Below are 144,179 nucleotides of genomic sequence, written 5' to 3'. Positions count from 1 at the left end.
ATTTGAGGTGAAGTGAAATGCCACCCATACAGATGTTATTGTAGCCTGTGAAGCTACCTGTGTACAATGTGTATTGTATTTATGTATCAGTTGGCTTGCACAATTCCTCGTATGAGTATGAACTCAAATGTCACTAAGACATATATATACAACATTAGACTAGCCTATACCTATGTGAAGCTGTATGTACTGTGTACTAACAAACGAGAAGAAATTAAGCTTATTTAGTGTCGATGTAACTATGTGGTATGATACCCCATCCTGCTGTGTAAACATATGTAAACACTGGCATGCAAAGCATCTCTAAAAGCACATAACACTTCGCAACTACAAGCAGAATAATATAATGCAGGTTACCTTGATTTAATGATGATGCTGAGTAATCCAATAGGCGTCGTTATGTTGATGATGAAAAATAGAAAATCACTAAATTTTCTAATATTTATAGAAGAACTCACTAAGATTTTAAAACTTCACTATTTTATTACCATTTCTGGGATGAATTTAGGGAAAAGAATGATCTTTAGGATTGCATTCTACCCAGAATGCAGGTTAGAAAAGTATGCACTCATTTCGCATACAAATCCAATCAGATTTAGCTGAAATATTTAGTTTATTAAACTTTGGATGTCAAGGCATTGATATTTTATGAAATGAAAACACTGAAATTTGAAATCGATGATTTTTAAGAATTTATTGGGAGAAGCCCCTATACGAGAAAATTACGTCGTCTCAACACTATTCACTCGCATCACTGTCATAGTTGCTTGAATAGTATTCTTCGAATGATGTGAAGAATAGCGAAGAATGTGGATCTGAAAAACTCAGGATCTAAGCCCTTTGTCACGAGAAGTGAAGATACTCCGGCAAACAAGTGTCCACAAGCAACTTCGCCTAACAGAAGTTATAAAATTGAAGAAGCAAGAAAATTTTCTTAAAAAGAAATGAAAAAGATATTGAACATGTGATACCCTATGTTGAAAGCTATCCTGATACAGCATGTTTGTGAAACAGCTGATTTGTAAAAGGAACCTTAGCTACACTGAAGCCAGGAGCCTCAGTAGATTACAAGACTCATGTGTTACTGATAGTAACCAAGATGAGATGAAATGTGAACATTATTCAACCCAGCGAGACCGCTACGGGATGAAAACACAGTAATGGAAGATGAGAGTAGGAAGATAAAGCCTCTACAGCTGTTGAGCTGAGCACAGCAGACTGAAATTGAAAAAGTTACTAAGTTGGTAATTGTGTAAACCAACGACTTCTCTGTATAGGAGAAGATAATGTAAACAATGTGTAAAAACGCTATGAAATTTTGATTGTATAACTTGTAAACATAATGAAAGGTTAATGGTATGTTATGTAAATGTTATTATATATATATAGTTATATATAAATGTTATATTATATGATCAATTGCTAGTATGTACTATGTAAACATAACAATGAACTATTAATTGTCAGTATGTACATGATATGATATATATTCTTGGATGAAATGTTAACAAGTGTGATGAAATGCAAATGTAAATTGCAAGCTAAATATGCTATAGTTAAATGCAAATATTTTTAATAATGAAATGTAAACATGTAAGTTACAAACATTGAGTAATGAATATAAATTATGTTAGCTATCAATATGTTATAATGAAAAGCAAAACATGTGATGTTTGATATTCAATAATGATACGCTATAATGAAATGTTGTGGTGAAATGTATGAAATCTCATGAAATGAGAACACAAACAAGCAAATGCACTGTGATGCATACTAATCAAGTACGAACTAACAATGTGATATGTTAGTAGCAAGCAAAGTACTAATATTGAATTTAATGGATATTGATAACCAGGCATTGTTATGCAAGAATTGAGATTTAATAATTAATAGTATTTATTTATTTTTTTTTCTAACAATGATGTTAATAATGAGAATGTTATATGTTAAGCTAGGAATTTTAAGGTTAATTTAAGATATTTTTGTTTTAACGGTGACGTCATAGTGTTCCGCGGCAAGTACACAAGTTGTATTGCCTGCAGACACTTGTATTTGCAAGAGTACAAGTACGCACATAGTGATTAAGGTATCGATTAAGACCCGGACACCTATACTTAAGTCAGGTGCGAAGGTTACACCAGAGTGAGCTAGACGTAGTGCGGTTCGCAACGATTGTGTACCTAACAGTGATGGGAATAGACGAGTGCTTCCTTGTGGGAAGTGGTGACCTCGCCCCACGCAATCAGCACCGCAGACGCCACGACGCCGTCTCGCGCGTAGTCGTGAGGCAGGGCGGCTGGACGCCGCCACATCAGCAGTTGATGACGTCAGCTGCAGTGCCAGATGCCGTGCTGTCTGGTACAGCATCATCGCCCCACGCCAGACCCCGTCGACGCGTGGTGAACCAGGCCAGGTTTGTTGGTCGTTTTGAGGACAGGCGCCGTCTCGACGCCGCTGTCCGCTGCAGGAAGGAGGAGTCGCAGCAAGGATGCAGTCATCACCGCAGATGGACGTTGACCCATTGCCGTGACGTGACCTGGAGAACGTCCTATTGTTGACTCACGTGTACATTGCACCCCTTCGAATCCCTTTAGTGAATCATACTCACAGTAAGTAAGTCCTCCCGAGTCCTTCTCAACAGGAGCGGCTCAAGGCAGAAGCTGTCGGAGAGCAGCAGCAGTTCCAGCCTTCGAAGATTTTGCACTGCAAAATCCGTGAACTTCTTCGCGCAGGTCTGTTAGCAGCGACGACCCGATAAAAAGTGTTTAAAAAGGCGCGATTTTCAGGCGCGCAACGGTAAAAAACGAATCGAGGAGGAGAGGTAGTCTCTCTCAAGTTGTTTTTTTTGTTTGTCGTTTGGTGCGCGCGTTGCTAGGCAACGAAGAGTGTTGTGTATTGTGCGACGGAGAAAGAGAAGTGCCAATCACATTGCACCGTTTTGAACAGGTCAAAGAGCACTGTTCAATGTAATTGACAAGGGCGGCAAAATCTGTACTGCAACATGTTTGTTTTGACAGTTTAATTATTTATTATTATTTACGATTTATTTTATTTTTGTTTGCTCTATGTATAATATCATTTATTTTCAGAAACGGCAATATTTGGTTATGTATGTCTATGGAAAAGTGATTCTTTGGATTTTTACCGGACTATTTGAACGAGGTATTGTTGATACCCCTCTAAGGACTAATGGACTTGAAAACTGTAAACGGTAAAATTAACGCCGTAATTTTATTATGTAAATTATTAATTTTAATATTTATGTATTTGAATTTTAAGTGAAATTTTGTTATCCGCGCAATTGTTGCGTTCGGAGTTTACGTTTTCGGTAAGAAATTAGGTAACTGAAACGGTCCTTTTGGCCAATCACGGGCCACCATTTAAAAGTGAGTCTTACTGGTTATTTTGAGGAAACTAGTAAGAAAGAGAGTTCTACAATGGCCAGCTGAATGAGCGGCAACTTCGTGACGTCGGCGAATTTAAATCCTGAAAATTAGCTATCTAGCATCAGGCATCCCGGATAGTGGATGATTATTATGAACCATTAGGGAGTTCAGAACATTTAAATAGGATTTATCTAAAAAGATAAATATCATAGGAGTGATTAACGTGAGTAATAAAAGTGCCCAGATTTTTTGTGCCCTAATCTTATGCACGAATCACGAAACTCCCGTTTTTACGTCACATCGTCGCCGAAACTTATTATAAACATTGATTTCATGAATTAAATTGACTTTATAGAGGATTTAAATAATACTTGGACATAAATTTTACGAATTTACACATTAATTAACAGACTCAGTGGTCCTATAGATGAGAGGCTCTGAGCTCTGCCGATGATTTTGAACCTATCTAGCCGAGGTAAATTGATTTAAGTTCCCTAAAAAAAAAACATTAATTAAAAACTGTGTAGTGTCAACGAACCCGAATTAAGACTTTTGAAAATATTTAAATGTGCGCAACATAACTCCTGGTAATTGAACTTTTATTGAATTACTATGATGTCACCGTTAAGTTAGGTTGTTGTTTTGGATATGAATAATAATTAAATATATTAATAAGATTGAAATCTTTTAAATCGTTTTTTACATTGGAAATAAAATAATTCTATATTTAATATTCACAGTGTTGTGTTGTGTTATTTGTAATTCCACCTACTCCAGTGTGTATTTATGTATGTTCCATATCAATCAAATAACACCTAACTGTGACTTACCTTATGTCAACATTACCAGTGAAGAGTCACACAATTTAAGAAATCTAATTTATTACACAGTTTTATTCAGCCCAACGTTTAAGTGTGTGTGTGGAGCCTACTAAGCAGCACGAAAGTAGCTCTACATATTTAATTGGCTACCCTAGCGGGGCCTAAACAACTAAGAAGGTTCCCGCACACTATACATCAAACCTGAAATATTGACAAAAAAATTTATAACAAATGATTATTACTGGCTTGTATGAGGAAGGCTGTAATCTGGGTTGTTACACTTTTAAAGATTATACATTAGTGATTGATATTGAAAACTGGTCCATATCATTAAAAACATTGATTTATTGTGATTATTATTGATAAGAATTTTTAAATTTTTTAAATTTCATTGTATTTGTTTTTTACCTATCTTATTTATATCACTTCAGTCCTTTTATTAGTTTTTTTAAATTAATTATTTGCATGCATAATTAAGTTAAAGCTAGTTATTATTTTATTACACCAAGCAAGTATAATGTCTATCATGCATACATAAGTACATGCACCCATTGGGGGGGGGGGGGGGGGGGGGGGGGACAATTGGTGGACAAGGATCTTGATCTTAATATGTCTTTGCTGTGAATGTTAGATTTGTTTTATATTTTATGTTCCTGTTTTGCAATGGCAATATGATTACTGGCTTTTATGCATATAACCTATTTTTTAAAAACTATGATTGCTTTTGATTTGTGCAACAACTTTGGTGTGGTTGCTGCTTGACTTGTCGCGAGACTGTGAACGGACGTCGGGCCGCGGTCAAAGGGACCGGCTGCATGTGTCCCAGGGCACTGCCAAGCGGTCGCAGACGGACTTGGAGCTGGAGGTCGAGAACATGGGCGCCCACCTGAACGCGTACACGTCCCGCGAGCAGACGGTGTTCTACGCCAAGTGCCTGTCCAAGGACGTGTCCCGGGCCATTGAGATACTCTCGGATATCATCCAGAACTCCAAATTGGGTGAGTGGATTTCAAACTTTTAAGACATAGCTATGTATTACAGTGCTAGACTCTTTAACAGCCATTTACTCGAATTGAGTGTTCCGTCACTTACCTGTTTTTGTTCTAAGCCCCTCAATTATTCTTTGAATGGAAGTAGTGTTACAGAGGGTATGAGATTATTTAAAAAAATATTTACATATATATAATATATAAAGTTCATCTGTTCTGTTTACCATAATTTTTGCAGCAAGATATTAAGTGACCACAAAAGAAGAATATAATATAAAAATCCAAAAAAAGCATAACTACAAAAAAAAATCTAAAAAAAATTAGGCATACAAAAATATATATATATTACTAAAATACAAAAATAACAGTTTTTAACCATTCTTTAAGTTTTCTCATTTTACTGTAGGTTTGGCAAGAAAATAAATACATTCACAAGGAAACAACTTACTTAAAAAAATAACTACTGTATATTTTTCACTTTCAAAAAATGAAAGAAAGAAAAGTGTACTTTCAGATTAATTTTGTCTAGTATTTTCCATGCATCAATCGCCTTAAATGACATTAGTAAGTTGCTCTGGGAATGAAAGTCACTTTTGGGTTGTGCTTCTGAAATGGAATGTGAACCACATAGATTTACTGTAGAGAGACTCACCTGTTTTAAGTTATTTTTACATGTTGAAAACTCATGGTCAAAGAAAGTGTTTTGATGACATCGACACTGAAATTTAATGCCCCACCTCTATACCCATCATCTTACTACATATCCGTAACAGTGATATCTTAAAAATTTAATGCATTGGTGTCTAAAGTGCAATTGTAAATTTGCAATTTTAGCCATTTTATCACTCATTAAATTCATTTGAGCAAGCGTTTAAGGGGCCCGCCTACCTGGGCACACATACGGTGTGCAGAGCTTCAGGAAAAACAACGCGATTTCAAAACTACTCAAGATATCCGAGTGGGGCCTATTTACGAATAGCATTTAAGAGTTCGCTGAGGGCCGAAAAGTACTTTTAGTTTCGGATTAAGTTTTTAAACTGTATTTTTAAAAGCGTTAAAATGCCTAAAACGCGTGTTTTCAGAGTAATTTTTAGGCATAAAACAATAAGTACAGATTTTTGAAAGCACTTAAGGGGCTTGCATAACACCTTCATCTTCATTTCTCCGCCATATATGTAATGTTATGGTCGCCGCTCAAATTTCACAGTTATCCTGTGACGACGAGACGAATGCGCGCCAGTTCAGAGACTTGCGCTTAGAGGCTATACCGCGCTGGAAGCACCATCGAGCGTCGCGCTTATCATCCCGCCTCACTAACACACATACACCCCTGACGAGGCGGGCCCCTTAAGAAGTGCACCCATAAGTTCCCATGTAAAATGTTTCTCTAATCCAATTTCAAGTCTGACCAGACGGAAGAATATTTAGTAGTTTCTGAACACTGGAGGGATATCTTAAACTGTGCGCATCTTTTAGGCATGTTCCTTAGGCATTTATGAGCTGGAATGTTTTAAGAGAGACTAGTGCAGCACTGTAGAGTTATTTATTTAAGAATGTGGTTGTCACAGAGGTGTTGTCAGTACCAGTGACTCACCTTCTGTACTGTGTGTTCGCAGGTGAGGCGGAAATAGAACGGGAGCGCAGCGTGATACTCCGAGAGATGCAGGAGGTGGAGACCAACTTGCAGGAAGTGGTTTTCGACCATCTGCACGCGACTGCGTATCAGGGGACCCCTCTTGGCCGCACCATTCTGGGCCCTACCCAGAATATCAAGTAAGTATTGTTTCACTCTTTTAAACTCCTCATTTAACTTTGGTTAACATGGTAATTACAAATTTATTTCTGTTTAGTTATTCACTTAAGTTACCCACTCACCCTCACTGTAGAATTTTGCCTATTACATTTCCGTATCTCGTAGATTGTGAAAGCATTTTGTTCAGGCGGTGTGCATAGTCATACTATGCTAAAACATGGTGAATGAATGGTTCCGTTTTAATATTTAAGAAATAAAGGAAGTTAACAGAGAACTAGATCATGTGTGGGGATTGTGGCTGCTGAATTTTTTTATTTCATACTATTTGAACATGGATATACAGTAGAACCCTGTTATAATGTTTTTCAAGGGAGCACAAGGAAAAAACATTATAAGCAGGAAAACATTACAAGCAGGAAATCTCAATTTAGCACTTAACAATGTTCGAGCTTTGTACCAATGGACTCACCATGCTATGTAAACAACTTTAATGTTAAAACCAAAGATAGTATACTTGATACATGAATTTTCTGGAACAAGCCAACAATTTTTCAACTTCGTCTTGTTCCCTGGTTAAATTTTGTTTGTCTTTAAAGATACACTGCCACATTTTTTGTATAATTGTCTCACGATTCATGATGACATCATTAAGAGTGAGAATGTCTACTCCTTCGCCACCTGAAAATGTTTAATTTTGGGATTCCTACGTATGAATGAAAAAAAAAATTATTTGTAAGCAATAGAAAACACTTTTAGTTATGCCCTCGCTCAACTTAAATATCGTAGGACTATGTACGTGCATCTGAATACCCACTGGAATGGCAAGGAAGAGAAGAGTTGACTAAGGGTGCCAACTGACACGTAACTAAGAACATTGTGTACCTTCAGTATTTTGCATAAAATTGTATTTTAACAAACTTCATGTATTGTATGGCAGTGATAGTAAACATAAACATACATAAAGGAAACTTTTTATCATAAGTGTTGGAATAATTTGGTTTTAACATTTTTTCCCCATTTATTGAATGTTAGAAAGCAAACATTATAAGCAGGAAATTACACTATTTATGAACGTTTTATGCAGGAAATAAATACATTTTCATGGGGGAAATATTGGGACCTTAAAAATATGACATTATAAGCAGGAAAACATTATATGCAGGAACATTATAGTAACAGGGTTCTACTGTAGTATTAAGAAAGAGGCAAGGAAATTTGAAATTTTGGCCAGGAAAAGAGTCTGGTAAATTTTTTTGCAAATTTGTGTGGACGTCCTGTGGTAACTGACTTTTTAAGTCATGTTTTTGTGATCCCACCTTTGGGTAGTAAATACAACTTACTCTTTTAAGTTTATTTTTTATTAATATAAATGTAAAGTTGGAAATGTTCTAAACATATTGTGGTGGGTAACATATGGGGTTTGCCTATCGTGTAGTCTTTTCATGTAGCACCATGGTGCTTAGGTACTTTGTTTTGAAAGGTTTTTAGTCATAGTCTACACACACACATGCAGGGCTGCAACTGGGTGGGGGGGGGGGGGGGGGCAAGCGGGGCTTACGCCCCGGGCGCAAAGCTGTGGGGGTGCCGAAATCGCTTGCATTGTAATTCCTACTACAACTGGTAACTGGTAAAAAGTTTTTTTAACTTGCATGCCAGGAATGTTTAATCTGATTTACAATATAACGTCTCAACATATTTATTTTAAAATACTCTTGAGAAAAATGTTAAGTTCATCATTAACATTAAAAAAATTTAAAGGGAGAAGTTAGAAAGTTTTAATGCGTTCTCTATACGAATAAAGTACAATGTTGTCAGAGAGGGTGGTACCACTGGCTGTGAGGAAGCAGTGGCGTGACGCGTGAGTCATACAGCACTCAGAGCTGAGCTGTCCGGAGTGACGGAGTTACAGTAGCACAGAAACTGTTACATGTAGGTATGGAAAATGCTTAAATAGCACCATTTTTCCGTGGGAGGGCCCCCGGACCCCCCCGCTTTATTGGTGTGGTATGTGCAAAAAAAAGAGGGGTGGGGGGGGGGGCACATGAATCCATTCATGCCCCGGGTGCCAGTGACTCTAGTTGCGGCCCTGCACACATGCTGCGTGTGTTTTCTCCTGAAATGCAACGCCGCTGGCCAGGTCCATCAGCAAGCAGGACCTGCTGGACTACGTGTCCACGCACTACAAGTCCCCCCGCATGGTGCTGGCGGGCGCCGGCGGCGTGGGCCACTCCGAGCTCGTCCAGTTGGCCGAGAAGCACCTCACCCGCGTGGGGACGGCGTACCCGGAGGAGATCCCGCCCCTGCCGTCGCACTGCAGGTTCACCGGTACGTGCGCACGTCGGGACGATCGGCGACCCGTTGTCCTGAAGATAGTGTAGGACAGGAAGCGTACCGGCACATGCGTGAAATAATTTAGAGCCGCCATTCACACATAACTATAAACTCGAATTTCATGGGCATACAATATGTCAACTTGCATTTTAGTGTATTCTGGTGTTTCAGTTGTGTCTTGTGATGAGTCCGATTGACTTTTTCTTAGAACGGAATCTCAAATTCAATTTTTTAAAAAAAAATACCTTGAATTCGAGTATAGATCTCAACAATCTGGAATAAAATTATATATGAGCAAAAACCCAGGAATTTAAGTTTTGAAGAAAAAAATTCATCCCTTTAGTTATTATTTTTTTTAAAACCCCATTTACTTGTTTGTTTTTTGATTAATTTGATTTTTGGTCGTAAACGTTCCTTGCAGGGCTAAAGAAACATTCTGATAACACTGTAGCTGTTGGCAGATACATTTTTTTGGATATTTTCTGTAAAGTAAAATAACTTTGTCCTTTTCAACTAAACTAGGAATTTTTTATTTATGAATTTCACTCTCTCAAATATTTTTGTTTGAATCTTTTCTTAAATGTAAAATATTTTGACGTAGGGCTGGGCGATTAATCGAAAATTACGATTTCGATTCGATTCCGTAAATAATCGAAATCGTTTCTTCTTTAAAATTAAGATTCGAAAAATTCGAACTTTGTCTAGGTCATTTGCATGGTAACAATTTCCACAAATTCCGTTAAATTGCACATAAACTTTGTATGTACGTAAATCCTCAATGAATATTTCATTTAGCGACGTTCTTCATATCTACGAACTTTGGTTCTGCCAAACATTCATGATTCATAAGCAATATTTACCTCCAATCCTCTAAATAACAACACTCATGTTGTTCAAAATGGGAAAAAAAAAATCTTTATTACAAACGGCCGAGAAACACATTAATTATGCAATTGGAAAGTCCACGAACCAATTGTCCAATAAGTTACATTTCTGGGCTGTGAATATAACCTCAATCACCGAAAGCGGTAAATAAACACTACCTTAGCTTCATAGATATGATACCGACGTGCACGCAACACTTCCACAAAATGGCTGCCGAATTGTCTGCAACTTGAGCGCTAATGGTGGCAAACTTTAGTACCACGGCTTGGACATAAAAAAGTCTGATTCTTCCATCGAAGCTGTGCAGTTGTTGCACTATATCTGTGATAACCACTTTGTTTTGGTTCTGGGTTCCGCTTTTATACGTTTTTTTTTAAGTGAGGAAGTTTGATAGCTACACATGTGGTAGTTGTGTTCTTTTTCTTTGTCTTAACATATATGCCTTCACTGCAGTATCACAGATGCCGACGACATTAATGGAAAATGCAAGAGCGTTAGTACTGTGGAAATGAGAAATGATCCATCATGTTTATTTTATTTTGTCACGTCCTCACGTCCAATACCGTGTTGAGTTTCTAGTGTGAAAACAAATCTTTGTGCTGATTGTAGAAATTATTGAAAACGTGAAAGGTGCATTTAAAGGTCGAAGTGCGGTTTGGAAATTTTACGAAAAAGTGTCAGAAACGCATTCAAAATGCAAAACATGTGGCAACAAACTTAAACAAGTTCATGGGAGCACAACCAGCACGGCTAAACATCTCGCAAAACACACTGACGTATATTCCGAATTTTTAAATTGCAATCTCAAATGAAATCTGTGGTACTTCCATCTTCATCTGTACCCAAACAGAAAATTGTCCAGCAAACTGCATTTTCTAGGTTAGAAAAATATCCAAACGATCATCCCAGAGCAGTTTCCATTACCAGTGCAATAGGCAAAATGTTGGCAACAGATCTTTAACCATTCAGCATGGTCCAAGATACAGGTTATAGAGACCTCATGTCACTGGTTGAACCAAAATATAGCATGCCTGACCGTAGAACATTTGCAAGGCGTGTAATTCCAGATCTTTATGAACATCATCTTGAAAGAATAAAAACAAAACTGGCAACAGACATTGACGGCGGAGTAAATTCCATAGCTTTAACCACAGACATGTGGACTTCACGAAGTAATGATTCTAAGAATGTTTGCCTACATTGTTAGAAATTTTTTTACACTTGTTTACCTTATGCATTTGCTCTAGAATTAAAGAATCGAATCGAAATCGAAATTTCAATTTTTTACAGTAATTTGAATCGGAATCGAATCGAAATGAAATCTGTGGAATCGCCCAGCCCTAATTTTGAGTACTGAATATTTGATTACATGACAAATAAATGTATATTTACATAAATTATACTTTAATAAATGTGGTTGGAAAAAACTTTAATGTTTTGTATTTGACAGCACGTATGGTTGAATATATGATACAAGAATAGGAGTCTGCAAGTATTTGAAAAATATTTTTGTTTGTGAAAAAAGTGGTATTTGATTTGACATTACAAATAAAATAATTATTTTTAATTATTTTACAAGAAGGTACATCAAGTATCTCATTCCCAAAACATATAAATGAAGAGAGTTTAGTGTTAATGAAGTCAAGATGATTTATTCATGGATACAGTAGAATCTCACTTTTACGTACCCGGAATTTACGAAGTCCAGTGATTCACGTAATTCTTTACTTGGACTGTCTTTTTCCCTATAATATTAATGTATTGCCTTCCCGCAGTTAACATTACAGCAGCGTTGTATTTAATAGTAAACCATCAGAAAAGTTTAGATGGCACAGTTAAAAGTTGAAAGCGAATAGTGTGTGGTCACTAAAGCTTCGTTTGAAATTGTAAACAACTTGAACTTTTTTTTTTTTTTTTTTAATGCGTCGTGGTAAACCATACGGCAATGAACCAAAACTTTGGTGTCCTGAAAGGATAATTAAGTGTATGGTTCCATGTGTATTTTGTCTCTTTTTCATTTTAATGTGTTTTGCATAATTTTTTCGTTGACTATTGTGAAGTGTTCGGAAAAAAAAAAAGTTTCGGGGTTTTGTTAAATGTGATTCAAAAAAATATTTTACGTTCACGAGTAATTTGGAATTCACGCCCGGTGTGGCCGCCGCAGGCTCGGAGATCCGAGTGCGCGACGACTCGATGCCGCTGGCTCACATCGCGATCGCCGTCGAGGGCTGCGGCTGGGCGGACTCGGACAACATCCCCCTCATGGTGGCCAACACGCTGATCGGCGCGTGGGACCGCACCCACGGCGCCGGCGTCAACAACGCCTCCCAGCTGGCCGCGAGGGCGGCGGAGAGCAACCTGGCCCACAGCTTCCAGTCCTTCAACACCTGCTACAAGGACACGGGCCTGTGGGGCATCTACTGGGTGTGCGACCCCATGCAGTGCGAGGTGGGCATCTGCCAACTTCTGGCAGTGCACGGGGCAGTTGTGACGTTATGTGGCGGAGAAAGGCAGGTCGCTTGAGAGCTTTCAAAGAATTCTCTACCGAGAGAAACACGTTTTAGCCATTTTTCACTCTTCTAAACTTGCAGTTTAAAAACGAAAAATACAGAAACATGTATAGCGTATCCTTGAATGCTTTTCTTTAAATAGACCCCACTCTGACATATCTTGAACAGTTTTTAAATAGCATGGTTTTTTCCTAAATGTTTGCAAGACGTGTGTGTAGGTGTTTCTCAATCCGCATAAAAAAAAGTTAGCTCTTTAATGTTGGTTTTAATTTCTCGATTATAGTGAGGTAGTTAGAGACTAACACGCAATGATGGAGTTCAAAGTATTGGGAAGGGATTTTGAGCAGCAAGTATTAAAATTCTTGGGCGGCAGACACCAACAATTCTAGGTTAAAATAGGAAAAATTCCATTAGTTAAATAGAGAAGAATCATACATACCCCAAGGGATGTGTTAATTTATATAATGTAATATATGAAATAAAAAATTTTTACTCTAACATTATACTTACATTTTTTTCAGAGAAGCTAATTTTAATACTCATTTAATAAAAGCAAGTACATTATTGTATCATCCATTGAATAATGAAAGAATCTAGCCCCACCCCCACCTCTATTCTGGAATGAAAATAGCATTGAATGTTATGAGGTTAACGCGGGTTGCGTAGTTCCCCTGAAACACTGGAGTGGCCTCTTAAGAACAGACAGCCATCTTCGTGGGTGAACCGCCGCAGAGCCACCGAAGTTCTCGCTCGCACGGCGTGTTGCAGGCAGGGCCGGCGCGTCCATATAGGCGAACTAGGCAACAGAACAGCCTAGGGCGCCAAGTATCTGGGGGCGGCGCAGCACGACACACAACAGCTGATGCGATATGTTTGACGATCATTGAAACTAGATGAAAATGGATTTTTGTAACAGTTTGGAATGTTTATATTGATATAAGTAATTATTTAAAGTCCACGGTGACCTGTTTATGATTTGTAATAAGTAAAAAAGTAAAGAAAAAAAAAACAAGCCTGCTTACGTTTGATTGTTGGCAAGATCTTAGGCTTACGTGATGTATTTTGAGGCAAGGAAAATTTTTTTTTGTGGTGTCCGGCTTGGTGCTGGGGGGGGGGGGGGGGGGGGGGGCATTAAGGTTTGTCGCCTAGGGTGCCGATTGACCTCGCACCGGCCCTGGTTGCAGGACATGCTGTTCAACGTGCAGAGCGAGTGGATGCGGCTGTGCACCAGTGTGACGGAGGCGGAGGTGGAGCGCGCCCGCCGGCTGCTCAAGACCAACATGCTGCTGCAGCTGGACGGGACGACCCCCGTGTGCGAGGACATCGGCCGCCAGATGCTGTGCTACGGCCGCCGCATTCCCCTGCACGAGCTGGAGGCCAGGATAGAGGTGCGTTCCACTCCTCGGCCCAAGTGTCATAGAGGCGTGTTCGTGTATTTAGTATTTGTAACTTATTGTTAGGGACCCGTGGAATTTTCGCGGATTCAATGACCTCCAGGATAGACTCCAATATCCTCTGCACACTCGGGCAAATGCCAACTGTTCATTGGCTGCTGACTTGCGAGTCGTCTCGACTGGGTGGCCTGTGATTCGACACTTCTATCGAGTGAGGGTCTCTAATTGGCCCTCAGTCCTCCAGATTAACGGAGAACCAATGACAGAAGCAGCACTAAGGTATAATTATTTGAATTCTAGCATAACACGAAATGAATCCGCGAAATTCCTGGGTCTCTACTTATTGTCAATACAATACCAGGGAATAAGATATAAGTTATAAATATATACAATCTACCAAACTATTTAAATGCCAGAGTATAAGCAGTTCTTGGAGGTATTTATTTATTATATGCACATTTGGCTAATTTATTTAAGGTTGGTTTTCAATCTATAGTTGTTTTTATTGTTTATTTCCATTTCTTTTAAATCTTGTCTTTTTGGGTGATGGTTTGAAGACATTCTGGAGTCTTCCCATAGGATAAGTTAAGTAATTTCGTTTTTTTTGGGCATTAAGAACCTCAAAAATTCCTGTTCAGTCAGATAGTGATGAGTTAATGCTGACTGACAACTGTAGTAACGTGATAAATACTGGATTATTTTTTAACCACAGTTTGCGCATTGACACGTCAGCCGGCAAGCGACACACAGCCGCAGCAGAGTTTAATATGAGATATTGATCTATGAAATACAGTACAACCCGGTTATAACATTCCCGTTTTTAACATTTTCCCGCCTATAACACCATAATTTCATGGTCCCGTCATTTCTCCATTTATCACAATGCTTTAATTTCCCGCCTGTAACAATATTAAAATTTCTACATTCCCGCCTTTAACGTTCAAATTTTCTTTGATAACTGCCACAATTTGCAGTATCCCTTCCTTCAAAGTCATAATTTAGAGCGAAACCATAGCTAGAAAATACAGCACGCATATACAAACATCAGATGTTTACATTTGAGTAGTTCACCATAGACGTGGTACACACGCACTCCACAACTTGCACCGGATCGACTATCAATATGGCGTCCTGTTCACGCTTGTTAGCCTATGACTTGTTCCTTTATACTTATGATGCGCATTTTGTGCACTGATACATGGTCGGAAACAGTGCTACTGTAGTCTATGGTGCTGGTTTTTGTTTCAAAGGTTTAACACCTTGAAATGGTTAACTGTTCTATGGATATATTCACGGCTTTTGTTTGTGGTTAACCTTTACCGTAATTTTTTTTTTTTACTTATTGTAGTCACGGTCGTATTTAATTAAAATACGCCGTATTGAAATTTTATTCAGGTTTTTGTACGGTTATGATGGCCGATAAATATAAGCGAAAATATATTCTGTAGCTGAAAAAATTCAGTTTATTAACCAAGTGGACAGGAACCCCAACAAAACGCGTGTTGTGATTGCAAAAGAGTTGAATATTTCTGTTTCGACTCTGAACTGTATCGTACAAAACATTTTTTTTTCTTTAGCATATTACCGTATTGGTCCGAATATAAGGCGACCATTTTTACATAAACGAGAGATGCGAAAATTGGAAGTCGCCTTATTTTCGCACCCAAGACGTCAGAACTGCAAATATTAGTTCCAAACTGAAAGCTACAGTAGAAACATTGTTACAAAATGTTCACGATTTTTTATATTAACTAAAACTTCGTTACCTCACACAGGGAAAACGATAAATCCACCCAATATTGCAGTAATTCACAATTGTTTAAAGTTGAAAATTAAAATATTTGTTCTTGAGTAAAAATGTGAATGTTGAAGCATCTCAAAATGGCAACCTTTTATTACACAATTTGTACTTTATGTACAATCGCGTGTCAACATTTACGGTCATTTATTTTCAGATTTTTAACGGAAATATTTGTACTAAAATATCACAGCTATTTTCAGAACGATTGTTTACGTTTACAAAGAACATTTCGGATGTAATGTCTGCCAACTGTCTTTCCACAATATTTCTTTGTTGTAAAACGAACATTGCCGAACACGCACGAAGACGCCATTTTTACAGGAATTTGGTACGTTGCTTCAAAAGCTATTTTAATAATTTCACAGTAATCCACTCTTTATTTATGTAAAATCCTTTCAAACAACATAATTATCATAGATTATTCTTTAAAATTCATAGGACAGAGACACTCTTGTCATAAAGTAATATGGACAAATATTCGCGATCACGTCACCGAAGTTATTCATGGCCGTATGCTTCACCATGGAAGCTAGCCACTTGTTTTGTTCCGGCAAGCTGCATTCTGTGTTTGCGTTGTTACATCTAACACACAATACTAAATAGTAATACGTATCTTAAGTGAAACGGAAAGTTAAATGCTGTATTTTAAGAGTGATTAATAGCCATTGTAAAAATTTTAAATTCGTAGATACAGTAAACTGTGAAAAATGAACGATCACACATAGGTGGAACGGCGGGGAACGAGCTCTAGACAAATAAACAGCTCTGAAGATGACAATGATGCAGCTGCATTAGAATAAACATACGAAAAAATTTCTAGTGTAATACTTTAAAATGTAAATATTTTCTAATTGTTTTCTTTTGACTTTTAGTGTAGGCAATTCAAACTTTTTTTAAAATAAGTAATGTGATAAATATAAATTATTTGTTATACATAAATGCAAAAAGAATTTATCAACACAAAATGTATGTCTAATGAATTTTCACATTAATTTCTGCCAAAATTATTTTTACATTTGTTTGGCCTCCTGAAACTGCAGGTCGCCTTATACTCGGGGTCGCCTTATATTCGGGCCAATACGGTATTAGGTATTAGGTATTACCTATAAATAAAATTAACCAATTTTCCACTCTATTGCTGTACTTAGTGTAATACTCCTGTATTTTGTGTTGTTTTACCTAAACTTTTTAATTTAATCAATCCACGCGTAATTTTTACAAAGTGAAGATGATTTCCTGCTTATAACATTTTCCTGCTTATAACATTTTTTTATGTTGGTCCCTTGGAGAATGTTATAACAGGGTTGTACTGTAGTTAGAATTTAGTATGCTATTATTTAGTCGTGTTCACACTCACTCATTCACTCAATCAAAAAAAAAATATCTTTTAAATGCAAGTGTTAATGGTGAGTGTCTTTACAGTGGTTAAATGGTCGGATCACTCGCCTTGCACCAAGGCCTACCCGGGTTCATTTTCCAGCAGGGTCGTACCCTAGATTTTTCACAATTGGTGAATCATCGTAGACTCTCTCGAGAGTACTTTCATTTCCCTACTTGCAACAACGCATTCATCTAATTGTTTGACCCCATGTTAGTCACCAATGGCCGTGAAGTCGATAAGATTTAATAACAAGCACAATACTAAAAAAACAGGGTTTTAATTTACGCTGTTTGGCAATTATTTTAATACAACCTTGTGCATTTAAGCTGTGGTGGGTGTGTAACAATTCTTTTTTTTTTTTTTTTATTTGTGTAGAGCGTGACGGCCAACGATGTGCGAGATGTGGCAATGAAGTACATCTACGACAGGTGTCCAGCCGTGGCCGCAGTAGGACCAGTGGAGAACCTCCTAGACTACACTCGCATCCGAGCCTCCATGTACTGGCTGCGTCTGTAAGCCCACTGCAGCAGGTAATACCCACGGGATGTGAACATTTTCATTTATAATTCTTATGAATGTTTCTCAGAGTTGTGGTATCACTACTGTTCTTTAATAAAATGAAAATGAAATGAAAATTATTTGTTAAGTTTAATGTATAGTAAACAATTATTTTCAGTATTAAGTCTTTTTTTATCTTGAAGAATGTGTGATAAAAATATATATAATTTTTCTGCTCTCAGAAACAAAACATTGTCCTAAGTTTTTCAGTCTTAAATTTGATTTTAATTTTCCTCTACTTTGCCACTTTCGAAAATAAGTTTTTATGGTTATTTTTTACTTCAACAAGTGAACAAAACTGCTGATGTGCCTGTTTGCAATCTCAATGCTTGTCACAACATTGTTTAGGGGGAGTGTGTGTTGTGTTTCAGCCTGCAGCGGTACAGTGTTTCCAGTTCCCTGTGGGCAGTAGTGCAGAACCACCTGTGTACATCAGTATCTTTTGTACATAATTTATGTTATATAATTACATTTTGCTTTTGTTCTATAAAAATAAATGAATTTCCATCAACATTGTACTTGTAATTATAATTCCAAACCCTTAGATGGATAATTACTGGTTATTTCAATTTGGATTAAGTTTTCTTATGCATGCTTTAGCTATTTATTCAAAGGGGCAATCAAATTTAGTCAAAAACAAAATCACAAAATTTTTAAAAATTACTTGTACATAATGTGTAATACAAATAACCTTTCTTAGTAGTGATAAGAAGTATTGTAGCGAAATTTGCTGTGATGCACGAACTCCGTAATTTTCCACAAAATACGACAGTATCATAATGTTTGCATGAAATTAGTTTCTGCAAAAAAAAAAATAGTTCCAATCATTCTGAAACATGCACAAAATGATGTTTACAATATTAAGTGGTTATACGTGAGAAGCCATCTTGAAGATTTTTTTTCTGCAGCAACCATAGAGTAAAGAGTGGCGATAAAAGTCGTAACTTCAAGCACTTGCAGACAAATTGCAGACAGTGTTGGGGTAGTTATGAAATGTCAAATAATGAATTAGTGGCACCAAAATGGATCTACATATTTACTTAAGAAAAAGTATCTTCACAAGAAAACTGATGAGAAAACTAATCTAGCTCAGGAGACAGTTTGTGCTTTTGTTAAAGCGAATGTATCACTTCAAAATAACCATCCAGCAATAAGAGGAATGGTTGAATGAATATATGAAAGGTAGGTGAAACTAAAAGTTTGTAAAAATATGTGTCATGTTTAGAATAAATATGGTTGTGAATTCCAATACACCTATCCCTCACTTAGCACATCTTCAGATTGCACGGATTCATTTAGCACAATGTAAATTTTACTGCCCCAGTCTTGAATAGCACGTCTGTAAATTTCAGTTAGCACGAAATTTCGGCAGACAAAAAAAAAAGTCGAGCACAACACCATGAAGTCTGTTTCAACTTCTGTAAACAGATTTGTCGTGGGATACAGTTAGCCAAACAACGGGGGAAGAGATACGCTATCGGCTGTTGTACAAACATTAGCTATGGAGTGTAAAGGACTAAATGTTTTTACGTCTGAGTGTATGCCGCCGTGCTGTACTGTTGTCGCCTGGCCACAAACCGGGCCGTGAACTTAGTGGCAGGGAATTCACTCAAACAAAAGCAATGTCTGCCCATTCAGCTGCCGGTTATTGTACGTGCCTGATCACTCATAATGCATAGTGTTCAAGTATTTGAGACAAAACTAGAAGTATTACGGCACACAGATTGCCTTGAAGGCCACGCTTATGTTGGTCGCACTTTAGTTTTAAGGAAGTCAACTGTGCGCACAAATGTACGAAATAAGGACTCTAACCAAAAGTTTATATAAGTCTGATGCTGTTGGTTGTACTAGCGGGAATATATTTGACATTAGATACAGAAACAGAAATGAACAGATGATTCACGTTGAAATTGAATGTTGCAATGAAAAAAATTATCATTGGCCTGGCAGGATTGGTGTGAACCAGGTGGTGATACGTGAATAAGCACTTCAATTTTTGAAGAATAAGAATGTAATTATCCTAACAGGTTTTGAGGATCTCTCCTCCAACCTGACAGTATTGGTCTGACTATGAGTAAAGGATGGTTTGGAAAGGTACGCGACGTGAGTTGGTCACGCCCGGGCGGGCAAGTCAGCCAGCCGACTGATGATCAAGTACATAACGTATCTCCCATTAGGCGGTGTCGTATGTCATACAAAGTGTGATGGGAGGCATATAAAGATAAATGGTGTGACATTTATAGTTGAGTGTTATTCAACTCACTTATATTACGTAGAGTATATTTTCCTACACAATTTTGGAACACATTAAATTAATTAGCCTTGCTATTTATGGAAACTAATGCTTCAGAATAGTCAATTTCAAATAACACGAGCATTTTTAGGAACGAATTAGTCGTGCTAAGTGAGGGATAGGTGTACTTGAAATTGTGACATTTCATAGCAGTTTCGGAAGATCTTTCTCATGCACACTTATTTCACACTTCTTACCTCGGTTCTTGAAGATGGAAGAGAAAGTAGAACAGGCAGTTAAGGACCAACAAGTAGTTGGACTGTGTGACGAGACTAATAATCGAAGAGGAGAATGTGTCTTTGCTTTGTTGAAAGTTCTCTTGGCTAGTGGTGACTGCAAATTGCTGGTTGCTGGAGTGAAAATGTTCAATAATGCTAATTCGAGAATGTTCACGAACAGTAGAGACTTTAATGAAATGTGATGTGAAGTACGAAAATGTTTGCACATTTATATCATATTCTGAAAAATATATTAAATGCACATAATTGTTGATATTTGTGAGAACATGTACATTCAGGCTGTGGGCACAATTTAGTTGGGAATGCCTGGTCTAACGAACGTGAAGTGACGACAAAGATGGCATTCCTGAACACCAGGTAGAGGAAACAACACTATTTGGATTTCCTCAAAAAATCTGCTGAACCAAAGCTGTTAAAAGCTGTTTCCATCCCAGGTTCTCACTTCAGTGTCCTACCTTAATGAATACTTAGTTCATCTTGTTAATTTGTTTAGACAGCAAAATTTTGATGGTGATGCTACAGAGTACTTCAGAAAAATGAGCAATGGTGAAGTTATAGTTTTGTAATGCGAGACAAAATTTGTGGTAGAGTATTGCAAAAAAAAAAAAGTTGATTTGTTGGAATCACTGGAAGGGTCGTCATATCCTTACACCCACAAATTGTGTGCTAAACCATCTGATTTAAAGACAGGGTTCACGCTTTGTCTTATCTGTGGTAGGAATTTTGCTGGAGACAGCAAAATTGTTTAATTGTGCTGCATGTCTAAAATTGTAACAGCAGGGAAACTTGCTGTGACTGGCCAGAAATTGTTTCTGAAATTGCCATATTTGATGGGAGGAGATACCGGAAAATCATTTTTGAAGAACATTGGCTTCTTGTTCAATCAACGAGAAATCATTTCAGCAGGTTCAGAAATTGTAGTTAATTGACAGGATCAAGTTCAAGCTGTGCTTTTACTTCAAGATCTTGCATTTCAATTTTTTGGAAGACTATGCAGCAACAAAACAGGTAGTTCTGAAGTCTGACATTGGGAAGGTGACTTGCTATGCTATGAATTATACTGGGGTTGAAGAATCACTTTCCAGAATTCTCTGGCTGCCAGTGTCAAATGTGGACAGTGTACATGCCTTCTCACGTACAACAATATGAGTGACAAATGCACATCTTTGGAGATGGAAATCATGGGAGATAAAGCTAGCTATGTGTTTTGGGGGGACTAGCTTGTGGCAGGTATCGTATTTACCCGTGTAAGGTCGCATATTTTATGCCGATTTTTAGTGTGAAAAAATGTACTGTGACCCATATGCAAATTTAATAATATTGTACTTTGTGGTTAAACATGTGCGTATATAACTAATGTATGTTGATTTTTAATAAATATAACTCCACGAGTAAGGATAAATTGTTTAATCAAAATATCTCAGCAGTTGCGTGAAGTTCCTTAAATAGCGCAGTTATTTTTTGTGCGCCCTGTCTGCTGCCCAACCTGTTGTGGTGCCGGCAAGTGACCCTTCTGCGCTGTGATGGCGAGGAGAGTAAGATCTAAAAATAAACCAGCCAGGGAGTGAGCAAGAGAGAGTGTGCGTGTCTGGCACCCACACAGCGTGTCTATGCTGACGGGTGTTCATGACGCTACTGTGCCCAATCATTGTTTTTGCATTAGACTGCCCATGTTTTCAACTGAACATGCCGTGACAAAACTGTAGCCATCCTGGTATTTATAAGAGCACCTTTTATATTCCTCCAGCATCGCGGTAAACTGACTGCATGCTAGTTTTTATAGACGGAACTGACAAAGAGCAGGTTGCCGCCCCTTCTCTCTCCGTGGCAAAGGGATGGGTAAAAAAAAAAAAAAAAAAAAAAAAATAATATAATGGAGGAAATGGAAACGGGTATAAAACAGTCTTGGATGGGTCGTTAATGAAGGTGGGGAGAAGCTGCATTACACATCCTCCCGTAGTAAACAGATATTTTTTTACCTGCCAATAAGCTGAGAAAAGGAACACTTAACTTGTATCCATGGAACTCTAGTGAAGACAGATATATGGTGCTGCGACCCATATGGTGAATGTTCGATGTTTTCCCCAAAATTAAGGGTGCGACCCATACAAAGGGGTGATCCTATTGCCAGTAAATATAAAACAGATTTACTGGGTGGTCGAAATTAACTTGAGTTACTAATCTGCACCAAAATAAGCATATGTTTCAGATCAGTTTGTGACTTATTTTATAAATGTTTAGAATTCTTGAGGATTTTAATCTGTAGCAATGCAAACTCAGTATGCCAAATTTAACTGTAAGGTGTCATAGTTGTACTGAAACATATATTTATTGCTAAATTTTGTTTTAGTAAAATAATTTTATTCAAATTAATACCTGTAAATATATTATTTTTTTTTTAATGAAACAATTTTTTTGCATCAAAATAACTTATTTTATTTACCAAAATTTTGCACCAAAATAACTCATTTTATTCACTGGAATTGACCATTTTTATTTACCATTTTCCATTGGCCATATTTATTCTGTAAAGCAGGCATCTTGAAAAAGCTAGGATTTTCTTGGGGGGAAATTCTAAATTTTTTTTAAGGAATGTAATTAATTACACCATTACCAAATAAATATAATAATGTAATACCTTAGAATATTTCCATATTTTTCTTACCACACTGGATGTTGCATGTAATTTTTATCTGTTAGGTTAACATTAGGTTGTATTAGTAGGGGTGCAACACATGCGTAATTTTTTATAGAAACATGTTACTGATGTCAACCAGGGCTACGCCCTCCCTAAGCCTAATGTGCCTCACGCCACTGCCAACCCCTCTCCTCCCACAGATACACTGTTTCAAGCCTCCCGCCAACAAGTGTGTGTGTGCGTGTGTTCGATCCCTTTCGGCGCCCACCCTAACTGAAGCAGTGGAAGCATGTTTTTTAAATAATGTAATTCTTTAATATCTGTAATATGTAATCCTTAAATCTTAATTAACTTGTAATTTTTAAAAAGTTTTAATAGTTTTGTTTAACTGTCTATAATATTAATGTACTAACTGTAAGTTCAGCACTTCCTGCGGCCATGACACCCAGGGCCCGGGGCAGTCTCTTCCGTTCGCCGTGCGGAGTAGGACGAACCTCAGCACCTCATCAACTTCAACTTTTGCTTGTAACCGAACCGTTAACACCTGCCGTCGTAACTATTTTTTTTAACTTTTTTTAATCAACCTTCGAGGCCTACCCCGGCTGCAGACTGTATAACTTAATTAATTAAAGCTCCCCGGAGCGTTTTGGATTAATCGGATGACTTATACTTTCGAGGCCGGGCCACACGGTGTCCTGGTCAGCAAGAAAGCTGGACTATGTGCTGTTTTCTGTGCGCGTCGTCAGTGTACGTGTCGGCGCCAATAAAACTCAATATTCAACAGACTCGTAGCACTTAATTCTCGATCTCGAGTTGCCCAGCACAGAGACGAAGGTGTGTGGGGCGCCTCAAGACCCCACAAGCAGTAACAGTGTGCCCACCGCTTAGTGGCGCCCAAGGTATAAACGTACGCAGATTCGGAACCCCCCCTCACGACATTACATTAAAAGAAGTATGTTTAATTGAAAAGATAAAAGCACACCAAATAATTTAAATTAATTATTCATGCAACAAAAATTTATTTCGTTAAATTTAAAATAGAAACACGAAAAACGTGAGCCGTAACTAACTAACGAAGTGTTCCCGTAAGTATTGTTGTAGTACAAACTAACCACGAAAGAGAGTGCACAGGCTATCAAATGTAGATTACTCTGCACAAGACAGACATGTTTCATGTACATAACCAGCAAGCTATCTATATAGATATTCAACTAAGTGCACACGCACTATATGGGCATCAACAAAACCAAATTTACTACCGCCACAAAATGCTAAGATCCTAACAGCGGCTCCAAAAAATTATGTGATTTTATGCAAGAATCCCTCCCCCCATCACCAAATTTTGACACTCTAAAATAACAGTGCTACAATTGTGTGATAAAAACACGGTATTGATTTTCTCAAAATAATTTATAATTATTTGATGGGGGAAAAAATAGAAAACTTGTTGCTTGACGTATTACTACTTGAGCTGTTCAGGCAAAATTTTTAATTATTGTTTCAAAGCATGCTGTAACAAAGGGCTATAGGGTATGATACAATTACAATAAGTAATCTGAAAATATAAACAAGTTTGATCTTCAATTCAATAGGTTTTAATTTGAATTAGCCTTTATATAATTTAATTAAGACAAACAAAATATTACAACTATTAGATATGATGTATTGGTACTTCAAGTACGTAAATAAAATTATCATAATAGGTTTCAAAATCACAACTGTATGACAACAAAAAAGTGTTAAGATGGGCCCACTGTGTTTGACTAGTTGATCACTCTCCATCAAAGCAAACCAGAAACAATTCCTGGCAGGACCACATAATTTGTTTTTATAAGTGGGAAATGTGAGCGATGCAGTAGTATGGGTATTCTCAGGGTAGTTCCATTTTACCCAACAACACATTCCATCATCTCTCCAATTTATTCTCATCGCCCCTAACCATCTCTAATGACCCAAGAAGTACCCTAATACATTAATTAAAAAAATAAAAAAAATAAAAGTAACATTACCGTTAAAAGTTCCAATGAACATTGTTTTCATTTTACATTCAATTACACTAGGTTCTTGCCACTGGATTTCAGTTGAAAACAAGCAAAATTCAACATGGGAACATGTGTGACAGGTCACTCACTTCACATATCCTGATCACTCTTCATTGGCCATGCTTGATTAGCGATTCTGTTGGATTAATCAAACTTCAAAACAATTTTGAACAGGAATTCAGAAGAATAAATATTCAGTACAACTGTATTCAAAATAAGTTGTAATAAGATGTTCTAAATAACTATGCGTGAAGTGTAACCCGCTAGAAAAAAAGGAAACACTACTGAAATGAAAACCAACAGTAAATATTTTGAGCGAACTAAAAACTCCAGCAGAGCAGGAATGCGACATGACGGCCGAGGTCAAAAGCCAGAATCGATTCGAAGAAATCTGAACGCCAGCGGCTCGACAGGTGCCCAGATTACAAGATGTGTCGAACCTCTGAACGAGCTTGGTTGCAACTCGTTGCTACCCAATACTTTTCTATGCCACTTGCAGAGATTCTGAACTGCAACTGTTGTCACTCTGCCAGTCGTCCAGTAGATCTCCCTTCAAATCAAGCCCCGCAGTGCGGCCCCCGTCGGCCCCTGACGGTACGCCTGCACCGGAGCGAATGTCCCTCATCACCGTTCCTCCAGTACCATGCCCCTGCACTTTCAATGCGGCCTCGGCACTTCCCTGGAGGCGCAAGCCACCCTTCTGAATCCCTCCACAATTTTCAGTCACATTTATGACTACATACTGCCCTGGTTGGCTCCCTCGAAGGTCAGCAATACTATTGTGAGCAAGTAGGGTTTCTGTATCATTTACAAAAAGCCTCTTTGCACGTTCACAAATTTTTTTGAGTTCAATTCCTCCAGCACACGCATTGTTTTCTGTTGACCATCCATCGTTACAATCCTCCGACTCTATTAAAACCAGTTCTTTCAGAATTTTGCCTGTCTGTTTTGAATATTGTTTTACCTCACTCGGATCTGTTGCTTCTGTGTCGTCACATGTTAGTGTTACGGTGACACAATTTTCTTGTGAATTTCTTGTGTCTGTTAACACTGTATGCAAAATATCTATAGTATCATTATTTGCTATCATATCTCTACTACAATCTTTTGTTATCCCTTGCAATAGCTGCTCTTTCTGATGACTTGCTGTCTCGCATATTTGTTCTTTGAGCCTCCTTCTATGATCTCTCTTCAACTGCACTCCCATTTCACCATCATATAATCCTGTTTTTTCACCCATTGCAGAGCCGTCACAAACATTACCATTTTCATGCATACAGTCATTTATCATAATGTTAGGCGATTGCATTTGTTTGGCCAAAGTCATTTTATCATTACATTCATTTGTTTGTTTACTCAATCCACTTCGTTCATTTTCACTATTGACATTTGTAGTTCTAGAGCAAGTAGTATCAAAATTTCCAGGGATCTTACTTGTTCCAGAGATCTTACTTGGAACAAGCATTTCTTCACTTGTATATTCATTCCTTTCCAATTCACGTGCTCCATTATTCTGCTTTGAAACACTCACAGAAATTTCATCCATTAATGATTCTTTAGCTTTTATAACTTGAGATTGTAGCTGATGCGATTCTTGATCAGAAAATGATTGCAAAGACTTTCTAGGTCTTCCCCTCTTTCGCTTCTGCTCTACAAAATGTTCAGAACCAGTTTTTCTTGACTCAGAAGATGCATCTTTTTGTTTTGACTCTGTTCCATACATATCTTTATTTTTATTTATGCTATTTATGACTTTCCTTAGACTTCTTCGTGGATTCATGTGTTCACAATTTTCTGACTCCCGACTGTGTGACGGTTCTTCGGAAAATTTATTAAGATTTTTCCGTGGCCTACCTCGTTTTCGTGTAAGGCTTTCTGTAACCAACTCTGAGAACATTTCATTTTCCTTGGTACCAGTAACAACTTTTTTCCTAACAGGAATGTTATTTTTTTTCGATGGTCTACCCCTACTGCGCTTACCAACATTTTCCTCACTCCTCAGCTCTACTGACTCAGGCTGTTCAGTGCCACACACTCGGGAGGCAAGTGCATCAACGTGAATCTTTCTTGGTCTTCCTCTCCTCTTCTTTTGTACAGAGCTTGAACTACTACTTTCTAGAACTGTGTCCGTCTGCCCAGCTGGTCTTCTACTATCTGCCTGACTTTCATCTAAAACTCTCAACGGCGACATGTCTCCAGAGTTAACTGCAATATTTTCAACATCTCTGTTTAATTCTGCCTGATTTTCAGCTTGGTTATCCCCTGTAGTCCTTGGGCCTTTGCTTTGAGCTTTGGTTGACCGAACCTCAACGCAATATTTCAGGTTCTTGCGCACAAAACTAATTTCACTACGTGTCAACGGTCTCTTATTGATATCATTTTTTGAGTCACAATTATCGGTTATTAGATTTTCAGCACCAGTTTTACATTTTTGTTTAACAGTTTCTGTATAATGCAGAAGCAAGTGCCTTTTCAAGGCAGATCTGTTTAAAAACCTAGCATCACAAAACCGACACATTATCCGCGCTTTCTTTAATTTTTCTAACCGATGTGTAATCATGTGGCGTGTGAGGCTAGTTTGAAAGTTATACCCTACATGACACACTGAGCACTGAAAAGTCTTGTTGCCTTCGTGAATCTTCACATGTCGCTGGTAATTGGTCAGCTTGGCAAACTCTTTCTTGCAATGAGCACAACGAAACTCTTTTGTAACCGCGTGAATCTTCATGTGGCAGTTTAAGTCCCCTAAATAAACGAATGACTTGTTGCACACGGTGCATAAGTGTGGCCTAAGCCCAGTGTGCGCAAAAATGTGTTTCTGTAGACTGCTTCTGTCCGGAAAACGTTTGTTGCAGATGTCGCATTCGAAGGGTCGCCAGGCTGGGTTGTGCACCGTCATGTGACGACGGAGCGAAGGCAAAGTGTGAAATGGTTTCTCACAGATCTTGCAACTCCAAGGTTTTTCTCCGCTGTGAATTTTCTTGTGACGCAACAAAGTCGACTTGTCGAGATATTCTTTTCCGCACACAGGGCAAGGATACTTGACTTCTCCCGTGTGAACGTTAACGTGTCTTCTCCAGCGACATGGACTGTCAAAGGACTTTTGACAATAACAACACACGTGGACACCACCAGCAGAAGGCACTTTACCATGTTTTTTTTTCTTCCCACCTCTTTTTTCTAAGAATTTCTGAAGTATTTTTGTAGCCAAAAATTCTGGAGTCTCAGGCAAATCGGATGTTGCTACTATACCGTCTCTTGTTTGCGTAATTTCAAACATCGGTGAATTGCTCTTTGAAAGCTCCTTCAGCGAAGAATAGTTCTTTGGTACCCGAGAGCCCAGCAAGTGTGCAGGCCACTTAATAAGTCTATAGATTGTGACGGGGCCATTGGAGACTGGCCTGCTTCCTGCAGACTCCATGTTCGAGCAGTTTACTTCCTGTAACAAAAGATATCTGCTACAGTCATCAAAATGTAGTTAATAGGCATAACAAAATTAGTAGGTAGGTACATCAGATGGCCAGAAATGTACAGAAAAAATCAGGGCCAGGCAATTCTTTGGGCTAGTATAATTAAAAACAAACAAAAAACAAACTTTGTCAGAAAATAGAGGTTTTGAGCATAAAGACTTGAAAGTCAGGTGGAAGGGGTAATGATGTCTGAAGCTGGGTTTGATTTGTTCCAAATATTTCACAGAGACATTTATATACTACTTACTGCCTCAGACTACATAATTTCCTGAATTTTACCTCACTTTTACCTGTTGCTGAAAAACCTAACTTTTTTAGTATTTCTCCTGTTGCTAGTCACCCTGATTATACATAATTTAGCAAACATATACAATGCAATTAAAAATTTATATGTTATTTGTATATTCTATTTGGCAATTTTCTACAAGAGTGCCAAATTATAAATAAATAAAAGGAAGAGGGGTACATGCAAAAAAATAAAAGCAAATAAATTCAAAAATGCATTTTTGTACCTTTCTGGCATATTTTCTAATAATTCTATAAAACAGCATTGTGATACATATAGTACTATACCATCTTAACACTTTGGTTGGATTAGGTTAGCTGTACATATATTTCAAATACTTTAAATTCATGTAGGCCTAACGGTCGGTTATGTTAGGTTAGCTATATTTTAAATACATTTCAGATGTTAGGTCATCAATATTTATTATACATTGAATATGTACAATTATGTATTAAACATGTTTTATTAATGTATCTAACCTAACACAACAAACCATTATTGGGTAAATATTTACAATCGCGGTAGATGCCAAAGAAAATGCTAAAAATCTGAAAATACTTTTATTCTGTGCCCTTTCACTTCCTCTTTTCAAAACAACCGGCGGAGGTAAGAAATTCCAAATACTTTAGGAGATATCGAATTTTTTAATTTCATCATATGTAGAGTCGCGGTAGATGCCAAAAAAAATGCTAAAAATCTGAAAATACTTTTATTCTGTGCTCTTTCACTTCCTATTTTCAAATCAACCGGCGGAGGTAAGAAATTCCAAATACTTTAGGAGATATCGAATTTTTAAATTTTCATCACAATACCTGTGAATTCAGGCGGCCACCATTGTTTCTTGTTTACGAGACGAGTATGATTTTTTTTTTTCCGCGACGTAGGTGAACGACTACATTGTTGCTTGTTTAGGAGTATCTATTAAAATCTGAAAATACTTTTATTATAGTTATGTTATGTTAGGTTAGCTACATTAAAACACTTTAAAACACTATGGACGGTTAGTTAGGTTAGTATAGCTACATTAAAATAAACAGAGAAATATAAATATTAATAAATAAAACCGAGGTTGGCCGAAGGTAAATGGTTCGGGTGTAATCGGGAATGGCAGAACTTTATGTGCGTCTTGATTTACCGTTCGTGAATGCCTAATTAATTAAAATGGTCGATTAGGTCAGGTCAGTTACATTATTAATACTTTCAAACTAAGCAGACATTAAAAATAATATAAATTAATTTTAATGGTTGTTTAGTTTTAAAGTATTTATAATGTAGCTGACCTGACCTAACAAACCGGGACAAAGGATGAACGGTAGGAACTCACGTAATTTTTTTACTTATTACTTGCGCAACAAATAAAACATTAAAATTTGAAACGTTAAAAACTCACATACGTTAGAGGTGGGTACATTCCTTTGCCATTAGTAGAAAATGATGTAGTCGTTCTACCTACGTCGCGAAAATAAAAAATCATAAACGTAAACAAGCAACAATGGTCGGTTCACCTACGCGGAAAAAAATCATACTCGTCTCGTAAACAAGAAACAATGGTGGCCGCCTGAATTCACAGGTATTGTGATGAAAATCTAAAAATTTGATATCTCCTAAAGTATTTGGAATTTCTTATCTCCGCCGTTTTTAATGTAAAGAGGAAGTGATAGAGCATATAATAAAAGTAATTTCAGATTTTTAGAATTATTTTTCGCAAATACTGCTACTCTACATGTTCAAAATTTAAAAATTCCATATCTCCTAAAGTATTTGGAATTTCTTATCTCCGCCGGTTGATTTGAAAAAGAGGAAGTGAAAGAGCATAGAATAAAAGTATTTTCGGATTTTTAGCATTTTTTTTGGCATCTACCGCGATTGTAAATATTTACCCATTATTGTAATAGTTAGCCTAAGTGCAAATATCCAACTTCCGAAACAATTATTAACAAATTAAAAAAATCAATAATAATACCAAATATGGAAAAATTATAAAATAATTAATCTAAACATCATCTTACAATTCGCAACATCATTTTGAATAACATGCTAACATATTGTTTTAAGTATCCAAAATGATGGAAATCAAATCCATGAACATGATACTGAACAATAATATTCTCTCAGGACACAAAATAGTAAAATTATAACTCTGCTGATTAACAGAATGATTACAAAAATTAGGAAATAAAGAATGTGTATTCAGATTTTTATTTGCTTTACTTCCAAGATAATTACCAAAAAAAATATTAAGATAATGTTTGTTCATTGTACGGCAAAATATAGTTCAGTTTCTTAACTGTCTAACGTATAAGCTTTGAATATATATACTGTATAGAAGTCGCGAGTGGATAGGATTTACTCTACGTTTTTCAGAAGCGTATGATGAGCAGCTTGGGAACTTCACCGCTGCAGGGCGCTGCCGTAACGCCCTGTATCGTCTTAGTTGTTATTTACACGTTAGAGCGCAGCGCTGTCGCCCGCTGTCATTCCCCGCACCCCTCTTCCATCATTCAGTGCAGCTCAACGTCGTTCTACGGGAGGGGGAAGGGGTGTTTGAAGAGTTCGAGACTTGTCCGCTAGGGACCACCACAAGTCGATGCCCTAGAGATGGTGGCGATTGCGGCGGTGAATTAACCAACTACCTCAAAACCGTATTAGAAATTTTAACCTGGGCTGGCGACTTCTATACAGTATATATATTCAAAGGTATAAGTGCCACTAATAAAAAAATGGAAACCTAAAAAAGATTTATTCAATTCATTGTAGCAACTGTAACTAACCTGTTGAGGTGCATTCAGATATTTTCAAGAACTTTACATGTAATTAACTTTTTATGCTCGCCTGTGAAGTAACTTAGCTGCCGCCATCTCGAGTCCATGTAAATGTTTAACGGTACCTATATTCAGATTAAAGGAATGGTGCAAAATTATTTTTAATATTACATGTAATGTAAATAAATTTTTTTGTGCTTTAATGCCATAGCCGATGCAGTTTTCAATGAGAGATATCCCTGATCTGTTTTATCTACCCTACTGATTACCTAATAATAACTGCAACATGGTCCTGCTGTTCTCCAGAGATACTTAGGAATACAAAGTAGCCGAGAATGTTTCTTAAAAGATAGGGACGTTTAATGTCAGCAAATTATGGCAGGACAAATTCTGTTTGCAATCCTAATTGGATTTCCATTCCAAGTGAATGTTTTTCAATATTGTTAATATTCACTTGAAATAGGAAACCAATTAGGGTGGAAAACAGTCTTGACACCAACCATCTGAATAAATCAATATTCGTGAGTTTCTTATATTTTTTTTTGGCACCCCTTAAGTAGAATATTACCCTTAAATGTCACCATCATTATCTAACCAAATTTCGAACATTTTACAGTAGGCCTATGTATTTCAAATGAAAACAAACCAACCAACCAACAATCAACCATTACAACTTTACAAAACCGAGCCAAAGTTCAAACAATTTAGAATGTGTATTTAAACCAAAGCTAATTTAAACTAACCAACCATTAAAACAATGAGCTACCAGTGAACAAAATGAAATATCGCAATGCCCATTTTATAAGGAAGAAAATATATATATAATGTAGTAACACTATCCATTTTCATATTTCAACTGTCATTTATATCAATATGAAGCTCTCGTAATTAATTACAAAATTACATCCTTACAATCGAGAAAACTCCTCCGTAGCAAGAAACCTACTTTCAATATTACAGAAGGAAAAACCTGGGAAAGGTCCCATTCAACATCTAATACTATTAATAATATAATTCAAATTTCAGTTTTACAAACATATTCAATTTTAGTATAATAACCTATTGATAGAAAAACAAACCTTTCAACTACATCAAAAAGAGAAACAAAAAAAAATGAATCAGTTGTCAAAATACATTTTAAAACCATTTTTACAAGGCAACAAAAAAACAACATTCAATAACACACTTGAGTTAGGAATTGTCAGAAGCCCGCATGAGACAGCATGTATTATCAATCACTTTATGAACTTGAAATCGCCATGTTTATCTGCCCATAATATTGCAGAAAAAGAACATGACGTCTTATGATGGTTAATAAATCTTATTTAAAATCTCTATTTTCGAAAAAAGTTACTTTTATTAAAATAATATATATATGGCAACTAAAAATATTTACACAATGGAAACACTACTCTTCAGCCAATTTTTAGGATGTTTATTAATACGGCGATACAATAAACTGAAGGGAGAAAAAAAATACACCCAGTTACAATGTAACATTTAGATATGGCCACACACTAAACCAAAATAAGTGAAACACTTTCCTTTTTTGAACTGTCAACAAATGTACTAAATGATGAGCTCAAATATGAAATGCCTTCACCCGGGATTCTGAGTTCGTGACCCAGTGTGAGCCTAACAGGAGCTGGCAAAAATTAACTTAGATTTTATTCTGGGAGGGCACTAGAGTAGCTCTTGCTACTAAACGATTATCTATTTGGTGGTCGTTTGCCCCAGCATGACCCACTAGGCTCGGTGTTTAAAGTTTAAGTTGAGATCAGAACATACTGTGTTGCATGGCCGGAAAGAGCAATTAAAGGAAGGATGATAGATTGTAAAATGGTGTGGATTTATTACATGAGAACCACTAATAAATGGTGTTGCCACAGCGCCCAGCCTATTATGTTGCGGTGCCAGAGCACAGTCCTGGATACTGACAGAACGAGAGAATTACATTTACGACTGCGGCTACTATGCTGGCTTTAATATCTGGTGACAAGGGAATCAGCGGATGGCAAAGTGTGGCTACAGATGTAAAACCACGCAAGAGTTCGGTACGTGTCATACGATAAACACTGTATAAAGGCAAGACACAGAATAATCAACCCTACAAAAGACACTAGATACATGCACAACCACTATGTGATCAGCACACTTCACAGACGGTGAAGTTCGGTTCAAGTAAGTGAAGCGACGCCACGATGATGATATGGTACTGCATGTAGCGAATGTCTCCTCTAAAACAGGGGCGAAAGCCCCACATGCAGAGATACAGCCTCCAGCAGCATAATGTGGGATTTAATTTTAAAAATGTAATAAAGTTCATTTATTTGCCCGAAAACGTCCCCGGGGCGGGCGAAGAGTGAAACATCCACGAGCACGGCCTACTTTAGAGAATGGGACATAACGCAGCCCATCAACTGCTGTAACGCCCTGCACTCATGTCTGGTAAAAGTTATTTAAGTTCCTTATCAAAATTAGGAAACACTTTGAAATGAAAATCTGAATTACATGAAATTGCTGGAAACAAACTGGTTAAAAAAAAAAAAATAACAGAGGTGCGCGAGAGGGAGAGTGTACAAGAAATTTCATGCAGCCCCTGAATGGCTTACAAGGAGCTGGAGGATTGTTTGGTTATGAGCTTAAAAAAAAAAGTCAAGATTTGGGTTGCTAGGATTCTTTATGATTTATTAAATTAAATCATTCAAATTCTTTTCTTTTCTTTTAGTTCGCTGGTTGAATTAATTGTAATAAACAACATTATTTCTTAAACAACAAAAACAAAAGTTAAGTTGGCCTGGGCCCTACACAGAATTATACCAGTTATACATTAAAGTTAAATCCTTCCTTAAAAACAATAAAAAATACACTTATAAAGATAAAAACAAAATAAATTTAAATTGTCTCCCAGCTGGCACTTGTTGATTTTATTTGGGGCATGTTGCCGGCAGAAGATGGGAAATGCTCTGCCCAGTTCCCGGGACGAAGTTAAGACCAGAATGGTGGTATCCCAGTTGATGACCGGCTAAAGGGGGTTAACAATGGAGGTTTGGCCTGCACTCCTGGAGCCGTCAGGTTGGTGGAATCTTGGTGGTACTCTTAAACCCGCCTACAGACAAAAGTAATCAAAGAAATTTGGACTAATCAGTAGGCGATTAAGGGAGGGGCGGATTTCGCCCTCGTGAAGGGGTGGAATCAAAAAGGGGCAGTGGTGAACACTTAAAGAAGCGGGGAGAACTCAGCCGTCTCGGTACCGGGTTGGTGCCTGTCGCGCGAAGATGGAGTCGTTCGCGGAAGCCATGTTCTTGGAGATTAATAAAATACAAAAGAATTTACAAATTTTTCTAACTGCTCTGGGCAGACTACCGAAGATAAATGTAAGACTAAAGTAATAAGGCCAGGGTGCCTTTAATGTAGGTAACTACATTCCTCAGGCAGATGACGGAATTCGGTGAAATGCATGTGAGGTGCAGATCAACTGAGAAACCCGCCCGTCTGCTCTGTTGAAAAGCTGCCCAGAGAATCCTCCTCGATCAAGAGGAGTTCCTAATTAAAAGCGGGGGCTCTACAGTTTGGGTCCATTTGGAGGGGGACTCTTCGATCTCTCGAACCCTCAAGTGCATGGTCGACTCCTGCGAGTTGCCTCGCAAAAGGAGGGGTGGACAGTGCAGCGTTCTGGCGGCGGTCCGGGGGAAGGACACATGGTTAGTTGGTGTAGTTCTCGTTATATGGGGCGAGCTGTCACTACTGGCGTGCCCAGAAGTTTTTTTTTTGAAAGGCTTCCCCGAGATGGCGGCCCTGTGAAGAAGAGGGGGAGCCTTGAGCGGGAACAGTGACCGAAAGGGGTTTATTACCGCCCGTGGTCACCTCAGGCAGGGTTCTAGGCGCAGTAAAAAGGGGAAATTTCCGCTTGGGCGATGGAAATTCGCGGCGAATGAACACCACTACGTGTCTGCTCCGGCTTGAAGAGTGCTGATGGACATACTTCCACGAAATCCGTTGGGAGCTGCGCCAGTACTCGCCACAGCTTTTCTAGTCACGTAATCGTGTAGGGTTTTGAGACACCGGGCCTGACTGGAGCCGGTAATTATTGAAGATGGCTGCTTAACACAGCTTCGGCGAGCTTGAGAGCTGAAGGTGGGAAGGTAAAGGAGGGGTGGAGGGGAAAGAAAATGCTACAAAAAGAATTGACCCGGCCGCACACTGGGCTGAAAAAAACCATAGGCCAATAAATTTAATTTAATTTTTTTAATTAAAAAAACTCAACTATTATAAAAATAAAAAGGTGCCTATAATGCACATGATTGGCACACTGCTAAAGAATATTTGAAAATCATGAAGGTACAATGCAGTTAAATTAAGCTGTGAGTTTGCTAAAACTTCATAGAAATAATAATTAAGGGAAATATATACCCAAAGTTATGGACTAATTTGGCGGGTGAATATACAGATGGCTTTGCGGAGTAACACATGACACTCAATAAAGCGATTTATCGGCCACGGGGTCGTTCCACACAGCTGCATGATTGACTTAGAGCAAGGTCTAGGGATGCATTCTGCCAGCATTGACTGGAACTGCTTCTGTAAGGGGGGGACATTAGGGTTCTTCGGCAACAGGAAGTTCGATGTCAGAAACTATAATTAAAACAGAGCATGCCTAAGGCTAATTCAAATATGAAAATTAAAGTGTCTTTTGTTTCGAAAATTATACATCCTGCTAACTTTTTTTTTGTATGTAAACTTTTTCACAAACATTGATAATTCAGACGTGAAAGCGGATTATCGGAAGTAAAAAAATGTCTGTCTAAGATTGCAGGAGAGCTGTTATGGGTCTCCGTATACCAAAGCAGGTACGACATCAAGGTAATAACATTGCTCGCCATTACACGAAAATAAAATCAGTGTGTTTACTCTGTACAGATGTTATTCCTTCTTTGCTTAATCCGGTATTATTGTAAACAAACAAATAACTAAGTGCACACAGATTAAATAAAATATAGAGTATGGTTTGATTTAGCATGCGAATTCCAAAAGACAACAAACTGACGTCGACACGACCATGGCCTCTATGCCCGTGCTCTGCACCGCTATACCAGATCCCACCAACTTTCACTATTACCTCCATTCCCCCCACCCCCCTCCTGAACTTCAGCGAGCATCTTTGTCGGCGCACCACCCCCACCCCTCACATCCACCATTCCCCTCCCATTCACACACATCTGGCTGCGCGCCAACTCATCCCACCTCCTCACACCCCCCACCCGAAAGCGGTTGTCAACACAGCCACGTGCGTGGGAGTAAATATCAACACCGAAGCCCCGCACGACACAATGGCAGACAGGCTCAAGACAAACACCTGTAGAGTCTGCTACTGGTGACAGGGCAGAGACCTGCTGATGGGAAAGGCCAATCCGCTGCAGACATGCAAATGTGCGCCAGACAGCAACTCACCGATGATCAAGACCGAAGCACTCATGGAACCATGGCACAACAGCACGGAGACGCATGCACAGGCGAGAACACCACCAGTTAACAACACCCCCTTGCTGGTCCACACCACACCGGCGATCACCACCCCTCCATCTACCCATGCCAGCAACTGGAACTCGCACACCGACCATGCGTCACACGCGCCGGAGAGGACCAAAGACAAATGTGTGTGGCCCGCCCTGGAGGACCTGGCACGAGCATGAGGATCCGAAGGAATTCCTGGGGCTGTGTGATGCGCACCTAGTTGGGTACTGGATGCACCAGACGAATGGACAGATCGGGTTAGCGAACAGCTGCGAGGGACTGACCCGAACTGGTGAAGCATGTGGGGCAGGTTCGCAATGCCGTGGAGCGAATTCGCCAACACGTTCAACCACCGATTTGACACAAGATCGCTCCTAGTCGAATGTTCCGCCCACTTCTATGGGACCCGGCAGAAGGACGACGAAGCAGTCGAGGTGTTGATAGCCACGAAACTTCAACTGTTCCGCCACATCTCACCCGGCAATGCCCTGTCCTGGGTGCTGTCCGTCTTCACGGGCTTGGTGAGAGACGAGCTACAGCCCTTCCTGCACCGCTGCCACAAATGTTGCGTAGCACAGTACGTGCAGAAAGCACTCGAAACAGAGCGGGCCTGCAAACATCCTCATACCAAACTAGAGGACCACGCGCCATTGAAGCGCCGCCATCTCGGCGAGCGGAGCGACCGCTGCGGGACGCCGGAGCACGGGAACATGTCCCCCCTTTTGCTTTTGGGTGCCCTCGTGGCGAACGCCACTGGCACAGCGAGTGCCATCGGGGATTCCTAACAGCACAACAAACCACACGGCCGCACCAGGATCCGCATGCGAGACCACCTCCGCGGCAATGCAGCAGCCCATCGGAGCCGGTAAATGGCTCCCGGGGGGACTGGGATTAGGGCGCCCTCCCCCGCGAAGACCCATAGCCCCGCGCTCGGAGAGGGACTTGCTCTCCCGACCTTGGGACAGCTGGGCCGCCTGCTAGACAACTTGTTCCGCATTCCTGTGTAGATAAATGGACAGCCAGTCGCAACGCTCATCGAAACTAGAGAGAGCGACATCTTCGTGCGCCGTTTGTTCGTGCCCGCTGGCGCATTGCACCTGGGCGGCGGTGGGATACGCCTGGCCACCACTACGCACACCGGCAGATGCTTGGAAATGCCGAGATCGTGGTGAGTACCCAAACAATTGTGTATCTGCAGTGGTAGTACAGCATTTCTGCGAGGAGGTGGTGCTGGGTCTCCCCTAGCTAGCCCAGCAAGATGCGGTCTTGGAGCTGGGACCTCCCCACCTCAACCTGGGATGGGCAGAGAGATATGTTGTGTACGCCCTAGGACAGAAGCCCCTCCACTAGGACATGGTACTGACCCTAGCTGACATGTACCACGACGCCCCCTCCCCCGCCCAGCAGGCTGAGGTAAACAAGGTCCTCGCCGCCCGACCCAAGGTGTTTGGTGTGGACGGACCCTTAAGGCATACCACTGTCGCCGAACACCGCATCCCCACTCTGACCAATGACCAAGTGTTTGACCCACCTTGCGGCTATAGGTTCCGCGAGCAGCGGATCATCGGCGAGCGGTGGACGAGATGCTGCACAGCATGTTCATCGAGCCGTTACACAAATGGTACAATGCGTGCATTGTGCTGGCCACCAAGAAAGAGGGGGGAAACCGGTTCTCCATGGACTTCCGTTCGTTAAATGCTGTGACCATCAATGCCCGCCTCACCCCCTACCCCCCCCCCTCCTCCGCCCTGATTAGAGTCGAGGCAGCCATAGCCAGCTTAGGAAGGGCCCAGTTCTTCAGCACCCTAGACATGAAGTCCGGCTACTGGCAGGTGCCCATACAATGCAGGGACCGGGAGAAAACGGCGTTCACGGTGCCAGATAGGCGGCGATTCCAGTTCCGAGCCAACCATTTGGCCTTAAAGTGCGCCCCTTCCTCCTTCCAGTGCATGATGACCCGAGTGTTAAGAGGGCTACATAGGGCAGTTCGCCCTAGTGTAATTAGACGACATCATCGTGTATTCGGAGAAATGGGAGGACCACTGCCACCATCTGGCCTTGGTTATGGAGCGGTTGGCCACAAAACATCTGACAGCCAACCCAGCCAAATGCCATCTCGGAGCCACCGAGGTCGACTTCCTGGGCCACGTGGTCAACACGGAGGGGAACCGACCCCAACTAGATTACCTCCAACAGATCGCGATGGCAGAAGTCCCTCGCACCTGTAAGCAGCTGCAACACTTCATCGGATTGCTAAACTGACTCAGAAATTACATTCCAAACTTTTCCCATGTCATCGCGCCCCTGACAGACCTGTTGTCACCCCAAGTCCGCTATTACTGGGTCACGACCACTCAGGTGCCGTTTGAGGCCATCAAAAGCGCATTCATGTGGTGCCACACTCTGGCCCATATTGAGCCCGAGCGCCCACTCGTCCTCCAGACGCCCTGGCACTGTAGCCATACGGTACCAGGTGGCAGACCTCGAGAAGCGGCAGGTGGTGGACTATGCCAGCGCAAAGTTCGGCTCAGCAGAGAAGAGGTACCACAGCAATGAGCAGGAGTACTTAACGGTAGCGTGGGCCTTGAAAAAATACCGCCCACACCTGGAGGGCAGGCATTTCACACTCTGAACCGACAACCGCTGCCTTACCTGGCTCCACACCATGCAGGGAGGAAGGGGAAGCTTATCAATTGGGCACTGCTCCTGCAGTCATTTGATTTCACGGTAAAGCACATTCACGGTGCGGAAAACCAGCAACCTGACCTGCTCTTGTGCGAGCCAGATGGCAGTCGGAAGGTGCTGGACGAAACGTGGGACGAAATCCTGCACCCCACCCATGGTAGCACAACTGCCCACGGGCTCCCTACCTATACCCGCCTAACAATCGACGTGGAGGGGGCCAAAATCCCGCCCAGCATCAAGGCCAAACTAGAGCGGCGTGTTCCAGCGGCCCAGCCCCGATTGCCGGATGACGACCAACGCCGTGAGCTAGCGCGCTGAGGATTCCACCCCTCCTGGCAGCTCCAGGACGACCAGGTCTTGAATAAGTCGCCGGTGGAGACAGTCAGGTGGAAGTCGTATGTCACGTCCGATGTGCGCGTGGCAGCGATGCGATTTTACCACGACCATGACATCGCTGGACATCCGGGCTCGGACCAAACCCGGAGAGCTTTCTGCCAGTACTACTATTGGCCAGGGGTGAACTGGGATGTCCGGGTCTACGTCTGGGAGTGTGAGACCTGCTAGCGCCACAAGGCCCACCGAGGCGACGGCACCCAACAGCAGCAGCCTCGCCTGCCGTCAGCGCTGTTCCAGACACTCTCGCTGGACGTGATGGGCCGTACCCCCGCTCGCCACATGGTAAGCGCTTCCTGGTGGTAGTACCGAAATATTCACCCACTGGACTGAAGCCTATCTCTTCAGCAACGCACGGGCGGCCACCATCATCGACGTCCTGACGCACGAGATATTAACTCGGTTCTGCTACCCAGTGTCCGTCCTGAGTCCGTCCTGATGGCACTACGGGCATCGCAGTGCTGCAATTGTCCGGGGGGAAGGGGCGCCTGGCTAGTGGCACCCTAGGCTGTTGGTGATGGGTCGCAGGTACTCTGCCCCCGCGTGCTCCGCCAGGTACGCGGCTGGATATCTACCCAGAAACTCCCTACTTGGCTGTGAGGCCGCTCAGTCGTGTGGAGGACGGATTGCTGCAGAATAATCGTAGATGACACAATTTATATTATATTGGCTTTTAATCCACGCACTTCTCCAGTGGTACGCATGGGTACGCTGTACTAGCTACACATACACTACACGGTGGCAGAACTGCTACAAAAGCTATGATAATGCGCTATGCGGCATCTGAGCCGTTGTACAATTACAGTAACACACGCTGATTACAAAACAAAACACGACACTAGCATAACACTGTGAATTTGCCGCGGCAGTCTCGCGGGGACAAGATTACTAGTTCGCTGGAGAATGCCAGCGCCGAAAGTTAACTGTCTTAGGAGGGCTCAATGAGCATGATCCTAAATTATATTCTACACTTACATGAGGTTGGTTGTAGCTGGCAGGCGTATGCATGGCGATCTTAACGAAAACGAGTTAGCTGGAGTCGGCCAGTGCTGTAAAATACGCGATCCGCGAAATACACGCCCAGTCTACGTGAGCAGCAAAGAATTAAAAAGGTTTGGTTTTAAATCAAGTTCAGAGTGAACGATCAGTGAAACCAAATTGAAGGCTGCTCACGGACACACGTCTTGACCTGGCACGTAGTGGTTGGAGACTGCCGATGCCAAACATAGCTGCCTCGCAAGAGAGGGAAACTTTCACCTCCTTTATGAGTCGGCGCCAAAAACTTATATCAACTTAATTTGCTCTATTTTAAGCTAAAAACATGTTCCAGGTGCTTTATTACAGGGTAGCACCTGGTAATTGGGTGCTTAAGGATTAACAACTGTTTTATATTATTTAATTATTTGAATTGTGGCATCAAGTTGACGACTGTAAATTTATTATCGCATTGTCTCACTGTGAACTGTTCTAGTTGGATTTCTCCTAATCTGACTCGATCATTGTCACCGGCACTTTAATTAAGGCCAGTGGCCACTGTGACTGGTAATGCGGTTCGTTGTCTACTACGTGCGTGTGGTGCTCGCACGGAGTAGCTACGACGCACTTGATTAATGCCTGTGAATTAATAATTGTGCCCTAATGTCTTGTTCCTTAATTGTTTTATGTGTATGAGCCCCCAGGGTTTCGTGCTTGAAGTTTATTTGAGTCTAGTGGGGTCACGCCCGAGGCTCTCACCTGACTCATTCCTAGGGGCAGGTATTTTTCGCAAAATGATCTGAACGCTTAATAGACTACAACAAGGAATACCCAAACCCGTGGTTTATTCCTTGTGATTGGCGACCGTATGCGAGAGAAGTCGTTTCCTTATTTGACCGAGCCATTCAGGACGTGTTTGCTTTTGCACTGAATTACTGTGATTGGTGTTATTGCTACCTGGGAGAAACTCACCTAATCACTAAACACAGATGATGCTACAGTGTTTTAACTTTCAGCTTGTCTCGAAATCTTTTCGCGAAATCTGCATGCCCCTACTCATTCCCGCTGGGCTAGGGGTATTCTCCGGAAACTGGATCTGGTACTAGCGGTACGGAGCATAGGCTTAGAGGCCAAGGTCGGGACAACGTCAAATTTTTCAGACAAATTTTTTCAATAGTTTTTGAGTACTTTCGCACCTCTTGCGATAATAATTGTTTGTATCAAAATTTATCATCAACAAAAGTTCAACATAATATTATAAAGTGACGTCGTCCCAAGTGCTCCTCCGACTCGCTGAGGCCATTATTGCCCATTGCTGCTTCAGGCTTGCGTGTGCGCCGGCGCCCATGCGCAAAAGTGTAACAAATGGCCTTGGCCGAGAGGGAAACACCTTGCAGAGACACCACCATAACAGTAATGTGCCTTTCATAAGAGTTTTATTTATGTAATTATGTGAGTGTGTAAATATCTATTTGTGTTGTGTACCTGTAGATGTGTTTCCCGGGCGACTGAGTTGCGTCTCCCCGCCTGTGACCATGTGGGTTCCACGCACTCGCACACGAAGGGAAGAGGGCGGATTCATGTGCGCGAGGCAAGGGGGGAGGCCGCTGAGACGGCACGGAGCGTGGGTCAAGTCAGTCGCCTGAGTGGGATGAGAGTGCAGTCGCGAAGTTGTGGGTGAGAGTAGAACGGACACTGTCAGTCGTGTCACCGTTGTCACGTCACCATCATTCACGTTGTCAGTCACGTCACCATCGTTCGCGTCGGCAGTTACGTCACAGTCTTTCGTGTCTTCGTCATTCGCGTCACTGTCAGTCACGTCACCGTCAGTCACGTCACTGTCGTTCGCGTCGGCAGTTACGTCACAGTCTTTCGTGTCATCGTCATTCGCATCACTGCCAGTCACATCACCGTCATTCACACCACTGTCAGTCGCGTCATTGTCGTGTCACCGCCAGTCTGGTAGTGTCGTGTCGCGCTCAAAGTGTGTGGAGCCGGGCCTCGCCCTGATGGACTGTCACAGATGGGAGCCATGAAAGCCCATGTACAGTGTGTGATGTGTGCAGTAAACACAACTTAACATCATAAACTCTTTTATTTCACCTGAGTTAGGGTAGTTCCCTTGCCACGTGGCATGTACCCTCTCTACCAGAGCAGCTGGGCAGCGACTCCGAACCACGGGAACGGCCCTATACTTTCTGTGCGTTACTTGCAAACAAATTACTAAGTTGTCTTACTATTAAAAAAATAGCAGATTAATGTTTAATGAGATTGAATTTGAAACTCCAGTTACATAACATTAAAATTAAACAAGTGAATAGGGCTTTGCTTTAATGTAAGGCTAACAGGCATATAGTTAATTTCCTGTAAATTGTTCGCTTATTCATCAATAAAATTATACATTAATTTCCTAATATATAATAGATTAATTTTTCTTGTTCAAGCTACTTGTGATCCTGTAATTGAATCTTATTAGAAGCCTACCGAGCATTACATCCATGTCTTACCCGGGATTCGAACCCAGAGCCCCCGCACCTAAGCCCAGTGTGTTAGCCACTGCGCCACGGAGGCTGACTTTGCTACTGAAGCTCTAAAGAACTTATGAGGGAGATTATATATTATTACTCCAAATGCTTCTGTTTTTTTTTTTTTTTTTTTTTTTTTTAATGAATTCTGGGTGTCACGAAAGTAGATTTAAATTTTTCTGATGGTGATATTAACCATTAAACTCATAGTCTTCCACATCCATGTAAATAAATGGGTCTGTGTAGCACTTGAAAATGTAACCACTTGTCACAAACAAACACTACATTCATTTAAAACACATATAAAATTGCTTCAGCACTTCATATAGGATTTATATAAGTTTAAAATACGAAGTTGGCGAGAATCAGCCATTTTATACACTGCGATCTGAACAAGCAATTGCTTGAGACGTGTCTGCAGTGGTCTTGGCAAAGACTGTCTTATTCGTGTTCTTAAGCAAGGTCTCTGCGACTGTGAAACATGCTTATGCGATGGTGTTCTCAAGCAAGGACTATGATACAAGAGAATGCCCTCTCGGAAATAATAACTGTGTAACTATCATAAGATGGTCGTCATCAAGACTGTCTTGTTTGCGATCTCTTGAGACAATCTCAAACAACGTCTATGGCACCCAAGTATTTAAATAAGAATGCATATAAGAATTTCTAGCCGAAGGAAATCTCAAGACATAAATATGAATACCTCCCACCCTTAAAAAAGGCCGTGCGTGACTAGACACATGAACAAAATTATGTTTTATTTATTTATGTTATTGTTGAGTTAATGGATGCAGATAAAGCATAAAAAATATTGTGATGTGCCAAATGTCTAACCCCAACACGAACTAAGTGTTAACCTCTATCAGATAGTGTAAGTGAATTGTTTTTATCAGTTTTAGGCCAGTGGTGTGGTGGGGGACTGAAGCATAGACATGCTCCATTATCTTTTTGTCCGCTGATGTATAGCTTATCACTATCTAGCTTGCTAAGTCCTCTTTTGCTTCACCTTTTATTTTTTTATCATCTCCTTCCATTCCTGTGGGATTTTCACAATCTCTAATGATATGCTGTATAGAACCTGTAAGTACTTTATTGATGTTACGTTACAATTTTATCATTATATTCTTTACGATCCCTTCTAGTACTTTCACTAATTTCCCAATTCTTCATTTTTCTACCCACAACTGTTCCACATACTGCTCAGCATCTCTCACTTACCTTATACCTTCCTACTACTGCCCTTTCTCAACACCGACAGGTACTTTTTTGTAAATATATCTGCCTTCTCCTTATTCCCCACTTAATCTTCCTCATCCTGTCATCTCTACACTGGTATCTCTAGTACAGTGTCCTTTGTATTCGTATTGACTTCAATACCATTTGCCAATCCTTTAGTCTCTGATCTTTCATTTTCTAAGATATTTTTCATATGCTAACATAATTTTCGCCATCATTGGTTTTCCTATTTGTTTCATTATATCTTGCATATATTCTTATCCTCGTTTTTACCCATCGCAGATCATCATATACCCTTCCTCTTTAATTTTAGAATTTGTCTACTATAGTATGGTGGGTCTACTCCAACCATTAACTTTTTCTTAAGTACAATGGTATGTGCTTCCATTCTTCTTTAATGTAATGCCTCCTTAAGCATGTTAATGCTTTTAATCTTACACCACTTGTTAAATATCTCTACTAAAAACTTTTTCATATTTGTTGGCTTTGCCCTCCCATACTGCCATATGTTCTTTGGCGGTTAATTTCTTATCCATGCAGATCTCAACCATTGGTATAGGTATTATGGTTGCATATACCTTCCACCAACATATCTTGTGACTAGCCTTCTGACATAACCGGGAAAAATCCAATGACATTTCCTCTCATTCATTTCTCATTCTTTAAGTTCCTTGCACTATCTGCTTGAGTCTTGTATTTGCTTGTTTTATTTTTTGCTCTGCTTGGCCCTAATGGATCCACACTTCTTCTGCCATACATTCACTCTACCCATGAAAGGCTTATATCACCTGTTACATTTAAACAATTACTTTTACGTCGACCTAAGTGCCGACCCAGCTCTCACAGCCCGTTATGCCGCGCCAACGCCTTCTCCTGCCCTGTGTTGCGTGTGCGCCGATGTGCAGTGTGGCTAGGGCAGCGGGGGAAGTTTAATGTAAAATACATAAGAAACATTCTGATTTGTAAATTGTTTATATTATTATTTGAAGGGTCGTGTTTTCTTTATTGTAAATAGTTTATTATATTGTATGAAATGTTATGTAGAATAAGTTCTCACGTGTTCACCGGGCGCCAAGGCCGTGGCTTTCGCCTGTGACCAATCAGTGTGTTCCGCGGGCTCGCGAGGAGGGGTCGGACGCGAGCGCTGGGCCGCGCGAGGCGGAGAGGGAGTCAGTCGGCAGCTGGACTCAGGAGGCGACAGACGTGTCTACGAGAGCTCTCCGAGACGGTGAAAATGGACGCAGTGTCTCGCTGCAGTTCATGCATTGCCGAGAGGAAGTGATTCCTCTGTCACAGTCGTGTGGTCATTTAGGTGTGTCATCGTGTCATTCAGTCACGGCGTGCAGTCAGTCACTTCTCTCGCGTGCGTGTTTTCTCCGGTAGTTTATGAGTCGCGGAGTTCTTTTGCGGACTGGATTTTCGCCATCGTTTGCACTGTAATTTTCGGGTCTTGTTCCTCACGAACGTGACATCACGTATTTTCCCCTACAGTAACATTGTGCGGAACCGGGCTCCGCCCTACAGGATCGGTCACAGGCGGGAACGCGGCAGCCCCTTGTAAAGGGTTTGATTTTCCGTATATAAAGAACCTGGAAACTGTCTTTGAGTGTATCAATTGCTATCCTGGTGACTAAGTCCCTTGGCCACGCGGTCCGAACCCCTCTCTTCCAAACACTGAGTAGCCGGCAAAATTCTATCATTCAGGGGCTAGTCGGCCAGGCGACGACAACTTTCTGCTATTTGTCCAATTTGTACATTACCATTTACATTATTTCTGATTCTTTATCTCCTGATAGCTAGTAAGCAGCAAATATCTACACATCTTCTTTATCCCTATTATCTACAGGTGCAGCAATTCTTCTTTATACCTGTAAACCAACACATTTTACTTCCACCTTAAAACCTTCCTGTATACAAACCATTACCGTAACCATCCCTGGTTTCTATCTCTTTTGTGTGTGATAGGTTTCCCACTTCCTAGGTTAATGTCTGCTATCTCGCAATCCATCCATATTTTATTTCTACGGCTACTATTACTCTGACGTCGACCAAAGTGTCTACCCAGCTTTCACAGCAAGTTATGCCACGCCAACGCCTTCTCCTGCCCTGTGATGCGTGTGCGACGATTGTGCTGTGCGGCTAGGGTAAGGGAGGGAAGAGAGATTCGCGCACCAGTGGAAATGTAAATACATAAGAACCGGACTTGACTAATTATTGTAAATATTCTTTAACATTCTTTACTGTAAATAGTTTATTTTATTATTTGAAGTGTTATGTATAGTAAGTTTTTGCTTGTTCACCTGGCGCCAAGGCAGTGGCTTCCCCCTGTGACCAATGAGCGTGTTCCGCGGGCTCGCGGAGAGGGGAGGGATGCGTGCGCTCTGTCGTGCGAGGCGGGGAAGGGGCAGTCGGCAGCTGGGCGCGGGAGACAGCGGACGTGTCTGCGGCATCATCGCCCCAAGACGGTGAGAGCGGAATGGGCGCATTGTCGTGCTGTAGTTCAGGCTTTGCCGAGGAGAAGGAATTTCACTTCTAACAGTCGTGTTGTCATTCAGGCGAGTGTGTCACCTCGTCATTCAGTCGCGGTTTGCAGTTTGTCATTCTTCTCGTGTGCGTGTTTCTCTGGAGGTTAGCGAGTCGCGGATTACTTTTGTGGGATATTCGCCATTGCGTGTACAGTGATTTACGGTCCCTCCCGGACACTGGGTTGTCCAGTCAGACAGTCAGCTTATTGCGCGAATTGGCAAACCACCAGTGTTGTTACTGTTAATATGCTGCTCACTAATACTGTTTTAAATTAAAGTAGACAATCATTAGACAATATTACCTTTCCAATAATTATATAATAAATAATAACTATCTATCTTATTGCTATTAGGCTGAGAGTATGACCTGCACATGGATTGTTTTGCCCACTCTTTTGCACATGGGACATTTTCATGGGTACGGTGCTGGGGATCCATTTCAGCTTCGTCAGTTGATTATTACACTTGAAGCAGACCAGGCGCGTATCACCTTGCGGACCCTATCAACCTTTATTACCTGAATCCATCACTGCAATATCGTAAGTTTCAAATCCTTCTGCATCTGCCTGGAACTTACCGGCCGCGTTACTTCAATATGTTTTCCCTTGAGTGGGACTCTTATGTTTTAAATAATCTTTTCTTTTTTTCTCTGGGTGTGCGTCACAACTCAGATGTCAACGATTATGACTCAGTCAACGAGATGTTCTCTATTTCATCCATGCAAGGCCGCCATTTGGGCGAAACGCAGCTTCGTTTCATTTGAATGAATACGGCCAGAGTCCTTTCGGAGCCCGCATTTAGTTCCACTTACGTGAAGTAGTTCTTAGCTTATGGTATTTTGTCACTGCTATATTTCTGCTTAATACAAATTATTAGAATCCAATGTGTAAAGTTGTATTATCTAAAGGGGTGAGACATGAGTAGAAGCTGAAAAGTGTTAAGTTCTTGAGGAGAAGGCTATAAAAGAAACAGATGAAAGTGTGATAAAAAGAAAATTAACAGAAATGTGTTTGCCTTTTTTTTTATTCGCCAAATTACATAGAGCTTGGAAATCTGTGTTCCTAACTCTAAGTAATGTGTCGAGTAAAAAATATTCGTGTATGTTTCTATGGGATATTGTTTGTGATTATTTTGGTTATTGAAATTTCATATTGCAAGGAAGAGCATGTAATATAATTATTGTTTAATAAATATTTAGGCTTTAGTCTATTTTGTATTTATGTGTAGCGTCTATGAAGTTACTCCTTTTTTTGTGAATAAAACTTTAAACCCTCAAAAATCGCAATTTTATGTATGGTAATTATATATTAATTTTAAGAAGGCAGTATTTAGTAATTTTCTCAGTTATGTTTTTGAAGGTGCTTTTTGAGATACCATTTACAGTCTTTATTTACAACGGTATTAGTGTTCCTTCGCTTAAACGTCTGTAAGCTTTCTGAAATATACTTATAATCAGTGCAAAAAAGGTTTTCAGGCTAATATTGGTGATATAGTTACATAAAAAACATGTACGATTCGCCGGGAACTCTTCAAGACACTTGCATAAACTATATTTGCAAAAATGTTGAAGCAGTGTGTGAAGTTGTGCCACAGTCTCCAGAAGAGACAAGCTCAGAGCAAGAACCGCAGGCCCATTCAGTGGTGGAAAAGGTTTTGAGGTTTGCTTTTAGGGACCCAGATACTTATTTGCACTCTGAAATATCGGAGCAGTTATTAACTGCACTCAGCAGACATGGGAAGTTGGATGATGGAACGATGACCCTGTTTACGGCAGATGTTGCAAGACTCACGTAAGTTATTTAATGTAAATGAGTGTCTATGCTGTCTTTGGCTTGATAAGCTGTTGTCTTTAAGTAGATAAAAGGGTATGTTTGCGCTAAAATATGCTACGAAAATTCTCAAATATGGCAAGGTATTTTTAGTGTTTACCACAAGCATCATATGATTTCTGTAAATTCATTTTATGTGTAAATTTATTTTACTTGATAATGATAATAATTATTATTTATTTAGCAACTTTTTATATACTAGACAACAGCAGTTAGCCAATTATAGGACGACACCTACATGTAAAAACAACATTTAAATACATAAAACAAGAAAAAATCACTTTTACACAAGATGTACACTGATAAATAAAAATTACATTATGACAATGACACAAAACAATAAATACGTTTTTCAACTAAAGCTTACACAATTTTTTTTTTTCCATAATTATTAGAACACCAGTTCTGAACAGCTGAAATATGTTGAAGTGCATCACAATAATATTTTGCAGTTATATTTTTTTTTTTTTTAGAAACTGATATATGATCAGCATAAAGTAATATAATTGAATTTTTATTACATTTGTAATATCATTTATAAAAATATTAACGAGTAGAGATAAATTACCACCTTGTGGAACACCTGCTCTTCCAGATTGGAAAACATGTTTTTTTCAGAAAAAATATTTTTCATAATAAAATTCATGTGTGTGTGTGTGTGTGTGTGTGTGTGTGTATTTTTTTCAAACATTTTTGAAAAGCTACTTAACAAAGATATTGGTCGATAGTTTGTGACTAAATTTTTATTTCCGTTTGTGAAGACAGGTATCACAATTGCATTTTTCCTTGCAGAAGGAGAAGGGGCATTGATTAAACTAGTATTAAAAATACAAGTCAATAATGGAATGAAGTTGTTGGATACAGCCCAATATAAAATGAGGGATACCATCAGATTCATCAACTTTACTTAATTTTAGTTTTTTAATTGTCTGCATTATTAGACTATTAGTTATTGTGGGAATTGAGATATTTTAATCATTGGTATGCTTTACTTTGGAGGGATGTGTATTGTCTTTGATTTGATTTAATGTTCTAGAGGTTTTTACCTAGGTATATCTTAGCAAAGTGATTACCAAAAGCATTAGCTACATCAGTGATATCATATATAGACATGTCATTTACTAAGATATTTAAGTTTACTATTCGACTGTTTTTCCTTAGTTTACATGTTACCAGAAACTGTTAGGGTTACTTTTGAGTTTATGTAAGTTATTATATATGCTTGTCATTTATTATTATCAGATTTTATTTTTTGCTCCACTTATTTCCTTTGACCTGAGAAACGTAAATGATGATAATCATTTTTTTTATTTCAGGTTTTATAAGTTTTCTTAATTAAGTTTTAATTAATTTTATTAATTATTTGGAGAACCATATAGGATATTTACTATGGATGTGTTTGTTTCATTTACATCAATATCATTCATGTTATAAATAGGTTGCCAGTCAAAATAATTAAGGTCAAAATATAATGAAAGATGTTACCTTTACTTTACGTAATCACAAATTGTATAGAAATTTCTAATGATCTAAATGTAGTTTTGACTTTTGAACACAGTTATAAATTAATGCGGGATGATATTCATCTTCATTAATCAATGGGTCCACTGACTTGACAACCTCCTCTATGTGAAAATTAGAAAATACAAGATCTAATAGATTTTTGTATGGTAATGTGAATTTTAATTGTTCCAGCTTAAGTATAAAATAGAAGTTTCCAGACGTTTACAACCTTTTATCTTATTATAATGATACACAATGTTTGTTGTGTGATTGTTGGTTCAGTTAACACCTGGAACATTAAAATCACCAGCTAGAAGGATTTGGTGGGTGTAATTAAGTTATTTTACTTCCAAGAAAACAAGCCAAAATAAAACTTGTTATTTAAATGCATTTATATGGCAAGGAGGACAATTATTTTTGTTTTCAATTTCCTTGCTATTTGGTATACAGAAGGAGAGTCAACGAGATGGTTTTAATGTACAGAAACGAGATGGCCGGTTATTAAGTCGAGGTGATGTCTCATTAGAGTTTAACTAAAAGAACAATGCTCAGGAGTAGGGACTTAGATGGTGAAGAAGGGAAGGGGGCTTAAAATTGGGTTGTTCGATGAGGGCAAGGGGAGGGATAATATTGAGCGCCCCACTCCGTACTCTTGGGCAAGCATTGCTGAAGCAACGCTACAGTGCTATATTTCCGTTACACTGGAAACTGCAAACTGTTTCTTAAAATAAATTTATTTAAATTAAAATTGTAAAATTTTGTACCAATATTTCCAATAGGGTTATGTATCATATTATAGCTATTATAAACCCATTTTTTCATTGTAAGATTTCACTAAAGATATGGACTCTAGTGAATAAATATACACCTAATTATATTTACAACATATTATTGCATGTGTTTCAATCAGGATAGCCCTCGCCTGCTATTGGCTGATGTATTGCTGTATTGTTGATGTTTTACTGAGGAGCTCTAACATATATAAACCCATGGTTTTCCAGTGTCCAATATCAGTATGTGTGTGTCTGATGACAGGAACAGATGTCAGTTCTCTAAACATCACAACTGTTGTCACTGGAAATTTTCTGTGTCGTCAGTGCTGTTGCCGTTGTGTTGTTCATAGTACTTGTTTATCTTCATCGTTGTGATTATATGTTTGCTGCGTTGTCCAGGTTTGTCTGCCTTCATTTAAACTGTCGTTGTTGTTAGCCCACTGTGTTTGTCTGTGTTTTTAGATTATTTTTTCCATGACTAGGTTCCTTCAACGGAATTCTTGTGCTATATGATATTTATATGTTGAACATTTTTTGTACGTGCTGTCGTCATTGTGTTCTCCATAATACTTGTTTAGTTTCATCGTTGGTTCCGTTTATCCGATATCAGCTAATTCAGTCTTGTGTTCTGTGAATTTTTTATCTTTTTTTTTTTCGGAATTTTTCTATGCCAAACAGTGCAAAACTGCAATGGCATATGTCCGAAAAAAAGACATTAAATAAAAGGTAATTTTTGTTGTAATGCACCACTTTTTATGTCAGTAGACTATTACATAGGGGAAGCTGTTTTTAAATTTAAATAAAACTAAAGAAAACTAAAGCCCAGCACACATGCTTATTATTCTTGAGCATGAAAGATAATTGAAAAGGTGAACTGTGATTCCAATTCTAGCTAGTGTGGTGGAAAAATAGTGAACGACACAAAGGTTACAACTTAAGAGCTTCTCCTTATTTTTCCACATTATTTTCAGTCATATACAATTTTTTTTTTAATATTTTGATTTTATATATCTGTACTGTAATAGGCTAGAAATATAATGCTTATGAAGTTTTTGTTTGTACACACTGGACTTGTGAAAAAAAGAGACAAAAAGCTGGAACCATCCCTATAGCACACTAAATAGTATACAAGTTCTTATGACTAGTGACTAGCATATTCAGTAGCCATTCACGCTACACAGGTCAAGGAGTACAAGACGGCAGGAAGAGGACTACGGCGCTGGTACACTCATTCTAGCCTGACTCGTGTTGAAGTGGGCCGAAAGTGGTAGTAAAATTTCATGTAGAAAAGTAGTGATTAATCACAAATAAATAACATGTGTTCTGTTAGGTTTTTACGAATAACATTAATTTAACTGCCTATAATACTGTATGCATACATCACCACCTATGTAATTATGGCACTAAATACTTTGTTGTATTATAAATACATTACCAAGATATCAACCGGTGGAAGGTAACGCTTATCGATTTTTTAAATGTCTTTGGTGTTATTGGGAGAAATAACTGCATTTCAGCAAAGTTGAACTGGTTTTCTGGTTGTAACAAAATGCTTTACGATTGGACAGTACACAAGTTTAAGCTTTAATGGCCACAGAGCAATGAAGCTATGAATTGCGGGGGCCGGGTCCTTAAACAAATTTAACTCATTCTCAAAAAAATATTGTTGCTATAATCCCCATCTAACATCAAGAACAAAGTTCCTAGCCACTGATGTGCCAGTTGGTAGGCATCTTATGATTGAGAGCATTTTTATTTGTTATTTAATAAACCTTTAGTAACTAAGACGTGGATGTTTTTTAGTGGTATCCAAACATTGATTTTCTTGTCATCACATTTTGATGCTTTTTACCTATTCATCGAGGTATTTTAGTTTCATATATTTTAGGCTTCACAAGTAAAATATATAACTTTTTTTTTTTTTAGTTTTTCACACCTTTAAAGTGGTCCTAGAGTTATAAAATAAAATTCTAAAGCAACAGCGAATGTCAAAAGGAGGACAGCACTAATGGCAGAAAGTGTGTATTGGAAAGTGAGAGAAAATGACCATTACACACTACACTGTAATCTAAGGATGAGACATGTACTTATTAAAATTTCCTTTACTGGTAATTCAACATTTGATCTGGGATACCTATCTAGCGACTGAGGCAAGGAAGTAGGAGAAGGGATGGCAAGAGGGGAAAAGTGTATGGAGGCGAACAGAAAGAGAGAGGCACGCCTTCCTTGTGAGGGAATCGAATGAGCTGGAGCAAGGGATCTGAGGAGACGACTAAAAACAACTGAGAGAGAGGTGAGGACTCCTTGCCACCGGGTAAAAGCCCAATCACGAGTGTAAAATCAATCAATTTAATGCGTGGCATTTTCATCTCGTATCCTGTAATAAAGGTTTTTTTTTTTTTTTTTTTAAAGGAAACCAGTTTCTGTTAAGTGAGCAGAAGTGATTCTCTGTGTATTTGCCCACACACCCGAAAATTCCCCCTTGTGTGTGTCCTCTGTATAGTGTTGTCGGTGTTGACGGGTGCTCCCTGCAGGTCGGTCCACATAAGAAAGGGTGGCTGCCTGTCGACCAGAGGGCTCCGGGTGCTGCGAGACCACAAGATCTGGGACCTGGAAGTCACGGGCCTGAAGGTCACCGTGAACGACCTGATTGGCTGTCTGGGGGAGTGGACCCTGAACAACCTGAGGTCGCTCAACGTTGCCCACAGCACGTTCATGGATGGCTTCAAGTAAGCGTGCTCGCTGCTCTTTACATCATCCGACTTTTATTAATTAATTTATTTATTTTTCCCTTATGTAACATGTCATCTGTACCTGAATCATCGTTATATTTTAAGAATTAAACTTACATATCCAAAAGCACAAAAAAAATCAAAGTGAAACATTGAAATAAGAAAATGTACTTTTGCATTGAAATAATGTATACATACTAACTTTAAGAAATAAAAAGTTATAATTTATATATTTAGTTTGTGCAGATATAAAAAAAATTACTTAAACTCACTACCTTGTCAAACTATATATTTACATGTGAAGGGTGCCGGGTTTGAATCCCACCAAGCAACCACCATTTCAGCGCATAAGCACACAATGAATTTATTAAACAGATGCAGTTTCCTCTATGCTATCATAGAGACCCACCATCTCCGGCTAGCTCAAATTGGGTGATGAGTGGAACATACAGGTTGCAGGTCACGAAGAAATTAGAAATTTATACACAAACAAAGTTCGATGTATTACCTGTTTTATTTATTTATGTAAAAATCACACTATATTCGGAAAAACAGAATACATAAATAATTAAATGTACTTAAAAAGAATATAAAACCCGGAGCCATCGCCCGGCCACAGCCTGCTCGGCCCACCGCCCGAACAACGACCGCTCGGCCTGGCGCTCAGACAATGACTGATCTTACAGCCTTCCTCTCCCTTGTGCGGGCAGTGTCCTGGGCTCGCTGACGTAATATTCAGCCAATCATGGCGCATGGTAACAGAGGCTTCCACGAAATGCTTACTTCTGTTCCCACGACACAGCGATTTTGTATCTTTCTCGCACTCCCGTGACTGTGACTCACACGCCTAGCGTGTGAAACAAAGCCTCGGTCGTGGAAAAAACGAAGGAGAATCACGTCAGCATGCCTTCCCACATAAAGAAACCAGCAAAAAAAAAAATACTTGAAATATAAACTGATGAATTTTGAAAATAAAAACAACAAACCCGGTGAAACACTTTACGTCTAACTTCAAAAAAGAAAAAAAAAACTTTACATCGTTTGAAAACCTAACCTGAAATTTGACAAAAAAATTTATAACAAAAAATTATTACTGGATTGCATGAGGAAGGCTGTAATCTGGGTTGTTACATCGTTAAGTATGTTTAGAATAATAACAAACAACAAATTTAAATAACTCATTAGTACTGTAATATGTTATAAAAGAAATAGGGAATTCTACAACAAGATCAGTGTAATTGTATTATGATATTCTTTTCTACTTATATGAGATATAACCAGATATCACAAGTTCATACATTTGTACATTCTCAATCAGGTAAATAAATTTTTTAAGTGTTTAAAATTAGCAACATATTATAAAGTGATCAAGACAGGCCCGCAAAAGCCGAGAAGTTAATGATAAGGAATTACAACCTTTTAAACAACCTTTTAAAATGCCCAGGTTAAAAAACATTTTAACCAGAACACTTATTATACAAATTACTCGATAGCAAGTACCCAATCTAATACATTTTACATACATATGTGAACATGTACATTGCAATCTTACATTGTAATCATGTTCTACAGGTGCAGAAAAACAATAGAAAAAATGAATTGAAAAAAATTAACCTACAGTTACAGAATTAGTGTCTGAAGTTACAAGTGCCGTTTGTTACACATAAAGTTCTATCCTATGAGGATTTAAAGAAATTTTTTACAGTAGTCTGTTTTCCTGATGAGTGCTGTTTCTTTGCTGCTAAATCTTGTCATATTTGCAGCATTATTATGTCACTTCCTGTATCTTCTTGTTGCTCAATGTATTGAATTGCTGTCTCTAGAGCCTTAACTCCTTCGTTTAGTGAAATTCTGCAAGGCTCAACAGTCTGTGTTTGATCTTCATCTCCATTTTCGTTGTCATCGCAGTTGACAAGAGCGACAATTTCTCCAGCAGTTATTTCATGCTGATCATGACCCTCCATCCAACTTTCGACTTCTTGCAAAGATGCATCCTCACGTCCAGGAATACGTTGCACTAACGGTAGATTGGTTTCTTCGGCTTCATCTGCGCTTTCCGTGTTCATACTTTCATCATTATGGAGCATTTTTTCCCCGTGATTTGACAATTGTTTTAGCCCATACATGAGCCCAGGATTCTGCAACCCAATAAGCAGCGTCCTTTACATTAACACGTTTCAATTTGTCAATCATGCGTCGCCCTTCATTGATTTCTTCTATCACTGTAGACAGTAGCTTCCTGCTGTAGTTCTTTTTAATTGTTTCCAATACTCTCTGATCCATAGGTTGTCTAATGGTTGTAACATTGGGAGGCAAAAACGTCACCTTTAATGTCACCATCTCGAAGCTCCTCTGCATCAGGGACCATTGGAGCATTATCTAACAACAAAATGGCTTTTCTGGGTAATTTTTTTTTCTTTCAAATACTTTTCTGTTGGAGGAATAAATTCCTAAAAAACCAGTCTTTGAAAATTTCACTGCTTATACACACACTTTTCTGGCTATATTATTTTACAGGAAGAGTGTCTTTTGATATTGTTTTAAAGTTGCTAGGATTTTTGAATTTTCCAATCATTACAAGGTCTATTTTTAGGTTTCCTGTAGCATTGCTGCATGGTAAAATAGTCAACCCTTCTATGCTTGTAGCCAGGGGCTTCTGCTTCAGTTCTAGCTGCAAGACTCTTACTAGGTAACATTTTGTAATTAAGCCCTCTCTCATCACCATTAAATAAATGATCACCTGCTAGGTTTCCAGCTTCAATAAGTTCCTGAAATCTTATCTTGAATGCTTCCATATGTTCAAAGTTCGATGACAGTTTTTCACCACAAACACTCAGCTGACGAATGCCGTAGCGTTTCTTCCATTGGTCGAGCCAACTGACACTTGCTGTAATATCTGGGTCCCCTTCATTGAATTCATTAGGAAAATACGCCTGTCGCTGTGAAATAGGTCCTGAAATAAGCACATCTTTGTCCCTGAACTGTGTAAACCATTCAAATTTTTTCATATTTTTTTCTTCTTCTTGTGTGCATTCTCTGAAACTCTTGATGCACACCAATTTTATATTTCTGATAATTTTTTTCCCCAGTCTCCTACTGTTAACCCGGACAATGCCAAAGTCATCAGCTATCATCTGCATTGTCTCTCTTTTGTCCAGTCTCCTGATTGCCTCAAGTTTTGGTTTTGAGTGGGTAGTGCGTTGGGAAGGAAGTGACGAAGGGAGGAGGTAGGGCGTACCGTGTTGTGGAAGGAAGGGATGAGTCACGGGCTAAAAATAGACCGCGTGTCGCTTTGCTTGGCATCGGATAATTTCGGAATGTCAGATATGTGAAGGTCGATAAGCGAGACTCTACTGTACCTTTAAAAAGTTCGAGAACTTTTACAAAAAAAAAAAAAAAAAACTTTTGTAGATAAAAAAATTAATGTCACTGCGTGAATGCGTACTTGGCATGCAGGTACTGCGTGATGGTGGCCCTGTCGAAACTGCGCAACTTGCACGCGCTGAACGTGAGCTGCACGGAGTTCAACCGGCACGGGCTGGAGATAGTCGCGGAGGACCTGGTCCACCTGGAGAGCCTGGACATCTCCTGCACGAGGGTGGACGACATCACTCCCCTGCGCAAGTGCCGCGACCGCCTTAAGTCCCTCACCATGTACAACCTCAAGGTGATCCATCTGTCGCTAGCTCATTCGCTTCAGGACTTTTAGATTCTCCAGTGTATCATTTGTGTCTTCTAATCCAGCCCATTACGTGTTTTATAGAGTGATCCAGATATTTTACATATTCATTCATATACAATCGGAATGGGGCCCTTACTTTTTGAAATTGCAGAGATCTTTTCTAGCTTAATTATTGCACAGTTTAATTGAACAAGTTAGATAACACTATCATCTTTTTTTTAATTCTACTTCTTTTTTGTGATTTTGTGAAAGTATCTATGTTGTGTTATTTCCTTGTAGTTCTTTAACAGTGGTGATTGTGTGTTGCAGGTAGCCTTTGATGAAAAAGTTATATCAGTCCTGCAAGAATTGCGGGAGCTGCGGATCCTGGATGTATCGTGCGAGAAGGACAGTAATAATCCGTTTGAGATGTTCGCTCCTCCGGTAGTCTCCAAGGTAGCAGAGTTCTTGCAGTCCGTTGAGCTTCCTCATCTGGTATCTCTGGACCTGTCAGGTACTGATCACTCTCTATCTCGAAAAAACATCTCGGTAGGCTGATGGTTGTAATGCACATGTATGTTTTTTTTTAACATCTCCTGTTCTTACATCCATACTAAATCCTGAAAGCTAGTAATTGCTTAATATCTATTACTAATAACTAATTTGGCAAGATGTTTTAATTATAGTTATACTGCAGGTAGAAAAAACTTTGCTCATTTCATGAACATTTGATGGGATTAATGATTTTATTGAAATGAAAAATAAAACATTTATTAGTGCATTAAGTTGAAACAGATGTGGTTTTTTTCCCCTTCTTCTTCTTCTTCTTCTTCTTTTCTCCCCACCATTTTTGTTGGTTGTGTTCCATTTACATTTAAAGCTCAGAGTGATTGCAATTCAAACTCGGAATGATGCGGCATGGAATAAGGTAATGACCAGTTTTTATGTGTTTCAACGTTAATAAACAGTAAGTTCTGTAAGCTGCGTGAACAGATAGGTTTTCTTCAGGGTTTAACTAAGTGTTTTCACCTTCTATGTAAAATAGTGAAGCAATGAGAATGAATGTTTTGTTTGTGGGCAGGCAAGGAAAATGTTGGCATTGGGGAACTGCTCAAGTTTCTGACCCACCACCCCAACTTGCGCTTCCTCGGTATTCTTCATTCCGATGCGTGTTCCGAGCCTTGCTTCACCAACACCAGGGACTTTGGTTACAGGAAGACTCTGAAAGTGAGTCCATGTTAATTGTTTTCATTCCTTTCGTTATTGCTGTACGCATTTTCATTGAAGTGAAAATTCTTTACAGCCGGCAGGGTGAGTCATCAGAGAGTAAAGAAAATTAAATGCTCAGGAGTGGAGCACTGGAGCACTCTATGGTGGAGAGGGGGAGGTGTTATATTGAGTGCCCCACTCCTCACTCTTCGACAAGCGTCATGACGCTTACACATTTCTTCGATACACTGAAAAAGACAAGAGTTTCCTCTTTAAAAAATTGATTCATTTCAACTAGAATTTGTTACCACACGCCACCTCTGGCTAGCTATTAGGTGATGAGTGGAACATACAGGTTGCAGGTCACGAAGAAAGAAGAAATTTATACACAATGTTGGATGTATTACCTGTTTTTTTTTAATTCATGGAAAAATCACACTATATTTCGTACAACAGAGCACGCAAAATAAAAACAACTAAACTGTACGTCCAGAAAAGAATAAAACACGAGCCATCGCCCGGCCACGACCTTCTCGGCCCGCCGCCCGAACAACGACCGCTCAGCCTGGTGCTCGGACAATGACTGATCTTACAGCCTTCCTTTCCTTCGTGCGGGCAGTGTCCTGGGCTCGCTGACGTAATTTTCAGCCAATCACTGCGCATGGTAACAGAGGCTTCCACGAAATGCTTACTTCTGTTCCCACGACGCAGCGATTTTGTCTCTTTCTCACACTCCCGTGACCGTGACTCACACGCCTAGCGTGTGAAACAAAGCCTCGGTCATGGAAAAACAAAGAATTACGTCAGCACGCCTTCCCACACAAAGAAGCCAGCAAAAAATTTACTAAAAAAAATTAACTTATGAATTTTAAAAATAAAAAACAATAAACTCGGAGAATTACGTTTACAATAACTTTTAAAAGGAAAAAAAAAACTTTACATCCAACCTGAAATTTGACAAATAAAAAATTCATAACAAACGATTATTGCTGGATTGCATGAGGAAGGCTGTAATCTGGGTTGTTACAAATTGTGAAAGTTTGTGTAGAAATTTACAATTGTGCAAGTGTGTGTGTTGTTGTGTACTTTTTTTTAAAAAAATTAAAAAAAAAGCAAAAAGGTGGGTTCATCAAATAAAGTTTCACAAAATTTGAAAACATAGTTTACTGCTGAGACAGCTTTATTATCACGTGCCAAACGTAAAAGAAAATAGACTGGTAAAACTGCTCTGCTGTACACTCGTCCGGCTGACCACCACTCCTCGTGGACTTGTTGCACTTTCTTTATGATGGTTGATGGGAAAAGTAGTACGTGTTTGCTCCCACAGGAGACTGTAAATTTATCGGGTGTTCGTGCCAGCCAATCAAAGACTTTGTGTGAATTTTGTGGTTGTTTTTTTTTTTTTTTTCAGAAATGCCTCGGTGCAAGGTTAAGCTAGTATGTATGGTATTGCGCCTTGGATGAAAAAGCTGTGCTGTGATTGGGTCTGTGAGGTCATGCAGCTGCTACTTCCCTGTACGGTTGTACACAGTTGCGTAACCTCGTCGGTCGTTGTTGAAGTACTTTGCCAAAAGTACGTGCTGGGCGACGGTTCACCTGAACAAAGTTTATGAGTGGATAAAAACAGGCAATTACATTTCTGGGTGCCGGGGCCATGCTGCAGTAAGCTTTTAAACTTTTTTCCTTCGATCTTTAAGACATTTAGTTAGAAATTTAGGCCCCAGATGTGTGGCACGGGCCCGGGTGACCCATTGGTTCATCTGGTTGTTAGTTCCCTTTTCTTCTGTACCTAGATGACAAAAGTCGCTAGTGGATATTCTTACATTAAGGCACAGGACTTTGAGGAGCAATCTGCAAAAGTAAGCGAGTGTATCTTTCGGTCAAACTGTGTAACAGATGTGCATTGTCATCAGGAGAAGAATAAATTTCATAATTCATTTAAAACTCTTTCATTTAAATAACACCTTAACAGTTTTTTGAGAAAATCAACAATCATAGACAGAACTACATACCTAAATACGTACCTGCAACAACTGATGGAATATTTTTCAGGTGTTTTTTTCTGTATGTGCAACGATTGATCGTCTTCTTAACCAGGTACGATTGTGATTTGTCAAGACAAAACAAAGTGAAAAACCATTAAAAATGTAATTAAAAGGCTTTACTAAATAAAAATAATTAAGTATCAGAGGTTATTATTATTTATTCAAAACAATAAAATGCAAATGCAGAACTGGATCACCATGACCTTGAACCTACATAATCAGCTGATATACTGCATTACTGAAAAGCATCATGTCATAAGGAATATTCCGTGAAATTGGCCTGGCACAATTTAGTATGGTATTCAAAACTTTATTATTTACTTCTATCATTCAAGTGTATTATTCAAGTGTGAAGTTTCACTTCTGACTAGCGTAGTGGCCGCACACCCATTTTTTTTATTTGGGAAATGTTCTGCCAATAGGTTGCTGGCACCGCTAGTGAAGCCCAGCTTCTGGAGGCGTTGCGTGTGTACGTGAACCGTCCGATGTACATACAGAAGTGCCTCTACAACTTGTTCCGGCTGACGCCTGGCTACACAGATGCAAGGGTGGACGTCATCATGGTGGGTAATAATGAATGATCTGCATTTATATCTGGAAATAATTAAACTTGTGTGAATTACAGTGCATATGAACAGAGGGACTTCTCTCATTTTTTAAGCCTAAGTTTGTAATGATGATTTCTGTCACACCATATAAAGTATAGTATATTGCTTTTAATTCCATTGGTGCTGATTAATTCAAGGCCTTTTATGCTTGATAGGCATTTTTATTAATTGATTATGGAAGAGATTTTTTTAGAATGTACTCAAAAGTAGGCATGATTTCAATTAGGATTTTTAGTCCGTAATATCTCTACGGAGAATGAGTACCTGGTGAGTCGTTTCAGACGCACGTCGGCAGTGTTTCGCAGTATTTTTAGTGACCGCTTTCGACTGGGTGCGGTCCAGAAAGTTTGTGATGTTGGCGCAGCTGGTGTTGCCGAGCATGCAGCTTCATCCCCAGCAGTTCGGAGTGCAGATGGCCGGCTCTGCGTGTCTCTACAACCTGACCAAGGGAGACCTGTCCCAGAAGATCCACCCCTCGGTGCTGCGGCAGGTGGTCGACGTCACACTCACTGCCATGGAGAACTTCCCGAACCATTTTCAGGTTCTGAATCGCTGTCTTGTTTTAGTTTATTTTTATAGTATTCTTAAAACATTTTTTTTACTTCAAAAGATTATGGATTGCTTAGCAAATGATTTTTTTTTTCAACCTAGAATTATTATTTAACGAAAAAACTGAAAATTTAAACTAACCATTCCAAATTTTTGTATGTCAAGAAGAATGTCCTTCCAATTGTATGTTTTTTTTTCAACCTACAATTATTATTTAACGAAAAAACAAATTTTATACTAACCATTCCAAATTTTTGTATGTCAATAAGAATGTCCTTCCAATTGTATGAAATACAAGCAAGAAGTGTAGGATGCCTTAAAGTTTAGGATACTCTAAAATTGGGATTCAAAATATAAGATATTTCGAAATGTGAGACAACCTGGACAGTTTGTGAACTATACTTAAAGATAACTAGACAAATTACATCTCAAGCAACTTCGAAATGATAGGATTCTACTTAAAATATAGCTACTGACAAACTCATGAAATAAAGTTTACTTAAATTTTGATGTTTCAAATAAAATTATGTTTGCATTTAGGATTTGGAAAAATTTTACAACACAATTTATCATGTTAAATTACAATCATTTCCCAATTATCCGCAGTAATGAAGGGGTCAGAGGACGTGGATGATTTAAAACATCGGTGGTTGTTTAGCTTCCCCTCTAACAAAAAGTTTGACTTTGTGTGAACCAGCGGTATTTGCATAGCTCGTACCTGCTGATATTTCTGTTTGATATGACCTGGCGCATTGCGTTATTTATAGGTAATTGCGCTTATAGCGTGCCACTGTTTGAATCGTGTTAGGGAGCCTGAAAATGTATTAAATTCCCCCTCTAGTCCTAATGCTGCAAAAAATGCTGTGTTTGTTTAGAACATACCGGACTAGACCCCTGTGTTCCGTTTGCATAATTACATAATAAGTTTCTTTTATTGCTTCTTATAGCATGGATCTTCATTTCACCCACTCCATAAGCATTTGGAAAGTTGTTTAGTTTGAACAGCGTTCGTCGAGTAGTACCTATTGTTTCCGGTTTTTGTGGATTTTGACAACACGTTTACGTTCCGCTAACTACGTTTTGTACCACAACACAATCGCCACTCTGAAAAATTACATCATCATGACAAGGGAACAGGCAAGGGCTGCTGCAGTGGAGGGAATGAAAAAACATGCTGATGCGGCACGCACTCCTAGGCTGTGCTGCCATGTTGTGTGTGCACTGCTTCGAGGTTGTCGTATCAGCATTCAGAAATGCCAAGAACAATTATTTTGTGTTTCTACTTTAATTATTGTAAAAAAACTACTGAGAACTATGTATGTTAGCAAGGCTGTAATGTTTTTCTTATCAGGATTAGTGACGTAAGATTACAGGTTTTTTTTGTTCTTTAGTAAAAATAACATATTTTAAAAAAAATTGACCTTTTAATAGGTGGCGTGGGTAATCTACAATGCTGATAACCTGTCCACGTATAATTCGGAGTTGACTGTACATTACTTTCTTTTCGTAGGCCTAAGAAAAAAAAGACTTTTCATAATTATGGAAAGAGTTTTTATTGGTATTTTATTTGTTTATTTCCTCCCCCCCCCTGTAAAGTTCTGTTTCAGTTTATTTCCTTTAATTAAAAAATAGCAGTTGGTATTCCCACATTCCTACTTGTAATTGAATTTCTATGCATCATTTTATATGCAACAAACCTGTGTTATTACTGTATCATTATTAAATAACAAACTAATGTATCTTTTTCACTCATTTTCACTGACTTGTAGGTCATATGTCTACATAGTTGGGACAGAACTACAGAACATGTCCACCAATAATGTACAGTAATATTTCATTAATATAAATTATTTCTTTAATTTTATGCAGCTAATTTGGATATAAGTTTTTTGTCCATTTTTGTTATTGCAGTAAGTGAGCAATCTTGATGCAGTTTTTACTTCCAAAGGCTCAAATGTATAAAACTGGTCTTGCATGGCCAAAAAAGTATTTCTTACCTGCATGAAATGAGAAGTGAATATAAGTTTTTGTTGTTAACCAATTGGGATTTAAGTATTGTATTTCCATCTAGTTTATGTTTGGTTTTGATTTGGTTTACTAAATTGAACTCTGGAAAGAGGATCAGTCTGTAATAATGTGGACAGTGCACTGGTGTGGTTAGTAAATAATAAGTTTGTGGTAGGAAGATATTCAGTGTTAGAAAATACTTCGTGAAGTTAAAGGTGTGCTGTTTCTTTTCAGCTGCAAAAGAACACACTGCTGACGTTGTGTAGCGACCGTATCCTCCAAGATGTTGCGTTTGATAAATACCGCTGTGCTCGTCTAGTCATGAATTGCTTGTGCACGTACGACGACGCTTCTCTCGACCGTATGTGCGTCGCAATATGCAGCATCCTGGGTGAGTGAAATTCAGCAGTCTTTGTTTTGACTTAATACAGGATTCATTGTGTAGTGTTCAGACCTATTATTGCCCCTGTTACTGAGACAATTTGGGCTCTAATCCTGGCAGTTCCAATCCTATTTTTAATCAGTGGGAAAATGTGGTTAATCTTGTTACGATGCTGTAGGTCCATGTTACTTCACATCACCTCACACATTTGGCAGGCAAGCTGACCATAGCCCCTTAGGTAGGGAAGAGATTTTATGGTTTTATTTTTAGGACAATTTCATTTCTAAACAAGAAATTTTTGCTGTTATTATTTTTATATTGATACATTGTTTTTATTCCTAATAATGGTGTATTATTTAACAAATATGAAACTGTAATATTATTTCACCAAAAAAAGTATCATTTGGACTAACCCTCCATGCACTTGTACAATAAAATAATTTGTGTTCAAGCATGTCTAAAAAAGAACTACTCATAAAAATATTAATAAATCAGAAAATTTTTAAATGTCTGATAAATGTGTCTATGTGACTAATGTAAAATATGTAACTAATAACAAGAGATTCAAGGTCAAACAACATAATATTTTTTTCCAATCCATTTAGTTTATACATTCTGATCAAAATTTGTGCTAAATAATTACATTCAATGACTTTACCATATTAAAAGTTAACATTTTTGCGGCTTGAGGAAAGTTTTGTCAAATCGCTGATTGATATAATGTTTTTAGTTAAATTTCGGTGCTAAACGGTGTATTAACTGTCATCTTGATTTTACGTGGTGTATTTGTTGTCAGTCTTTCACAAAAAAAAAACGACACACAGTGATGCTATTAACCATATCCTTTTATGCCTTTCCCTCCATTTTCTAACTCTCTAAACTCAAGCAGTGCTACCAACTCGGTAGCTACAACTTTACCTACGACAATAACAGTATTGACATGCTTTGCGGTGTTATTTTGGTTTTATCCATTTCACCATATAATCTTGACCGTACCCATAGGTCTCTTAATCAGGTGTGTGCTAGCATACCTCATCTCATCCATCGCCTCCCAACACAGCGATCCTGGTTAGAGTTCGGGCGAGCTCAAACTTGGATTCATCGCATGTGGAAAACGTAGCAGATATTGCAGAGAGCAAGAGATTTCTTCTCATTACTGACCCCTCATTTTCTAATGACTGTGATGTTGAAGAGGCTTTAAGCCTCAGTTCTCTCATTCATCTCATCCTGACTCTTCCTCAAACCAGACACAATATTTTTATTTGGGATCTTGTGACCTCTAATTCTGTTTCACCTGATTGATAATAAATGGAAAGAGATTTACTGTGTGTAAGTTTTTAAGCACAAGCATTAGCATAGGACATGTGAGCAAAATAAATACATAGTATTGTATCTAATGGAGCTTTTTTACTTTTATGGTTTGTTCTTGGGATAACTTAACACAGTTGCTGGTTTCATTGTATTTACAGCTGCCAAAATATCCACCAGTGAGACATCAATGCTGGGCGCGGAGCCAAAGTACATGCGGAAATTGTTGGCTATTGTAAAGTATAAGGTGGAGTCTGGGACTGTGGATATCACCACAAAATTTACACTTAGTGCACTGTGGAACCTTACAGGTGAGTCTCTGTTATCACTATTTTACACTTGCCTAATTGTAGTGTACATGTTATACTCTCGTGGTAGCTGGGTTAATGTATTGTAGTCATATGTCAGCTTTTCAGCTGATTAACTGATTAAACCATATACAGTAATCTCTCTGTGCGCATCTTCTGTGTGCTTGTAAATAAAACTGGTGGTTAAGTGGTTTCTTACAGTCAAACATGCTTTTTTTTTAAAATTCATATTTTCTACCTTTATTACGTCAAAAAGTTTTCTGCTACTTATTTCCTTTGCAGTGACAATATTTTGCCCCATCAGAGTTATTAATACTAGAGATGTACGAACCTGCAAATTTTTAAGTCGAGTCGAGTCAAATTTTACAATAATTAGTTCGAGTCAATTCGAGTCGAGTTTGTAGATCATAAATTCAAGTCGAGTCGATTCGAGTCTGAATTTTTATTTGAATCTTTGACACTTAAGTCGAGCTTGAATATTTGCACTTTATTGCTAAGAGTCCTTAGATGGTTGTCTTGTTATATCATGGCCCACTTAATCAAATATATTTAAAATACAAGTATTAATACAAATAATTCATTTAGGTTAAATTCTTAACTGATATAATACAATTCAATAATTGAGGTATAGAGCATAGAATACAAGTATTTTCGAAATTTTTAAATTTTATTTAACAAATATCGCCCAACTGTGAAAATTAAAAAATTCGATATCTCCTAAAGTATTTGAAATTTCTTATATCCGCCGGCTTTAATGAAAAGAGGAATTTAAAGAGCATATAATAAAAGTATTTTCAGATTTTTAACATTTTTTTTTTCGCAAATACCGCTCAACTACATATTTACCTTATTTTGAACCGAACAAGTTAGCTGCGGCCTGTAGCATTCACGAGTCAATAAAAAACATTGAATATAATTTAGGCTTGTTGGCGCGAAGGTTAGGGTAAGTTTCACACAATCATTAGAACATTTTTGAAAACTTTCACTTATGGGAAGTGTAAGGCCGTGCTACAATTGGCGCAACATTACAATAAACGTTCCCATAACAAATATAATACATTTAAAGATTATTGCTACAACACTAACGCCGTTACGTTGCCGGCCAATCGCAAGCTGGCACTTCCAACCAATACATGCTTTTGTATTTGTATTGAATAGTTACACTTTATAAAATACTTTATACTTCATAATTAATTTTAACTTGCCACTTAACTTGGATAGCAAACAATTATACAAAACGCAATCTCGCCGAACGTAATAGTGTAAACAAACACGGAAAAAAAATTCAAGTTCGCCAACCTATACTTCCTAAAATTAGTGGAGCAAAGTTTTTTTTAAATGCCATTTCGTGATTGGTGGCGTATCAGTCGCAAACATGCGCACAAATATAACGCTACCGTTAATTTATTATTGTAACGTTGCGCCGATTGTAGCACGGATTTACTAAAAAAAAAGTAATATTTCTGCCGATATTATGATTATAAAATTTAATTCGTGTTTTGTTTATTAAAAATGTGTTCGTCTTCTTTGCTATGTGGTCACACCTGTTAAGTTGGCAATATGTAAAACTACAATATAAATAATATGGCCGATTGTCGTCATTGTTTGTAAGTACGTGTTTCGGTCTTACGTACGTAATTTTTAGTGTCGGCCGAAGTCACGTAAGGAGATATTAAGAATTTATTGTAATTCAATTTTATTATATTTTATCATTGAGTTTTACCCGAATTTCCTTTCGAGTTTCGCCCCGTCGAGTAAAATAAACTCGAATGCCGAGCCGAGCTGATGCTACTCGCTCGACTCGACTCGAATTTTCGAGTCTCGGCCCATCACTAATTAATATAGTCCATCCACGGTAACCTCCTACTTTTCTGAAGCCCTGCTTTTCACCGGATCTACTTTAATGTCACTATGTATCCTTCCGCCGTATGTAAACAAAAACATTGCCATGTGACAAATGTCAAATGGTTTGTTTACAATCACCAGCTGTCAAAACAATGTGTGTGTGTGTGTGTGTGTGTGTGTATATATATATATATATATATATATATATATATATATATATATATATATATATATATATATATATATATATATATATATATATAAAAGTAATTTGAATATGATCTAAGTATACATGTATATGTTCATAACATTTATGATACCCAATGGTAAAAATATTTTAAAAAGTAAGTTTGTTAGCTAAAGAAATAACATATAATTTAAAGTAAATTTTTAGGAGAACATATAAATTTACAACATTTATGTAAGCAATAAATATCATCCTTTAGTACAGTTCAACACAGTTTTCTGCATCTGAAAAAAAAAGAATTGTAAATTATACATATGGCTGTCCATCTAAGCAATCTGGAAAAGACTAAGGATTGAAGGTTTAATAAAATTAACAAATTCAGATGAAAACATTTAAAAATGAATTTTCTTCTTTTATTTAATAAACCCCTACCATTTCGCCGGTTAAGGCCACAAATAAAAATATGGTTATATACATTTTCCTGAGTATACTTATTAGACAAAATCATAATTTTATGAACAGTAAAATTGTGGTAAAGAATTGACAGTAATTTCTATACCACTTATATGCATTATTTATTTGTGGCCCTGGATGGGGACTGGCTTTTTGTTTTCCAAGTAAGTTCACTGAAAAATGAAGACACACAACAAAATAAAATGTTTCACATACACCTATACGAATCCAGAAATGAAATTTATTATAAATTTATCATAATATGTGTAATATAAAGTTAATACATAAAGTTCCAGTAATCAACATACTTAATGGGAATGCATAAAAGAAAAAAAAATGTTTCAAACCCCAATACTTACAGTTGCCCAGGTGTTTATTACATACAGACCTCAATAAGAACACCCGGGTAAATCATCAAGAGGAACTGCCAGTACTTCACTGTCTCCATCTACTTGCTGTGTCGTAACCTCAAATTCTTCGCTGTCACTGTCTTCACTTGAACTATCCTTGCCGAGGTGGATGATGAGTGGAGGAATGGTGCCGCTGTCTATGTGGACTTCTCTCTCCCAGTCTGCTTGAATTAGCTTCTCCACGTGATCCACACACCTCGCCCATCTAAAAAAATTAATGTATACAGTAAAACCTTTATATAAATGACCTGTTTATAGCAAAAACCACTCTATAACAAAATATGTTTGTTTCTGTCAAAACGGCATAGTAAACAATGCATGGCATGCTCTTTATTACATACAATTTTGAACTCACTCCACAAGAAACTATTTTTAAACACAACAAAACTCATTTAATGTGTTTTCCTCAACTATCAAAGCTATTATTTAATACTTGAAGTAACATGTTTTGTTTTATGTTATCTGAAAAAAAAAAAATTTATAGTGGTTTATTCAAGATATAATAAAGCTGTAAATATTTTCTATGTTATCAATAAAGGCTAAGAATGCATATGATAAAATATTTATTTCATAAGTTTTGTGTATGTTTTTGGTTAAAATTTGTCCCAGACAAAAACAGTGAGATATAGCGAAAATTTAATTTTTTGAATAGTTTTGATGATTTACTGTATATGTATTTCACTATAATAACATAACTTTTGAAAATACTAATGTGCAAGAACTACATGTGTAAATACCTATTCAAGTTCGCTAGATGAAAATATTTAAAATTCTCTACGTTGAAATTTTATCTGAATATTGAAATCTGCCTACAGCACTGAACCCACCATAACTTTAAAGTCATTGACACAAGATTAAGCATAACAGAAAGTAATATCACAATTACTAATAAATACAAAACTATTTATGGAAATGAAACAATTGCAAATGGACTGCAATTACAAAAAAAAAAAAAACTTGCAAATAAGTCACCACTGTTGGATCTAGAAACTACACAGATATGTATGAATCACATGGGAATAAAATTACAAACACAAACACAAACACAAACACAAACACATACATGCAACACATTTTCAAAACGACAACTACACAAATTCAAACCACTTATTTTTACCAATTGTTTTAAAACTGTATTACTGGTATATGAATATACACAAAATGATAATCACACTATACACACACTAGCACACAAAGTTATCAAAAGGAATGGTAGGACCAGGCTGCTAGGCAACAATACTTACGTATTATGGAAAAATGTATGGTAAGGGTTTTGCTGAAGCTTGAGGAATGTTCTACAGGAAAATAAAACAATTTCTACTTCAAAAGGAATACCCCATTGGTCATGCAACATGAAAATACCTCTCTGGTGTGGAAGCATCAAGAGCCTCTTTCCAGATGGCTGCAACTGCATCATTGTCAAATCTCTTGGCCCGCCCCACGTTACTATTGTAATGGTGTTTACATTGAGCCCAAACTAGTTCGATTGCATTATAGTGGCAGTGATAGGGTGGGAGTCGTAGAATTTCGTGGCCATAGTTACGAGCCAACTCGTCTACCTCATATCTGAAAAGTGTGTTAGAACAAGGCGTAAGAACGTAATTTTTTGCAACTATCTCACTTTTAAAGAAATGCTGTAAAAAAAACGAAATAATATACCGTATTCGGGGCTTGTTTTGTTTAGCTATTCTCAGCAGCTCCACTTTCAACAAATTATTTTCATGTTTTATCTCATTCTTCTCCAGCCACGCGATCAGTGCATCCTTGGTCCAGTTCGTTGTAGGTGTTTTCTCAACCTACGTTATGCCAACATTTAACTAAATACTCAAGTAGCTGATAAGAATTCATGACAGTAGAACCCTGTTACAATTTTACTGCTTATAAAGTTTTCCTGCCTATAATGTATTATTTTTCAAGTCCAATATTTTCCCTATAAGGACAATGCATTTAATTCCTGGATATAATGTTTCACAAATTATGCGTTTCGTGCTTGTAATGTTCACTTCATAAAATTTTAGAAGACGAAAAAAATTAAAAGCCTTTGTCTATACTGTCTATGTATATGTGTATGTTAGCAGTTAACTGCCTGTTGACACCCTTGGAAAACAAATAAATTCATAAATTTTTAGCCATTCTGTGTGTTTTCAAATGTATTCACTTAAATCACATGTTCAAGTGGCAAAAGAACTGGACTTAAGCATTTCCACTGTAAACACTGTCGTGAATTATGACAATTATACAGAAATGAGACAATTTTACAGCAATGAGACAATGTGTAAGTAAAGACAAAGCAGATAGAAGCTGGAAGCACCATGATGTTAAAGAAAAATTGTTTTTGGCTTGCTACAAGCAAATTGGAGCATCAAATATATCTTTATGCAGCTTGTTGAGTCCATTGGCAATAAATCCACACTAAAAAGTACTAAATTGAATTTCCTGCTTATGTTTTTTTTTCTTGTAGCCCCTTAAAAACAAATTATAACAGGGTTCTACTGTACTTATGCAAAGCAAACATGTGTTTTGGCATATTGTCGTAATGAATTTCTAAATTTAACAAAGCATGTTAGTTTAGTGACTAGAAATTTTTTTGAAAATATTATTTTAATTTATTAAGTAAGGCAACAGAGCATTCATAAGTGGGTCCTTTTACCAAACAAGTAATTATGTCATTTTCAAATGCTATTTGCAATAAAAAATTTTTATTTGGTATTTCAAACCCTCTACTAAATTAGTTTGCACTACGATGTAATTCAATTACATTATATATATATATCTGTGTGTGTGTGTGTGTGTAATCAATTTCAGCTCAAACATTATAGTTTATAAAAATGTAGTGTAGGCATACTATTAAGATAACAATTATTGCTGGCAAAATGTATTAGTCTCGAATATTCGTACTTATACACAATAATAAACACATGTAAATTTTTCACATTACAATTTGAGCAATAAAAAGACACTGCTTTACCATTGCACATACCTGGGTGCTGTGATATGAAGCATTGTCCATTATAATGACACTGGGTTCCTCCAGATGCACCAACATGTCTTCAAACCACATCAAGAAAGTTTCCCCATTCATCTCGCCATGGTAGTCTGCAGTCTTCTGACCTGAAAAAAAAAAGTAATCCTGCTCCTGGCACAAAGCCAGTGCGCCCTCCAGCATTAACAACAATAAACCTTTTACCATCTCCAACAGTACGTCTCTTCGCAGATTGTAGACTCTTGTCCTGCCATGACTTTGATACAGTTCCTGAAAAATATATGAAATGGAAATGAAATACTTTGTATTGGACCACAGAACAAATTTTCAAATAAATTAATGCCTTGCCTCTCTGGAAAATCCATGTTTCATCAACAAATATGAAATTGGCACCTCTTTCTTTTTCTTCTTTATACTTTCTCAAGAAATCTATTCGCTGCAATACTATGTTTTCATTCTCTATCAAAGCTTTTCGTCCATCAACAGTTGTCCATGAAAATCCCATCTTCTTTAACAATTTATGAAGACTTGATCTTCCACCATAATAATCTATTTGTCTTTCCCTGATTTCTTTCAAAATGGTGTCGACTGTACCATTCAAACCTGTAAATTTATTGCATACATTAACAATACATGAAATAACAGAGGTACACAAAACTAAGCGAAACCACAACCCCGTAGAAGATAATTTAAGTGCACAATTTACATTTATTAAATAGTTTTAATAAACTTACATTTCAAAAATACTTTTAAATTAATTTAAATTTTGTAGTTTGCTTAGAGGAATTCTACATTGCATTATTTTTGTCTGCAATGATATGACGATTATATTGCGCGTTTGTATTGAAGTTGTGTAAAATATTAGTATTTCAGCATTCAATTTAGCAATCAATAAGTTACAAGCTCTACACTGTGTTATAGGTAAATGTTTTGTATCGTGTATCCCATGTGATCCCTAGATCTTTATGCATGAACCTGTACATCCTATTGATCGTGTGGTGCATGTTTTTTTTCATTTATTCAGATCAAAGATCCTGAAAATAATCAAATATTGTGGTATAGCAAGAATAATTATCATAAGTTTAATAAAACATATATATTTTCATTATTATTCAACTTTAAATCATAACTCATTACTATATCACAGGTTTTTAGTTTTGGTTTTGTACAGGATTTTTAAACGTAATAAATTAGAAAAGCAAGCATCATCAATCACAGGATCAATATTTGCAGGATCATGCGATCAGGATCAATGTATCGAATCGGATACGCGATACTAAACTTTTACTGTTTTATAACCTTCTGTTACTTCATACACTAACACACAGTTTGTCTGGCTAAGTTGTGTTTTCATATGATACTTCATTACAATTAAGTAGGCCTATTGTTTATAAAATAACAATACCCCTATATTTTCTAAAGGGTTAGGCGGGGCATGACACTATTTTGCAATAGAATATATATTGTACTGGACCCTGCCACACAGTACAATTTAGCCAATTAAGTATCCCAATTTTTTTTTAATAACCATGCTTGCTTAGACCACAACTCACTAATTTGTAACCAATTACTGCTAAAGCGCACAACTGGATATTATTGATACTGGAAATAGTCATTATTTAACCTTCTGATACATCATAAAAGTTGAGGTTATTTAATATGTATACTGTGTATAACGATATAAACATTATTTGTAGTTTTAGAATGTAACAATTTTCTTTCTATCTTTAACCTAACCTTAAAAGGACGTGTACCTATTTCATATGTTGCACAATATTCTATATATCAATACCATATCAATAAAGAAACCTAACAAACCACCCAAAAATGTTAAGTATTTTTAAAGGACAGATTATATTGGAAAAAAACTGAACCGGTCAATCTGCATATGGATATATGAAATGAATACAATTAAGTAGGGCCTACCCCAGTGATATTGAAACTACTCTTCAGTATCAAATTTTTACCTTCAGCGTACATCCTGTAAATTGCATTCCTGATTGCATTTACTGTGAAATCGTCGACTGTGTCAAGTGACTTTCCTTCCTGTGGCCTTTTTTTCCTCTTTTTTCCTGGTGTTGAAACTTCTTCAATGTCTTTCTTGTAGTACCTAACCAAAAAAAAAACATTTGTCATAACACTTTTCCGGGGACCCGTTCACAATACGCAGTTAGGCAGTGTTCCAAATATGGCATTTTGTCACAAATATTTGCTTTGTGGTCACTAAATGGAAACATGACAGACTTTGTCCACGAAATTAATGAAGTATTTTTTTATTTATTTTGTGATCTCCCAAACAGATGAAAAACTAATTAAATGCAAATTATAAAATCACTCCCTTATGTTATAGTTAAACCTATCATAAAGTTTATAAACATCGTTATAAACAAACGTGTATCACACCCATAAAAATACTTGAAAGTGCCTATATTGTTATTGTTAGGACCTGAGTAGGCCTAATATGATTTTAGGTTAACTTTTCAACAGAGACGCCACATGGCGGTGTTGTCTTACACCAAAAATTATAAATTGGAAATAAAACACAAAAAACCTCGTGAGTTAAAACACAGGCCGACAATACTTAGGACACAGTCGATATTTTTTTTACGTGCATGAAAACGAAAAAAGCCTACTTACTTGAGAACAGTTGACTTTGCGATGTTGAGAAGAAACGCGGTCGTCTGCGTAACGTCACATTTCTTCAAGTCGCCTTTCCTAATTAAAACATATAAGTTCTGAGCGACGTTAATGATGTCCATCTGACGCTGCGAAGAAGTAGCTTTCCCCATCCCGGAACCAATTACCATTACAGCAATCACAAGAACCACACAAAATATCAAAACGATAACAAATTCCATCATTACAATAGTAGATAATAAATAATATAACAAAGTTAAAATACACAATATTAACACAAAATCCTGAAACACAAACTGTACGTTATTTCACGGTCAGTAATATATTAAAACACACTGCAATATGGCGTAACTGCAGACAAACGGCTGAAAGAGAAAACAAACAAGTGACTATTAACATTATTAATGCGCGACCACGGTTTCGGCACGTAATATTTTTTTACCGTTAACATAACGTTTTTATTTCACCAGAGATTTAAAAAAAATGTTCAAACTTAACAAATACCCAAACAAATTCTTAAATACACGCGGAAAGTCAAAAAATATATATTTTGGCTATGGAACTATTTCGTTCTAATCATTGCCAACACACCACTTCTCTCACTGTTTCATTTACACACATGCGAGATCATTAATATTAATAATATTGTACATAGATAGTTACTTTTTTTGTAAAATTTTATTTAACATCATTATACGGTAATTTAGTGTTAATGCATGTTTAATATGCATATGATGGAAAGTATTTTTGCAAACGAACCAAACATGCTGCATCCTGGTGTGTTTTTTCAAAGGTTCGTTTAAAAAAGTAGGAGGTTACCGTGGATGGACTATACCCATAGATTCCGGATATAAGTGGTTAGTTTTCCACTAAATAAATCGAGTAAGATGTGAGACCATTTGTTTATGGGTATGGAAGTAGTTTATAAACATGGTTTATCCACATGCAGTCTAAAAACGTTTGGTAGTATTTTGTGGGGGAAAAAAAACACGGACTTTGTTTTTTGGAAGTGAACTGTGACACATTTTTTACCACTAGCTTTTTGTTGAGTGCGATAATAACAAGCGAAAACACAAGACTGAACTCTATGAAAGGTATGTCTCCCGTACTATATTCTTTGGCCAGTGCGGCACCACAATTGTAGTGGAGTATCTGCCACAGCAATACTCTTTGCGCTAGCGCTAGCACCCCTGCAGTGCTCCGGAGACACAAGTAAATAGTGGTGGGCTTACCTGTTACTTTTGAGTATCAGTGAAATCAGTTCCAGTGAAATTTAGGTTCCTGTGAAATTAAACTGTGAACGGTGAAATCTCTCTTTAGTAATGCTCGTAATCGTAAACTGCTTCCTTCGCACCGAGAAATGGTGAAATAAAGGGGATAAGTGAAATCACTGCCTCTCGGTGAATGATGAAATGTTTTTCACAGAAACCTTTAATTTTGTTTTGAGTTTATTTCGAGTTAAAATTGAAAAATACTGCATAATTATTATTATTTTAAAAATATTTTTAATAATATTGATTCCATATTTATATCCCTGTCCTTTCAGTTCAATAATATAACGAACACATATTAATTTTAAAACATTTATGAGAATTCATTATCTTCCGTGATATTCTGCTAGGCTTTCATTCGGTGAACGGTGATTTTTTTTTTTTACTGTAATTATTACAAGTATGCAATTCGTATACTCCACATACAGTTTTACTTCAAAATATATACATAAAAAAATGATTGTACTAAGACTGAAAACGTCAGAAACTCAATTCAACGATTATGTGGACACTAAAAGCTAGTGGTCGTATTACTGTAGGTAATCAATTTCACCGAATTTCACTGATACTTGTAGAAACTGGTCGCAGGTATACCCGTGAAATTTTGATATCGGTGAAAAAGTAACAGGTATGGATTTCACTGCCCACCACTACAAGTAATGCCAGCCCAGCAAGTCACATCATTCGCCGGCTGCGGGTAGGCGGCTGGCGTGGCGGCCGGACTGCTCAGATATTTTAATTAAACAATTTATACTTACCCGTCAATTACTTATTAAAAACCAACACAGGAGAGCTATTTACACACACACTCTCAAGACACACCACAATTATATATATACTTTTTTTTTGTTACCAAAAGTTATAAATTGATATAAGAATCACACTACACCTTTTTAAACTAAAAATCGGCATAAAATATGCGATATATGGTACTGTCTATGGAATACATTAAGAGTGTATTTCCCATTCCAGAGATCATTGTTTTATTTTCATGTTTAATGTGATTAAACTTGTAGATTTTTTGAGTGACTGAACTTAAACAAAATGATATATATATATATATATATATATATATATATATATATATATATATAGAGAGAGAGAGAGAGAGAGAGAGAGAGCATATTTTTGGCATAATTAGCTGGGAAAGTTGATTTTTTAACATTGTTTTGCAGTATAGATAAGGAGAATCAAATTAAAGAAATAACTAAAAAAAATTGTGTTTAAAGGCAATCCTGGTGGCTACTGCGTGGTATGGTTTAAAATTATTTCAGAAAAATTTATGTAATTTTATTTAAATCGTTTAGAATGATAAAAATTCTGAGGATTTTAAAAGCCTAGGTAAAATTAAATAATTTGTTCTGAAAGAAATGAAACCATATCACATAACAGACGGTAAAATTTACTCTAAATCTAAAAAGTTCCTGTTTTGCTGTTTTATATTTCATTTAATTTTCCTTATCCGTACTGCACAAAACTGTTAAAAATGCAAATTTGAACGCGTGGAACGTAAACATGAAATAACGACTTGGAACGGGACATACTACACCCTTTGAATTCTTCAGTGTCTTGGAGAGTGGAGCTGATGTTGGCAGTGTCGGGAGAATTGACCGTGCGTGGTCCTGCACGAGTGAAACTGTGCGGTGGTCCTCCAGACGAGTCCCCCTCGACGTGCCAGGTGTTCCTGGACGAGGGGGGCATGAAGCTGTTCCTGTCCGCGCTCAAGACGTTCGAGAACGAGAGTGCGGTGGAGACCAAGGTGCTGGGGCTCATCAACAACATTGCCGAGGTCACCCACCTGCGCACCAGCCTCATGGTGCCCGAGTTCGTAGTCATCCTCAGGTACAGGCGCTGGCTCCGCCAGAGTGAGCCCCGAGCTACCACTCACTTGCGCTTGCATTCGCGCGCACCGCCGCGCCTAGCATAACAAAACGCTCGTTGTTGAAGCCAAACTTACTAAACAACTCACTAGGACCTCTGGGAAGGCTACCCCCTCTCCACCCCGACGTGCAGGCCACACGGCACGGCCTGTTACGACAGCGCGCCCCAGTAACTGCGGCCCGTGGCTGCGCCAGCGCGCGGCCTAACAAACAACAAACAAGAATCTGCAAACCCGCAGCGCGCCGCTCCGGCCCCGTGCCCCAATTACATGGTCACGCCACTTGCGCCGACGAGCGAACAGAGCAGCCAGCCCAGAGTCCCGTCAGCAAAGTCCCTAAATATGATTTCAAAAACCCTGCGAAATTTCTAACCGCGACAATATCATCAAATTTAGAAGTCTTTTGTATAAAGTAAGAATCTCATCTCTTTCAATAATTTCTTAAGTAACTCAGTAATATTATTCCTAAAATTAATTTCTAGTGTTAAACAGTATTGGAGCACATTTTAAGAGCACAATAAGTATGCAGGAATGAATGCAACATTTTCAGTTAGTGTCGTTCCAAGGACTGCCAGGCATATGTTTCATGTAATTGTTATGCCAGTAGGATCTAGCTTGTTGAAGATAAAGTTTGTGGCCCAGTGTAAATATTAAATTATATATTGTTAAATGTAATTGCTGATGCAAAATAATTTTTTATTTTATCCATTTGATTACAGGCTAGCAATTGTAAGTTAATATCAGACTATAATAATAAACAATAAAGATTAAATATATAAGTATTATTTATGCTTTGCTATGCCAATAATATAGACAAATTATTCATATTAGAAGTTGCAGGAGAAGACGAGAGACTGCTTACTGTGTCACGTTGCTCTTGTGTGTAGGAAGCTGCTTCACTCGCAGCATATAGATGTCAGCTATTTCGCGGCAGGCATCATAGCTCATCTGGCAAGTGATGGCTCTGCTGCATGGACAGTCACTCTCGTCACTAGGAACATGATTCTTGAAGAACTGGTGAGTCCATACTTTGGTGGGGCAGGTCGTTCTGTTCAGGTAATTCTCAATACAGCCTTTGAATATATATACTGTATAGAAGTCGCGAGTGGATAGGATTTACTCTACATTTTTCAGGAGCGTATGATGAGCAGCTTGGGAACTTCACCGCTGCAGTGCGCTGCTGTAACGCCCTGTATCGTCTTAGTTGTTATTTACACGTTTGAGCGCAGCACTGTCGCCCGCTGTCATTCCCCGCACCCCCCACCTATCATTCACTGCAGCTCAAGGTCGTTCAACGGGAGGGAGAAGGAGTGTTTGAAGTGTTCGACACTAGTCCGCTAGGGACCACCACAAGTCGATGCCCTAGAGATGATGGCGATTGCGGCGGTGAATTAACCAACTACCTCAAACCGTATTAGAAATTTTAACCTGGGCTGGCGACTTCTATACAGTATATATATTCAAAGATACAGCCAACTGCAGAATGCTAAACAGAAACATTGAATTTTACACCCCCTCCTCTTCACCGCAACATTATGGCACATTTCTAAAGGGCCCCCTCACACACGATTAGTCCATCTCCTTGTTCGAACTGCTCGGTTTTGGATTGAATTTGATCGGCACACACGATCAGCCCAGGAGATAATTTTGGACTGAACTGAAGCTTCCCCACACACAATCAGTCTTGTGGTTGCTGTTGCTGTTGGATGTATTGTTTCATCATGTAATATGGAAGAAGTGAAATCTTTGGTGAAGAGTACTTTGATATCTAATCATGAGAGACTTTGAAGTTATTTTTTTTCTACAAATAATCTCAAAAGTTTCTACATTGTATCTAATGTGATTTTTTCCGCCAAAATTATGTCTGCTGTTTTTTGTTGTCAATAGACAATTATCATTTGGTTTGAGCAACAAAATTTACTTTGAGTTGTGTTTTTGAAGAATTGTCTGAAACTCTGTATTGGTATGTATTTGGGTATCAGTTTTTATAGAAAATAACTTTCAGGAACTTTGAGGATTCTTATTAGATTGGAAAGTCATCATAAATGTATGTGGGAAATCTAACTTGGAAATACAGAACTCTCTCTCATGCTTACGGTGTTCTTGTGGATTTTTGACGTGACGTCTAATAAATCGATGAACGACGGCTTCACGCACGAAAATGTGTCCCGTTACGCTGTGTCCCGTTACACTCATTGTACGCTTGCGCCACATCTATCTCTCTTCCACTCGATTGGAACAACCATCGATTTGACTTTTTCGAGGCACATTAAACTTGAAACACTCCCATTCGTTTCCTACTTTTCCTATCATCATCCTATCCTTAACAGATCGGAAGAAGTTAAATAGCAAACATGTATAAAAGTTATAGTTAAAATAATCTGTTCGTTAAAGTAATAAACATAGGTATTTGAATTAATAAGTGCAAATAAAAGTAAATTTATCAATTAAATTGTAGATTTCATTTCACTCCTTATTTGTATCAATACAAAATAGTAGGGTTGTGCGAATGTTCGGTATAGCGAAACCGAAATCGAAATTTTGCTACTTTCATTTTCGATTTCGGTAAGAATTTCGTCTGTCGAAGTTCGTTTTTAGCGAAATATTTCGAGCTAAACGAAAGTTCAATAGCTTACCGAAGTTCGTTTGTTCTAGTTGAAAAAGAACTCGTAATTTAATAAAAATGTACAGTAGAATACCGGTACAATAACGTACCTTATTATAACGTATATTTCACTTTAACGTATTTTTTTGTCTCCGCCAAAAATCGTATCTTCGCCATGCAAAACGGTTTCAGTTTAAAGTATCATATTTTCACTATAACGTATAAATTCTACTAGTAGCGTGGCATTACTACACCAAAATTTACTTAAACTGGTAAATAAATTTCCAGCTAAATGATTAATGTAGTATAACAAAGATACACAAATACCACAGCAACGTATTTTCTAACCTCTAAATTCTTAAAACAAAGTTAACAAACAGTTGCGCGCACTGTACGTAGTATGCGACGTGAGCAACACAACACCATTCGATACATCGAAAGACGGCAGTTTGAGAGAAGTATTCATTATTTAGACAAAAGTGTTACGCTACGCTAAAAATACTGTTTTGATTTCTGTGCCGGGATTGTTTATTGTTATTGTTGAGTTTATTTTCAGGTTACGTTATTTAGACACCGCATTGTATTTGTGCTACAATATGAATATGAATGATCCTGGAGATAAAAAGAAACGTAAGCAATTCACGCTTAAGGAAAAAGTGGATATACTCAGAGAACTAGACAAGGGGAAAAAGCAAGTTGCAGTTGCGAATACATATGGCATAGCGGCTCTTCTGTAGCTATTTTTTTATATATATTTTTTCTCTTTGTAAAGATGATATGTATGTATGTTTCAGTACTAAGTACAAAAACTGGAGGTCCCTGTAAGTACTTAGCACTGAGATTCTACTGTAATGTCTTTATATGATTTGCATGTTATTACTAATAACGTGAGGGCTGTGCGCACGTTCCCGGTGACTTTAAGGTGTTATGAATGGGCGCCACCACGTGTAAGGGCACGTGGACCCGGCGGAGTCTCTCTCTCAGGGCGTGACATAGCCCAGGTGGGGACGAGTTACCAGCCCTTTTTACCCTATCTAGATCCAGACCTGGCCCGCTCTAGGCGTCGGGCACGCCACACTCCTAGGCTAAGTAGGCTCACTCACCACGTGGTTAAATAAAGTACTCAGGTTTTACTTATACCCAGATTTAATTCCACGAACACGCTTCCCTCTACGCACGTTACACTTTACACGGTTAAAAAGCCTGAGGCACGAATCGGCTTAAGTGAATGCATGGTCCACACACGTGGCCATGCTATAAAGTATGCTTCATACACAATGGTTAAAAAACTCGACTGAGACAATTAATTATTAATGCAGCCCGCCGACCGAGAGCTGCCCCGAGGAATAACGGACGAAAGAGATTTAGAAATAATTAAAGATACAGAATTACTTGATCAGTGGTTCACAACGGTTGAGGTCCCCGGGGTGCTGGCGCGTCTGCTCTCGGTCGGTGATGAAGATGAACTGGGCGAGAGCTCTGCTTGTCTCGACTAACATGGCGCCTCCGCGCCAACACAATTACCGTTATTACATTCTGTGATTCCGTGCCCCGGCGAAAGTTAAGTAAATTATAGATTAACATTGAAAAATATATAAAAGCTACTGGCAATTTAAAGTATATTAATATTTACGTAATTATTGAATGTTTATATAAAAACATTCCTACCCTCGTCCAAGTCCGTGCCTATTCGGGTCCGCCCGGGCAACGTCTGTAGTTCTTTCAAGTAACATGATATTTAAATTAAAGAATACATGAGTAAACTGCACAAACACTGGGGCAAAAATGAATGAAAACAAAAGGTTTACAATTAACATTAAACTTAGCAAATTAGGGGGTCGCCGCACTGCTTCTAAGCGCCCTCTTGCCGGGCTATAAACACACGCACACACACACGCACGAGCGGGAGGTTTGAATAGAGATGGTGGTTGGGCGGTGTCATATCGGGCTCAAAGGGGCCGCAGGCCCGGACGACGTCAAACGTAATAACATGTGCAAATCATATAAAGACATTAATTAGAAAAAAGATTTCCATTAAGATTAATTTACGTGGTGATGAAAAAAAACGGTAAAATCATAATTTGAACAAACATGGCAGATGAAGTAAACAAAATTCAAACGTGATTACAGTAGGCCTAGGTGTCAAAACAAAATCATGCAATATTTGAAAAATTACCTGATTCATTTGCTTTCAAACAGTAGTGTAGGTACTATATTCGTAAAACATACATTCCAGAACTGTTAGTACACTATTTAGTATTTACCGTTTACACATAAACAAAGAAAGTACCTACTTTTATTCGCGCACGGCCAGACAAAGACATTGTCGTCGGCTTTATTTAAATTGTACATACTCTGTCTGGCATATAAAATCCTCATAATATACAACCAATTAGACAAAAAGGTCAACAAGTCACTGCGTTTAATGACCACTTGGCAGCAATCTTTGCCTGGTCTACAGCTTCCTGAGCAAGCCATGTGTGACAGTGGTGCAAGATGGTGGCCGTTCCGCAGTAGTCACGTGTTTTTTCATCAGTACCATGCACATGATAAATATATTATCATAGACTGTGACATTACGACTGTAAAGAAAATAGTCTGTGCGCTGAAAGATCTGGATTGATTCTTGAATCTTACGAGTGACATGGGGCTGTGTTGTGTGGTCTAGGGCGGATGTTGATTATATTAAATAGTAATATTTATATATACATCAAAAGACACCAAAATGATTTATGTAATAGAATTTATTACTGAAGAGCAAATTTTGGGGCACTTTTTTTCTTTGTTAGTTAAAAAATTTCGATTAACTTTCGTTAAGAATATAATTATCTCATAGAAAAATTCATTTTCGTTTCACTTTCGCGAAACTTGACAAATTTTCTTTCACTTTCATTTCGTGTGGATGAAGTCACTTTCGCACATCCCTACAAAATAGTGATAATTCAATAAAAATGATTCAATTTTATTCATAAAAGTATGCAATATATTCATCAATGTTTTATTATGACGTCACATTAAACTATTGTCCGTAAACCAACTTTACAGACAACCAATTTTTTTTGCAGTATCTGGGTTGGTCATTGTCTTGGCCAGATCCATATAAACTGTTACAGCTCCAAACTAATTTTTTTTGTTAGCGATTAATTAAGTTGGGTGCCATTTCATTAACTGTGGAAACACTTCGTATAATTATGTGTTTTGTAACCCACAAGTTTGTGTAGTGCTGTTTTGGGGAAATACTTTGCTTTTTTCAATCTCCCAGTTTCTTTGCGTCTTGTGTGAAGTTTATTGTATGTTTCAGGGTGAAGTGGTGACCAGCTGGCACACGCCCGAGGGCGAAATGGTCGCGTACCGTTCCTTCCACCCTTTCTTTCCCCTCCTCACCATAAAGGATGCGTATCAGGTGCAGCTGTGGGCCGTCTGGGCGATACACCACGTGTGCACCAAGAACGGTAGGTGGCGTCGTGCACTCCCGTCAGGCGACGCTCGAATTGCTGCAGCAGTCGAGGATCCCGCGGTGACACGGCATGTTGCGCGTTTTGCAGCGAAGCGATACTTCCCCATGCTGGTCCAGGAGACCGGGAACAAGATCCTTGCCAACCTCTCGGCCGACCCGATGGTGCACCCGAGCGTGCGGAGAATCTGCGGCTTGATTCTTGACGAGCTGGCTGTGGAACGCGTCAACGGCATGCTGTGACCCGGTGTAGTGCCGTCTCCTTTACCTCGTGTAAGTGAACACTTTTTACTATGAACTGTAGTTACAGCATCTCTAATTTTGGATTCTTATAAGCTGTCATCATTACTGTGTTGTACCATATTTCATGGAATCTTTTTTTAAAACAATTGTAAAGAAAGAAACTTAATATATTTACTTAGAACTTTTATTGATCGATTAAGGGCCCCATCTCCCGAGGCACAAATACGATGTGCAAGAGCTCCAAAAAAAAACATGCAATTTAATAACTTCTCAAAATATCTCAGTCTGTTTACAAAAAAGCATTTAAGAATGGGCTACGGATGCTTGACTTTCTTTTTCCGTATTTTGTTTATAAACTTTACTTTCAGAAGAGTGAAAATTGCTAAAACATGTGTTTTCAGAATAATTTTTAGGTATGAAATGCCTAGTACAGATTTTCGAAAGCACTCAGTGGATTTTCTTTATCTTCTTTTCTCCACTATATTGCTCAGATTTCATAGTTGACCTATGCACAAGAAAACTGTGTGCCAGTACACAGCCTGGCACTTAAGAGATACCACGCTACGAGCATTGCACATCATCCTCTCACTAACACAAATATTGTTTTTACCTGAATATAATGTGGCTCTAAATCTAATGCGACCTCAAGCTTCTTGATTAGGAGTTAAGTAAAAGTATTTTATGGGATAAAAATCACAATTCAAACACACAAAAATTAAAATGATGTAAATTATACCATTTTTACTATAGCTTTTCTGGTGCCGCTTTCGTCAGTGGAATGATTTGCATGGCCTTTTTTGAAACAGTTAGCGGCAATTAGGAAAAAATATATATATATATATTTTTTTTTTGTGGCTGTAGTTCAAAAGCCATCCGTCAGGAGCAAGGAATGCTGTGATGTATGGTGGTTGCCCGGGAGGGTGGAGGAGGGGGAGAGGGTGCAGTGGTTAGTAATCACAGTGAACTGACTCCCCCTTCCCTTCACAGTGTTCCAAAGTGTTGCCTTGTCTCATCTGTCCCGCCCTCTGTCGCTCCCTTTACCCTCCCCACGATTTATAAAGCCAAACAAGAGCGGACTAAAGTGGCATAAGTGATGCAGTTAACTAGCAGATCGTGTAGTTTTTCGACAAAGCAGAGGTTCAAGAGGTAGTAATTAACAGCGGTCTAAAGTAGCTCTAAGTGACACAGTTACAAGGCAGTACGTATGTGTGGTTTTTGAATTAAGCTGTTCCCATTGCTGTTAATTCAAATCTTCCAGTAGCAAGGTACAAGTTTGAAATTATAATGCAACCCTTTACTTTTAGGTTCAGCATTTTTTTTGTAAAAAATTATAGCATCATGTTTGGGTGAATACCGTACACCCCTGACTAGGTGAGCCCCATAAGTGCAGTTGTCTAATGGTGCAATGCAATTCTTGTACATTCTTAGCACTGCAGTAGGATTAAATATGAACAAAGAAAGATGCCATTGTCCACATGATGAGAACAATATGTTTTTGTAGTGCAGGCACAAAAATGTAGGTTAAATGTGCCTATCACTGTATCCAAGTGAGAATTCAAACCTCGTTGATTCACAGAGTCTAGTGATTGACCACATACTCCAACATATTTATGTAAGTAAAACTGATTTAAATGCTTGCTGGAGTGGATGGTACTACTTTCTTTTTTTTACGTGACGTCTAATAAATTGATGATCGCTGGCTGCACGCATGAAACAGTGTCCCGTTGCGCACATTGTCCTGTTACGCTCATTGTACGCTTGCACCGCATCTATCTCTCTTCCACTTGATTGGAACAACCATCGATTTAACTTTTTCGAGGCACATTAAACAATCCCATCCGTTTCCTACTTTTCTTATCATTGTCCTATCCTTAACAGAATAACACAGATCGGAAGAAGTTAAATAGCAAACATGTATAAAAGTTATAGTTAAAATAATCTGTTTGTTAAAGTAATAAACATATTTGAATTAATGAGTGCAAATAAAAGTAAATTTATCAATTAAATTGTAGATTTCATTTCACTCCTTCTTTGTATCCATACAAAAGTGATAATTCAATAAAAATTATTCAATTTTATTCATAAAAGTATGCAATCATTTCATCAATGTTTTGTTATGATGTCATGTTAAAATATTGTCTGTAAATCGACTTTACAGACAACATTTTTTTTTTTTTTTTTTTTTTTAGTTTTTCCCTCACCACTTCTGAGAGCGTGTCAGTTCGTCTGTGATGAGTGAGGGCTGAGGGCAGCGCAGACACGGTACCCGCTCCGTGGCAGCGCGAGCACGGACCTGTGATGCTGGAACGTAGCGCGCATTACTCTTCAACTGCACCTTCACAGTGTCGACAGACATCCCTGTGTTCAGTCAGCATAGATCTGAAATTGCTGTTGGATGTTTTGCCCTCTTACCACCTCTGCAAGCCCAAACAAACCCGTTTCATTGCCGACCGCCGAGTTCTGTAACTAATGTGCAGGAAAATAACTTTCGTTTGATTGCAGCTATTTTATGTGTAGTTTTGAGATTCAAGTTTTTGGTACTAAAAATTATTCTTATGTTAAAAGTATTAAAGTGGATTGAGTTATTCATTTTAACGCTAGTGATGTGGTGCTTACCATCCCCCCCCCCCTCCCCCATAAAAACATAGCTCATTGAAACCATTATTTTTTAGCGGCAGTCCTCATTTTATACATGGTGCAGCAATAAATGGCTAGGGTTGTGCGAATATTTGTTACTGGTGTCATTGGTGAAATATTTTGAACATTTAATTTTTATTGTGATGGCATATTTGTTGTAAAATTAATATTTGAGTGTCTAATTATCATTTATTTAGTTTAATTGAAATGACTAGGCCACAACCTATGATATATTATTATTTGATTAAATTTCAAAGACATTTACTTTATAATAACAAATATTAAAGTGTATTCAAAGTTTAGTGTAACTGCTGAATACCACTTTGTGTAAATTATTGAAATTGAGGTTAATTGTCAATGATGTACTTTTTAAATGCGTGCATACCCAGTTAATTAATTGACTCATACTTATTCTAACATATGCACAGTAAACAGCAGAAAGGCTCAAATATAGATATATTGATAGGCTATGGTTTAATTTTTTTGATTAGTTGAAGATAAGCGTATACCAATAAGCATTTTAAATCCGCTGCAGAAAAATCCCCAGAAATCTGAAAGCATACTTCTTTTATAGTGGTATTTTACTATTTATAATCATAAATTTGAAATATCTATTGTATTAGCAAAAATGCACGTACATACAAGTATTTGTTAAGATATTATTAACTATTTAAATGAAAGTTAAAAAAAAATGTTTTTATATTTTTATTTGAATTAGATTTTAAAAAATCTGGTATTGCACAGGTTGTGCAAGTTACAAGGGAATTGTGCAAGTTACAAGGGAATTTTATTTTCATGTGCAAGAAAACCAAATATTTAAACCAAAATTAAAATTTTTTTTTCAAATCTAGGAGTTGGAGTCATATAGGACAATCTCATAAGTACTTTCGTTACTAGGTACCAAAAATTTTGAGTTTTATCAGGTTAGTTGACATTAGATTATGCTTTACTTTAATTTATTTTGTTAAATATCACAATTTTTAAATTATTCACAATGCAATTGAAATAACTTAATGTGAAATAAAAGTTTAGCAGGTGTTTTGGTTAGTTTTTCTGCATATTCATATATTTATTAAGTATGTTAGTTAAATTATACTTTCTTTTTTTTTATATTCCAAGAAAATAGACTAATATTAGTTTTGGAAACAATTATCCTTAAAATTTTAACCTTTAGAATAATTTACATTATGTTATAGAACAGCAATATTCGCACAATCGTAGGTGCCACTTGGTGTGTGTTGTTGATCATCGTTTTCCTGAAAAGATTGAGTCTTTTGTTATGTTTACTTAAGTTCAGCATTGTATAAGTAATTTCTTAACAACTTTGAAAATTGTATGACATAATATTAATGCAATAGTGCATACAAATATTGTTAGAAATGGGGACAAGTTGATTATCTTGCATGTTAGTTTAATAGGCCAATTAATTGGAACCCTAGGGAATACAGGTTTGCACCAATCGACAAAACGTATATAAAAAATAACTGACCAAGAGTAAATTCTGCTTTTATGGTGGAATTTTAAATTAACATAAAATTATATACCACGGAAGATTTTTAATGGCTTTCAAAATTTCGGATCACTTATTTTAGTGCTTTGATTCTTAGTTGTTAGCCTTTGAATTTATAAATAAAAAAAATTGTTATAAAATCTTAATTTATTGTACTTTTTTTTACCATTGTAAAATAAGAGCGTCTTCCAAAGGGAAATAAGCGCTAATGTCAAAATGTTCAAAAAATGCAATTGTATGTATAAATGGTCTGAAGTATGAAACCAAATGATGTGAATAGCTGAAATGTTCGTGTCTCTTTTTATATGTCCTTGTGAATTCACCAGTTTTAGCCACAAAAATATTACAAAGATTTCTTGCACTGAATTCTTGTATAATCACTTAAATTAATATTAAGACACTTATCAGAGAATGACGAGGAGTTAAGTGGGTTATTCTTTTCAAAATGAGCCAAATGGCATTGAAGTATAAGTTACTTGTGTGTATGAGACTCAAACCAAACTCTGTAAATACTTGTTTTTGCTATCCTGTTAATTTACTGCAGGATGTTTCTTATGTGTGTTATGTTTCTTACCAGCCTTCCAAAATGGATTATTTAAATAAACAGTAATGCTGGCAGCAAGGGGCACAAGTACAAGCTTAATTGCTGAGAATATTTTATGTAGTTTTTAACTACTTGTGTATTAACTGTGAGCAAGCATATCATCAATTTGTGCAGCCCTGCGGCCTACATGCTGCTATTCTGGCCATCTTAATATTGCTGTCCAAGATGGTGTTTTTTTTTTGTTTGATTTTACTTTTCTGTATGCAGAATCTAATTTTCTGATAAAGTTAAGTGCCTGAACCATGTTTTGCTTACCTATATCTAAATGCAAACACCTCTCTTACATTCAGTTTCTTAGTGGCATGTATGCAAGTTCCAGTGGAACAGGTTAAACAAGAGAATTTCTCCCACCCGAACATAGAAATTTTCTTTTCTGCATGTTGACTTGAGATTTCCCTTTAATTCTAAAAATTTTGTAAGAAACATCCCGTAAAAATTATTTTCCTAGTCAAAGTGACAAGAAAACTAATTGTACATTGTCTTGTGTCATTCCACGCGGCCAGGATAGGTTGTGTTGTGTTGTGTTGTGTTTATTAGTTTCCTTGCTGCATGTCACCTGTGTTGTAATTTGTTGTGGCGTAGTATAAAAATAAACTTATCAAATAACCCAATTTTTTTTGTATAAAGCAATTTTATCAATTAATGCGTAAACTGACTACTGGAGAGCAAGTGTCAAGAGGTAGGAAATAAAAAGCCTATTGCAAGCATATCTTAAAAGACAAAGGCATGGGTAGTAGGGTTGTGCGAGACTTCGGGAGGTCAAAAGTTGAATTGAAGACTAACTTACATCATCTTCGAGGGGAAATTAAAAAAAAATTTAAGATTCCAGATTATTTAAAAAAAAAAGAGCATAATAGTTAAAAGCTGGATTTAATGTGTGTGTGCTATTGTGGTGTAAGAGAACCACCCAAGAGTTACAAATGGATAACTGTCAGCATATTTAACAAATACACTCGCCCGCACTCCCCTTGTCAAGAGACTGCAGAGTTTTATTTAGCTTGCATAAAACTTAATGCTCGGTGCTATGTGAATAATTGTTCAGACCTGCCAACTCTCACGATTTTGGTGTGAGGCTCACGATTTTAAGGTCCATCTCACGCCCTCACGCCAAAATAGTGTTTCCTCACAATTTTCTGAGGCCCCAAGATTTTGTTTGTAAAAGTTACAAAACAAGTTTTATGAAAGCTTACAGTAACGAGTTTCCATCAATACTCGAGTCACGTAAAGGAAGCAATTTTGCGTTTTGTAGCATGTGCCGTGCTGATTTTTCTATCTCGCATAGTGGAAGAGGAGACATTGTAAAACATGTCGCTACAAAAAAACAACTAACACGTGAAGTGTATTGCTTCCAATAAAAAGATTAATTTTGCTGTGAACAGTGATAATAGTGTTACACGAGCAGAATGTTATTTTACATCTTTTTTAGTTGCGGCCCTGCATGATCACTACACGACAGCGCTAAATTATGTTCATCTAAATTAAATCTGCAATCTATAATTTGTTGAAATAAATTTTGAAGCAGAGACCATGTAACATATGTACAGGTATGTCACTTAAATTTAAAGATTCTCATTTGTTGTTTTTTATTTCTAATTTGTATTTATGGGCCTGAAAATTTTTATCGAGGACCTCATGATCTTTTAAATTTGAATGTTGGCAGGTCTGATTGTTTAGAGATGCGTGTGGCATCAGTACAATTATGTTAATGTTTGCTATATGAGCGGAAAAACCAAGCAGTACTTTCAGGCATTCAGAGCCGTGTATGTGCAAGAGTTTCCATACATTATCAAGTCCGAATACAGTATGTAATAGGTAAGTTTGCTTTCTGCAACCTAAAACCTTAAACCAAACCAGTTCTCTTCAGCCACGTAATTAGCCTACCTGCGTGTGGTCACATTGTGTTTAATGATATGTACTATCCATAAGAATTTTTAATTTTGGGTGAAAAAAAAAAAATTAACATTGCACTCTTGTGATTCACTATGTGGTTAAAAAAAAACACTAGCCTATGTTGGTTTTCAATAAATATGCTATGAGTAGGTATAAATTGTTTTATTAAAATATCTCAGCAGTGCATGCAAAGTATATCATGAACTGCACAATTACGCTGCATCTGCTGCCCGTCAGGCGGCTACCCGGCAAGTGATGTGGCTGTCTGTTGCTGTGCTGGAGCTCAGCAAGAGGGGTAAATCTAAAAATCAAACAGCCAAAGAGAAAAAGGTGGGCTGTGGGTGTGGCCATTCAGCGGTGTTTATGGTTCTCTCCCCTCCCTCTCATCGTTGTAAATGTCAGTGAACTGGTACAGTACACAATTATTGAGTCTATCTTGACAGGTTTTTGTGACACAACTGTGTCCAAACATTGTTTCTGCGTGAGATGTCCCACGTTTTCTACTGCAACATTTCATTCATGACAAAACTACTGTAGAGGGCGAGCATGTTTTTATTTATGGAACTGACAGAACTAATCGGCACGGAAATAGCATGCTGTCATTTCTTTCTTCGAGAAGAGGATGGGCTATAATAAATAAATAAATAGTCGGGGTGGATAAAGGAAGAAGGGGTCATAAAGGATGGAGAAGGGATAGGTATGGACGGAAGGTCAACATCAGTGACATGTGTTTCTCATGCGGCAATAATGTGAGACACGGACCATAAAGACTTCACATGCATTCTACTGGAGACAGACATTTGGTGCAACCCATATTCAAGGACAACCCTCATGGTGAAAATGTTTGATTTTTATGCCCAAAATTAAAGATGCTACTTATACACACGGGTAACCTTCTTGCGGTACAATAAAAGGTGGCATGACGAAGGTGGCTTAGCGATTTTGTTGGATTTTTAACGTCGTCATATTTTTAATGGGAATAAATGTAACCAGCTAGAAAACAGGAAATACCTACTGTACTAAATTAAAAATGCCTTGCAAGATAAATTCCGAGCAAATAAAAAATACCAGCCGCACAGCAATTCAATCTGGTGACGCAAGATCAAGACAGAATCCACTCGAAAAATTACACAATATTTTGAGTATTACGTAACATATTATCGATACCATAGAATGCTGAATTAAAGACCTTTATGTGTATCTTCGTATTCCTTCTATATCTTTTTGGCACAAAGTAATAAAACAAACCTACTATTCCAAGTTTTCATGCCTTGTCGCTTCCCTGACACATTATGCAATGATAAGCCTTTGGCAAATAAATGAGATATTTCAGCATTATCTATTACTATTAGTGTTAATGTTTCTGTCCACTGTCAAAGTCATTACAAGGCTCTACTTTTAATTTAACCACTGTTGGTTGTTTTCTTCAAAAACAATGGCGACACTCAGAGCAAAGACGTATAGCAACAAGACATAACGATCACGTATCAACACATGTTACAAAAGTTATTGTACTAACTTACAACATTAGCACCATACTCAAGATCAATTTTCAGCAATATTAATAAACAACACAGCTTTCATCAGTTTCTGGTACAGAAGATCAACATTATCTTATCAGTTACCAAACAAAATAATGTGACTTTTTTTTAAAACGGATGGCTATGAAAGGATAACAATAACAACACATTGTAACAGTACTTGTAAATGTTTAATGTTTTAGTTAAAAAAACTCATACTGTATTTAAGCTGCAGACAGTAGTGTGTTTTTTCCACTACCATCTTCCAACGATGCAAATTTGCCTAAGGAGTTGTAGTGACGAATGTAATCCCAATCAGTATTTTCTCAGTAGAGATCAGATATCAGATTTAATTTACTACCATTATATGTATTTACATGAGAAAAGCAGAACAATGTTTACAATTTAAATGAAAAATGTAAAAAGAAACAGATTTTTAGATTGCTTGAAGTATGACATTAGCGGCAATATCACATTACTGTGCAATATACAAATAGCTTCTCAATGCCTACGTGTTGATATTTATCAATTGCTGTATGGAACAGAAAACAATAAAAACACCTCGGTTCACCAAAATAACATCTCAAGGGTAATTTTGTAGTAGTAACAAAGGGAGCAGAAGGCTTGACAAGCAACTGCAAGGAGTTATTACTCTTGTTTGTGGGGAACCAGCTTTGCAAGATCCTCTGCAGACACATTAAGATTCCCCCTGTCGTTCGCTAAAGGTAGTTCAGTCGTCAGGGTTCTGAGACAGCAGGAAATTTGCCGCCATGTTTTCGTTTTTTTCACAAGCAAAGTATGCTTGGATGACGAGATGCTCCGGAAACCCCAGTGCTTTTAGCTGCAACAAGCCACCGCCTTCCTTTTAGAATGCCATGATTATAACTTTGTATTGTAATTCTTAAAACAAAACCATTTTGTTTTTAAAGTGATGTTTTATTTTTTAAATACAATTTATTTCAAACAATTTCTTAAATTATGTTTTTTTTAGCATTTTCTGCACTTTCCCATAAAAAAAGAAAAAGCAAGAGAGTGGGAGTGCAAGTGCAGAATTGATCATTTTGGTAAGTTGTAAAACCTTGCTAATGTGTTATTTTTTCAATAAACGTACATGCACATCTTACAAAACAAGTTTACTTCAAGGCTGCCACTACGAAAACCATAGCTTTCCTGGTTACTGCAACGCTATAAATTTCAGACATGCATATCTTTCATCTGCGCTAAGCTACAGTAAGATTTTCAAAACAGTCACTTGTTTAACTGTCCGATTCAGTTATCCATCATCGTCTAAAAAAATATCTCTAAACTTTTACCACAGATTACTTTTACACTCTACTGTATAAAGCTGGAAAAGACTAGTGACTGTACTGCATGATGGTGGATTAATCATTGGTGTGCCACAAACCCATCACTGACCAGTCACTATCTGTGTTTACATATTTACATTTTCATACCAAGCCCGCGTTGAAATCACGGTACTGTACATATGTACAGACCTGCCAACTCTCACGATTTTGGTGTGAGGCTCACTATTTTAAGGTCCATCTCACGCCCTCACGCCAAAATAGTGTTTCCTCATGATTTTTTGGGGCCCCAAGATTTTGTTTGTAAAGTTACAAAACAAGTTTTACGAAAGCTTACAGTAAAGAGTTTCCATCAATACTCGAGTCACGTAAAGGAAGTAATTTTGCGTTTTGTAGCGTGTGCCGTGCTGATTTTTCTATCTCGCATAGTGGAAGAGGAGACATTGTGAAACATGTCGCTACAAAAAAAAACACAACTAACACGTGAAGTGTATTGCTTCCAATAAAAAAAATAATTTTGCTGTGAACTGTGATAATAGTGTTAAACGAGCAGAATGTTATTTTACATCTTTTTTTAGTTGCGGGCCTGCATGATCACTACACGATAGTGCTAAATTATGTTCAACTAAATTAAATCTGCAACCTATAATTTGTTGAAATAAATTTTGAAGCGGAGACCATGTAACATAGGTACAGGTATGTCACTTAAATTTAAAGATTCTCATTTGTTGTTTTTTATATCTAACCTGTATTTATGGGCCTAAAAATTTGTATTGAGGACCTCATGATTTTTTAAATTTGAATGTTGGCAGGTCTGTATGTATCAAGAGATTTCTGTAATCATCACAGCCCTGGTCTGGTAGGGTGGCCACCTATATACGATTTATAAATTCAAGGACATTTCAAGATTTCACGGGCCAAATTTATATTTTCAAGAATAAGTAAATAAAAGAAAAATTATGAAAATGATTCAAAGAATAACTATACTGTTTAACACATTGTCTCAACAAACTGAAGAAATTGTTTAACAAATAAAAAAGAGATAGAAATACTGAAGAGTGATTAAAATGATTTTTTTTTACTAATGAATATTTATTAGAACTGTTTAAATGTGTACTAAAATGTACTTTACATGACCAAGACTTTAAGATATGCTATTCTTATTTACATACTTTTTCATGTAACGTATGTTGTGTTGTACTGCATTTTAAAATACATTAAGACTTTTCCCCTTTAAAATTATATTTTCAAATTATGTTAATAGTGATGCATGTGTGTAGTATATAAGTATATATGTACAGTAGTCTTGGATAACACACATATAATAATATTAATATTAATAATAATAATGTCTCAGTTTTCAGTTGGCTTGGTGGTATCATTTTACGGGGTGATGTTTTCCCAGATTTTCTTCAATGTGAATTCTTTCACATCTCTACATGAATCGCCCAATCAGTACATGACATCTTCGATGTTAATTATCATTAGGCTTTCAACAACAGTTAGATAATTTTCTAAGTCCTCAAGCAAATGTTTCGACAGTATTTGCCGGCAATGCCGCTTTAGGTCACTTGAATACTGGAATCACGTTGAGACTACCGCATCCTGGAGCACTAGACCGTGTGGGATCCGCGGAACAAAGTGAACAACTGAACACACGAAACGCAAAGGCAGACTGCAGTAAGCTCACCCTCTCTATAGCCTCTTTGTCTTGTGGCGTGACCTGAATGACCCCGGGGCCAAACATGGCCGAGCCGACGCTGCCACTGTCGCTCCCGGGGTTTGCCCCTGCCACCGGACTGCTGCCGGTCGTACCGGATGGGGCGCTGCCACCTGCACACCACCGCCACTTGCCACAACACTGCAACAGCTCTGAGCTCTCACCTTGCAAAGCACACACACCCTCCCACAACCACACGAGCACGGCAACATTTCATGCTGAGCAGGGGCGCAACACCTAAATTTCCAGGGGGGGGGTGGGGTGGGGTGGGCAATATACCTTATTATAAAGAATCATCGATCCCCCCCTATTGAAGCGGGGGCTCCGGGGGGTCCTCCCCCGGGAAAATTTGTACTTCAAGGTGAAAAATGGTGCTATTTAAGCAGTTTTATTATCTAAAAATTGATTACACAGCACTTTCTTTGCCCTTGTTTGCCCCCACTTCAAAGTTTCAGAAGGGGGGCAAAATACTCATCCCCCCCCCCCCCCCATTGTTGCGCCCCTGATGCTGAGTAACGATAAAACACGAAACAATGCAGTACTGCCAAGTATAACATGAGTCCATTTTTATTACGTATTTAGACATCCAGTTGCCGAATTACAGTTGTTTATTATGGATGCATAAAGACAGAATGACATGTCAGAAACAGTGTGGTTCTATTAGCGTTTCATACTATAAAGTTTGTGCATAAAGCTAGTATGCTGTTGGCTGCATGTATGGTAAAATAATTTTGGTAAAATCCAGTTTGGATTTGGATGATTACAGATTATTTCATTAGGTGTGCTATAAAATAAAATCAAAGTACGCAATGCTTACATTATAAAATGATACTAGAATTAAAGTACATAATATAAATCCTCATACTGATTTTATTTTTTAAAACACTAAATGGCTTTTTGAAACTATGTGATTTTTAAAACTTGATGTCTTGGTTAGCTCATTAATGTGTGTGTGTTAATCAATTCGTAGTATAGTATTTGGTGTAAATTTGAGTTTTTTTTATTTACTTGTTTTATATTGTATGCATAAATGTCATTACTGATGGGTGAGAGTGTAAATTGGCAGCACTGCACCTTATAACACCAAAATTACTTGAATGGTTAAACTTTACGTCTTTAATCTTAAAAATCCAATGCTGTCAATATTTTGGCAAGAATTTTGTACAGAAATAACCATATCAAGTGAATTGTAAAACTCATAAGTTTCTCCTATTGATAATGCAACTCTTATTACCTCATTTTTACATTACAGATTGTCATACATTTTGTAAAGAACCTATACTTATCTCCTATTTTTTTTTTGTTCTGTGTAAAAATGTTGCAACATTTAATATTACTAATTATTTTATTTAAAAAATAAATTTTCTATCATATTTTGGTGAAAACAGTAATATATATATAAAGAAAAGCATTATCTTAAATGTTGAACAGTGCAACATTTTCATAAGCAAACAGCATTTATAAAATAAAACCTCTAACGCCCGAATTTTCCATTTTGAAAACGAAATCCAGCTGAAAATATAGTCATAAACCATTGTCTCTAGTCAAAGGATATTAACACCTGCAGATTGTTAAAGGTCATAAGTGTACATGATTGCATTCTACAATGCAGCAAGTAATCTATGGAAAAATATTCACTTTGTTACATTTACAAATAAATTAAAATCAACAAAGTTTCTTGTGCTTCCTGGAAACATGAATTATGAGGTTTTGAATGCAAGCAATGCAAATGTTTCTCATTGCCTGCCCAACTCACAATAATTTTAAAATATGGCACTTTGCATATTTTCTCAAGGCTTAATGCTTTCAGGACTGATAAACTGTCACTGGAAGAAAAAAAATTTGGGCAGCACAAATTATTTACATTTTACGGATTTAAATTACAACTAGAAAATATTTTCTCATGACTGCCGGATATAAATTTCACTGGTCTAAAAAGCAGTTTACACCCATTTTTTACCTCCTTTTTTTAAAATTATTTTACCATGAAATATCTGACGCGCTGAAAGCAGGTAGATGTCGGGAGACAAAGAGCGTGAGGGTGGATGCTGAAACGTAGCCCGCCAATTATATCATACCTCCCCTCCACACTTCTAACTTATGCGGCAGCAGCATCATACTTCACTTGCACTGCCATGTTTCCATTGCATGCACAACCATTAGGTTTCGAGTTTATTATAGTTTACTTGTTCTCCTATATCCAAAAAATAAAAATAAAAATAATTATAATAATAAAAAAATCTTACTATGACTACTAGAGATACTAGAACAAGAAAACAAAAAAAAAAACATACCAAAGTCCAACAAAAAAAGGCACATTCACAAGGATGCTGACAGGCACGAAAGGAAAACGCGGGTGTGATGAAAGGGCTAGAGTGGCGGGGCGGTTACCTGAGGAGGGCTCGTTCAACATGCGCACAAACGCCTCCTGGTTTTGAGATATGAGCTGCAGGAGAGCGGGATTGGTCTGTCCTATCTGCTGCAGCACCGCGTTTAGTAACTGAGGGTTCTGCTGTATCACCTGCCTCATCTGTTGGAACTGGGGCTGGGACCGCAAGAAGGCCAGCGGGTCCTCTGCAAGCAACAAGCACCCGACCACTCCAGCTGTGCTACGTCGCCGGCGGCAGTGACGACCACACGTAACTCTCCACTCCATCCCGCACGCAATCAGCCTCACGGCACCGCCTCGCTCGCCACGTCGAGTTCCCAGGTTTGTGCCGAGTCCATAATTTACGAAGAAATGTTTCAAAAACAGGACAATATAAACCAGTGGCGTAGCCAGGATTTGTGTATGAGGGGTGTTAAGCATGGCTCCCCGTATAAAAGGGGGGGGGGGGGGGGGGTCCGGGGGTTCTCCCCCGGGAAAATTTGGATTTTAAGGTGTAAAATAGTGCTATTTTAGCAGTTTTTGGTTCTTAAATTTAAATATTGTAATGGTAAAAATTTTATTAATTTTAATATGAAATTTGTTTGAGTGATGAATAAGAAATTAATTAAAGATTTGGTGCTGGGAGGGGGGGGGGGGGGATTAACCCTTAAAACCCCCCCCTGGCTACGCCCCTGATAGAAACTAACTTGTACGCACTATCCAGCTGCGGTGATTAAATTACATTTTGCCAGTGACCACTGATATGAGTGAGAAATTTTTCAGTTCAGAAATTTTATTGGAAAAATATAAACGTGTATTTTTCGGAATTTTTTTTTAAATTTATCCTCTAGTAGATCTACGGAGTGTATGAGTACAGTATAGTTTGTCTTTCATTACCACCATGACTTGCTTATTTTTTTATGTGGTAATGTTCGCGTAAAAGTTTGTTAAAAGTTGTTTTTGTTTATATAAAAACTCAAGACAAAAATTTTTCCCAAAAATACTTTTTCAGAAAACTAACACATCTAGGACAACTACCCAGTTAATGAAGTAATAATTATGTGAATTTTCACAAATAGCAGTTATGTGAAGTGAACCATAGTATCAGAAGACAAAATTTGCTACAAAACATATGCTTACAAAGCAAAATGTGTAAAGAAAATCCCCAGACACAAATAATGGCATAGAAATTATATAACCTTACATGATGGATGAGATGGATAAACCCTTGTTCTTTAAATTTTTTCAATTTCTATAGCTACAATTTTTATTTTTAATTAATTTACTTATCCAAAATATATGCATGACAAAGCACGAATAATATTTTTCAGAGGATTTATAAAAATCTTACGGCCTTTACAGACTAATGAAAAGTAACATGCATTCTGAAACAATCAGAACAATATCCATATCTTATTATTTCACATGGGTAGCAATACTAACATGTCTTTTCCCTCCCAACCATGTATGTTGGCTAGCTAGGTTCATAGTGATGATTAGCCATAGAATGAAATAAGAATGTGGCAACTTCAAGCATGGCTGCATATGTATTTGAAAAGTCCAAATTGGCAAATTTCACTTGATTTCTCAGCTCCCGGAAGTGGACAGTTCAAAGAAGCTTATATGAGAGAGTTCTGTTTGTGACCTTAAGTTAAAAAATACTGTTGATGGATGCTGTGATCAAAAGTGAGATAATTTTTCATAATGTAATAATTCTAAACCTCAAGATTATTCACTAAAGATTTCACTTGCTAAGTGTTAACAAACTTTAAAAAAAAAAGTTGAAGCAAGGCAACAGAGAAAGTACGAATCCACAATTTTGTAATTTAGGCCCTCATTTGTTTATTTGTTTATTTATTTATTTTATTTATTTATGTTTGACTGAACTAGCATTGAGGCTCACATCCTGAAATTACATACAAGGATAATAAGTAGATAATTATGTCTTACTGTGGCAGGCTTTACAGCCAATCACCACCAACAATGAAGTAGAGAGTTACATCTGGTACCAAGCCAATTCAATCACTACCACTCACACTTCACAATGTGTATGCTATCAATACATACTTCATTGACTGTTGTTAAGCAACCATCATGAAAATGCTACGGGAAAAACAAACAATAACAATGGAATATTAATAGAAGTAAGGAGGAACAAAGTTTAAGGATAATGTACGTATTCAAGCTCAGTGAAGAATTTCTGAAAGTGGACAATCTAAATTGTCCTAATCAAACCTTCTTCACTGAATTCTGAAGTATGATACTAACACATGTAACAAATCCCTAAAACTTTACAAAAGAGGCAATGTATATAAATTCTAATTAGGAACTTAAGACATTTAATATATCCATGAATTAATTAATTCAAATATATGTATGCAAAGGATATAAACGAGGAACAGGTTGGTAATGAAGGTTAATGTTATAAAGCTTTAAAATAAGCAAACAACTTCATACAGATCTAGTACACAAAATCAAGATCACTTGAGTAGCTACAGAGTTAGTATTAGTAAGAAAATACTTAGGAAAACATAATATTACTGAACATATAAGCTGATTTGGTTTTCAAAAGTTTAGAAATGCCAATAGATTTGTTTACTATTCAAAAAAAAATAAATAAATAAATAAAGACAGGCAAGTGTACCACTGGTTTTCTCTTCCACTAAATAATAATAATAATAATAATAATAATAATAATAATAGCAAAATTGGTTTATTATCTGGAAGGAACAGAAAATAACAAATCAAGTTAAAAAAGTTTTTTTACACTTGTTACAGATTCTCTTAATTCCTTACCAAATATTACATTTTCTCCTGATTCTCTAAATTCCTTATCACTGGTACATTCAGTCTACCAGTTTATTACAAATTATGTGGTTTATTTAATGATTTAATGAGCTAGAAGCTAAGTTAGGCATATACTTAGCTACTTCTGATTTCATTCATGAACATCCTACCATTCGGAAAGTAAAAATCTATGATATATATATTTTTTATTTCAGAATTTATATTTTCGTGATACACAGATATAAAAAATTATTGGCAATTAGTTCCGTCTATTTACAGTGTCCTGATTTTTTTCTCCTAGAATTGTAACCACAACATTAATATTAAAGTTTAAATTCCTACAAAAATACATACAAATTATTTCAATCAATATAAAATATGACAAACTATGCAACACAAGAGAATTTGTAATGACTCTGAGGTAAGTAAAACCGCATTATTCTCCTCTCCCCAACAGTTAATATCTACAAGTTTCATTAGTAATAGTAATTTTATAACACATCTCAAGGCAGTCCAGCAGTGGCATTTATGGTGGCACACCAGTGTCCATTTGCACCTTAAACTAAATACTTATACCGTTATACCATATAGTTTGCAGTACAACGCAAATAGTGTTTAACTGTTCCTAAATTGACACTACTCGGCTTCGTAACATTAAATTTCTTATTTTGTATATGATAGATTACAAGTTTTATTATTATTTTTTTTTCAAGTTCACTATTCATTGATTTTATTAAGACTACAAAATGGTGTCTTTTGACAGTATTATTACAGTTGAATACAAACTGAAATAATATATTTTCTAAAGCACCAATTAATATTTCACGGGAGAAACTATTTGTAGAAGTTTGTTACTATTAAAAACAAGACATTCCATTAATTATGTACTATGGTTAAGGAGAGTCAAAATCTTTAATTTTACATTACATAAAAAATTTTGATAGCAAAAAAATGTCAAAACCAAGATGGCATTATTCAATTTTTTTTAAGAATGCAATTTTATAAGATGATGCTCTTGATGAAATACAAGTAAATACAATTACAAAATTTTCCTTTTAAAAATATATTTTCTACATTTTTTAAAAATTATTATTACATTATAAAGTTGCGTCAAACTTTTGTGCTCTTTAGTTATATTTGGCAACAGAGAATACTGAAACAAGGACAAGGCTGATTGCAGATTTCATCACTGTAAAGAGAGAGTGAATGCTCATTGAAATGTGCACTGCAATCTAAGGACCAGACACACTACAGCCAACATGACAGTCAGTGCATTCCAATCACAAAAAAAACTGTTGCCAAATCGTCACAGTTGTCGCCAACTCGTCACTTACACTTCCCAGGTGAACAGATACATCTTCGGCAGTCACACATACCTTAATGAGCATTTTTATTTTGAGACACATACAAGATTAAAATCAGCATAATTTGATGCAGTATATTGTTTTTTTAGGTATCCTACATTCAATGAAACCACTACTAGGTACTCTGAAGACTGAAAACAACTGCAAAATGTTCAGAAACAATACTTAGTAAATGTGATAATATAGATCAATAGTTTGAAGTATTTATTTTATCCCCTAACTGCACATTAACACAAGAATACCAGACAAAAGTATAATTACAGTAGAATCCCGCCGATGCGACCCCCCTCTGATGCGTCCATTCCATTTATACGACCGTTTTTTGAGAAACCGTGAAAAATTTGGGCAGAGAAAGTCGAAAATTTGAGTAAAATCAGCTGAAAAACAAGTCTGTTACACTTTTTTGGGCGCTCATGTGTTCACGTTTATCTTGGCGGGAGCTGTACTGTAAGCAGGCAGGCATACAAAAGATGGCTAAAAATAGATACCACCCCTCTAGACTGGCCACGCGGCAGTGTCTAGCCGAGCTCGGCGCCTCCACTATCGGACGAAAAGCCGTCTCAGCTGTCATGTTATCTTACCCGCCCCGGCGGCTTGACGTCATACGCGACATGACGCGATGCTTACCTCTCCCATCCCCTGCTAATTATTCACGGCTCATCCCTCCCAGAGCCACAAACCATGTAAAAACACCCCCCCCCCCCCCTCTTTTAACAACTAACATTTCAACACATTCCCTCCCTTTTCAACCTTCTGCGTGAGAAACTGTCAGCATCCTCCTCCCCTCCCACACCGCGTGCGACAAAAGCCAGGTTGTATAGTCCATTCTCGGTAAAATAAATATTTTTATGGGCTTATAAGACTGTCCTTCGCAGTTAATAAATACTTTATAAGTTTAAGTTATTATGATACAATTTGTTTATTAGTCACACAGCAGTTTCTGCTGAAAAATCACTAATACCTCGAATTTTATTGAATAAAAAAATTTAGTAGGGCCGTAAATATATTTATTTTACTGCTTAGTTACTTTTCCATCTGCATTCGAACTTTTTTTTTTTTTTACGCTGCGAAGGGACATGGAAAAAATAATTGCTTGAGCTGTCAAAATAAACATCGCTGACGGCAGGGCGGGAGCGCATCCTGTCGGTCGGTGTGATTATCTACTCCAAAAACATGTCACAGCATTTCAGGATAGCATTGTTCTTATATCTTTCGTTTATAGCCGAATGTTTTTTACTACCTGATCCACACAAGTTCCTTCGCCACGTTTTGAACAAAAATAACAACCAGCCGGCCAGCATAGCCGAACCAGCGTGACGCGAATTCATTTAGCGCCAGAATTGTATGTATTTGGATTTTTGGAGGAGGGGGGGGGTTAAAAATTGGCCCGAATTCTCTATTGCGACCATTCCGTTTATAAGTCCGTTTTTCCGGGAACCGTGAGGGGTCGCATCAGCGGGATTCTACTGTATATACAACTATAACTTACCTTTTCTGAATTGTATTTAGTAAATTACACAAGAAATACATGGGGGAGTGGGGGTAGAAAAGTATCCAATCGGAATGGTTACCATTCTGAAAATTATACATCCTCATGTGCCCAGAGCAATCCGGAATGGTTACCATTCAGGATTTACTGGCAAATATTGTATAATTGCAAATCCTGAAAAGTATCCACTGTATGAATGGTTACCATTCCGGTTTTTACTTAAAATGTGCTGAAAATCCGGAAAAGTGTCCGCAGTGTGAATGGTTACAATGCGCTACAATATAAATACAAACTACATTCGATTAAATCAAATTGCATTAATTTAGCTATTTACAATTTGTATATGTATAAAATGATTTACATTTAGGTACCAATACCAAAACTTTGAAAACTTGTGCTTCCAACTTGCTTTTCTTTCAGACTTGTAGGCAGTTGGAAGTAGCAGAACACACCCCAATTAATTCACCATATTCTTTTCTATGTACATTGGTAATCATGCATCCAAATGTTCTGTTTACAACAGATTTCCCAATTTGGTGATGGAGAACAGAAATTTATATGTATATGGAAATAGATTTTACTTCATATTATAAATAGATGTGACTCAAGACAAATAGCAAATAAACATAGAAATTAAAATTAATGCTGTATTATTAGAGACCCGCAAAAATCGCGGATTCATTCGGTGATAGGCTAGAATTCAAACACATATACCTCTTAGATAATTTTGCTATTGGCTTACTGTTCATCTGGACGAATCTCAACCAGTTATAAACCCTCAACCAAATAAAGGATCAAATCACATACAAACCAGCCGAGACGACCTGCAAGTCGGCAGCCAACGAACCTGCGTTATTTTTCCAGAGTGTTACAGGGGGTACGCGCAGTCCATCCTGAAGGCCATCGAAACCGCGAATTTCGCAGGTCTCTATGTACTATAGACGATCAGATATATTTACGTGTTTCATCTTCTGTTACATTTGAATTATGTCGGGATTTACTTGCACGATCCCAGGCAACCTATATTTTTTTTGTGAGCGGTTTGCGATACTACGAACCCGGCCCTCTATTCGAGCGAATAAAGTAATTAAAAATTGGCGACACAGGACGGCAGGGAGGGTGCTCACCGTCGGAGGCGGCTCCGGAGGACGGGAGGTGGCTTGCTTGCAAGGACGCAGGGGTCGGGGCGTCTGCGTCCTGCTCCGTCACGGGCGGGTCGTCAAACACCTGCGCGGGGATGCCCGTCAGCAAGTACTCCACTGCGCGGTCCGGGTTGTTGAAGCTGGCTCGCAGGGCCTGCTCCACCTGCGCAGACAAACACAGCACTCGCACCACACACAGGCACAAAGCCAAGAAAAACATTAAAACCCCCATCCTTTAATAGCATCAATCTATTAAATGAAACACACAAAAAAGTGATCACAAACAACTTATAAAACGTCAATTTTAAGACTTACTGTTTACTGTGATCCTCAAAGTCCCACCACACAGACCATCAAGCACAGATTATCATGTGGCCATACAGTATTTTCTAGTTTATAAAAAAAATTTTTTTTTGATGCAATTTAAAGGATCTTAAATCATCTACTCATTTTATTAGATGGGTATCATGTGACGGTACTAATGTCACTGTTTAATGGAGTCCTCGCACACTGATATTGCACAGATGACGAGGAAGAGATATTTTTTTAAAAAAACTGATTTGTTTGAATCTGTTTTAAATCCTTGTATCCATACTGACTAACACTCTACGTTATGATGATATAGTCTCTTTGTCTATGCCAGAGTTTTAAAGTAAGGGAGCTAAAACTGATCTTCCCTCGTTTGTTTATTATAAAACTGCTGGTCAACAGAGCACCGATCCTACACCTGTATTTCTTTCAAGGTGGAGTTGGCAAAAAATCATCTCTCTCATTCTTCTTTCTCTAGCATCATGGCTGACAAGTCCTAGATTCTTACTTGATTTGATTATAACTTCTCTACTCGCTTGGCTATTGGTTGTAAGCTATAAGGTGCTCTGTGATTGGGCTATGAGTGAAGCTCCCTCTAGTGGGAAAGAGGTGACGTCTGTCACCATTCTTTAGTCACTTCCTGGAGGTCGACAGATGGAAAATGTCTACTGCGAGGACTGCACAGTGCAAGGCACTGCAGGTCAACTTCGAGTACCCATTCACTTCAGTGCATTTCACACTTGTTAAAGCAGTAAACTGGAACTTTCTACTGTTTGGTGCAATGAACAACCACAAAAACGAAACAAAAGGAATCTTCCAACACTCTCATAGGCTTCAACTATGTATATTTAAAGGCTGTAGCCAGCTAAGTAGGGGTGAGCAGACCCCACGCACATTCATTCCAAATTTTGGCCAAAAGTTGCATTTGAATGGTTACAAACTCACCCCAAATTTCAACCTTGTAGATGCACTAGGAACAAAGATAAAAATACAACCAGTATTTTTGGTGAAGATTTTTTTTCTCAGGATCTACTGGACCGATTTTTATGAAAAAATATATGTTGTAAATATATTCAAGACAATTTACAGAAATAATCAAGAACCTAGTCCCACAAACGTAATTACCCAAAAAAAAATTATTTTAGTTTTCATGATTTTTTTTGGGTCACTCGCTCACAAGATACAATTACCAGTTTTTTTTCTATTAGACGATCGGACCTCTTTCTACAACATATAATTTTTCCAATTTTTTTTTTATGAAATTCAGCCTCACAAACCATATTGTGTGCAAACAGGGAACAGCAGGTCACATGGGGATGGTGGGAGAGTTTGTGTGTCTAACCACTTTGTTTTAGTTACTTAATGACCCAATTCTTACTTTCTAATATTTCCAGAAATTTTCCCGGTTTCCCATTCTCCTCGATGCTATAGCCTCTCTCATCCTTAGATTGCAGTGTGCATTTCAATGGGTTTTTACTAGTGGTGCACCGATATGACTTTACCGATTACCGATTCGATTACCGATTATGAGAGCAATAATCGGCAGATACCGATTCAGTTACCGATTATAATGAAATAATTTTAAGTGTAATAATGCACACAAAAATTTTTATTCCCATGTGAATTTTATAACAAGATTTGGTAAAATTTAAAATACAGTTATAATAACAGTATAAAAATATGGTAAATATTTACAATCGCGGTAGATGCCAAAAAAAAATGCTAAAAATCCGAAAATACTTCTATTCTATGCTTTTTCACTTCCTCTTTTCAAATCAACCGGCGGAGATAAGAAATTCCAAATACTTTAGGAGATATGGAATTTTTAAATTTTGAACATGTAGAGTAGCGGTATTTGCGAAAAATAATTCTAAAAATCTGAAATTACTTTTATTATATGCTCTTTCACTTCCTCTTTACATTAAAACCGGAGGAGATAAGAAATTCCAAATACTTTATGAGATATCAAATTTTTAGATTTTCATCACAATACCTGTGAATTCAGGCGGCCACCATTGTTTCTTGTTTACGAGACGAGTATGATTTTTTTCCGCGTAGGTGAACCGACCATTGTTGCTTGTTTACGTTTATGATTTTTTATTTTCGCGACGTAGGTAGAACGACTACATCATTTTCTACTAATGGCAAAGGAATGTACCCGCCTCTAATGTATCTGAGTTTTTAACGTTTCAAATTTTAATGTTTTATTTGTTGCGCAAGTAATAAGTAAAAAAATTACGTGAGTTCCTACCGTTCATCCTTTGTCCCGGTTTGTTAGGTCAGGTCAGCTACATTATAAATACTTTAAAACTAAACAACCATTAAAATTAATTTATATTATTTTTTATGTCTGCTTAGTTTGAAAGTATTAATAATGTAACTGACCTGACCTAATCGACCATTTTAATTAATTAGGCATTCACGAACGGTAAATCAAGACGCACATAAAGTTCTGCCATTCCCGATTACACCCAAACCATTTACCTTCGGCCAACCTCGGTTTTATTTATTAATATTTATATTTCTCTGTTTATTTTAATGTAGCTATACTAACCTAACTAACCGTCCATAGTGTTTTAAAGTGTTTTAATGTAGCTAACCTAACATAACATAACTATAATAAAAGTATTTTCAGATTTTAATAGATACTCCTAAACAAGAAACAATGTAGTCGTTCACCTACGTCGCGGGGAAAAAAAATCATACTCGTCTCGCAAACAAGAAACAATGGTGGCCGCCTGAATTCACAGGTATTGTGATGAAAATTTAAAAATTCGATATCTCCTAAAGTATTTGGAATTTCTTACCTCTGCCGGTTGATTTGAAAAGAGGAAGTGAAAGAGCACAGAATAAAAGTATTTTCAGATTTTTAGCATTTTTTTTGGCATCTACCGCGACTCTACATATGATGAAATTAAAAAATTTGATATCTCCTAAAGTATTTGGAATTTCTTACCTCCGCCGGTTGTTTTGAAAAGAGGAAGTGAAAGGGCACAGAATAAAAGTATTTTCAGATTTTTAGCATTTTTTTGGCATCTACCGCAATTGTAAATATTTACCAAAAATATATAAAATACACTATTAAGTCATTGCAAAGTGTAAATTAAATTAACTTCTATTTAAATATTTGTTATTGTAAACAACTTGAACTACAGTCTAATAATTGTAATTTACAATGGGTAAGTTTTAGTTGCGGAAAACTAGCATTATTAACGACTATCACATAGGTTGCATCAAGAAATTACTGTTTAATAATATAAACATGCTGCTTTATTTTGTTCACTTGAGTTTATAGAAAAATGTTTCCACACTTCATTTTTTTCCTCCCTACTCGCCATCTCATTATAATTATATAAAAATGACTAAAAACCAATTCTAGCACATGCTATTTTATTTATGTTGACTGAATATATAAAATTAAAAATACTTTTTCACTTTTCACGTCACATACAAATAACACAACAACGGATAATGTTACCAAAGAAGCCCATAACGAGTTGGTAAAATGCAGTGATAAACTCTAGAAGGTATCGGGACCACGATTTTGAACCGCTACTACGACTCGAAAAGATCGATTGTCATAGAAACCACTGCAACTGTTTGTGGTATTTTGATTGCGTGACATCTATTTTACGTCTCTGGCTATAGGTAATGAACAAGGCCACCAAACAAACAAAAGACGAAACGTAAATAAACGTGTAGGAAAAATGTATTTTTTATTGTTCCAGGCAATGAGATTTATTAAACTTAACGAAATATCTGTAATTATGATATGACGGAGTTAGATGAATTTTGTATAATATACAAATATTACGGTATTTCGTCCTAAAATCTGTAACAAAATATTACACGGTTAAAACCTACTTAATTACGCCGGGACGTAAATAATCGGCAACATAATCGTTAAGATAATCGCCGATTACGATTAATCGGTAAGTACCCATTATCGCCGATTACGATTCATCGGTATCCGCATCGGTGCACCACTAGTTTTTACTCACTCTTTCCAATGCATATATCTACTAAGCGCCTTCCTTGCTTTGGTGAGCTCTGTTGCCAGATACACCCAAAGAGCACGCATGTTTTAGACACAACTAATAATGTAATGAAAAAATTTTAAAATGTACATAAAAATTTATTTTCAAAAGTAAAATTTGGAATAAAAAGTTTTTCAAATACATTTTCTTGTTATATTCTATTCTTGTTCGCCCACTTAGTCTAGTGGCTAGTGTGTCTAGCCAAGGGTTCGGGGTTCAATTCCCGGCTAGAGATGGTTTTTTTTTAAACTTTCTACTTGGGTTCAAAACTGGGTGGTTATGATGTCCCTTTCACCTTCATCCCGCAGAAGGCAACGGTAAACCAACACAGAATCATCCTGCCATGGCAAGTATAGGGATGTATGTCACAGCTGTCACCACCTGGTGTTGCCTGTGCTCACAACACCCAGTAATGGGTAAAATGACTAATCAGCATTCAATTCTTACACTAAAACAAAGTAAAAGAAAGATGCCATCTCGGATTCAACAATTTACCATAAATTTTTTTTATATAATTTAATATTAAAAAATTTGGCCCTGTTTGACCATAGCACATGATCAATGAAATGTCTTGTTAAAAGTGGCAGACTGCTACAAATAGTTATTCCTGTGAAATAATAATAATTGGTGTTTAGAATTTATATGTTATCTTTCTTTCAGAATTTATACAACTATAATAATGCTGCCAAAATACAGTAGAACCCGTTTATAGTGAACCCGCCTATAATGAATTCCCGTTTATTGTGAATTGCCGTCTCGGTCCCGGCAAAATTATGTGAGGTTATGTATTAATTTATTGGATATAGTGCACAACTTTTGTCAATGTTGATACGTTTTCCCGTGTACCACGAACAAATTTTGCCTACATAATGCACATTTATCTCAAATATTTTCATATAATTACAAGTATTTTCACAAAACGTCTATTCTGGATCACATTAACGATTTTCTCCGCAATATGCTACTCGATTGTCCACTGTTCATATTATAAACAAGTCGTAATCGAGTGGCCTCGGTAGGCTACGTGTAGCCAGAAATGGTGCTCAGTTTGGTGAAAATAAAAAATAGTTTTCCCTGCATAGTTAAAGAATGGGCGAACGCGTGTACATTTAATAAGTTATCAAAATTAAACATAAATTACACAAAAACGTATTTACATTATAGCAGCAAATTCAATATTTTTACGTCTCATTTTTATCGTTCACGTTTCGGACATTTTGATTGAGTAAGGTTCGTAAGACTACCACTAGATAGAACTCTGTGGACTAAATTTTTCCATAGAAAGAAAGAAATTTTCGTTCCAGCTTTAGCAACTGCAATACTAAATGATACGTAGTGATCTTTGATGCGCCAGACTCGTTATTTTTCGTTTATTTACTTTTGACGGTAAAAAGAATTTCGTGTTATTAAGCTGCAAATGTGCTTCAATAAGAAATACGTACATAAAAAAGGGTGAAAAACGCGTTAAAAAACGTAAGGCATTATCTGTGCGAGATAAACTGGACATTATTAAAAAGGTAGACTCCAACCCCACTGTCCCGCACGTGTTTATATCAAAGGAACTGGGAATTGCAACATCCACATTAAGTACAATATTAAACAAGCTGAACAATCTTCTTTCTCAAGCTGCGAATACGTCACAGAGTATTAAACGCCTGAAAAAAGGAAAATACGCCGATGTCGAAGAACCATTAATAGAAAGTTTGTACATGTGTAGTGTATTAAAAATATCTGCATTTGCTCATAAAACTGTTGGTTTGAGTATTTTCATTCGTTCTTTTCTTGGCTTAGGCCTATGTGTAGTTAAGATTATGCTTTTGAGTATGTATTGCCAATATAAAAGTTTTCCCAGATATAAAGTTTCCCCTCTATAGTGAATATATAAACTACTCCCTTCAGATTCATTATAACAGGGTTCTACTGTACACTATGTACTTTATGGACTTAAATTCAAAACTTAAATTCGGGAGAGCGTTGACCAGTCTCGCTCCTTCCCTGAGCGTCATTCGCGCTGTGAATGTCGCCACGATCCAGCCGGCTCATCCGCAGGTCCTTAGTATCGAGGGAAGAGACCATCTACATACCCCCCGCTCCGCCTTTACATGCTTTTATTGAATGGTGCCAATGCATATATATATAAATGTTGACGGTATAATTCTAACAAGCCGGGTGGTACAGCAGTCCTGCAGACAGACCTGGCTGCGCTCGTAGCCCATGTCCACGATGTTCTGCACCATCTGGTTGTAGTCCTCGCCCATGAGCAGGGCGGACTCTGCCTGCGCTATCTCGCCCTCGACGGCGGGCGGGGCGGCCTCAGGCGGGACCACGGCCGTGACCGTCGCCGCCGTTGCGGCCGGCGCCGGCGCCGGCGCCGCGTCGGGCTTCGTGCTGCCGCACACCGTTCACAAACACTCAGCTCCCTGCAGACAACCTGTGTGTTGCTAACACAATAGTTCTCAAAACACTGTCAACTGTTCTGTGCCGATTACAACACGGTGTTATCTGACGATTCCCTGACTTCCCGTGCCAATAATTACAAATTTCACTCTTTTTTTTTTATAACAATTTACCTTTCTTGCAAATTTTTTTTTGACGAAACAAGAGGAAACCCAGCCTCCACCATAGCTGGCCTAGTTTAAACCTGCATCAGCCATTTTATAGGGAGTATGACTTTAAAATAAAACACAAATTGAAAAAAAAAAAAAAAAGTGTCTGTAAAGTCAGTTTACGGACGATAGTTTAACGTGACGTCATAACAAAACATTGATGAAATGATTGATCCAGAAGAAAAGGAAATATATTCGTCCTGAGACTGAGCCGTAATAGGTTTTTGCAACCAAACCAGTTAGGCATTAAAAATATTATATTCTTTGAGGAAGAAATTTTTTTTTAATTTTTCTATCTTTTGTATGATAAAATCTACCTCTGTATACTTTTATGAATAAATTTGAATCGGGGTTCGAACCGACTACCTTTGGACTGAAAGCTAGCTGTGCTGACCGCCAGGCCACGAGGCCATGCTTGAAATATGATAGTTTCAGATGGTATATACTGTTTATAATCATTTTGTTCACTGTAGGGGAATAATATTATTTCGTTTTTATAACACGATTTTATAATAAATACGCATCCCAAATACACCAAACTTATTTATAATGTGTTACAAAATTTTTTAAAACATTGTGCAAAAGATCCCGGGTGTAATTTGAATTATTATGTGTAACTGTACAACACCATTGTTGGTTCAAAACGTATTTGAATATTCAATATTACTTTTAAATAACCGTACAGATTGTGCTGAAAATCGATGGACAATCGTTAAATGACATAATATTAATAATTCAAACGACGAAAATATGATTGAAAAGTCAAATCGATGGTTGTTCCAATCGAGTGAAAGAGAGATGCCACGCATGCGTACAATGAGCATGAAGAGAGATGCCATGCATGCGTACAATGAGCATACAGGACACATCCATAGTGGGACATCCGTAGTGGGACAATTTTTCGTGCGTGCAGCCGGCGTTCATCGATTTATTAGACGTTGTCACGTCAAAAAGAACATTCTGGTCCATCGCTACGCAGTCATGCGTTTACGTGACAGGTTTTCGCAACAACGCATTAACTGGAATTGGAAAATAACTTATTGGCGTCATAGTGTTGTGCCTCTGTCTTCCTTTCTTTATGCTTCTAGAATTTAACTGCATAGCAAACCAGAATATGCTTTGAAATATTTTAAAAAATGTACATAATTAACACAAGTGTTAATTTTAACTGACCAAACATATGGCCACAGAAGAATAAAAATAGAATAAATATATTCAACTCCAAGTAAAACATAACCCAACTGAATAATTATTAATTAAGGTCTTTTAGTACAAACAAAATACCTAAAAGCCTATACACAATAGATGAAACATGATTATAAAATAATCATGAAACCGTAAGAAAACACAAGCACCATAACACATTCTTAGTTAAAGTGTTGTTATCAGCAGGGGGACAGGAATTATGCTATGCTACAACTTTAACTTCCTTTAACATAAAAAAATCATTCACTCTATATTCTACAATTTGAAAGAGTTTATGGAATGTACTGAAGAAAAGGATTATTTTAGATTTCCTTCGTGTACTTTACCCTGTGTACTGGCGCAAGAGCGATATCTTAGGTCCTGCTCAATTTACATAGGATATAATTACACAATAATTATAATAAACAATTGTTTTTAATCCATAAAGTAATTATTTTGTTTTTAAAATAAAATATATATATTTTTTTTAAATCCATACAAAAAAGAAAACATATTTTAAGCTTGTTATCTCTTAAAAGTATGTAATCATTATTTTTGTTGCAAATGTATATTTAAGTTTTTGTGAATATCAGCGAGATTCATGTGCACAAATTACTTGTTCCCTATCCTTACGGTATCAACCATTATTGTAATAAAATGAAATTAGCGAACGGGCAAAGGGCCAAACCTCTCGGGGGCTGTGGGGTCACTTGGACCGGTGTGCGGAGCAGGAACAGACTTTGGCTTCGTCACCATGACTACTATGAACTTCTTTTCATCTATGTTGTACTCGCTGATGGCACTGTCATCTGTCAGTATCTTGCCTGAAACAAAACGCAACTGCATAAGCACATGCCTTCCAGCAAACCAACACTGACCCACCCCTTCGTAGAGACTGCTAGCAGAAAATAGAAATGCTTATCAATACACATTTTTTTGTCTGCAGTAAGAAGGGGTAAAATATACTATGAACTTACATGTCTCCGTCAACACTAGGCCAGCCAATGAAACTATCTTGACACTCAAAAATTTAATGGATCAGTTAGACATCAAAAATATGAATAAAAATTATTATTTCTACACAAACTCTTCACATATCTTATACAAAATTAAATACTGAGTTCTTGTTTTTGCAGCATTACAACTATTATGTATACTGCAATTTAAATTTAATTTTCAAATCCATAATTATTTTCAAATGTTTTCAGAAAAAGTACTAATGACAAATGTTCAGGTTAATGATCATAATGACAAAGATAAGAGCCATTGTGCATACATTATTTATTAAAAATATGAAACTGAAATTAAAAATGGGTATCATAAATATAAGTTCAGCAAAAAACAACTTAAATGATAAGCAGTCAAATACTTTTTAAGGTTTTTAAAGCAGGACACAACACAAATGGTGTTACTAAAATAGGTACCCCTAACAAATTATCACAAAAAACTGCGAAAAAGAAGTTACATTCCGAACAAGACTGTACGTACGTATAACCATTACAAAACATGGAGATATGAGAACCAAATAATTTGTGTTTCACTCTTATTTAATGTCGTAATAAAAGCCTTGAAGGATTTAGACATTTGTATTAGTTTAAGTTAACATTTAATCACTGATATCAGAGCGGTACATTAGGTGAGAGACCTCATATTCATCAAAATCTTTACATCAGTTAAGAATGTTCTAATTCAGTCAAAATGAGTACTTTCAAGTGAAAAATCATTCTATTTAATAGTTTGTATTTTATTTTGATATTTTCAAATATTTATATTTTTACATATTATATTTATATATTAATTTTAATATTAAATATAAATTTTATTTCAAACTGCTAAAGAAATAAATAAGCTCCAACATGAAGATGGCAAATCAGTTATACACATACCACATTTCAGTAACACTAAATGGTCATTAATGCTGACGTCCTTGCATAAAATGGTAGCACTGAAACACTTATTAATGCACATTTTAAAAAAGATAGCTTAATGTAGCTTATTCGTCATCCATCACATTCCTCACCAACAAATATGTAGAGCACTCTGAAACTACCTTGCCAAAGTATAAGGTGCGGTAGCAGGAACCAAAATGTAGGTCTAAAAATGCTGCATTTAAATAATAATAGTGAGTAAGGCAGGCGATAACTGCTGGCAGCGGCGTGAGGCTTTATTCCCCACTGGGAGCTTTATCAGCATGCATCACTACACAAATTCAAGTTTGCAGGCAATATGAGGCACAGGGAAGTAAATGACAATTGACAAGCTGTAAGTTGCACGAGTCATGATTTCTGACATGGCAAATGCCAAATCAGCACAGGCAACCATGCACTCACAGTGCTATGATACAGTTATTATTAGCCTCAAATGCATAGTTTGGCCGTAGTGGGCATTTAAAAGTATCCTATTTTCATGTAGCCAAGACTATGTCATAACACCCCCATAAGAAACATACAAAGTTCATTGAATTCAAGTCAAAAAAATTTTTTTTAGTAGTTTACCATTTTAAGGTTTGGAGTAAATATTACAAAATTTGTGATATTGTGAAACTGGTTAATTAGGTTAGCTACATTACAAATACTTTCAAATAGAGTGGATGGTTGGTTAGGTTAGTAAAGCTATATTATTTTATAGTACATAATTGTAATGCAGCTAACCTAACCGACCGTCCAACCTATTTTGAAATCTTTTTAATGTAGTTTGAAAATTCTATAATTTTTCTGTCACTGCAGCCTATGAAAGAAGATATTGAACTCTTTACTGCATATTTTTATCCTATAGAGGATCCCACAATCAGATTGCGGTGTGAAAGTAAATGGGAGCTTTCTCTTTCTAACACATGCCGACTGCTGTTAGTGCTGTTGCCATGATCATACAAATTGAAAATTGTATTTTTTAGACAAAGTGGTTTTGCATATTATATAGCACCTAAATATGCATCAGGCAATGCATAATTTGCATATTTAATGTCATATTATTGGGCAAAAATAAATAAAAAATATATAACTTCTTCATTGGGAACTGTTTTGAAGTATTCCGAATTGTATCACATAAAAAAAAAAAAACCTACAAGTTTATTTAATTCAGTTTTTTTTTGTTAGTAATTTATTGTTTTAGCATACCACCCAATTAAACTCAAGACAAAAAATGTTCATGTTTCAGTTAAATAATTATTTTTTTTAAGATGCTGTAAGGCAATACTTCAGAAACTGATACTTTAAACACTTGATCAGCAGCAAAGTTAGATGTTCACAATAAATGAAATTTGTTTTTAAAAGAAATACCACCTTAATTGCTGCTTAAAGTTTTTGGTATTTGGTGTAAACTTCATTGCATTTGTTCCAGACGTGTTGTTCTATGAATGAATGTGATTACTGATGAGTTGACAGCACTGTACATTTTGTGTAGCAGTTCCCTCTTAATCATACTGACATCATAAAGAATGGTTTTCTTCGTGAGCCTCTGTCTTAGATCCCCCACCATAGGTGTGCCCAGACATTTCCATTAGGGGGGGGCCCTGCTAAATTTTTAAATCACAAGCTGAATTTAGAATTTTAAATAGCCTAAATACATTCACTCTGACTTGTTTATATTTTTGTGCAGTATCAACGAGATATGCTTACTAGTTAATATTTATATCCGTATAATTTTAACAATCTTGAAAATATGTTTTTTTTTCCATAGACAATGTTTAAAGTGTAGGTACTTACACATTTCCCCCCCTCGAATTTCCAATAGCTTGGTCCAGATCTACCTTGAAATGAACTTCTTTTTTGTGAATGCAAACACAGCAATTCAGACAACAGAACTTTAAAAAACCTCTTAAAATATATTTTTTTGCTTGGCCATTTTAAAGGACCTCATGTTTTAAATAAACTAAGGCGGCTGTATTTCCAGAACGATAAAATGTTTAAAAATATTGTTAATTAGCATGCTGCAACACTGAAACACAGTTTGAGTGTCACAGTGCCAGGAATATACGAATATTAACGAAACGCATTAGAGAAAATGCCGATCTGAGTGATTACATTTGGGGGGGGGGGGGGGGGCATGGCCCACCTGGCCCCCCTGTAGGCACGCCTATGTCCCCCACAGGACAACGTTGCAAGGGTATCAGTTTACACATCTTGCTATGGCGTGACTCATTATCCAAAACAATAACAGATCCACCCCTGGCGTGTTTGTTTGGCAAAAGTTGTTCAGCAAACCACTTTTCATATCCATCTGCAGTCATTTCATCGTGAGCCTCAACTGTGTATATAAATTTGCTAACCATTTTATGTTAAAGATGCTAAAAATAGGTTTCAGGTTTAATATTTAAGTTGAAATAATTAAAAAATATAGGTTTGCAAATCACTAAATATTTAAACTGCTAACATAAGTTTCAGGTTTTATACTGTAAATTATTTTACAAACAGTTTACCTTCCTTTTATATGAACCAGATGAACACTGATACATGCAACATTTCATGTGTTTCATTAATTTTCTCTGCTTCCATAATAAATAAATAATACTTCGTAATATCTCAACTGGGTGACAAAATCAGTAATAATTAAGTGAAATTTATACAACTTGGCAGAACTCCATAGTAAGACGGGAAAGGCATAAGAGCAAAAAATAAAACCTGAAGAAACAGCCAAAAGCATAGGGACTGCGTAACAAAACATTCAAGGTGCATGATATGGAGTCCTTAATTACACACCGTTTGATTAAATATCAAAAGAAAACTGAAAACATTATGTAGAAAAGGTGTAAAATATGGAAGAATAGCTCTGGAGAGCTGATGAACTTAATGATGATGAGGAAAGGTTTTGAATAAGTTTAGCCTCATCCAATTTAACCCAGTCATCTCAATTGCCCCAACCCCATTCTTCTATGTAACCCTGTTACTTTAGAAGGATATTAACTTTGGTCAGCAGTACTTAGCATTAAAATTAAAAGGTAGGTATAAGATATTAATTTCTTTATCAGGTTCACATTACAATTATCGTATGAATTTGTTTCAATGAATGAGCGTGAACAGTTTCTTGTTATAAGTTTAAGTAAAAAAAAAGTGGCAAATAGTTACAAATTTATAAGCGAGATAGTATAAAATATTATAAATTACGATACGAGTTCTTAAAATGCTTTTTGTGCAATCAGAATTCCAAAGAAAGACATCTGAAATTTGTGATGTGTTGGAGCAAACCATAAGCTGTGTACTGCAATTTAAGAGTGAAACTGTCTATATATTATTGTGATAACAACGTTGCACGAGGAAGCAGTGAACTTCGGAACTTTTCGGGCCTCGGAATGGAAAGGTTTGAATCTTTTCCCCAAGTTGCTATGCTTATGCCAAGCACAATGGTGGCAGCCATGTTGCTGCACTGACTACCTAAAGTAATGTATAAACTGTAATTCCTCTGAAACCAGTAGAATTTACAAATGCTGTTTTAAAGGTACAAAAAGGAACGTCTGTAGTAATGAAAAGTCCTAATTTTAATCGTGGAAAAGCCGTAACATAAGAATTTTACCACAGTTGTCTCAGCATGGCACTATATAAAGTATTTTACCATTTTGAGCAGTTCGTTAGGTTAAGTTAACTACATTTGAAATACAGAAAACAATTTGAACAGTTAGGTTAAAATTGTTTTAGCTATATTTAAAAATACTCTTTAATAGTGTGAAAAGTTTGTAGATTAGATTAACTACCTTATTGTGATACATGTGAATAAGTTGGTCACACTCTTTGCACGCTTAACTGCTGGCATGATATTTAAGCATAATTAATATTTGGACATGAATGTGTAACAAATGTTCTAACTAAAAATTAGAGTGTTAACTCACAACTTGTTGCTACTTGCCATAACATAAATCATAAATAATAGTTAACACTTACTTTGGGTCTTCTTCCTACATAATCATAAAATTATACAAATCGATGCATTGATGTTAAACTAAAGCCACTGAAAGGGTGTGGCATAAAAACAAATTATATACCTGCATAAATAAGCCTTTGATTCTCGGCAGGGTAATCCTTTCCTTTTTCAGCTTCTATCTTCTCTTTCAAGTGCTTAACCTATCAACATAGCACAAATTAAATTCAGCACAACAGAATAAGTAAGCTTTGAATAGTTCTTCAGGTAATGAAATTCATGGCACATCTCTAACACCAAACATACCCATAGTTTTTAATATGGCCCAATTTTAACAATATTTTAATTGATAATACGAAAATAAAAATCATCTATGCTTTTGCAAGCAATGATGACAGTGAACACAGACTTACAGTTTGACTTCCATCAATTTCCACCTGAAAAGTCTGTTGCTGTAAGTTTTTCAGAGTAATAAGCATTTTCTCTGGGGGCTTGTATTCACAAGTTATTATTCTAATCCCAAATTACAAAATCGTGGGGGTAGGTAATTTTCCGGTTAAATTTTAATATACTACTCAGCCAGTAACCATGTCTGACATCATACGCGTCACGTGATTAGTGTATTTCCGTTATCACAATACACATATCCGCAACGTTGACTCAATAACTGAGAAGAAGCTGAAGAAATTATAACTATTGTTTCAAAAAGAGAGATAGCGCTGTAACAAGTTCTTTAAAAATTATTTCCTACTTTCATATTAGTTTGTTAAATGCCATATGACTGTATTATTTTAATGACTTAAAAAATATTTATTTTATATTTAGGGTTGTTAATTAAAAATACTTTATTGCATGAATTATTATTTTTATTTGATATCTAAACTAATTGTACAGTCAAAGACAGCGATATTTTTTATAGATGTTGTGACAGGTGGACGTAAAAGGTTAAAGGAATATAATATCGTACTATCGTTTACGTGTAGTGTAGTAATTTATTAAAGTTATTTTTTAATCCGTTGCCGATTTGAAAGAAGATGGCAACGACTAGCGAACCTGTTGATGCTGCTGTTAAATCCAAAAGGCCATCAGGTAACAGTTTGTGCTGTGCAATTTAGTAACTGACATTTATGCATAACATTTATATTACTCACATATTCATTAGTCACATAAGAGACTAAAGGTACTGGGGTTACATGGAACACCACTGTAGAAAAAAGGAAAGACGGTTAAGGTTAAAGTATTCTCCACATGGGGCAGGCTGATGGTGTAGATAATTTGTGGCAGAGAGATGCTTTTAGATCAGAAAAGGTAAAATGAAGGGCAGTGAGCTGTATTATGGGTACGTGGTAGAGGATGGCAGGGGAGAGAAGATAAGACACACAGGCCAGCCCTGATATTCATAGATCTGGTTTGGGGAATGCTACAGAAATGTGGGTGGAAAGGCTTGTGAGGCTGTTCAAAAGGGTCACGGGAAAGGGGAGCTGAGTAAAGTTGGGAAACCAGGTATGCAGAGGGAGAAAACATTGTGAGACCCCCCCCCCCCCCCCCCCCTTTTTAATTTACTAATATCTCTACTGAAGTTAGCAGCATTATAAAAACTTCTTTTCATATTATATATAATTGTTTGTTTTAAAATATTCCAATGTTAAGTTTGAGTGTTATTTATAATCAGGAGTGCCATTACCATTGTTAGGTACAGCATTTATCACAATTGGAAGGTTCATTTTGTAATTAATAGTTTGTTTTAGGTTCCTGGATTATAAGTGACATTCCATATTGGTTCCTGGATTATAAGTGACATTCCATTGCTATCTAAGATACTTAAGATTTATTTTTAATTCAATTATACACTGATTCTGAAGGAGAGCTTCTTTTCTGTAAAAAAAAAAAAATTATAAATATTAAAATATATTTTTATTATTTCTATTTTCTGTGAGTAAAGTATTTTTTTTTTTGCAGATAGTGCTTTCAAACAGCAGCGGTTGCCAGCGTGGCAGCCAATCCTGACAGCTGGCACAGTGCTACCAACTTTCTTTGTGATAGGCATAGCATTTATCCCAGTTGGTGTTGGTCTGCTGTACTTTTCAGATGAGGTGAGATTTATTTCTTGATTTGTATATTAAAACATTGAGATGGTACAGAGGTAAGTTATGTACTATACTTGCATTCTGGAGAGCATACGGGTTGAAATCCTTGTTATGCCATTCTGATTTCGGTTTAGACATTTGCCTGATTTTTGTTATTTGAAGACTGTTGCAACTGGGCACAAGCATGGTGGTAGGCATTCACCCTACTTACCTCTTACTTTACTCCTGAATTGAGCCACACTTCAATCCATCATACACTCCTTATCCAGTACATTGCACTTCTCTATCATTCTCATTACCATTAATTTTTATGTTGTTTTTTTTACATTCTCCTTCCTTCCTTTAAAACTTTCCTAGAGTTCTCCTTCCTCCTTCTAGTCTTCCTTCTCACAACTCATTCCCCCAGATCACCCCACCCTCCCACTGCGCTCAATACTTAATGCACCCAAACTAGCCTCTCAATCTGCCTTCTGTCCTGTAGGCTTTCCTATCTAATTTCCATCATCGCTATCAGTTCTCCTCCACTTTCCCTTCTCCCACCTAGCTGCTCTCCGCTGCACCCCTTCTAGTTCCCCGTCAAGCACTGCTGTAGCATATTAATAAATGGTAAATAATATTTACATATTATGTAGTGGGCGGTATTTACGGAAAAAAAAAGTTAAAAATCCGAAAATACTTTTATTATTTGCTCTTTAACTTCCTCTTTTCATTAAACCCGGCGGAGATAAGAAATTCCAAATACTTTAGGAGATATTGCGGTTCTTATTTTGCAATACAAGACCTGTGCAATCATTTGACTGTCACAATTTTTTTATTTTGCCATGTGTTCGTGAATGCCTAATTAATTAAAATCGTTGATTAGGTCAGGTCAGTTACATAATAAATACTTTCAATTTAAGCGGACATTAAAAATAATGTGAATTAATTTTAATGGTTGTTTAGTTTTAAAGTAGGTATTTATAATGTAACTGACCTGACCAAACAAACCAAGACAAAGGATGAACAGTAGGAACTCACGTAATAATTTTTTTTTTTTACTTATTACTTGCGCAACAATATCCAAATAAAAAATAAAACGTTAAAATTTGAAACGTTAAAAATTCACCTAAGTTAGAGGCGGGTACAATTTCTTTGCCATTAGTAGAAAATGATGTAGTCGTTCACCTACGTCCCGAAAAAAAAATTCATACTCGTAAACAATAAACAAGATTGAATGCCGCATGAATGCACAGGTATTGTGATGAAAATTAAAAATTTTTATATCTCCTAAAGTATTTGGAATTTATCTCCACCGGGTTTAATGAAAAGAGGAAGTTAAAGAGCACATAATAAAATATTTTCGGATTTTTAACATTTTTTTTTTTGCAAATACTGCCCAACTACATATTTACCTAATAAATTATTAGTTTAGAAATAAAATGTTAGTTAATTACACAAATACATATATACACATCATCAGTGTTTCCTTGTATTTTACCACATGCAAGTGAACGTATTATCTCCACGTGTGCGTCAGGTGAACGAGTTGGTTTTGGACTACACGGATTGCAACAACACGTTGGCAAGTGGGCCGAAGGGCCGGTGTGAAGACATTATTGCCAACAGCTCGCAAGATTGCCAATGCAGCCTGGACTTCAGCATCGCCAAGACATTCCCGGTAAGCTAAGATCCCTTTTTTTCAACAACTTATTGTTATAATGAAGATTTAGGCGAAACAAATACTTGCTAATTGTAGGTTTTTTGGTAGTAATGATGATTGTTTAGGCATCACACTTAGGTGGCACCTCAAGGGTTTGCTTACGCATTACCAGTTCTGTGCCTATTTGATTATTTATCTGGCATTTGGTTCTTTGACACTCACTTCAGTTTATAGTTGCTCATTTAATAAATATACACATAGGTAGAGACTGTCCACTTAAATAGTGCAAGAATTTTCTTTGAAAAGGTTCTTAAATAAAAATAGACACTTTCTTGTGAATAGTAGATCTATTTCATATTAGTATGGTTAGTTCTTTATAATGTATAGGTAGTTAATTAACCTTGTGATATAACAGAATTTTATGAGAATTTAAATTTACGGCTCTGAATTTGCTATGATAATAAATTGGTGTTCATCTGGTATTTGTTTCTGTAACCAGTTAATTTAGGAAATATTTCAAACATTGCATTTGCAGCCTTAAAGACCTATTATTGTGTATGATATTTTTATGTTGATGTAATTTAAAATGTATAGTGCTTGTATGTTTTTTTTTTTTGTTAATAATAAATTGTTTTAGTAGTAGATACTTAATTTTTGTGACAAGTTTTATTGATGAGATGATTTTGACAGGACAAGGTATACATGTACTACGGACTAACCAACTTCTACCAGAACCACAGACGGTATGTCAAATCCCGTGATGACAAGCAGCTTCTTGGAATGTTGAATCCCAACCCTTCGTCTGACTGCGAGCCGTTTGCATACGTCACTAACGACAACAAGAAGATACCCATCGCACCGTGTGGTGCCATCGCTAACTCACTGTTCAGCGGTGGGTTGAGCTCTTGCCTTTTAATTTTTAAGTCAGTAAGCTGTGATTCACAAATATCAGTTTTAATTTCAATGACAGAGATAACGTGATGGTTTTGTTAATTATTATCTATGTTTCGATTTATTCAATGTTTTAGTCGGAAACACATTTTATCCACGTTTTTAAAACGTGTTTTGAATGTATTGTGAAAGATCTTTAATCCACCAATTTGTGGATTGGTACATTCTGCAATCTGACACCAATTGAGTCCCCGAGATATTTTTGGGTGGACTCAGGTTGTTTACCCTGGCCATCGGGTAGTATTACTGGTGCTGCCTGACTTTTTTACTTCGCAGATAGTTTATCATTGCTGTCAGTTTTCATTTCATTAGAGTGTTTGCTTGTGGACTAAGTTTCTAACATTTCACATATTCACACTTGTTTTTCCAGTCAAAACTATGTGGACGTTCGTTAATACAACTGAATCACAATTCAACATGGCCGTGACCCCGAACATGCTGGAGTAAAGACCTTTCACTGCATTAAGTTTTTCATAACATGTTGACGATCTAGATGTTTACTACAGCATGGTGCGAGGACCAACTAATAACTTTTCAAGCAAATAAAAACTGATGATTACCGATACACTGATAGTGTTTAGCATAGATTTGATTTATCAGTTGTTTTTTTTTTTTTTTACAAAAAACTATTCTGATATCATTGTTTTGGTATTATGATTTGTAAAATTCACTTGTTGAAAGAAATGTAGAAGGATGTTAGATATTGCCTGTGACATACATGTTTCATTCAGAAAACATAATATTTTAATCATATATTTGTTTTATGTTTTTTTTTTTTGTAGATAAACTTAAGATACTTCCCAAGATTCCCAAAAACAATGAAAAGGAAGTACCACTTCTGAAAACTGGCATTGCCTGGCCCTCCGATAAGCAGATTAAGTTTCAAAATCCTCCTGGGAACTTGTCAGAAGGTGAGTGATAATTATTTTTGCCCAAATTTTCGTGATTAGAGATTGTGTAGCAAGAATGTGATACATTGTGAGATGATTTTGCAGGTGTTCATTGTCAACATAGTATATACTGAGCGAGGTTCGCACTACTATAAATTGTTGGATTCATGTTTGGGAAGGGCATACCGGTTTGAATCCCAGTTCGTCCATCGTGATTGCAGTTTTCATCGGTCTCCCAAAATCACTCCAAATAAACTCTGAGAATGGTAGTGCTTGATTAACAGAATTAATGTGGACTGCGGCAACCTTGGATAGTCATAATATCCAATTACGCACAAAGAAAACCGTTGCCCAAAGGTATCATTTTTCTGGGTGGTGGGTTTTTTCCCCCTCAGTTTTTCCTCAATGGAGATTCTTTCCCTTCCCAACCAGTAAATGGCATCTTTGAGTTTATTTTATTTAGGCTTTCTACAACATTTAGATAGTTTTCGTGGTCTTTCAACCCCAGTTTTTACCACCCCTTGTAGTAATGGTTGATTGTAACAAAAATTAATTTAGACAAAAAATATGGGGTATTACTTTTACGAGGTTTAATCACTTGAAAAGGGTGTGATGTTTGTCGTATTAAGGTAGTTATAGCAATTTTTTGGTTTTTTTTTTTACAAACCTTCCCGATTTATACCCCTTTGGTCCAATTCCACCCATTAACGAACTTGACCAAGATTTTTCATCTCCCCATTTTATGTATCATTTTGGAAGTGATTTGTGGAGAATTACATCAGTTAATGTGTCCATGAAAAGTGATACGTATATATATACATGAGATGGAGATGGTTTTGGGATCTAAAGACCATGAAATGAAAAATCATCAATGTAAAAATTTTCCAGAAGTTACACGACTGTAATGACTACAGTAGGGGGTGTTTTTTTTGCAATCTAAAAGGGTTTAAACAAAAAGCACATATTTCTAACAAGCAAAAGCTCTGTGCGACAACGGAGACAGCATAGATGATTACAGTGTAATGAAAAAATTTATACGCATAGAAATGACAGCACAAGTGAACACAATAACCTTTCTACATTGAAACATGTGCAACATTTTGAAAACTGTGCTATGTTCCCATCATTAGGCACATATATATACTGTCCTGCTGTAGTATTTGCCTGTAAACTTTGGCTTATTTTATGTCTAGTCTGTGGAATTTCATTATTTGCCTAAGAGTATTCTCCACAGAAGTAATTGCACTGGACCTGGTTGCGTTTATTTGATTTTTAGTCTTTCATGAAAGAATTTTAATGTTTACAAATTGAATATGATCTGCAGGATAGGGTGGTGATAGAATTTATTAGTAGTTTGGATTGCAGCATTTTATTAACAGATTATAATATGTGAGTTCCATCAGTCTCCAGACACCGGTAATGCCACTTTCTGTGCCATCAAATACTGTTATAATATTATCATTTCATAAAATATGGGTACCACTGTATTAAGAAAACGCTGTTCTATTATAAGTACATAATCTAAAAAAATATTCCCAAAATCTTTAACACCAATGTCCTATTGTTTTGATTTTTTGTAGTTACAGTAGGTACAGAATTGTAGGGTTTCTTCTGTTTCAGCTTTCAAAGATTTTGAAAAGCCAAAAAATTGGAAAGTACGGGTTTACGAGCTGGATCCAGCAGACCGCAACAATAACGGCTTTGAGAATGAGGACTTGATCGTGTGGATGCGTACTGCTGCTTTGCCTAGTTTCCGTAAGCTGTACCGGCGTATCGACCACTCGCAAGAAGGCTATCGCCACGGGTTGCCTGCTGGAAACTACACTCTTGTTGTCGACTACTGTGAGTGCCCTTGGCATGTGTAGTGTCAGTTGACTTAAATTCTTTACGTTTAATTGATTCAATGTTCAAAAAAAAATGTTTTGTCCAATCCTTAGTCTCAGGTTGAGAGAACCAAGAAACACTGGTTGAGTTATGGATGCGTCTGCTGTCACCCTACGACAGTAATGGCCAACTTAAATCTTTTCAAGGCCAGAAATAATTTTTGGAACTACATAATCCAAGGATCATGCACGTACAAATAAATATTAAACTCTTTACAGCATTTTTTTAAATTGTTGTATTATTCTTTAGGATAACCAATACGTATGTACAAAATTTGGCATTTGATGAAAAAAAAAATATCTTTTGAAAATATGCATTAAACAAACTTTAAATCTTAGATGAATTACCGTGGAAAATACATAGCTTCGAAAAATATCAATATATTTTTCAATATTTCTGTGAGGATATGATGGCTTTACAACAGTGTCTGCTGACTTAGGGATCGTCCATTAATCACGTGAGGCTCGTAAGGGGGGGAGGGGGGGGTGTCGGGAAAAATTAAGAAATATGACAAGGGGGGAGGGGGGTGGAGAGAGATATCACGTGTATATATTTTTTCGCGCAATTTCTACTAAACCGAAAAGGGACGCGTGACCTTCACTCGCCGTAGCCAGGCAACAATATCCCCGCCCGCCGCAACATGAACCATCCGGCTCGGCTTGCCAGTCACCAGTAAGACTGTGATTTTGGCACCGAATACATGCGTATATCACATACAAGCCTTTCCTTTATTACTTTTATGCCAGTGAGAATAAACCTGCAACCTTAATGTGTGTCTGCACATTTTTATCCTGTGCTTAATTTTCCAGAATTTAATTAGATTATACCTATATTTAAAGATAATATTCTGAAATTTTTAAAAATATTTTGTACCAAAAAAATACATGTGATTTATTGGGGGGGGGGGGGGGGGGGGGTAAGTCTGAAACCTCACCACTAATCACTAGGGGGGAGGGGGGGGTTAAAAATTTGCTAAAAAAACATCACGTGATTAATGGACAACCCCTTATTACTCTACGAGTGCAAAGGCTGTTAATACTCCACAGTTTACCTGATGTTTCTGTGTTGAAAGATTCTTTAAGGGGACTGTATAAAAAGCCTTCGCGGGCCTTCGCAGGCTGCTAGTTGCCCACGGGAGATGATGGAGCATTGTTGAAATGAATGGGTAGGGGAATGGAAGCACGCTGAGAAAACTTATCGGCTCACTGCAACATCTTCCACGTTTCCCAGTTTTGAAAAATGTGTGCCCTGGCCGGGGATCAAACCCGGATCATTTTGGTGGGTGGCAAGCGATTTGACTTCCCCCTCAACCCAGTGGGCCTCTTAACACCATCAATTAAATTATGAAAAATTATACTCTAAGAACCCAATTTTCTTCCCGTGTTCTTTATTTAGTTTTTTGATAAATAAAAAAGTTAACTGAATGAAGAGCTAGGTGAAAAGAAGCAATTAAGTACAATGTAATTTCTTAAGTACAATAATTAAATCAGTGTTCAGATTTTTTACAGAAATTTTTAAAGTATTAATCTGCTTTTTTCACACAGTGTTAGCTTTCACATTGAATTATTTTATTGGGTTTCTCTTATTAAGAGCAATTGTGCCTTTTGCAGCATATTCGGTGTCGTCATTCGAAGGCAGGAAGAAGATGATTCTTTCCACTACATCCTTGCTGGGGGGCAAAAACCCTTTCTTGGGTATTGCTTACATTGTGGTCGGCTGTGTTTGCCTGCTGTTGGGAATTGTGTTCCTCTTCATTCATATCAAATGTGGAAAAAGGTACTTTTACTTTTGTTTTGTTGACAATGTGAGCATGCATATAATGCTATGCTCATGTAGATTTCTTTGTAAAATGTAAATTCTAATAATAATAATAATAATAATAATAATAATATTCATTCATAGTGCTGCTCAGAAATTTTTTGCTCATTGTTTTTTAATCAAGCATACCTTATTTGGCAGGTTTCTCTCTATCTATCTCGCTGTGTGTGTGTTGGGGGGGGGGGGGGGGGAGAGAGGGGCCTGTGCTCTCTTAGGTCTCTCAAATGAAAAAAAAAAATAACCAGAGTAGCTTGAAAGAGTAGCTAACTAAGTTTTCTTTATGTTAAGGATTTATTATTGAAGTGAAAATAAACTAAAATCAGCAAATATCTGAACATTCTGGACGGTCATTACACGTCAAAAACAGCTTAATATTCTACTTAAACATCTGTCTGTCTTACATTTGTTACAACTGACAACATATTAGGACAAGTAGTTTCATATTTTAATATCTTTTTTACTTAAATGAAACACTTGGAAGAAATAAAAAGTGTTCAAATTAGTTGAAATTAACTGTATACAATATTGATTGAGTGAATAAAGTTGACCTTTTGACGTGACAACGTCTAATAAATCGATGAATGCCGGCTGCACGCACAAAAAAGTGTCCCACTACGGATGTCCCACTACGGATGTGTTCTGTTTTCTCATTGTACGCATGCGTGGCATCTCTCTTCCACTCGATTGGAACAACCATCCATTTGACTTTTCAATCATATTTTCGTCGTTTGAATTATTAATATTATGTAATTTAACGATCGTCAACCGATTTTCAGCACAATCGGTAAAGTTATTTAAAAGTAATGTTGAATATTCAAATACGTTTTGAACCAACAATGGTGTTTTACAGTTACACACAATAATTCAAATTACAACCGGGATCTTTTGCACAATGTTGTAAAAAATATTGTAAAACATTATAAATAAGTTTGGTGTATTTGGGATGCGTATTTGTTATAAAATCGAGTTATAAAAACGAAATAATATTATTCCCCCTACCGTGAACAACATTTTTATAGATGTATATATAACATCTGAAACTTTAATTATTGAATATGGCTTTGTGGCTGAGCGATCAGCTGCGTTATCTTCTAATAGTAAGGTTGTCGGTTCGTATCCCGGCAGGTGCGAAATTTTTTTTTGTACTTGTAAAAATAAATACGGTGCACGTAACATTTCAAAAGTAATAAATATATTTGAATAATGAATGCAAATAAAAGTAAATTTATTAATTAAATTGTACATTTCATTTCACTCCTTTGAATCCATACAAAATAGTGATAATTCAATAAAAATGATTCAATTTTATTCATAAAAGTATGCAGAGGTAGATTTTATCATACAAAAGATATAAAATTAAAAAAAAAAAATTATTCCTCAAAGAATATAATATTTTTAATGGCTAATGGTTTGGTTGCAAAAACCTATTACGGCTCAGTCTCAGGCCGAATATGATATTTCCTTTTCTTCCGGATCAATCATTTCATCAATGTTTTGTTATGACGTCACGTTAAACTATTGTCCGTATACCGACTTTATAGACAACCGATTTTTTTTACATATAAAAGTAAGTCCTAAGATATTACGTTTTTTTTTTCCTAAAGAAATTCATTTATGCATGCACATCTTTGTATATACTACATAGGTACAAATTTTTGTTGTGTACTTACACATGTTTGTGTACTTGCAAGCAAAATGTAAATATAACAAATCCTAATGAAATGACAGTATGTATATGTACATATTAAAATTGTTTGCATGTATCATATCTGTTTGTAAATGTAATATTTTTTTCTCTCTCAGCACTGCGGAAATGATAAATGTGAATCCTCACACCTCGTACCAGTAAGAGGCAGAAGAGTTTGGCTGAAATTACATTCTCACACTTGGGCATTACAACGTAAGTGCATTATCGTTGGCATTCCCAGTGCCAATGTGTGGGAATTTCAAGAGTAATTTGCTGTAAAAACAGGTGATCATGAATGTTGTGTAATGTCACACTGATCAGAGATACAGTCTAAAGAAACATTTCCAGAATGAGTGGAAAGCTGAAAACAGTGTTCTGGATTTGTAATGACATTTTATTTATTAATTTTATGGTGTAACATCATATTCATAGAATGAGAGCTTAGGACAGGAATCATTTATGAGCATGAAACATTTAAGTATTTTCTAAACATCGACTTCACTCCTAAATATAGTACAAAGTACAGTTAAGTGCTGTTTGTGATATCATAAATAATGCCAAAATCAATTGTTGTACTACCCATCAAAGAAATTTTTCTAAGGAGTTTATTTTTGTTTTGTTTTCTCTTAGTGTGAATGTTATCATTGCTTATTTCCACATGAAATTGTAACTGCTACATCAATGTCGTGAATTGCAGGTCACATTTCAAATACTAAATGATTCAACTTATTTTATTTTATAATTTTTTATGGTTGATGTAGAGATGTTAGTTTCCTGGGAAAGTATTTTTAGGAAAATTTTCCAGTAATTTAAACAAATTTTTTTTTTTTACAAAATTTGGAAAATTTGCCAACTTTCACAGAAAAACGCTAATTTTATGAACATTTTTATACAAACAGAACCAAACAACATTCATTTTGTCTTTCTTTACCAACTGACAGGAACAAAAAAAAATTGTTGTTTAAACAGTACCTGCCAATCTGCATTAAAAACATATTGTATAACATATATCAATTTATCATATATCACTATATCAGTAATCCTATGTTGGTAATGGAAAAAATAAACTTTTCCGGAAAAATATGCGTGTGTAAATTTCCAGAACATTTCCCACCATCATCTCTACTTGCACATTACAGAATCTCAAGCACCAGGTAAATAGTCAAGGAATTTTTTAATTTTTGGACTTTAAATGAATTTATTGTCATACAAAGGATGTATCATGAATCGTTAATTGTGCCATGCCTATCATACTTTAGTTTAGTCTTTATTTCGATATTTTTGTGCCAAGGTTTTTTGAGTAGAGTTTTTTTTTATGGTGTGCAAGGCAAAGTGACAATTTGTGATGGTTCCTCATAGTTCCTTAAGAAACATCACACCCAGCATAGTTGCATTTTTTTCCCCCTTCATTGTGTGAACATTTCTGTCATGACATAGAAACACTGTAAGGCAAAGCTAAAACAGTGTTAGGAAGTATGCATGTATATATATTTTTTGTTTTCTGTAGAAATATACGTAACATGTTTTGGTCAGCGAAAAAATTAAAACATGATCTGAATAAATCAGAGTAAAGTCAAAGAGTAATAATGTTTGTGGGTTCTGTTGGAAATCCTTTTAACAGCTCATTTGCTGCTAGGTCATTAGACGTTTGCACAAAACTACATGAAACATGGATGTTAGTAAAGGAATAGGCCGGGGCCTACAGTGAACTGTCCCGGATTTGCCTGGACCAGGATTCCGTCCCAGCTCCTTTTGAATGAGAGTTCAGCGTTCAGATGTTCCAACTTGCTCCATTCCTGACAGTTGTAAAGTGCACAGTCACGTTATTGTATGTGTAGAAATTGTCATTGGAAGGTGTACAAATTTCCTACAAGATTTTTAGTCTCACCATATTCAATGCGTGCGCAAAGTATTTGAAATTTTTTCTAGAACTTCAGGTAAGTGAACATTACTTACCAATTGCTGTTTAAAGCATAACCCAATCAATCACTTTCTTCCCCCTTTATTAAGTATAAATTATATTTTAATTAAATTTTTGTGCAACTCGGGATCCTTTCAATGTTTGAAGTATGAACTCCATTGGAGTTAGTACTTAGTTTTGAAGATGTGTTATTGGTGTCAAATAAATTTTAAATAATTTTATTTGATGGAATGTAGAGATCAAATGTGTTTTGCAGTCAACAACCCACAATTTTGGCTCATACAGCAACAGCATGTGTGAAACCAAATGTTTACATTCCAAAGCCATGAAAAATGGTTAGTTTGTGGTGCTGTTATTTATTCCTAAATTTAAATAATTGTATGAAAAATTTCTGTGAATTGTAATGGTTATTGACAGCTCTAGTGTGTGTCACTTTAAAATATTTGGCTTTGTGCATAGGTTGTGCGGTTAGGTGTCTGTTGCAATTTTCATCTTTGAAAGTTTTTAAAGTATCAGAATAAAAGCTGCTAAACAAAAGGTTGTATATGGTGTAACATTATGCAATGCTATTGAATCTCAGTTGAGTTACTTCTTTTTCTGGTATGTATAATACTTCAAGAAAGCATCTTCATTGGTGTGTTTAGTGGTTTTTAATGGCTTGGATTCGAGCCTTTCAATGCTGACTGAAATAAAGTTGACAAGCATAAAAAAAAATTATATGGTCATGAATGAAGATATATCTTGTGCCTGTTTTCAGCTTTTTATTCTCTTGACAGTGTGTTCCTATTACGTTGTCTAGTCTGGTATAGCACAGAGAATAAATATTCAGTGAAATTTAATGTCATTCGTTGTGTATGGTAGATGGCTGTGTTAAATATGTACTTTCATATTCTATTAGTATTAAAGATACCTATATTATATAATTTAGTGTTTGAACAGAATCATGTCTAATTGTTTAAATGTGGTGTTTGAAAGTACAATACTGCACAAGGCCTGCCACACATGAAACAATATTTCTTGCGGCAGTAGGTGTCTGGATTCCCACTGTTGTGTGAGGTTTGGGCTGCTGAGATGTTTTATTTTCTATAATCAAAATGGTGCTATTTTCGGTGTGAATTTTAGTGCTGTTTTCTTATCTCAGCCAGAAAAAAACAGAAAGAAAGCATTAAGCCCCATTCATGTAAAAGATAATATGAAATGAAAGGCAAACAAGAAAGTAAGTAGGTATTAATTACAATTTTAGCTAGTATGCAAGAACAATAGTGAACATACAGTACAAGTTTATGCACAATTATTTTTGGCAGAATTTCCAGTTTTTACCTCAAATTTATTCCTTTTATTCATGTACGGTATATAATTTAAATTGCAAAAATTTATATGCATAAGGAAACAATGTTTTTTTCTAATATTGTTTGAAAATTTTTCTGTTTGTGAAAAATATAACTGGCCCAATATTGTACTATTAGTGGCCGTGGCCGTGTCCATGTTCTTGATGAGGCCTATATGTAATCAGCTTTAGCCTGTAATTTTTTTACCTTTGGTAGTTTATTTGAACATGATTTTTGTGGCTTTGTCGGGATTCCTGACAGTTTGGAAATTTTAAAGTAACCATTGGAAAAGGAAATACTTAACTGCATAGACGAATGCATTCTATTTGAAGGAAAGTTGTTAACCATGTAAATAAAAAAGTTTTTTTTTAATGTATACATATGTATATAGACAGTAGGTATTGCTTATACTTGCTTTGAGCTTCTTAGAATTTATGGTGTGTACATTTCAAACACCAAAATATTATGCCATTCTTTTATATTTTTGTAGAAGATAATAGATTCAGTTTTGCGTTAAACTGCATGATTTTCTGGTGGTAACTGGTTCTAAAAAAAATTGTGTTAAATGTTTCCCACTATACATTAAAGCTGTTACAGGTTTATATATGTTACTTTTTTTACATTAATACTTATTCAATGTTGAAATGATATGACAATTATGAAAGTTGTTTAATCCAAAACTTTAGCTAAATTGCTGCATTTCATTAATGAATATGGAATTCTCTTGGTAATACATAAGAATGACTTTAAAACAGACAAAAATTAATTTTGGATTGTTTTAGAAACTAATACTTCCTTACTTTAAAGGTCATCTTTTGGCTGGCTGGCTGTGACCTTTGTTTCTGACATAACCAGACGTAACTATGGAAGGAAGGGGATGAGGAAGAAGTGGGGGAAAGGTCAAGGGCAGGTTGGGATTGTATTGGGCGGGATTCTGTATATTCCCACTTATCAACTTAGTCCGGGAAGTCGTGAGGTGCACTCAAATACTACTCCATGCTTATTTGGTTCATTAATCACTTATTTCACACTGATCTGCACTTTACAGATTTTGTACTCTCTCTGGCTTTGAACTGTAGACCTCCACCGTTCTGGACCCGAGTACAGTACATCACGCTTGGATATGCAACCAGCTATACATGTTAATCTCTATCAAATAAATACTAAAGTCTCTCTTTTTACAACCATCACTCGATGCCAGTATGATAACTCTGCCAGCTCTCGCTAAAACTCTCTCTGCTCTCATCCTTGGTACATGATGCTCTTCCCGTCCGCTGTCCTGCAGCGACCTCCCGTTCACCTTCTCCATCCGCTCGGGTCTCGCACGCGCTTCCTCCGACAGGCAAACAAACTGCTGAATGACTAAACATGCAGAACAGGTGACTGACCGGTCTCCGGAGCTCAAACTCGGAGCTGATTTTAAATTTGCAATTTATTAGCAAAATCGCAAAAACTTTCGCTGTTTCGCTGAACTTGTCAGTTATAACCAACTTTTTTCAACATAATTTTTCAGAGAAATAAAGTACCTATATAATTGGGACCTTTTTTTTTACTCCCCAAAATGATCCCTACACATGAACTTGCGCCCCCAACCTGACAGTGCTTAGTTTTACATATGTTTATTATTTACTGACCCATCATGCTTTACACTATTTATTTACAGTGTATTTCACTGGCCATAAAAGTGGTTAAATATTCTACCTACCTGATTTTAAATCACACTTGTGTTTGTGGATGTAATGCCAGTTTCTAACCCTTTAACCCTTCGAACAAGTTTTTACTGCGGTACTGTACATACTTGTCCATTTTAATAATTCAAATGCATGAGATTTTCTTAGTTCAGGGTACGTTACCATGGGCACCTCGCATCATCAGCGATGTAGCTTGCAAAGGAAACAGTTACACGCAGCATGAAGCCATTGGTAGTTCCAGTCAGGGGCGGCTGCAGGAAGACATTTCTGGAGGGACTGTCGCATAAAGAAGGGATGCATGCCAGAGATGGGCCTTAGAACATTTGCAAATTTATGGTCTCAAATACTGAACTTCAATAGTTTAATACAACTTTGGAAGGAAGAAAAGTTTTTAACACATAAATCTAAGTATTTAAGTAAAATTAATACAATTTGGAATTGGGAGGAGCTATAGTTTCCACCGCTACCCCTCCTTAGCCGAGCTTGGTCCCAGTGAGTTTAAGATTGTGTTAATTGAGCTGTCGAGAACAAATGTCTCCAGGTGTTTGTAGGAAATATTGTTTTGTGTGCAGTGGGTTGTAAACTAGGATTCATAAATGTTATTTGAGGAATAGTAAGAGATAGTGCACTTCTATGTGATGGGTTAGGTGGGTGAATTGTTTTCTTCATATTATCAGAGTTTTGCAGAATTGTATTGTTTAGTCTTACTCTATTATAATGTTTATTATATTCTGTGTATTTGACATGTTACCAATGATTTTTTTTCTACTATATAAGTTAAGAAATATGATAATTTTGAAGGTTTAATGATGTAAGATTTTAATATTATGTATTTTCAAAAGGTTATATTACTGACCTTGACTCTGAAGTTGCCAAATTTTATTATCTAACAAATCAGGGTCTCTGTTATATTGTTTGTAATAGTTACGGAGCAAAAATTGTTTTGTGCACATACGTATTTAATAACTCATATAAAAATAATAATTTTAAAAATCATGAGCTTCATTGCAACTCTATTAAAAAAAATTGTGAATTGTAGTTTTTTTGTGTGCGAACTATTATGAAAGTTGTTGATGCTTGAATTGTCAATTTCTTGTTGTATATGTGTGAAAAATCACTCTTTAGAAAAATAAAAAATTCACTTGTGTGCTCTTAGTGATTGCATATATCTTGCAATGATTGGTTATTTAAGAATTTTTACTTATGTAAAATATATTTTGTTCCTACTTGGTTTGGATAATCAACCCAGATGTATTGTCTAGGTAATTTTCAATTCCACCAGTGCTATTATTATGATGCAAACATGTATTTAATACTATTTGTACAAAGTTCGGTACATACTGACATGGCCGCGGCCTAACTGCCCTTATGTTAAGCGGGGGTTCGCGTCGATACATGTACTGAGATTAATTTGTGGGCGCCACCGTGCAAGGGGCACGGACCCGGGAGAGACTCTTTTTCAGGGCCGTGATGTCGCCCATGTGAGGCGTGATTTTAATCCCCTAAAGCCAACCCTAGTACTCGCCACTGGTCCGCTCTCAGCGTCAGGTACACTCTCCACCTACGCAGTGGGCTCTTACGGCGTCCCACACGCCGTCACACTCAGGATGTTGAAATAAACAAATACAAATAAAGTTGTATGCCCTGGTTTATTAGTTGCTACTTCTCCTACACCTTTGATTATATCACACAACGCCTGCGACACGAATCGGTTCACGTGGTGCGATCTGACCACGTGGTCACACTCTACAATTCGGTAATTAGCATAAAAAGGACCATAGTGGTCACCCATACAATTATTTTAACGGTCCCCCCCCCCCTCCCCCCCCCGACCGAGAGAAGCCCCAAGGAATTACGAACGAAAGATTTAAGATGATTAAGATTCAACAGAATTACTTAGCAGTGCAGGCAAGCGGTGAGGTCCCCGGGGTGCTGATGCGTCTGCTCTCGGTCGGTGCTGGCGAAGGACTGGGCTGAGCTCAGGGCTCTGCCATCCTAACATGGCGTCTTCACGCCGAACCAATTACCGTTATACCTATTTACAATTACGTGCCACAGGAAGCTACAGGTAAAACATGAAACACTCTTAATAATTAGATTACACCTAATGCATGATAAAAACTATTAACTAAAATTACAACAATTTATTATTAATGGTAACCAGTCCGGCTTCGGCGGACTTTGGTTCGCCTCGTGCATGTTCAGTACGTCTTTTCGTTGTTTATGCCTTAACTAAATGTAAATATTAATTACTTAAAGTACATAAAACACTCCCGGCCGATCTGCCCTCACACGCCACTTGGGGAAAAATAAGCAAAAAAGAATTACAATGTTCATCTCTAGCTAAAGGGGTGCGGTACACTGCTGCTACAGCGCCCTCTTGACGTCCGTGGCACGCTATTCAAACACAACCACCCGACTACGTACTCAAGACGGAGCGGCTGCCAGTACGGGAAGTGGGACGGGTGGTGAGGGGAAAGGTGGCGGAGACTGACCAGGCTTCTGGGGCACAGGCCCGGTTGACGTCAATACATTCTGACCCTGTAAAATTTTGTAATTGTAGTTCATCATAGCAAAATATAGTAACACATTTATGCATCCAAAAATTACACAATACCATCCAACTAAATGCATGGATACAAGTGATTATGTCTACGAGAATAGTATTTTGAAATTTAGTAGGATGTGCAAATGGGATGAATGCATATTTTAAGAAAAGTCACAAACTATTTTAAAATAAATAAATAAAATCCTAGGTATGCCGATTGTATTTTGTTTGGGCTCTTGACTGTTCTGGTAATGTTTGTACCATCAGTTAATTTATTTGCAGTGCGAGCAAGGTGTATATATATATATATATATACTTGCCAATAATGAGTATGGCTTTTAAGAATCTATTAAAGCATAATATATTGTGGAGTGGGGAGTTAACTAAGGACATTCATATCTGCTTGAAGTTGGCTAATAATATAAGTTGTCAAACATAAGCTATATACAGCAGAAAAATACATTAGTCTTGAAAATCTTTTACTTGACGGGAGTGTCTGCTGACAGGAAATTGATTTAACCAAAGGATTTTAATTTTTTTTTTTTTTAATATTTTTAATTAGTGTCAACAATTATTTTTTTTCTCCCCACAATTGTATGTACTTTTCCCCTTAACTGTAATAAAAAATGATGGGTATTAATTTTTAAGCCTTTTTTTATTAATATTAATGTATAAATTCATCATCACTGGTTTGTACTTTAAGAAAAGAACTAACTTTTGTTAAAATATATTAATAGGAATATATATATATATATATATATATATATATATATATATATATATATATATATATATATATATATAACTACATATTTGTAAACAGAATTAATTGATTAAATGTTAGTGCTTTTAACGTTCTGTGCTCTTAAAATGTTTTAAAATGTATTACTTTAACATGTATTGTGATGTTGGTGTAAAAAAAATTGTATTAAATGAAGTTGTTCGCCTTAAAAAATAATCTTATGTAATTAAAATACTGTTTGTCTGTGTAAATATTTAGAGTTTATATATATAATATATATAAATATTTGTCTTGTTGCAGATTGTTGTGAATTTCAAAAAATTATTTTCTTCAAATATTATTATTTTTTTCTTAATTCATGCCCTTAAAATTCATTCAAATTACATTGTAACACAAGTATGTAAAGTTTGGTATTTTCATTCCTTTTTATATCAGTTTAACATTTCACTTGGAAAATGTGTGTGCAAAAAAGGAAAATAAAGATATTTTATGTAAATTTAATAATTCATTTCCATTTCTAAGTTATCCTCCTCTTCACTTGTTACTGTGGCTCTGTAGCGCAGTTCAACCAAACAGCTATGAATGCAGTTCCAGTCCATAACTCTGATTGTATGTTCACACAGCAAGTGGCAGAATCAATGTGACGTTCGCACAAAACATACAATACTACGAATATGTAACTATTAGCAGAAACAAGAGGTCATGAAGTTTGTTCGAAGACCAACATAGCTTTTTTTTTAATGTATCCTAATCACATCTGCAGTTTTCCATTTACTATATATTAGCATCATCTATATTTCAAACGTAGCAAGGCATGCAAATCAGTGTGTCACAATGGACTCCCTGTGCTATAAATGTAATTTTTTAATTAAAATGCCATGGTACACTTAAGTTACATCTGCAAGTTGTGAATGTTAGTGTAAAGAATGTATTGTAAAACAATTTCCCTTCTAGCAGAGGCATAATTTTAGCAAGGCGTACCGGGGATCTGGGGGGTGTGAAATGCCCTTACGTGTAAGGGGGTCCAGGGTCCCTCCTCCAGAAAATTTAAAAAAAAAACTAGTGTTTAGTTAGTTTTTTAAGCTTTTTCAGACTTTCATCACAAATCACAAAATAACTGTAAACTACTGATATTTTTACTTCAAAATAGGGTGGCTAAATACTGGGTTGGACAATTCTTGAGCTGACAACTGCCACACATGAATTACACCTATGCCTTCTAGTAAAAATACAAATGATATTCATCTGTTTAATATATTGATCCAAAATGTAAGTTAAACTTGTCTTCATTTCTACAATACTTTAAATGACTAAAGAGAAACTGGTAGCGATGAATTAGGTCTATAATCCTGATTTGACTTAGGTTTTTGTTTCTTAACTAAGGAGTTTAACAAAGCAATTCGCTGTAAATCTGGAAAAACAACCTACTTGGAATGGTGTGTTCATCAGGTGTGTCACTATTTAATCCTATAAAATCACGAATGACTAGAAACATGACATTTTTGAGGATTTATTTGGTGCCAAAGTAGACTTGAAGCATGTACGCTTCTGCCTGGCTTTGATGTTCAGCCCATAGGTCTCTTGACATTCCCTGGGCAACCTCAAGCCAATGATAAACAGGGAGAAGCAATGCGACAGTCACGTGCTACTCTGTCCAAGATTCCAAATGGAGGTAAGCCACTAATGACCTTGGGTATCACCCAATGAACACACTAAAAAAGTAGGGCTGGCAAACTTTCAAACAGTGAGAGCCAATTATAAAAATTTGTAAATCTAACAAGTCAATTTATATATTGTATTATTTTTTTTAGAATCATTAAATAACACCCACCAGTGCCAGTTTAGTTTGTGACAACTGAGAATTATATCAGTCAAATCATTTCCTGCAGTTATGAGTATTAATTTACAATGTGCAATTTTGCAAGAATATAATACAGTAGTATTTTGTTTCTCCAACAATTGGATCAGCAGAATGTAAGATAAACAAAAATGTTGGGCAATGTGTGGAGAAATAAACCTATTAAACATCAAACTGTGTTATGACTTTTCACGTTATGCACAAAATAAACAGTTTTTACAACAAAACAATAAAAAAATTAACTACAAAAAAATGCTACGGTAGAATCGGGAGCAACAAGAAATTGACTAAGCTTATGCTCGCAACTTACAGTATTGGTTTTTTTTTTTTTTTTTTTATGTGGCAATACATCGGATATGAGAAGGTCAGATGAAAAACACTCTACAGTATCTTCTCTGAATTTAGTTTATTTAGCAGTTGCATTGTAATGCCTTGTAAGTGTCCCAGAGTTTTGGAGAGCCAAACATGGTTAATGGCCCACAGGTTGGCCAATGATGCGCTAAAGCAATTTGAATACATAGAGCACCATGGAGTCTAGCCTGAAGCAAAATGTACATAAAACAATTGTAATGCTACGGATAAAACAAAAATTGAAGGATTTCATTACAGCTTTAATAAGCATCATTACAATGCTAAGATATTTGGTGTCATTTTAAAGATTTTTAAGCATGTCACTACAGCTGATACAGCACACAACTTTCTAATTTAAAATTAAACCGTTAAGATAAAATTACTCAACTTCCGTCTCGCAAAATAGCACTTGGTGGCAACTACCAAGTGTAGTAGCTTAATGAGCTAAATACAACCTTAAGGCCCTAATGAAAGTGTGATTTTGATACCTAACCACTATCATGAGAAAAGAATTTTAAATATTCATACATCCTTTGTAACACCTTCAGGCCTACATATAGAAATATTTCTTGAAGGGAAACCAAATCTTAAAATTGGTTTCATTTTGCGTAAAATCTAATAATTGGAACATTTATTTATAATGCATTTTATGCTAATCTAAAAAAATTTCATCTCTAACTGTTCAAAATATATCAGTGTGCATTTTTAAGACATACACTCCAGCGATGAAGCATAATATTTTGGAATGGGCACACCCAATTAGTTTAGTTTATTGCATCCATTAGATCTTTTAAGTGAGTACCTACAGGTTTGCACAAAGATTTTGGGCAAGTTATGTTGTATAAAAATGCAATACACATTTATTCTAATTTTCCATTACCTCAAACCATCACTGGTCTGCAATGAGTGTAGCCAATCAGCATCTCTACATGAAAAACATTAAAAGGAGAGAAAATGCACTTTACACTAATTGCAATTACATAAATGTTTGTATTTTTTGATTATAACTAATTTATATAGAAAAAATATAATGTATAGCTAGTTAAATTTAAATTTATTTTAAAAAGCTAAGTACTTATTTAAAAAACACATTTTTGTAAATGTCAAAGCAGCTTGTAGGCCTATTATAGCTTATTTGCTAAGTAAGCAAGACTTTTTTTTTGCAATGTTAGATTTTCCAGTCAGATTTGTAATGATGTACTTATGAAAATGTTAAAATTTCATTTTTTTTCTTTTTTAAATAAAAACATAAGCTGTATTAACTTACCAGAGCTATGATATCAAATGTTTTCTGAAAATGCATCTAAAACATTCTGAGGATTTCTTGCCAAATATTATTTAACAGCTCTTTCTGCTTGCAAAATAGTTTTTTTCCTATCAAATATCCCTAAAATGCAATACTTTGAGTCATGATTGAGTGTAATCCTCAAAAATAAAAATAATATTTTTGTCTCTTTACATAATAATACAATATCACGCACGGCAAAGCAAGCAGAACTGAGTTTATATAGAATGTGGTTAACGTGATTTTTAATATTATGCCAGATCACTGAGGAATTTGGTATCTATGAGTTACTCCATTTTATCATCCCTATCACAGATACACACATGATGGGAAGGGGGGGGGGGGGGGGGGGGGGGAAGAGAGTGATAAAATATAGCACCCCCAAAATCCTAAAAAATGTATCAAAATTAATCATTCCCACAAACAAAAGGAAATAATTTGAAAGTAATTAGCAAAGTGGTTCTACCCCCCTCCCACCACCGGGAATTGAAATTCTGTTATGCTCCTGAATCTTATTGATAAAACTTATCTATGAATTATTTCCATTTCATATGAGGAATTGTGTGGAAAGTCTTTTGAAGTTTAATAAATAAAATGTATGCTGCCAACTATGAATTTAATTCTCTAAATGTAGTACCTATTGACAAGCCGAAATAGCTCTGCTAACTTGACAGTGATTATGCAAATAGGAGGAAAGTGATACATGGATTTTTAGCTGTATGGCCAGTCGTTAATGTAAACGAGAAATAGTAGAGGTTCAAGAATTGAGTCTTGAGGAACACTTTACTTTATTTTCCCAGTTTTAGAATAAACAGTTAAGTTCATTTTAATATCAGTTGGTTGCTGTCTATTCATGAAATTATGGGGTTGTATTATTTCAATTTCAACACCATATAACCTTAGTTTATGAACAAGTAAATAATGCTTTATAGTCAAATGTGTCTGTAAATCACTTAACATTCTGACTGAAGATTTATTTTTGTCAGATGATAGTAACAAGTTAGTGAATATCTTCACTCAGGGGCAGCTCCAGGGCCAGGCAACTGTCTAGAGCCCCATTCTGGCCCTTTCTTTTTATTTCCCTTGTTTGTTTAGTTCTGTGAAAAAAATATACACAATAATGGGAAAATAATTAAATTGTTATTAGCATGTCATTGATTTTTCACAACTTTGTATTAGAAAAAATTTTCAAAGATGATGATGGAATTTCACTGAAATTTTATAGCATTTCTAAAACTAAACTGTATCATTTATCATGAATGAATAACAAATTCTTTAAGATAAATTAGCAAAACTACCATTAATATATTATTTCAAGGTTGGCTATTTGTTACATACTCCATTTTCCCTTCCAAAATACTAGAGCCCATAAGCATAAATGGCCCAGGAACAGGTACCTAAGTCCAGGGCAACCAATGGTCTGGCTCATGGAATTATTTTTCCTAAAACCGAATAGAAAAATTTGTAAAAATGTTATAGTTCCCAAAATGGAGATTGAAAGTAATCAGTGCCTGGAATTCTTTGTGTGTATTAATTTCTAGTTTCGGTTGCTTTGATACTAATACATCAGTTAATATGAACTCAATCTATGTTCAGTGAAAACACAATTTAATGAACAAAATTATAGGTTAGCTTTTGAAAAATTTAGATTTAAGTAATAATGTTACATGAAATCTGAGTTTTCCTACGTTAACTACAATCTAATTCAGGCATTCTTAATCATAACCTTAAAATACATTAATTTATATTACTGGAAAAACTTTAGTTTCACGTAGTTTGCTTCTGGAGAGTGTGGAATCCCAGAACATACAGCAAGTCCAAGAAATCCGTCACAAAATATCACTTAACTTAAATGCAAATTCATTGCACACAATTTTTCGGAAAGGATGTTTTGAAGAAATATTGGCTGGAAAGTAGTGGGAAAAATTTTACGTTATCATTAGTAGTATACTATAGTAGTTTTATTGTCCAAGTCGACTAAAAAAATATAAAATTATATTGTACATGTAGTATAGGACTCGTCAAGAATATTAAACATTATGAATTCACATTTAAAGTACAATCAAATACACATAAACAAAAATAATAGTAAAAAACAAATAATGTACATCATATAGTAATAATAATAATAATACATTGTTAGCATAGTTTTGCTTCCATAAAATCATTAATAGAATAAAAACTGAATTCCAACAGCAAATCTTTCATTTTTTGGCCCTAACACCCTAATTTGATATTCACATGAAGGTTATACTTATCAATTCTCATTTTCTCACGAAAATATTCATTGTTATTTTTCCCACTTCGTTCAAAATCGAAAAAGAAAAAAAAACATACGCGCAATGGCACACCACGAAGTGCCTCGCCTGCAGAGCCTCTGGTGGCAAATGTACGTTACTACTAGGCCCACTTAAATGTTGCTTTCAAACGTGTTGTAACATAGGCTTCCATATGTAATTTTTATTTTACCCACGTAAAGTATGATAACGTAAGACGGGTTTAAACGTTACCGAATCCTCATATGCCCGCGGAGAATTTGGGTGGCGTGATGCCAGAAGCAGAGCCACCCCTTCCACAAATCACTGGGTGCTTATTATATATATACTGTCCTATCATAACTGTACAGCAGCAAGCAGCTGCTATGAAAATATGTGCCGATGACTCCGTTTACAAATTTAGACAAGGGGAGGGGCATGGCGCGTGTGGGGAAGCTGAATCAGTCGTAGAGCTGAGTTTTGGTTGGTGTAGGGGTGGGTGGTGAATGTGTTGTCAAGTATGTGTGATTCTAAGCTCCTCCCCTCTCGAACTCCACTGCTCGCTTCCCATTGGCTAGTTTTTACACTGCTTCTACCCTGAGTTAGTTGTACATGGCTCGTATTTGTTCGTATCCTACTTCTCTCGCTC

At 36.9% G+C, this 144,179-nt stretch overlaps 6 protein-coding genes across 11 annotated transcripts in view; 3 read left to right on the top strand and 3 right to left on the bottom strand.

Annotated features, from left to right (window-relative positions):
- The window catches only part of LOC134534917 (mitochondrial-processing peptidase subunit beta), a 31,565-nt gene extending 13,245 nt beyond the window's left edge, over window positions 1–18,320 (top strand). Inside the window, exons 3-9 of one of the 2 annotated variants that reach the window (XM_063373614.1) lie at window positions 5,034–5,205; window positions 6,813–6,969; window positions 9,087–9,274; window positions 12,330–12,613; window positions 13,860–14,063; window positions 17,627–17,781; window positions 18,181–18,320. In XM_063373614.1, the coding sequence (XP_063229684.1) occupies window positions 5,034–5,205; window positions 6,813–6,969; window positions 9,087–9,274; window positions 12,330–12,613; window positions 13,860–14,063; window positions 17,627–17,767 (1,146 nt within the window). In that variant the 3' untranslated portion in view covers window positions 17,768–17,781; window positions 18,181–18,320. Of the gene's footprint in view, window positions 1–5,033; window positions 5,206–6,812; window positions 6,970–9,086; window positions 9,275–12,329; window positions 12,614–13,859; window positions 14,064–17,626; window positions 17,782–18,157 lie in introns of both variants that reach the window. The other variant, XM_063373615.1, reaches the window with a different exon arrangement.
- A 6,231-nt stretch (window positions 18,321–24,551) lies between these two features.
- On the bottom strand, window positions 24,552–33,016 carry LOC134534916 (uncharacterized). 3 transcript variants are annotated; one of them, XM_063373612.1, is made up of 2 exons: window positions 32,936–33,016; window positions 24,552–28,460 (listed from the first exon to the last, which is right to left on the bottom strand). In XM_063373612.1, the coding sequence occupies exon 2, from the start codon at window positions 28,440–28,442 to the stop codon at window positions 25,506–25,508; it is 2,937 nt and encodes a 978-aa protein (XP_063229682.1). In that variant the 5' UTR covers window positions 28,443–28,460; window positions 32,936–33,016; the 3' UTR covers window positions 24,552–25,505. The 3 variants fall into 3 exon arrangements, with proteins under 3 accessions (XP_063229682.1, XP_063229680.1, XP_063229681.1); XM_063373610.1 differs by lacking the exon at window positions 32,936–33,016 and adding an exon at window positions 32,619–32,781; XM_063373611.1 differs by lacking the exon at window positions 32,936–33,016 and adding an exon at window positions 32,452–32,587.
- A 15,484-nt stretch (window positions 33,017–48,500) lies between these two features.
- Window positions 48,501–89,635, top strand: LOC134534907 (protein zyg-11 homolog B-like). Its single transcript, XM_063373592.1, has 14 exons — window positions 48,501–49,182; window positions 54,032–54,226; window positions 57,686–57,896; window positions 58,221–58,404; window positions 58,972–59,117; window positions 61,567–61,707; window positions 62,117–62,293; window positions 64,543–64,699; window positions 66,160–66,309; window positions 77,748–77,934; window positions 78,859–78,988; window positions 83,878–84,028; window positions 84,122–84,303; window positions 86,463–89,635. Exons 1-13 carry the CDS (start codon window positions 48,899–48,901, stop codon window positions 84,271–84,273), a joined length of 2,265 nt encoding a protein of 754 aa, XP_063229662.1. The 5' UTR covers window positions 48,501–48,898; the 3' UTR covers window positions 84,274–84,303; window positions 86,463–89,635.
- On the bottom strand, window positions 68,595–75,650 carry LOC134534906 (uncharacterized). 2 transcript variants are annotated; one of them, XM_063373589.1, is made up of 7 exons: window positions 74,822–75,650; window positions 74,152–74,294; window positions 72,578–72,787; window positions 72,389–72,454; window positions 72,182–72,312; window positions 70,861–70,997; window positions 68,595–69,406 (listed from the first exon to the last, which is right to left on the bottom strand). In XM_063373589.1, exons 1-7 carry the CDS (start codon window positions 75,043–75,045, stop codon window positions 69,181–69,183), a joined length of 1,137 nt encoding a protein of 378 aa, XP_063229659.1. In that variant the 5' UTR covers window positions 75,046–75,650; the 3' UTR covers window positions 68,595–69,180. The 2 variants fall into 2 exon arrangements, with proteins under 2 accessions (XP_063229659.1, XP_063229660.1); XM_063373590.1 differs by lacking the exons at window positions 72,389–72,454; window positions 72,578–72,787.
- A 2,968-nt stretch (window positions 89,636–92,603) lies between the features above and the next one.
- On the bottom strand, window positions 92,604–119,218 carry LOC134534908 (UV excision repair protein RAD23 homolog B-like). 2 transcript variants are annotated; one of them, XM_063373593.1, is made up of 8 exons: window positions 119,009–119,218; window positions 118,720–118,798; window positions 113,434–113,569; window positions 111,150–111,342; window positions 104,594–104,771; window positions 97,850–98,032; window positions 95,429–95,571; window positions 92,604–93,275 (listed from the first exon to the last, which is right to left on the bottom strand). In XM_063373593.1, the coding sequence occupies exons 1-8, from the start codon at window positions 119,072–119,074 to the stop codon at window positions 93,165–93,167; spliced, it is 1,089 nt and encodes a 362-aa protein (XP_063229663.1). In that variant the 5' UTR covers window positions 119,075–119,218; the 3' UTR covers window positions 92,604–93,164. The 2 variants fall into 2 exon arrangements, with proteins under 2 accessions (XP_063229663.1, XP_063229664.1); XM_063373594.1 differs by lacking the exon at window positions 97,850–98,032.
- A 266-nt stretch (window positions 119,219–119,484) lies between these two features.
- LOC134534905 (cell cycle control protein 50A) lies at window positions 119,485–137,770 on the top strand. The gene is made up of 8 exons (XM_063373588.1): window positions 119,485–119,684; window positions 120,555–120,688; window positions 122,199–122,339; window positions 123,012–123,213; window positions 124,055–124,183; window positions 125,783–126,004; window positions 127,657–127,822; window positions 129,668–137,770. The coding sequence occupies exons 1-8, from the start codon at window positions 119,630–119,632 to the stop codon at window positions 129,711–129,713; spliced, it is 1,095 nt and encodes a 364-aa protein (XP_063229658.1). The 5' UTR covers window positions 119,485–119,629; the 3' UTR covers window positions 129,714–137,770.
- Window positions 137,771–144,179: the final 6,409 nt, after the last annotated feature.

Source organism: Bacillus rossius, chromosome 8 (genome assembly GCF_032445375.1).
Source record: "Bacillus rossius redtenbacheri isolate Brsri chromosome 8, Brsri_v3, whole genome shotgun sequence".
In the NCBI taxonomy this organism is placed as follows: Eukaryota; Metazoa; Arthropoda; class Insecta; order Phasmatodea; family Bacillidae; genus Bacillus; species Bacillus rossius.
This window is presented reverse-complemented; position numbering and strand designations above follow the sequence as displayed.

Coding starts and splice junctions, on each gene's coding strand:
- LOC134534906 (XM_063373589.1), bottom strand. CDS start 75,045: ATGATGGAATTTGTTATCGTTTTGATATTTTGTGTGGTTCTTGTGATT. Junction 74,295..74,821: donor GCAAAGTCAACTGTTCTCAA/GTAAGTAGGCTT, acceptor TTTTTTGGTTAG/GTACTACAAGAAAGACATTG. Junction 72,455..72,577: donor TAAAGAAGAAAAAGAAAGAG/GTGCCAATTTCA, acceptor TATATTTTTCAG/GAACTGTATCAAAGTCATGG.
- LOC134534908 (XM_063373593.1), bottom strand. CDS start 119,074: ATGCTTATTACTCTGAAAAACTTACAGCAACAGACTTTTCAGGTGGAA. Junction 98,033..104,593: donor CTCCGGAGCCGCCTCCGACG/GTGAGCACCCTC, acceptor TGTTGCTTGCAG/AGGACCCGCTGGCCTTCTTG. Junction 93,276..95,428: donor ACAAAGAGGCTATAGAGAGG/GTGAGCTTACTG, acceptor GGCTTGTTGCAG/CTAAAAGCACTGGGGTTTCC.
- LOC134534916 (XM_063373612.1), bottom strand. CDS start 28,442: ATGGAGTCTGCAGGAAGCAGGCCAGTCTCCAATGGCCCCGTCACAATC.
- LOC134534905 (XM_063373588.1), top strand. CDS start 119,630: ATGGCAACGACTAGCGAACCTGTTGATGCTGCTGTTAAATCCAAAAGG. Junction 120,689..122,198: donor TGCTGTACTTTTCAGATGAG/GTGAGATTTATT, acceptor CGTGTGCGTCAG/GTGAACGAGTTGGTTTTGGA. Junction 126,005..127,656: donor CACTCTTGTTGTCGACTACT/GTGAGTGCCCTT, acceptor TGCCTTTTGCAG/CATATTCGGTGTCGTCATTC.
- LOC134534907 (XM_063373592.1), top strand. CDS start 48,899: ATGTACGATTCGCCGGGAACTCTTCAAGACACTTGCATAAACTATATT. Junction 54,227..57,685: donor ACGTTCATGGATGGCTTCAA/GTAAGCGTGCTC, acceptor CTTGGCATGCAG/GTACTGCGTGATGGTGGCCC. Junction 58,405..58,971: donor GGTATCTCTGGACCTGTCAG/GTACTGATCACT, acceptor GTTTGTGGGCAG/GCAAGGAAAATGTTGGCATT.